Source organism: Globicephala melas, chromosome 19, assembly GCF_963455315.2.
Source record: "Globicephala melas chromosome 19, mGloMel1.2, whole genome shotgun sequence".
In the NCBI taxonomy this organism is placed as follows: domain Eukaryota; kingdom Metazoa; phylum Chordata; class Mammalia; order Artiodactyla; family Delphinidae; genus Globicephala; species Globicephala melas.
Window position 1 is genome coordinate 61,928,727 of NC_083332.1, and position 134,583 is coordinate 62,063,309.

The 134,583-nt window shown below is 62.9% G+C and overlaps 6 protein-coding genes across 19 annotated transcripts; 2 read left to right on the forward strand and 4 right to left on the reverse strand.

Moving 5' to 3' along the window:
* The first annotated feature begins 1,282 nt into the window (after window positions 1–1,282).
* On the forward strand, window positions 1,283–5,749 carry CDT1 (chromatin licensing and DNA replication factor 1). The gene is made up of 10 exons (XM_030849430.2): window positions 1,283–1,513; window positions 1,933–2,064; window positions 2,141–2,292; window positions 2,807–3,004; window positions 3,102–3,247; window positions 3,404–3,504; window positions 3,914–4,102; window positions 4,388–4,528; window positions 4,605–4,806; window positions 5,168–5,749. Exons 1-10 carry the CDS (start codon window positions 1,283–1,285, stop codon window positions 5,329–5,331), a joined length of 1,656 nt encoding a protein of 551 aa, XP_030705290.2. The 3' UTR covers window positions 5,332–5,749.
* Window positions 5,750–5,947: 198 nt separating this feature from the next.
* On the reverse strand, window positions 5,948–8,445 carry APRT (adenine phosphoribosyltransferase). 2 transcript variants are annotated; one of them, XM_030849436.3, is made up of 5 exons: window positions 8,113–8,445; window positions 7,871–7,977; window positions 6,717–6,850; window positions 6,385–6,463; window positions 5,948–6,273 (listed from the first exon to the last, which is right to left on the reverse strand). In XM_030849436.3, the coding sequence occupies exons 1-5, from the start codon at window positions 8,346–8,348 to the stop codon at window positions 6,131–6,133; spliced, it is 699 nt and encodes a 232-aa protein (XP_030705296.1). In that variant the 5' UTR covers window positions 8,349–8,445; the 3' UTR covers window positions 5,948–6,130. The 2 variants fall into 2 exon arrangements, 1 of the variants encoding a protein (XP_030705296.1); XR_009560182.2 differs by having other exon boundaries at window positions 6,214–6,273; window positions 6,572–6,850; window positions 8,113–8,441.
* A 460-nt stretch (window positions 8,446–8,905) lies between these two features.
* GALNS (galactosamine (N-acetyl)-6-sulfatase) lies at window positions 8,906–31,070 on the reverse strand. 4 transcript variants are annotated; one of them, XM_030849431.3, is made up of 15 exons: window positions 30,519–31,063; window positions 30,181–30,424; window positions 24,315–24,438; window positions 23,515–23,589; window positions 22,877–22,979; window positions 20,291–20,434; window positions 19,458–19,524; window positions 19,250–19,377; window positions 18,862–19,001; window positions 17,214–17,317; window positions 16,796–16,932; window positions 16,108–16,210; window positions 13,029–13,150; window positions 12,389–12,506; window positions 8,906–9,942 (listed from the first exon to the last, which is right to left on the reverse strand). In XM_030849431.3, the coding sequence occupies exons 2-15, from the start codon at window positions 30,295–30,297 to the stop codon at window positions 9,856–9,858; spliced, it is 1,569 nt and encodes a 522-aa protein (XP_030705291.1). In that variant the 5' UTR covers window positions 30,298–30,424; window positions 30,519–31,063; the 3' UTR covers window positions 8,906–9,855. The 4 variants fall into 4 exon arrangements, with proteins under 4 accessions (XP_030705291.1, XP_060145794.1, XP_060145795.1 ...); XM_060289811.2 differs by lacking the exons at window positions 30,181–30,424; window positions 30,519–31,063 and adding exons at window positions 24,607–24,800; window positions 25,790–27,324; XM_060289812.2 differs by lacking the exon at window positions 8,906–9,942 and adding an exon at window positions 9,949–10,385 and having other exon boundaries at window positions 30,519–31,070.
* TRAPPC2L (trafficking protein particle complex subunit 2L) lies at window positions 30,494–38,511 on the forward strand. Of its 5 annotated transcripts, XR_009560183.2 has the most exons (6): window positions 30,545–30,592; window positions 32,231–32,515; window positions 33,530–33,695; window positions 33,833–33,912; window positions 34,745–34,938; window positions 37,097–38,511. XR_009560183.2 is itself a non-coding variant. In XM_030849441.3 (5 exons), the coding sequence occupies exons 1-5, from the start codon at window positions 30,560–30,562 to the stop codon at window positions 34,788–34,790; spliced, it is 552 nt and encodes a 183-aa protein (XP_030705301.1). In that variant the 5' UTR covers window positions 30,494–30,559; the 3' UTR covers window positions 34,791–34,952. The 5 variants fall into 5 exon arrangements, 4 of the variants coding, with proteins under 4 accessions (XP_030705301.1, XP_030705302.1, XP_060145796.1 ...); XM_030849441.3 differs by lacking the exon at window positions 37,097–38,511 and having other exon boundaries at window positions 30,494–30,592; window positions 32,289–32,515; window positions 34,745–34,952; XM_030849442.3 differs by lacking the exon at window positions 37,097–38,511 and having other exon boundaries at window positions 30,494–30,592; window positions 32,289–32,461; window positions 33,608–33,695; window positions 34,745–34,952.
* Window positions 38,512–39,178: 667 nt separating this feature from the next.
* On the reverse strand, window positions 39,179–42,101 carry PABPN1L (PABPN1 like, cytoplasmic). 3 transcript variants are annotated; one of them, XM_060289475.1, is made up of 7 exons: window positions 41,853–42,101; window positions 41,299–41,437; window positions 40,926–40,993; window positions 40,319–40,425; window positions 40,135–40,222; window positions 39,501–39,643; window positions 39,221–39,371 (listed from the first exon to the last, which is right to left on the reverse strand). In XM_060289475.1, the coding sequence occupies exons 1-7, from the start codon at window positions 42,099–42,101 to the stop codon at window positions 39,332–39,334; spliced, it is 834 nt and encodes a 277-aa protein (XP_060145458.1). In that variant the 3' UTR covers window positions 39,221–39,331. The 3 variants fall into 3 exon arrangements, with proteins under 3 accessions (XP_060145459.1, XP_060145458.1, XP_060145457.1); XM_060289476.1 differs by lacking the exon at window positions 40,135–40,222 and having other exon boundaries at window positions 39,179–39,371; XM_060289474.1 differs by lacking the exon at window positions 41,853–42,101 and having other exon boundaries at window positions 39,221–39,643; window positions 40,135–40,425; window positions 40,926–40,978; window positions 41,299–41,545.
* A 5,254-nt stretch (window positions 42,102–47,355) lies between these two features.
* On the reverse strand, window positions 47,356–102,917 carry CBFA2T3 (CBFA2/RUNX1 partner transcriptional co-repressor 3). Of its 4 annotated transcripts, none has more exons than XM_060289401.2 (12): window positions 102,815–102,917; window positions 68,888–69,034; window positions 65,850–65,927; window positions 61,522–61,763; window positions 61,314–61,403; window positions 56,918–57,099; window positions 56,050–56,273; window positions 53,266–53,351; window positions 52,494–52,692; window positions 52,000–52,068; window positions 51,507–51,697; window positions 47,357–50,278 (listed from the first exon to the last, which is right to left on the reverse strand). In XM_060289401.2, exons 2-12 carry the CDS (start codon window positions 69,006–69,008, stop codon window positions 49,979–49,981), a joined length of 1,782 nt encoding a protein of 593 aa, XP_060145384.1. In that variant the 5' UTR covers window positions 69,009–69,034; window positions 102,815–102,917; the 3' UTR covers window positions 47,357–49,978. The 4 variants fall into 4 exon arrangements, with proteins under 4 accessions (XP_030705223.2, XP_060145384.1, XP_060145385.1 ...); XM_060289402.2 differs by lacking the exon at window positions 102,815–102,917 and adding an exon at window positions 101,754–101,904; XM_060289403.2 differs by lacking the exons at window positions 65,850–65,927; window positions 102,815–102,917 and adding an exon at window positions 101,754–101,904.
* Window positions 102,918–134,583: the final 31,666 nt, after the last annotated feature.

A 134,583-nucleotide genomic window follows, 5' to 3' on the forward strand; every position in this document is an offset into this window, starting at 1 on the left:
GAAAAGAACATATAAAAAAAGAATACGCATGTGTATGTATAACTGAATCACTTTGCTGTACCACAGACATTAACACAACATTGTAAACCAACTATACTTGAATAAATTTTAAAAAACACACTTAAAACAAAAAACAAAAAACATGCTTTACTTGGTGGCTCAGAGTACACACACCAAAAGAAAACTGTAACAAAATGTAGCCTTAAAAATGCTGGCCTCGGCCCACTAATAACTTGCTACTGGCTGCTAACAAAATATGGATCTGGTTGCTGTGCCCTTTATAACATGTGGGCAACGATGCTTCTCTACCAAACCGTCTCGTCAGCCGCCAACTTTCTCACTCTTGTCATTTTGCAAGCGCCACCCCAACTGACGTTTCTGTTCCTTTAAATTTTACTTTTGTAAAGGCACGATTCATGCTCCTCACAGAAAACTTGGAGAAGATGGCAAAGTAAAACTCCCGTCTCAGCCCTCACCCCCTCCCACAGACAACCCTTGTGATTTAGTTTCCTCCCAGACCTGTGGTCAGACTTCAGAACCGGGCTGACTGCATTTTTCTGTGATGGGAATTCCACAGACATTGAGCCTGCCAGATAACCCAGCTTCAGGCTTTAAGAACTTTCTTTCCAATTTGGCCATTTGAGAGCAACATAACAGCTTGATTGAAACATAACCTTCACCCTTAAATAAGTGTGCAATTCAGTGGTCTCGGTCCGTTCGCAAAACTGCCGAACACCTTCTTTCGAGGCGCATCCACCAGCCTCAGGGTCCTGGGCCGCACACTGGGCGCCAGGCCAGGCCCAGGACACGCCGAGACCCCCGCCCCCGCGGCCACGTGCGCAGCGCCCTCCTAGTCCGCGCAGCTGGGCGCCAGCTTCATTGCACCGTATTAGTTTAAATTTCAGGTGGAAGCAGCGTAGCATGTTCCTCTTTGCCAGGACAGCACTGGCTCGACGGCCACCCGGCACCGTGCCGCCCGGTGCAGACCCATCCGGCACTCGGGAAACGGCACACGGACCACCAAACAACCGAGACCCTCGCCGCGGCGCATGCGCGGTAGGCGCAGCCCGAGAGGGCCAGCGCGCACGCGCCCGGGCCCGTCCATATTGCGCCAACCCCCTTGGCCAAGGCGCCGATGGTTCCGCCTACGGCCGGGGCGGGGCCAGGGCGCGGCGCGAAAATCAGCGGGAAAAGCGGCTCCACTTCCGCCTGTGGTCCTGCAGTCGTGGTCCTGCAGCCGCGGTCCCGCAGCCCCGGTCCCGCCGCTCCCGCCGCTCCCGCCATGGCGCAGTGCCGCCTCACCGACTTCTTCGCGCGCCGCCGTCCTGGGCTCCGGGCCAAGCCGACGCGCACCAAGCCGGCCTGGCGCACCCCGAGTCCCGCCAAGTCCGCGCCCCGCGCCCCGGCCCCCGGCCCCGGCAACAGCCGCAAGCGCGCCCGCTCGCCCGCCGAGCCCACGCGCGCCGAGCCTGCACCGCCCGCGCGCAGGAGGCTGCGGCTGCCGGCCAACGCGGTGAGGGCGCGGAGGGGAGGAGGAAACTGAGGCCTGGGAGGGAGACAGATGGGAGGGAACCGGTGGAGCCGTGAGCCGGCCCGGGTGGGGCGGGGGCGGGGCTGCTGGAGAGACCTGCCTTGGAGGAGGGCACCGACCCAGGTGGAACCCAGGCCCCCCGCGGGAGGCGGGGCTAGGGCCAGCTCACGCGCACCTGGCAGGCGGGGTCCCGTAATCTCGCGGGGCCTCCCTTCCAGAGGACTTCCACTGACAGGGAGCGGGGGGGTGCCTGATCTGACACACGCTGGGGGAGGGCCAGAGCCCAGCGGACTGGTAAACGCCAGGTTCGTCTGCAAGAGTGGGCGAGGGGTCAGGCCTTCTGCGAGATGGTGCACCCCGGAGTCTTATGGTTTCATCATCTCTGGGGTCCTTCCCACCAGGTCTCTGGCCCTAGTTCTCCAGCTGCCGCTGGCTCCCCAGAGCACTCTTCTCCCCAAAGCAAGAAGACAAAGAAGGCCCCCCTCTCGGCCAGCCAGCGACCTTGCCTGGCAGCCCAGGAGGACGAGGACAAGGTGAGGCTGGACTGAGGGCAGGGGAGGTGGACTGGCCCAGGGTGACAGGCGGGCTGACAGCACTCTGTGTCCGCAGGTCCCTTCCAAAGTCACTCTCTCTGAGCTCACGTCGTGCCTGCAGCGGGCACAGGAGCTGGGGGCACGGGTCCAGGAGCTGAAGGCAAGTGCACAGAAGAATGCCGGGGAACCCAGCGCGCCGGAGGACGAGGGGCACCCAGCCGGGCTGTGGTGAGTCTAGGGAGGGCGGCTAGGCACCCAGGAAGGGGTGGCCTGGTGGGAGGCCTGGCGGGGCTGGGCTGTGGTGGTTCGGGTCGGGGAGGGCCGCGTCCTCCAAGGGGCCAGTGCAGTGCAATTGTGTCAGCCTCCGTCTGTGGGAGGGCCAGCTCCTGCGAATTGCAGACCACCTGGACAGCCAGCCGTTACCGGGACCTGGCGCCGTGTCTGTCCTAGCAGATCACGTAGTTATCATATGCCTCTTACAGACAAGGAAGCCAGGGCTGGGGACGGTCGGGGACCGCCCTGGGGGACAGCTGGCTTTGAGGCCAGGCTTTGGTCTTTGGCCCTGGTAGTGCTCCTGACTGGGAGACAGTGGGTGCGTAGGGGCTTTGTAAACTGGTGCGCAGTGAGCCCTGGGGGTGGAACCCCAGGCTCTGGGGTCTTCCCCCACCGCTTTGCCTGCCGTTGGGTGCTTGGAGGGGGTGGGTGTGGTGCTTCTCTCACGTCCCCGCTCCCTCCCTGGCAGTGGTGAGCAGATGCCTGCCTACCAGCGCTTCCACGCCCTGGCCCAGCCGGGGCCCCCGGGCCTTGTGCTGCCCTACAAGTACCAGGTGCTGGCCGAGATGTTCCGCAGCATGGACACCATCGTGAGCATGCTCTACAACCGCTCTGAGACTGTGACCTTCACCAAGGTCAAGCAGGGCGTCCAGGACATGATGCACAAGTGAGCGGGGGTTGGGGGGTCAGGGCCTCGTCCTGCCCTTGGAGTCTGTGCGCCCTCCGACCCCAGCTCTCTGACCCCCCACACCCTCGTCCTGTAGGCGCTTTGAGGAGCGCAACGTGGGCCAGATCAAAACCGTGTACCCTGGCTCCTACCGCTTCCGCCAGGAGCACCACATCCCCACCTTCAAGGATGGCGTCAGGAGGTCTGATTACCAGCTCACCATCGAGCCGCTGCTGGACCAGCGTGAGTGTGCTGGGCCTCGGGTTCTTGCCCAGGACGCTGCACGGTTTCAGCGTGGGTGTAAGGCCTCAGGCACTGAGCCTTGTCTGACACCCGTGGGGTGGGCTGGGTGACTGGGTAGGCTCGGCCCTGGGGCTCAGGCCTGGACTCTCCCCACAGAGGCTGGCAGTGCGGCCCCCCGGCTCACGGCGTCGCACCTGTTGCAGCGGCGCCAGGTCTTCACCCAGAAGCTGGTAGCCCGAGTCCGGGAGCATCACAGGGTGAGCGGGTCCCCCGGCTCAGGTCCTCATGTTGTCCCTGCTGTCGCGGCCCCATCTGCTGCCACAGGAAATGGGCTCCTCCCGAGGCTGAATTCTAGAGTTCTCTTAACCACTGTCCACGGCTGTCTTCTACACGTGGGCAGGCGCGGGGCTGGGCGGGGACCCTGGCCCTGAGCAGACAAGCAGGGAGCTCGAGGCTGGTAGCCTCTGGTCCCGGGAAGCTTGGGGAGAGTCCAGTGGGTGCTGCTGGGTGCTCTATGCTGTATCCTCAGCCCAGCTGAGCACCTGGGGCTCAGAGAAGTGAAGTAACTTGCCCGAGGTTGCCCAGCTGGGACAGGAACCCGGACAGCTCTCTACACCCACAGGCAGATGTGCCCAGGGTCAGCTGGTGCCCCCCCTTCTCACACAGGCCTTCCTGGCCTCCCTGAACCCCCCCATGGAGGTGCCCGAGGACCAGCTGACACGCTGGCACCCCCGCTTCAATGTGGACGAAGTGCCTGACGTCGAGCCAGCCGAGCTGCCCCAGCCGCCCACCGTGGAGAAGCTGGCCTCCGCCCAGGAGGTGCTGGCCCGTGCCCGCAGCCTGATGTCACCCAGGGTAAGGCTGGTGCGGGGCGGCCTGACCCCCATGTTGGTGCCTGACAGGCTCCACCCTTGGCCGTGGGCCTCAGGGTAGCTGGACCTGCTCTCCCCACAAGCGGAGCACCGCCCACCAGCAGGCTCTGCCCTGGGGCGGTGAGCACAGGCCCTCGATGTGCCGGGGTGACCCTGGGCCAGACAAAGGACTCCTGGGGGGGTCCACACAGGCGGGGTGTGAGGAGCCTCCCCTGTGGCTGAACTGGGGGGAGGCGTCTCCTGACCTCTCTCCTCTGACCTGCTTCAGATGCAGAAGGCTCTGAGTGACCTGGCGCAGCGCACGGCGCAGCCTAGCAGCCCCCAGCCCCCCAGCCCGGCACCGCCAGCCACCCCGCCGGCCGCCTCGCCTGCCGCTCTGAAGGGGGTGTCCCAGGCCCTGCTGGAGCGGGTGAGTGTTCGGCGTCCCCGCGGGGGGGTGGTGAGGGGTGAGGCAGACGTCCCCTGACCGTCCATGCCCGCGGCAGGTCCGGGCCAAGGAGGCGCAGAAGCAGCTGGCGCAGATGACGCGGCGCCCGGAGCAGGAGCTGCGGCTGCAGCGGCTCGAGCGGCTGCCCGAGCTGGCCCGCGTGCTGCGCAGCATCTTCGTGTCAGAGCGCAAGCCAGCGCTTACCATGGAGGTGGCCTGCGCCAGGATGGTGGGCAGCTACCGCGCAGCCATGAGCCCCGGTACGTGCAGGGCCCTCCCCAGGTCCCAGGTGAGGGCGGGCACCGTACCCTTGGGCTCACCTGAGGTTGTCTGGCCCCCTTGCCTCCTGCAGCCTTGAGGGGCTGTTCCCACCCTATCGACCCAACCCAGCCTTGTTTCCCCTGCGGTCCCTCCATCGGCCCCCAGGCCCCATAGGACTTGCCTGTTGCCTCCAAGGTCTCTGGTCCCTCAGCTGCGGGGCGCCTCCCATTGTGGGGTTTCCACGGGAGGGTCAGCTCCTTGGCAAGGCTGTGAGGTCACTACTGGAGTCCTTCCCAATCTTGTCCTGGGAGGCCTCATAGGGCCCCAACCCCCAGCCTCACGTGCCCCCTCTCTCCGCAGGGGAGATGGAGAAGCACGTGCAGCTCCTCTCTGAGCTGCTGCCCAACTGGCTCAGCCTCCACCGCATCCGCACTGACACCTACATCAAGCTGGACAAGGCCGCTGACCTGGCAGGTGTCACGGCACAGCTGGCCCGCCTTGCCCGTGCTGAGGAGGCGCTGTGAGCCCGGCGGACAGGTGCCAACACCGCCGGGCCGCCGGACCTGTGTCTGTTTTACACTAGGAACACGACGCACTTTGCTTTCCCTGTCCCGAGTCCCCGTGAGGGTCAGGGCTGTGGCTGCTGGGCTCGAGGGCTTCTGGCCAGTGTGGTGGAGGCCCCCCTTGTACACAGGGTGCAGGGAGGGTAGTGTGGCTGGCAGCTAACCCTCCCAGGTGTCCACGTGGGATCCCAAGGTGGTCCTGGAGTATCTGGGTGGGCTGGGTGTCACACAGGGCCCTCGTGAGAGGCAGGCAGGCACATACTGGATCTGAGATTGGGATGCCCGGAGCCGAGAGCCGGGAACAGGCTCCCCCTGGAGCCCACAGAAGGAACCAGCCCTGCCTACCCACTCCCTGGTGTTTGTACTTGGCCTCCAGAACTGTGAGATAAAGTTGTTTCAAATCCACACGCGTGCGTGGAGTTACAGCAGCAGAGGAAGCCAGGGTGGGCTGCCCCTGTGCGTGCATACGGCGGCTCACAGGGCTCGAGAACCACCAAATGCTAATGTCAGAAAGCGCCCAGCCTGCCGGGTGGGCCCCTGCACCTTCCCACAATGACGCTGGGGAGGAGACTCGCTCTAGAAAGTCAGTTGTTTATTCTCATTCTCATTCCACTGTCAATGAGCCTGCAGCTCCAGGCCTCGGGGCTTCCAGAAGCCCCCGCAGGCCCCCCAGGCAGCAGCCCCGCGCCCAAGTCCCGCCCTGCCCTGCCCCAATGGCCGATCCTCTTCTCTCCCAGTTGGTGCGGGGCTGGGGCCGGGGTCACTCGTACTGCAGGAGAGAGAAGAAGGGCACAGTCCCCAGCTTCTCCCTGCCCTTCAGAGAGGTCAGCTCCACCAGGCTCACGCACTCCAGCACCTGGGCCTGCAGCTGGCCCAGCAGCTCACAGGCTGCACGCATGGTTCCTGGGGAGGGAGGGAGGAAGGGACGGAGGGGTGGTGTGGAGACAGGCCCTGGGAAGCTAGAGTGCTGAGACCCATTGCCCACCCCCCCAGACCCTGAGGCCAGGCCCTCACCACCAGTGGCCAGCAGGTCATCCACCACCACCACCTTCTGCCCTGGCTCCAGGGCGTCCGTCTGGATCTCCAGCTCAGCCTGCAGAAGCAAGCGGGCATGTGACCTACCAGCTTCCCCAAAAGGCCTTAGTGTGCAGAGCTGGGGAACTGACAAGGGGCCACCCCCTGGGCCCCAGTTCCAACCCACCCTGTCTCCTGGCTCTGTCAGCCTGGCCCAGCTTCTCAGTCTGAGTTCCCATGTCCACTCCAACCAACCACGGCAGCTCCACTGGAGTCCACGACTCTCCTTTTGGGAATGGAGGGTCCACAGAGGCAGCCCCCAGGCTTCTCACCTTCCCGTATTCCAGTGCGTATGAGGCACACACAGTGGGGCCTGGCAGCTTCCCTCGCTTCCGGATGAGAACGCAGCCCAAGCCCAGCTCCTGGGCCAGGGAGGGACCAAACAGGAAGCCACGGGAGTCTAGGCCTGTCGGCGAGACCTGGGGTGTTGGGGGGCAGCCGCGTGGTACAGTAGCATTGGGGTCCCCATGGGTCAGGGCTGAACCATGACAAGTAGCCATCACGACACAGGACACACAGCGTTGCTGCCTCCAGATGAAAGACCACTGACATCCAACCACTCTGGGAATGTTGACAGATCACCTACCACACAGGGACTGCTAGGTGCTAGAGAGGTCAGGAGCCACTCCGTACACGGCGGTGTAAATAGCTGTGTGGGCTCGGGCAAGTCACCTGACCTCTCTCCAAAGCTCAGCTGCTCACCAGTGGCTGGTGGTACCTGAAACGCCCTTAGCAGACGGTGCAGCGTCTGCCCCAGGAGCTTCTAGTCCAGCAGGAGAGGCAGTCCACCTCCGGGGGCGGACTGAGCTGTGATGGGGGAACTCAAGGGCCTCTTCCCCACGTGCGAGTCTGGTTAGGGAGGAAGAGCTTCTGAACGGAAGAATCCTCTGCAGGGCTCAACCAGTTGGAGCCCTCCAGCCTCCAGGGCAGTGCTGTGGCCCCTCAGGGTATCCAAGAACCAGGGAGTATGGGGGGGGGGCTCTCAAAGAGAAACAGGACCTGCGCCAGGATCTTCCACGATCTCCTGGGTTTTCCTAAAACCCACCACTGGGTACAGGACCTGGCGCACGGCAGGCGCTCAATACCCGCCGGTAAGACAAGAAAGCATGCTTGGCCCAGTGGATTCTGGTCAGACACCCCCACCTGTCGTGCCTGCCCTCAGCCCCGCCGCCGGCACCCACCCATCAGAGGCGTTCCCCGGCCGCTGGAGGGGCCTGTCGCCCCTCTCACGGCTGCAAAGTCGGGATGGGGCAGCGGGTCTGTGCTTACAACCCAAGCACCGTTGGGGCGTCCGGCGGGTCCCCTAAAAGACCCCCAAAGCCACCCTGCCCGGGGTAAAGGACTCCCGACACTGCGCCCTCATGGCAGACTCGAGCAGCACCAGGGAGAGTCCGGGGACCCGGCGGAGCCCTGACGCGCCACTTGCCCGCGATGTAGTCGATCCTGCCGCCGTGGGCCTTTTTCAGGTGATTAGCCAGGAGGCTGATGGAGGCGCGGAAGGAGTCGGGGTCCTTCAGGACGGGTGAAATGTCCCTGGCACGCAAGGACAAGCCTGGTGACTCTCGGGCCCACGCAGAGCCCACCGCGCCCCGACATCCGGGGCCGCGCGGCCCGGTCCGTCCCTCCGTTCCTCCGCCCGCGCGCCCCACGTGGCCCGGCTGCCCGTACCTGAACAGCACGCCGGGGACGGGGAAGTCGGGGAAGCTGCGGATCCGCCGCGCCACCAGCTGCAGCTCGGAATCCGCCATCTCTGCATCCGCGCGTCTCGAGGGCAAGAGCCGGTTAGTAGGCTCCGCGCCTGCGCGGGGTGGGGGAGGAGCCCCCCAGGGGGCGGGGCCGGGAGCCCAAGGCGGCTCCGCGCCAGCGTGGAAAGGGTCAGGGTTCGGGTGGGCGGGGACCACCATCTCCCGTAGGAGGTACCGTATTTCATCGAATCTGAAGTGCGGTCGGTCTTAAGATACGTGCTTATTTCTTGTGCCCCGAACACTAGCGTCCCCGCCTCAAGGACGTTCGCGCGGGGCCCAGGTGCGAGTCAGGGTTGATGGAGTACGGCGTCTACGCAGCCCCGGCCGGACTGTCGGGGAAATCCTCGCCCGGTTCGGCCGAGCCGAGAGCGCCCGCAGGTCTTCGGCGCAGCTGTGGCCGGGACCCCAGGCCTCGGGCGGCGCGCACTGCCTCGCCCGCTCTTCTTCCCTCCCCGGCGGGTCTCGGCCGTGCTCTTGCAGCGCGGTGCGAGGGGGCCAGCGCGCGCACGGGGCGCACGGCGCACACACACAGCCTGGCCCTTTCCCCAGGAGCGCGCCAGTGCCTGAGGACCGGAGCAAGGAGGGACTCCGAGCAGGAGTGCGGTGCAGAGGCCCGGAAGGGAGCAGTTCAGAGAACCAACGGCCGGGGGCGGGGCGAGCCAGAGGCGGAAGCCCAGGCGTTTGTTGCCTGGCTCCCCCGGGACCTGCTGGGGGAGGGCAGCAGAGGGAGTGATGGAATGCTTGGCCTGGCCCACTCCAGCCCCCACCGTGGTACCCAGGGGGGACAAATTCCCCCAAATAGAATTTCATTTAAAAACAAAAGGCTAAAATGCCTGTTACTTTATTCTAAACCTGTTCTCTTCATAATTTCCCAAGTCTTACAACAGTACAGAGTTGGTGTGACAGTCTGCAGAGTGGAAACTCCACACAATGGAAACGACCCACGAGCCTTAAGGGGAAGTCCCTGGAGGCCGTTCACAGTCCTGCTCAGGCTCTCCTGATTTCGCTGGTGAATGGGCTCGTCCTCAAGCGCTGCCACCCTGGGCCCGAGGACGGGAGTGCTGAAGCACAGGCGGGCCCCACAGTGTGCTGGGGTTGGGAGTCCTGATCTCCAGGGACGCTGGTGGCTTCAGCTGTCCGCGCTGGACTGGGGAGGCCTCGGCTGTCGAGGCTCCTCCGGGACAGGGAGGCCCTTGGCCTCCTCCCCCTTCATGTTCACACCCCTCGACCATGGTGGGGGGAGTACGCGGGGGAGGGGCGCTGGGGTATCCCCTGTGCACAGCGCCAAGGGGCAACACAGGACTGGCACGGCCGCCCTTGACACCAGGGCTGAAGTCCTGAGGGGACCGCAGGGGCAGCCACGGCGAGTCAGGCCCCTGGGTCCTGGGCAGAGCTCAGGCCCTGGAAGAGGCAGCTGGGAGGTAGCTGCAGCAGAGCGGAGGACGTGAGGCAGGCAGCCTCCGGTTCAGGGGCTGATGTGAGCCTGCGGCTGTAGCGTCAGACAGGCCCGGTGGGCTGGGAGCTGACTCCAGGGCCGGGCTGCGTAGTCTTGCAGGTCCTGCTGCTGGCTGCAGGTGCCGTCCGTCTGGCAGCAGTCAGGGCAGAGGGAGTGGGGGCTCTTGCAGCACAGGAGCCCGGAGGCTCCTGTCCTGAGCCCAAGCCGGTGCTAGTGGGGCCAGGAACACTTCTCTGGGACAGACTGCGGGGGCATCAGGCACTTCCCTAACTTCTCGCAGCCCGGGGGCGCCCAGTTCTGGGTAATGAGAGTTCAGAAAGGGGACATGCAGTTATTCCAAGCACTTGTGGACTCAGCACTTTCCAGACTCCTGCCCTGCCCAGGCCTGTGACCTGCCCCACCGCAATGGGTGGCTGCAGTGTGGAATCACCTGTCTCCACCTGGCTCGGAGGCAACTCAAGGCCTGAGGCCGGCACAGGAGACACTGCCCCACAGCAGCCTGGTATTAACAGGGCCTGCCTGTCACTGAAGGGGACAGTCCGCTAACTGCCCACACAACCTTGGCCTCCCGGTAAGCTCTACAGGTGGAGGCCTTGGTGCCCCAGGGAGAGCTGGCCTGCTTCAGCACAGGCTCTCCTGGCTGCACCTTCATGGGCTGACGTCCTTTGTGTGGCCATGATTTCCCGGCAGCAGAACAGGACACTCGGGCTTCCCCGGTGGTGCAATTGTTGGGAATCCGCCTGCCAATGCAGGGGACATGGGTTCAAGCCCGGGTCTGGGAGGATCCCACATGCCGCGGAGCAACTGAGCCCGTGTGCCACAACTACTGAAGCCCACGCGCCTAGAGCCTGTGCTCTGCAACAAGAGAAGACACCGCAATGAGAAGCCCGTGCACTGCAACAAAGAGTGGCCCCTGCTCGCCGCAACTAGAGAAAGCCCACGCGCAGCAACGAAGACCCAACACAGCCAATAAATAAATAAATAAATGTTCCTTTAAAAAACAAGACAAGAAAAAAAAAAAAACAGGACACTCATGCCCCTGAGAGGGAGCCTTTGTGGCGCTGTCGTGTCGCCTCACCCAGGAGGTGTACCCATCCCCCTAATCACCCTGTGGGGGGCACTCCCCCTACTACCGCCCCTGCCAGGGCCTGAGTCTGAATCAGAACATCAGCGCCAGTGAGAACCGCAGGTAAAGCCCTCCCCTGCCCTGAACAGCATCAAGTGGCCGCCCGGCAGGGCCAGGGTTAGATGAGGAAGCAGCTCCCAACCTCTGAGGCAGAGCAGAGGAAGGGGCCAGGTGCCTGCAGAAAACAGATTCTGCACCCAACCTGTGAGCCTGGGGGTTCAGGGAGGCGGGCTGCCCGGGCTGCTCTTGTCCCAAGAGCAGGGGTCGCTACCCAGAGTCCTCACCCGCTGGCCTGGACGAGCGGGGCCCAGGCAGAGTGCGGGGACGGGGGAGGGCTTTGCACGCTCGCGTGTGTGTGCGCGCGCGCGCGCACACACACACACACGCCCACACGCGTCCACACACTGTTAAGTCCATGCACCTCTCTGGTGGCAGTGCTCGCTTCAGAGTCTGAGGCCAAGCCACGCTCTTCCGGGGTCCTCAGCTCACTTGGGGCGGGGGTCCCTGCTTTCTCCTGTTATGGGGTCGGCCGAGCCTCGGCAATTCCTGCCGCGCCCAGCAGGTGGCGGCAGCACCCCGGCCAAGTCAGTCCCTCCCCATCTCCCCTACCGTCACTAAGACCCCTTTGGTCTCTGAGCCACCAGGCAACGGCTGCTACCTGCAGACTCGGCCCACAGGGCAGGCGTGACAGGAGATGGCGTGCTTGCGTGCGGACAGCACCGTGTCACAGAGGACAAGACAGGTTTGCAGGGGGCACCAGGGGCTCCTCGGACACGAGGGGCCGCAGTGGTCCTGAGCCAGGGAGGCCCTTCTGCTCCAGTGCTGAGTCCAGAGGCCGGAATGCCAGCCTGGCGTCCTTCCAAGGGAAGGGGGAGGCCCTGCTGGCCCCCGCCCCAAATGTCTTCCCCTGTGAGCCCCAGATGTGGACAACAGCGACCAGGCTGCCCCACTGGCCCTGGCCAACGACCCTCGGCCGCCCCCAAGGCCACCGGCCCCCTGCTACACCTCACCGCTAGGGAATGCTCCCAACACCCGTGCGTCATCATGACGCGCACCCATCACAGCCACCCGGCAACGCTCAGTCACCTCCTGGCTCGAGGCAGCGGCTCCGCAGGCCCGGCCGCGCCCGCAGCTTCAAGGGGCTTAGCCATCCTCACAACCGCCAGGTGGGTCTGGGGAATGGGGTGTGCGGGGCAGGGGCACTCACGGCTGGAAGCCAGGCTAAGCTACTGGCTTTGCTCTGCGGGTTTTGGGGTGCTGCCGGAGCTTCTGCCGCGGGGACGGGAGACTGCCCATCTTTGTGGAACAGGGAGCCACACAGACTCCCCAGTTATGGGGCAGACTTGTGGGTGAGCCCCCATGGGGTTGGAGGAGGCTGTGCTCGGAGGCGGCCCATGGGCTTGCTGCGCCCCAGCCCATCTGCCCAGCCTTTCAACACCCACATCCCACATGGGGTTGGCTCGTCCTGCACCTGCAGAGGTGCCAAGCGACCCCTTGCCACTCCTGTGAGTTCGGAGACAGAGAAGCAGGAGGGAAGTGGGGTTCGTGCCTGCAGCAGACCAGTCAGCACTCACATGGCCCTGGGATGCCCCCACAGCCCACGTACGAACCACTTACCATGACCGCCCGGTTGCACACATTGAGCTGGGGCTGTCCGGGGACCAAGGCCTCCTGGTGCTGCCGGACAACCGGGGTGATCTGGCGAAGGGCATCCAGGTACTCGGTGCTGGCAATGCTGCAGGCGAGGGGCACCAGGTCACCGAGGTGGAGGGAGGGACAGAGCAAGTAGGGCAGCCCACCCAGGTAGGCCAGGGTTGGGGGGGAGACTGAGGAACAAGCCCCCCACCCCGGGGTCACCATCCAGCAGCCTCCTGGGAAGAGCAGCTGGGGCCCCCACCTTGTCCCGCCCGCCCTCCCCGAGAGGCGTGCACCCTGGGAACCACCCAGCAAATGAGGGCTCAGGCAGAGCCACGTCACGCCCAGGACAGCAGCTGTGACCCTTCAGCCTGCTGCCTGCAGGAACCCCCGGGGCACCGCCCGGCATCGCAGGCGCCCTGAGCTGCACAGGCTTGGCCGCGCCCGATCTCTCCTCTCTCAGGGTCCCTTTTAATCCTCTGGCCCCCGTTCATCTCTCTCGGAGAGGCTGGTCCTGCCCCAAACACCCTGAGACCGTGTGGCTCCCGGGCCCTCGGCGCCCTGCTCAGTCGGCTGCACTCGCCCCACAAGGGGACTTGGGGCCCTGTAACCCCCGGCTCACCTGAGGGGGAACCTCTCCCCGGGGTCTCGTCCCAGGTGGAAGACCAGCGGCAGCTTAGTGTGCTCCTCCTGCGAGTGGGTGGTGACCCCTGACACGTTCTGCCCAGGGCAGAAATCCACGCCCTGAAACGACAGGCCGGAGCGCAGGTGACGTGTGCGGGGCTCGCAGCGGGCGAGCACAGCAAGACCGCGGATGCCGTGCTGTGGGGCGGAGCCTGCTTGCCACCCAGACCCGGGCTGCGTGCCATCAGCCCCGTGCGCCGTCCCCTAGGGCTTCAGTACTTTCCTGGGGGAGGGGGTGGTGAGTCTCTAAAATATTTCAGTCCATCTTCTATCTAATTTCTAGAGCAGAGCTTTTCACGTCCACCCTATCTGCCTCGTAGCAGACGAGGTGCGCAGCGGTCGGCACTCCTCCAAGACTCCTTGGCCAGCTGAGGAGGAGGGACCGCAGGCCTGAAAGCCAGAGGAGACACAGGGGACCCGGACGCACGGCCCCCACCCTTAACAGGAGACGGAGCGTCTTCTCCACCAAGGCTCAGGTGTGCAGCCCCGCTCCGCGCCCTCCAGGAGGCCTCTGCCCTCAGGGTTCAGCCTTTGACGCGTGCGTGAGATGGGGTTCCCGCGCCAGCGTGTCCCCCAGGCTTGAAGGCTGCCCCCCCGGGGCTCCCTGACTTGGTTTAGGGAAAGGCCTGCTGCCATCTGGGCAGAGTGGGGCGAGGCCAAGGGTTGCCACCCCAGAAGCACTGGGGACCTCAGGGCCCCATAAGCAGCTGGGCACTGGTCTCCAGGCATCATGGAACACTGTTTACAGGGTCTGGAGCGGGGCCGTGGCGGGGCCCGTTAACCTTAAAACGGGGCCGGGGACAGAGACGTGCCTCCTGCCTCTCCTGCGGGCAGCGGTGCAGCCTGACGGCAACCCTCCCAGCACCCGCGGGTCTGTCCTGGACAGCCCGGCAGTGGAGCAGTGAATACCCTGCTTCTCAGTAGAGCAGGGAAGTGAGGAGCGAGATAAGTCCCAGTCGTCTGCCCTGAGCTGTAGACCCCTGAGTCAGCGGCTGCAATCTAAGCTGTGGAGAACGGACACCCAGGTGGGTCCCAAGTAAGTGACCTCTGACCTTCTGGGAGCAGACCAGCTGGAGAACAAAAGTGGATTTAACGGTGGGAGAAACAACCACGTTTAGCATAAAAACGCCGAGCAGTTAATGGAGAAGAATCCAAGTCTAGACAGAAAACACGAATTACCATTTGGAAGCAAATCATCAGCTATTTGATTAAGACGCCGCTAATTCGTGCAGGAGTTTCCTCTCACAGCCACTCTCGGGAGGGAGGACCTGCCCCAGGGGCAGCGCAGCTGAGCCCCACGCAGCCCAGCCAGGCAGAGGGGGCGCGGGGCGCCCTGCCCCAGCACAGCACTGGCGTTGGGAGGACGGGAAAGAGGAGGGGGGCGGGCGAGCCGTGCCCTTGAGCCAACGCTCGTGGATTTAGTCCAGAAATGCAGAAGGTCCCATGGACACACGGGCCCTCCCTCCTGCCTCGGTCCCCCGGGCCTCAGACGCCTCCTGAGGGGAGGCCACGGGCTTGGGGGTGATGGCGGCGCCAGACCTGGCACAGGGAGAAGGCTCACTCCTCCTTCGCCTCTGGTACCTGGTCAGGACGCGGGCAGGTGGGCCCACAGGCACTGGGGGGTCGGGGGGTCGAGGGGGTGGGAGATGCCCCAGACAAGGGTACAGGGGGAAGTTAACAAGGTCCCCTCGGGCGAACCCTGCACCTGGGGACCCCTGACCTCCTCAGCTAAGCCACGCCCCCAGCCTGCAGACAAGGCTGCCCCTCACGTGTTGATCGCCTGGAAGGCAAGTCTCCACAGAGCTCAGGGAGCTGTCGACGGCCACAAGGCCGCTGTCGTGGTTTCTGGGGCCCCTCCCGACTGCACACACCCCCTCCGCCTTACTGGTCCCTGCAGGGAGAGGGGCCATCAAAGCAGCGTGTGGGGCCCCCTCCCCCGCCCTCAGCATCTGAATGGAACTGCGACTGTGCAGACCCACCGCAGGGGGCACCCCCCCAGTGCCTGCACGCCTGCGCGCCTTGGAGAAGAGACGGCAGTTTTGCGCGTTAACCAGAAGCCCCACAGATAACCCTTGGGAAAGGGAAGCAGCGCCCCCCGCGGAGCCCTGCGCTCAGGTGTCCCCGCCGCGCCGAGGGGGCCTCCTGACGCTTTCCGGCCCCACCGTGAACGCACTCGAGTCAGCACAGGCCGTGCAGCTGGCTGCCTGCTGCCTGCAGACATGCGGGGCTCGAAGAGGCTCCCCAGCCCCTGTGGGCTCCGGCTTGGGTGGAGGCTGGGCTGACCACACCTGCCCTCAAGAGGCCCAACAGCCCACGGTGCGCGAGCGGTGGCTTTCAGAATGCCAGCGAACCCGTGCAGCTGGACGCAACGGGGACCCTCCGGGGTGGGGTGGGGAGGGCCCGGGAGGAGCAAGGGCCGCCGCGCTGTCCCCAGGGGCCCTCAGGCGGCGCTCCTAGGCCCTCGGCCCCTTGGCATCTTCAGGGCGAGCCAGCCGCAGCCCTGCCCGTCGGGGTGCCGGGTGCTCAGGACAGCTCAGCAGTGACGGGACGTGGGGAGGCACAGGCTTGGCTGGGGGAGGGCGAGCGGGGGCGGCCCAGGCGCGCGGAGAGGAGGTGGTGGGCGGCCACGAGCTGGGAGGGCCGAGTGGGGCTTCGGGCCTGGCAGGGGCACTCCACCGTCAGGACTGGGGGTGGACACGGGGAAGCAAACATGGCGACAGCGTCTCGGGGGACCGCCAAGCACCTGGCCGGGCCAGTGGGTGGACGGGAGGGGAGGCGGGGGAGGTGCCGGGTCTGCCTGGGCCCCTGAGGCATCTGACCCGGGTTTGGGGCTGAGCGGCCCTGAGGCTCGTCTCCGGAGCCTGGGTGGCGCGGGCCAGGGTGGGTGCTGTCCTTGTGGCCACAGCTCGTCACCCCCAAGTCCCTGACAGCAGGTCAGCACGTGAGCTGGGGGCACAGAGGCCTCCCCAAGGTGGGACGTGAGGGATGAGGCATTCACAGAGCCGGGACCGCCTCACCTGCCTGAACTCCTCCCAGGAATTGGTCCAGGTCCAGAAGTGGGCCTTGTACTGGCCACGGGTGACCGCCATCAGCGTGTTGCCACGGTAGTAGAATACCGGCCTGTCAGGGGGACAGGCGGCGTCAATTGAAAGGGTCCCTGGGCTGTGGAGGGGCCCCCTGGCCGCCCCTCATCCTCGGTGCTGGGGAGGCTGGCGGCGGAGGAAGGGGGTAGCACGCGGGCACGGCAGGCAGGCCTGTGGGGACGAGCATGGCGGCTGGCACCCCCTGCCACCCCCGCCAGGGGTTGCAAGCTCTCATGCCAGGTTTCAAGACAGAAAAGAGACGGTGAGCCGTCCACTCCTGGCCATCAGCCTGCTCTGGTTACACTATACACCCTTCAGAGTCCACGCCCCTTCACGGCAGCCTGGAAAACTCATTTTGTTTGAGCAAAACAGTAGCAGATCTTGAGCTGGAGCAACTGCCTCTGGACAGCGTCCCGGCGTGGAGCTGGGTGTAGGCTGGGGCCGGGCAGAGGGTGAGGGACGCCGCAGGGAGGAACAAGGCCTCTCCACCCCACCAAGCGCTTCATGCCAAGACCCCCGGGTCTCACCTCCCCCTGGGCGAGGACACCTGCTTTGTCAGCCAGCTCGGCCCCAGCGCCAGCTGCGGGGCGCCGGGCGGGGCGAGTGCCTGGCGGGAACCTACCTGTCTGTCAGGCGGCCCTGGAGCATGGTGGGAAGGAGGTCCAGGCCGTCGATGGCCCTGTCCCTGGGTGGCTCCAGGCCTGCGAGGGACAGGCTGGTGGTGAAGAGGTCCATGATGCTGCCCAGCTGGTGGCTCACCTGCAATGGATGTGGCCCAGATGCGCTGAGGATGCCCGCCCTGCCCTGCCCAGATGGCGGCCAGGGGCCAGGTCCCCAGGCGTGCTCACTGACGCACACGTGCACACACACACGCGCACGGTCACATCCCGCAGCATGTCCACACACGCAGAATAGCAGCTTTCCCTGCCCGATGACACGTGTGCGTGGCAGAACGAGCGCAGGGAGCAGGCCAGAGAGGGGACCAAGGCTTCACGCCCCAGGATGACTGCAGGCCTGGCACAAGGCCGGCTCTGACTCACCTGGCCGGCAGGGATGTGCCCGGGCCACCAGGCGATCGCAGGCTCCCTCATCCCACCTTCAAACGTGGTCTGCTTCCCGCACAGAAAGGGGCCGTTGCTGCCACCTGGGGATAGTCGCCCATCAGACCACGTGCCTGAGTCCCCAGGGCCATACACACCGTGCCGGGCACTCGCCCTCGGGACACGTCTGTCCACCTGGCTCCCCGCCTGGCCCTTTGGAGGTGACATTACTGAGGCACTGAGGCCGTTGTGGAGACAAAGGACCAGCCCTGGGGTTCAGGCCTCAAGTTCAAGGTCGGAACGCCTGGAGATGGCTCTGACCTAGAGCTGTGGTCATAAGGTCACGCCCCCACAGACCGCGACCACGCGCACACACAGCACATGGACACGTTAGTGAAAGACGTGGAAACGTTAAGACGCAGTCCCGACCCCGGGCCTGGCAGGTGCCAGGTTCCCTAAATGTCACTGTGCACAAGCAGCTCCTGTGTGCCTGGGGTTTGGGGGTGCAGATCCCGTGTTTCTGACACGCCCTGCTCTGAGCAAGTGGTCCCTGAACCCAGCTGTGGGCGGTGCCGAGAGCAGACAGCCCGGTCCTGGCGAATCGCACGTCCCCGGCTCGCTGCCATGATGGAGGGAGGGACCCCTGAGCATGGGCCTTGCTGGTCAGCACAGGGACAGCAAGGGTCACAGGCCAGAGGCCAATGAGGGCCTACTTCTCTCCTGTTCCTGTCTCTCCAGCTGGGGGTGGGTACATGGATTTTCATTGTCTTGTTCTGCCTCTGCAGCTCCTTCTCGGCCCGAAGCCAGTTGCGCTGTTCCTGTCCCTGGAGATCCCTGGGCCCCTCTGCCCCCAGGACACGTGGCTGTAAGGTCCCTCAGTGCCTCCCCAGACAGGCCCGGCCCTGTGGGGTTTCCAGCTGTCTGTAGCCTTCCTTCCAGAGCTGTCTGAGTGACTCAGGGCCCTCCTGGGGCCCAGCCTTTTTAAGAAGAAAGGGAAAAAGAGACATCACCACGGGGGTGTGAAACCCTCATAGGACTGTGAAACGCCAGTCGCTCCAGCTCCGCAAGGTGGAAAAGCCTCAGGCCTGAGAGGCCTAGAGCCAGGGTCCTCAGGAGGACTGCAGGCTGGCAGGGACACAGACGGAGGGTCTGGGGGAGTGAGCAGGCCCCCCGCGCTGCGCCAGGGGCTCCAGCACTGCAGGGGAGGGGGCTCGCTCCCTTCCCTCCCGACACCACCCACCACGAGGCCTGGGGGGGCACTTCCGAGGGGCGGGGTGGGCGCCAAGCCTGGGCCTGGCTGCTGCAGGGTCATCGCCCCCGTGGGAAGGGAGGCCCCCAAACACAGAAAAAGGGGCAGACGTGTCCAGTCACAACGGCCACCGTGTTACAGCTGAGATCAGAACGGAAACGCTGAGGGCTGGCCAGTAGAGAGGCAGGACGCGGTGAGGGCCGCAGCCTCTGCCTCCGCCTGCCCCACCGAGCTCTCCCTCCTGACCAGGCACCTGCCAGGCGGTGGGGAAGAGGGGCATTGGACCTGGGGGGCGCTTGCCGGTGTCCCTCCCTCCCCAAGGCTGAGCCCTTCACACTCGGCCCGGTGGGGGGCTGCTGGGGGGCCCCGGGTGGAGCCCCATCTGCTCAAGTCACCGGCCTTGTCTGGGCGCAGAAATGAGGGCAGCGCCGTTGTCGGACGTGAAGAAAACAAAGGTGTTCTCTGCGATGCTCAGGTCCCGGAGGAGGTGCAGGATCTTCCCGACGCTGTCGTCAATCTCCCGGACGGCGTCCCCGTAACTGCGGGAAGGAGGGAGCGGTCAGCAGGGGCCGGCGGCCTCCGGGACCAGAGGGCGGCCGAAGCCGAACCTCAGGGAGGGACGAGGAGGGGGCGTTCCAGTCAAGTTTCAGACGGAATCGGGGCAGAGGCACAGATGCTTCCCTCTGTGCACAGCTGACAGTGGTAGCGAGGGCCCAGCCTCTGGTGGCAACCAAGCACAGCTGGCCCCCCCGCCCCGGGGCCCAGGTCTACATGCCCAAGGACTCACCGCCCTCGCTGGCTGGTGCCCAGGAAAGGCCTGGAGGCATAAACAGGCGCGTGTGTCGCGTCGACGGCCCAGTGTAGAAAGAAGGGGCGGCGAGCTGCCTGCTGCCTCTTGATGAAATCGAGCGCTTCCTGAGGAGACGCACACACCGTCTTCCCCGCCCCAGGCCCACCTCCCACCCCAGAGCCGGGCCAGCCCCTGCGGTCGTCACCTGCAGGTAGATCTGGGTGAGGTTGGCTTCTCCGGTCTTCAGGTTAATTGGAAATTCCTCATAAAATCTGAAAACAGTACAGATCCAGACAGAAGTCAGCCTTCAGGGCAGGAAAGCCCCCCCTCCCCGATTTCCGGGGCCAAGTCAGGGGCCTCGTTTACAAGAGAGACGGAAACGTTCACATCAGGGACAAAACTGGAGCCTGGAAGCGCCCAGGCCCGTCGGGGACCCACTGGGATGGAGTCTGGTGCCCCGGTGACCCCACCATCTGGGAGAAGGAGGGGAGCCCCGCCAATGAACAGGCAGGACGGTGCGAGAGGAAGCGGCCAGTCCACGGCCACGGAGGGCACGGCTAACGGGTGTGGGCATCTCTCTAGGGTGACGGAGGCGGTCTGGGATGGGGGTGCTGGGTGAGCTACACCTCAGCAATGCTGGCCCAGCTCTGTGGTCCAGTGACGTGTACTGCGCTTCCACCAGAACAAAAATAACTTAAAAAGGAAGAAAGGGAAGTTAGGCCAGACAGGAAAGACCAAGGCCTGCCTGCAGCCACCCAATGGCCAGACCAGGTCGGTCCTGCAGCCGACGGCCCCCCAGACGGCGGCTCGGAGCGAGGCTGACCGTGCAGAGCGTAGCCCCCTCAGGGCACGGGGCCCAAAGCCCGGAAGCCGGGTGACGCGCCTCGCTCTGGGGAGCATCCGGGGCTCCCAGCACCTTTCCTGAGACAGTCAGAAGCCCCCGGACGCGGGGCTCTTGTAAGTCAGAGATCACAGCACGATGTCTGGGCAGGACGAGGAGCTGGCGGGTGGGCAGCAGCAGTGGGCGGGGCCTGTTACCTGCCAACCATCTCCCAGTCCCGGTACACAGGGATGTTGGGCCTGGCCTTGTTGTCGTAAGGTCCAAAGTGACAGTTGGGGGATCCAAACCACTCATCGAATCCGTGCTTCAGGGGGTGGAACTGAGGCCTGTGGCCCAGATGCCTAGAGAGAGGAACCCGGGGCACTTCAGGGACCGCCGCACGGGCGCCCCGGAGCTCCGGGAAGCAAACACCCTCGCTTTCAAAGAACAGCTCAGGAGACAAGGCTCCAGCCAGCCCCAGGGTGTGCTGAGCCCGGGTGCCCCGTGGCCTGGCCCCCCTGCCCGCACGGTCCACTCAGGCAACAACCGAGGGGCGCACATGGGGACGGTGACCAGGTCCCATGAGCACGGCTCACTGCCCCGGCGCCCTGGGCAGGAGCCGGACGGGACGAGAGGATAACACGGCAAGGTGCCTGCAGGGCAACGGCCCAGCTGTTACCGGGCTCGGACCCGCCCCCTGCTCCCACCCGGGAGCCCCTTCCCCGCGGGTGCGTCACGTCGGGTCCTCTAGCCAGTGGGAGGGTCTCTCTTGAGAAGGCGCAGCTTAGAGAAGGCGTTTCGGGGTGAGGTTCCTCCTCCCTGGGAAGCAGACAGGTTTCTTGGGGTCACGTTTGCAGAAAGCCTCTCGCGGCCAGCATCGCCGGCGCAGCGCTGGGGGACTGCACCAGGCCAGGCCGACTCCACGTCACCGTGAGCTTGCCGCACAGCTCGCTCACTCAGTCAGGTGGATGCGGCCCGAGGCAGCTGGGCAGGATGGGGCCGGAACTGAGCTGGCCGGCAGCGGAGTCTGGGCGCCGGTAAGTGAACCTCTCGGTACCCCCTGCTGGTCCCGAAACACTCTGCCTCCGCCGGATGGCTGCCCGGCTCCTGGAGCCCCTGTGCCAGGGGCACCCGCACGGGTTCTGCCCCGAGCGCTGTCTCCGCAAAGGAGAGCCAGCTGTGCCCCGTGCTTCCTCTCTGGGCCCGCAGCTATGACGCCCCCTCCATGCTGGACACCGCTGGGTGTGACACTCCTCGTCCTGCATCCTTCAGCCCAAACGGCCTTCACGAAACAGAAACACCCACGAAGGTCCGGCTCGTGTGAAGTTGTCGATTCCAAGTGCTGGTCCCAGGGCAGCTGCGGGGTCAGTACTGCCTGCCAGCGAGCTGAGTGACAGCACGTCGAGCCCCTGGGACTCAGGGCAGCCTCTCGCGGGAGTCCAGGCTCCATCCATCCCAGGCCTTGGTTAGGCTGACAAAATCCGGATCCGTGGTGCTGGGGCCCGAGGCTGGCTGTCAGGCAGTCACGGCCACGGCCACCAACACCCCCTGCGGCTCTGATGGGACCCTGCTGAGACCAGCACACCCACCTGGCAGAGGAGGGACCGAGCCTCCTGCCCCGGGCCTCCCAGAGCCCGTCATCCCATTGGCCATGGCCGCCCTGACCCCGGCTGGTCCACCAGCTCTGCGTCCACCTCCCTGAGTCCATGCAGCTGCTTCTCCAGGCCCTGCCGCGTCCCTTCCTGTTCCTGAGTCCGCCCATCTCCGGAGCTCGTGGGGACAGGCTCCCGCTCCAGCTCTGGCTGCCCCGTCAGTGACCACGAACGGGAGGCCCCTGGACCGGGGCAGAGCCGCCAGGCTGGGCAGAGAGCGCCGGTCATCGCAGGGGCTCCTCCTTCTGCGGGCGCAGCCCTGGCACGGCCCCGGCGGGCCTCGTAGCCGCCCTACCGCCGTCTCCCGGGCCTTCCCGGCACTGCTGGGCCTTGCAGGCTCCCACATCCTGCACCCTCGTCAGCTCTGCTGTGCAGCCCCCCCCGCCTCGAGGCTCGACCGCTCGGCCAGCAGGACAGCCGCCAGCCCCTCTCGGGGGTGAGGAAGCAGCCTCCAGGTCCTCGGGTTCCCTGAGGACTCCTCTCCCGGTTTCTGCAGATCCCCCATCACTAGGACTATCAACTGCGTGGGGCAGTGGTCCCCAAGGGGCGCAGATGAGGTGCTTGCCCTCGAGGTGGTGAGTGCCAGAGGGGTCAAGGCGAGAGGGTCCAAAGCACGGCAGCGGCCGAGCAGAGACGATCAGGGATGGAAGTCAGGGAAGGCTTCCTGTAGGAAGCAGGCTTGGTCTCCAAGGGCTCCAACACGCGGCAGAGGAAAGAGAGGACATCCGACCTTCATATCAACCTCTAGGGCTGCGTACTCAGGCATCCCCGGGGAGTACAGCGCGACACGCGTGTGACAACGTGATCTTTCACGATCACTTGATCCCGATGATTCCACACCACACGACCGTCCCCATCCCCTGCTTGCTTCTTGGTTTCATCACCAGACAGAGCCGCTTTGCTCACTGGCGTGTCATCGTGACGGCACGCGTGTGCAATAACATGGCTCCTTTGGTGCTGCCGTGGCAGCCACCACCCCAGCCTCACCACGGGAGGTCCCACGGGCACGGCCACAGCAGCTTTTAAAAGGATGCTTTGGACATCTTAGCGGACCTGGAATTCAAGGACTCTACTCCCACCCGAGGGGCTCCCACTGGGCAACGTGAGTAAGGAACCCGCTGGGTGAGCCCAGCAGGCAGGTGTGGGACTCACCACTTGCCCACGATCTTGCTGGTGTAGCCGGCCTCCTTCAGCAGCTCCGGCAGCAGGAGCTCTGAGTCCGGGATGCCGCCCACTACCTCCTGTGGCGTGTAGGCTGGTGGAGCAACGCACCGTGTGACCGGCAGGGTCGAGCGGCAGAGCCCTGGTCGGGGCGGCACCGCCCGGGCACTCTGCAGGTCTTCCGGCGCTCATCACAGCCAGCACCATTACCAGAGCGAACGGCAGACGTGCCCCCGAGGGGGTCTGGACGTCAGGGGTCAGGGGTCAGGGGAGGGCCTGCCCCTGGCGTCTCCAGAACTCGGGCTCTGAGACCACACCTTTCTCCAAGGGCCCCTTGAAGCCCCACTTGGTCGGGGAGCCCACCTAGAGCCGGGCCGCCCCCGCCCCCGGGACAGGGGGGGAGCCAGCCCCACCCTCACCGTCCTCCCCACTCGCCCAAAACACATTGTTTCTGATGGAAGCTCTGCATTCTGTTTTTTTTTTTTTTTTTTTTTGCATTCCGTTTTAACATGAGTTACGACCCAGACAGAAGCCTCAACCCTGGGCGACAAGTGCGCCCAGGAGAAGCCAGGTCACCAGAGAGGACAGGTGACAGACGCCCCCTCCCTCTGCCCCAGGGCACAGCCTACCGTTCCTCGCGTGCCCGTTGGTGGTGTAGAAGCCACTGCGGATGGGCAGGCGTCCGGTGAGCAGAGCCGCCCTGGCTACGCGGAGGGGACACAACAGAAACACGGGTCACGCGTGCCGCCCGAGACCAGCCCTGTGGTACCCGAGTCCCCGGCAGCCACCTGAGAGCCGGGTGGGAGCACAGCTCCGCAAAGACCAGCAGCGGGGCCGGACGCAGCTCCCCCTCGCTCGCTCTCCAGCTCCCGGGACAGCCCACAGGCCTCCTCAGGTGCCACCCCTTGCGGGGTCGCCTCTCGTCCTCCAGATCAGAGGTTCTCCCCCCTGCGAGGCCACTACCCCCCCAGCTGGCGATCCCTTCCCCGGCTGAGCACCTCCCCCGGACCAGCCGCGACACTCAGCTCCGCGAGTGAACAGCTGCCGGCACCGAGGCGGCCGCTTGGGCCTCAAACGCCCGCAGAGGCTCCGAGCACTTGGCGGCCTCTGGTGGCTCCTGGTGGCCCCGCGCTCCCCAGAGCATGGAGCTCAGGTGCTCCCAAGCACCAGGATCCGACAGAAGAGGCCGCAGCCCGCCTGCCAGCCCTCTGCCCCTTGCAGGAAATGCCAGTGGAGCCGACACCCAAGTCAGGGCTGCCACCCCCGAGCTCCGTGCCTGCACCCCGTGCCCCTTCCTGGCCTACACATTCCCCGCCTCCCCACCGCGCCTCAGTCTCCGCGCTCCGTGCCCGCCCCCCTTGTGTCCCCCCGCCCAGCATGCCCTACGCCCGGCCCCACCCCCTGGTGGCCTGAGCAGGCCGTGGCTTACAAGGGGAGCACAGGGGGTTGGCCGTGTAGAAGTTCGGGAAAAGCATCCCTTCCGCAGCCATCCGGTCCAAATTCGGGGTCTCTCTGGAAGGTTCTCCGTACACCCCGAGGTCGCCCCACCCCATCTGCAGGAAAGAGCGTGTGCAGGTGGGATGAGAACGTAGCCGGAGCCGTGGCCCCCAGCGCACCCCAAGTGCGGCAGGTGCGCGGTCAGCGCTCCCCGGTGCAGATGCCCAGCGCCCACCTCCTCCCGGCCCCACGTGCTCACGGGGCACCGGCACCAAGACACACACCTCTGCCTTCTGCACAGACGAGAAGGCCGTCCTACTCTGCGGTGTGAATTCACACTTAAAGACGGTGGCCAGGCCCCATGAAGCTAACCCGGTGAGGCCCCGAGGCCCGCGGTCCTCCCGAGCTCGCTGTCCCGAGAACTGGGCTGGCCGGCACCCAGGCGCCACACGAATGTCCACAGCAGCAGGACTCCCGACTGCTCAAAAGAGACAGCCTGTGTCCATCACTGATCAACAGTAGACAGATGTGGTCCATCCATCCAGGACCAGGGTGAACAGCAGCCTCCCGTTTACGTCCACTCAGGACCGGAGAACGTAACCATACTTGGAAATACGGACGTAATTAGCTAAGATAAGACCACACTGGACCAGGGTAGCCCTAAATCCAGTGACTGGGTCCGTGTGAGAAGATGGGACACAGAGACAAGACAGACACATGAGGAGAGGCCAGGCCTCCACGACGGAGGCAGAGACTGGAGGGTCGCAGCCACAAGCCAAGGAGCACAGGAGCCCCCGGGAGATGGAGGGGAGGGAGGACCCTCCCTCGGAGCCTCCGGAGAGACTGGCCCTGCAGCCCCTTGATTTCAGACTCTGGCCTCCAGGACTGGAGGAAACAGATTCCTATTCCAAGGCACCAAGTCTGTGGCCACCTGTTAGGCACGAGGGACCTGATACACACACTACGGACCAGTACTCGGCCGTAAAGAGGAACGAGGTGCTGACACTCACGAAAACAGGCTGCTGAGAAGCCGGTCAGAAAAGGCCGCAGGGTGTACGATGGATGTGAGACGTCCAGAACAGGCAAGTCCACGGGGACAAGGCAGGGGGGTGGTTGCCAGGGGCCGGGGGAGGGGGAGGAGAGTGACTGCCAGTGGGAAAGGGGTTTCTCTTCGGGGGGTGGGATGCTCTCAGCTACCGGACGGGGGCGCTGCACAAGCCGGCGCCCGTGCTAAACACCACCGAACTGCACGCTTTAAAATGTTAAAAGGGTGAATTCTTGTTATGTGCGTTGTGCCGAAATAAAGCCCGCCAGGTGGTGAGGTGGGTTAGCACGGGGGACGGACGGACGGACGGACAGATGCGAGACAGCAGGCAGAGTCCAGGCGGGGCGACAGGTGTGCACTGCGGCACCCTTTCAGCCGCACGGGCGTTCGACAACTTTCATCATAAAGCGCTAAAGAAATACCTGAAAAGGGCAACGGGACGTGACTTCGCTCTACGACCCAACGCATCCTTCTGCGGCCAGCGGCGTGGGGCAGGAGTGACCCCGACAAACTGATTCCCCTCGGCGCTGCTGGCGGGCGCGGCCCTGCTTCCCCTCTGGATTCCCTAGACGCGCCAGCCCCCTCCAAGCTGGCTCTCCTTCACCGGCCGCTCCTCCTGGAGGGGTGGAGTGGGGGGAGGGCGGGGACGGGGCTTCTTCCCGGGGTTATGAAGATGACCTACAGCTGACCGTGGTGACAGCTGCACGACGCTGTGAAGGTGCTAGAAACCGCGGAATTGTGCCCTTTAACTGGTGAACTGTGCATGGTGGAAACTACGTCTCCGTAGAGTGCCGCTGGAAAAGCGCAGGCACCTGGTGCTGCAGAGGCCTGGCCGTGCCTGTCTCTCTGGGGCCCCTTAAAGCTCTCCAGACTCACGGGCCACGGCCTGCCAGCCCACAGCAGGCTCGGCAGGTCTGCACGGAGACGCTGGGGAGAGCGGGGCCGGCGCGCACGAAGGTCGGGGAGCCCTGGGTCACACGTGGGGGCCGAGCACGCAGGTTTGCCCGGGATGGTCACAGGTAGGTGTGTGGTCTGGCTGTCATCATTCATGCCCCCTGCACTGGGCAGGAGCTCACACGGCGCCCTCTCCGTCAGGGAGAGCCAGGAGGGGGACACGTCCCCTCGTCTCCCGGCCTTCGGCCCATCCTGACACTCGGGTCCCAGAGCTGCCTGGGGGCTTTTGCCCTTGGACTGTGCAGTGTGTTCTCAAAGACCCTTCCAGCCATAGAGTCCCTTTGGAGATGGTTTATCTTGAAATTACTGAAAAGGCTTTTCCGTTCACCACAACAGGAGCTGGAATGAAAGTTGCCCCTGGAGGGAAGTGTGGCCGACAGGGGCAGGAAGTGGAGTGGAAGGCACGAGGCTGAGGCTCCAGGCCTCTCTCTGCTGCCCCCTCTCCCCGCACCCCACGGGGCACAGGCGGGCTGCCGACCCTCAATCACAGGCCAGGTAGGAGGAGCAGAGAGAGGCAGAGGGGCTGGGTCCACTGGCACCACCCAAATCCCAGCCTCCCAGGAGGGAGGTGGGGCTCGGCACCTCAGCACGTCTGCATTAACAGTTTAGGCACAGGGAATGCTGGGATACTCCCCAAATCCAAGTTCCCAGATGGCGGCCAAGGGCCCACCTATTTACAGGTGAGCCTCTCTGAGGCCTGCAGTCACTGGCCTGCTGTGTTAGCTCCTTCCTGCTGAATCAAGTTCTATTATCACTTATCGGTAGGCTTTCTTGGCTATAAAAATAGGGATGTTAACATCCACCTTGCACGGCTATCACGGCTTCCATGAGACCGTCCTCCACGGCACCCTGGGCAGGGTCTCCCACAGAGTGTGAAGGATGTCTCCCCTCTCCCACGTGATCGCCCACCCGCGCTCCCAAGGCAGCTGGAACCCGGGCCTATGGTCCTCCTCCTGGCCTCGGCCTTGCCATTACTCGGTGGGAACTTCAAGACTTCTGGGCGTAACTAATGAGAAAATAGCACAGGGAACTCGACTCAGTACTCCCTGGTGACCTAAACGGGAAAGAAATCCAAAAATGAGGATATATGTATACGTACACCTGATTCACTTTGCTGTACAGTAGAAACTAACACAACACTGTAAAGCAACTACGCTCCAATAAAAATTAAAAAAAAAAAAAAGACTTCTGGGCAATGCAGGGGCCACACACAGCTACGAGGGATTATTACCCGTGCGTGTGTCCACATCGACACGTGTGCGAGGCCCTGGAGGGTCAGGGCGGGGGCACTGGCTGGATGGGCCCACTGTGGGCACACAGGGGCTGGCCTCTGTGCAGCCTGGCCTTACCCTTCCCAGTAGCCCCAGGGCGTCCTCCTTAGTCCTGTTTTACAAGTAAAGAACTGAGACACAGACGGCACTCGGGCCCAGCCGGGCAGGAGGGAGCTCTGTCCCTGCGCCCCGGCCCCATCACCCATCAGCCTTAGAGAATGGAGCTTCTCAGCCTCTTCTAAATTCTTCCACAAGTTGATGCCTTCCAGGGCCTGCGCCTCCTGCCAGGCCTGATGACCGCCTGGGTGAGGACGCAGAGCTGGGGGGCCTGAAGCCTGTCTAGTCGGGAGAGCCTCGGCCCCCACTTCTGCTAAAGTCGCTTTGAGTGTGTTTCCTGTCATGCGCTGACCAGGACAGAGGTCTCCCCGACTTCTCTGGGCTTCAGCTGCCAAAGAACCCCAAAGTCACAGGAGGAAGCCGCAGAGGAGAGTCAGGGCACTGGGGCCTCCTGGCCCACTGTTCCTGTTTCCTGGACCCACCCTGGGCACCCAGGCAGACGGGCCCCTGGGTCAGCCCCCCTCGAGTGAGACGTGCCCAGTGCCGGTCCCCCTCCACCACTCAGGGCCTCCGACAGAGCCCAGCGGCCCCGGTAACGGGCAAAGAGAAACAGGTGGGTGTGGGCACAGGTTGTACTTTCTGTAGCCCCATAAATCCAGAAAACGACCATCTCAACCAGCCTGCAGCATCGACCTTCACTAATGAACTGTCACCTTGGAGAGAAAGGGAGGGGCAGAAATCGGAGAGGCTAAGTGCTCAGCAAAGCCTTGCTTGCCCCAGTAATTCATGTACTTAAACAGCCTTCCTGCCCAGGAACCTCAGCTTTGAGAAGGCTGACCCGCTGACACAGCGAGCATCTCCAAGACCCACGTGTTCGTCACGAGCAAAGTTTCCGTACCAGCCATTGGGGCGGGCTCCGGAGGAGAGGAGCTTCCGGGTCCCTGCGGAAGCCCTCGCGTCTGAACAGTTACGGGTAGAGAGAAGCACGGTCTGCGTCACCTCTGGGCGGAGCCACCATGGGCGGGTTTCTGCGATCTTTTCCGGCTTATTTGAATGTTGGTAACTTTTTGTAATAAAGAATTATTTTCATAATAAAAAAGTTACATGAGATATATTTTATGTCTTTTTCTTGTACTAGGTCTTTGAAATCCGAGCGTGTTTTTTACACACAGCACCTCGCAATTCCGACCAGCCAGGACCGCCCAGCAGCCACGTGAGGCCCGTGGCCTTGGTCCAAAGGCTCCCGGGAGTGTCTCTGCTGGTCTTTTGGGGAACTTTGAGCTATTTTTACTCACAACACTTCTGACACCAAGTGTGTGTGGGTGCGTGACCAAAGCAACTACTTCTCTGGCCTCTGGGCACCGGCTGGGAGTGCAACAATTCAGCTCCGTCTGACTACCTACCTGGACCTGGCATCTGACCCCACAGGTCAAGGGCTCAGCCCCACAAGACTGCCCCCACTTCACATGCCAGGCCCACATCCTGGGGCTCCTGTAAGTCAAGGCTCCCACAACCCACCCCCACTGCTCCCAAAGTTGGATAATTTGCTAGAACGGCTCACAGAACTCAGGGTGGCGCTGTGTTTACTATCACCTGTTTACTATCAAGGATACAACTCAGGGACAACAGGGTGAGGTGTCGGGGGGACTTCCCTGCCCTCTCTGAGCCCTTCCACGTGTACACCGACCTGGAGCCCTAACCTTCCAGTCACGCCTTGGCCTTCCTGGCGACCACACCCTGAAGCCATCCAGGGCCCCCCCCTACAGACACTGGTATCACTCCGGGTTCGAGGGTTTAGGAGCCGTATGCAGGACCCTCTGCACTGCCTCAGCCCTCAGGACGGGGCGGAGGGGAGGCCCAAAGGGCCGCGGTCTCCCCACAGCTCAGGGGCAGCAGGCACCTGAACCCAGGTTTGCCTGCGTCCCCACTTTACCCCAACGCCCCACAGGGCCTGATTCCAGAGCCTCCATTTCACTCCCCAAAAAGTGCCCCCCAAATACAGTCCCGCTTCCTTGGGAAGGAGCACAGGGACCAAGTCGCAAAGGAGGCGCGAACAGCACGGCTCTGTGGGAAGGGTTGGCCGCCGCTGTGACCAGGGTGGCCTGGGGCTACACACACACCCATCCGGGGACATTCCTCCGGTTCCCAGGGCAGGTCCAGCAGGCCAAAGGCAGCGGGGAAGGCGACTTCCAGGGCGGGCAGGCAGGCCGGGGTCTTAGCCAGCTCTGCACCGCTTCCCTGCCACCCACACCCCCAGCAGTGGGGGGCGGCAGGCGAGAGCAGGGGTCCTGGGGAGGTGGTCCTCACGCGGCCAGCATCGCAGCACGCCTGAGGGGCAGCGGAAGGAGCGGGGGAGGGAACAGGACAGGAGGGTCTTCTCCTGGCCCGGCCTGGACACTACACCTCACTTCACCCTCACCCACGAGCCAGGCTGCGGCCTGCAGGGCCAGGCGCGACCCCCACACCGCCGGCCGCCCCCAACCCCGCCCGAGCGCAGTCCTCCCGGGAGCCCGGCCCACACCCGCACTCACGTCGTCCATGAGCAGGAGCAGGATGTTGGGGGGCTGCGGGGCGCCTGTGACCCCCAGCCCCGCGGCGCTCAGCACGAGAAGCAGCCGCCACCTCGTCGCCGCAGCAACCGCCGCCATGGCAACCACGCCGAGGGCCACCGAGCCCCGGAGCGGCGGGAACGGCCCGGCCCGGCGAAGCGGGCGACCCTTCCGGCTGGGCGATGGGGCGGGGCCATGCCGGCTGAGTGACAGGAGAAGCGGGGCCCTGACCGACAGAATGAGAGGTGGGGCGGGGTCAGACCGGCTGAGTGACAGGGATGTGACAGGCGGGTGGGGCGGGGCCTAGCCGGCCGCATTACCGTCGTCGTCGTCACGTGATGCGGCCTGTCGGGCTCCCAAGATGGCGGTTTGCGTAGCGGTGATCGCCAAGGAGGTGCGTACTCCGCCGGGCAGGCCCGCTGCAGCGTCAGCCTAGCTCTCCGGTTCCCCTCCTTCCCTGCCCCAAGGGCTCCGGAGGGTGGGCCCGGGGGCTTTGCCGAGCGTAGGTGGCCAGGGGCGGGCCCGGCGGAGGCGCCGCCCAGACCTGCACCTGCCGCTGCCGAAGCGTCACGGGCCGGGTCTTCCTCTTCCGTGCGGGCCGCCGCTCCGCCCAGCCCCCCGTCCGCGGGCTTTGTGGTTTCCTGCTACCGAGTCTAGGCGTCCACTTCTGTCCATCCTGCTCGGCCGCGCGCTCCCAACGGCCAGGCCGTCGACCCCCGGACGAGTGACTGTTCCTCTCCGCTCAGCAGCCACAAGTCAGACCGTTGCACACCTCTGCCTGGAAGCCTCAACAGTGGCTTCTCATTGCCGTAGGATCATGTCCGAATAATCCCCTCCCCGTACCACAGACACGCTCCACTCCAGCTGACGGACTCCCCCGGCAGGCTCTGCTCCCTCACGTCTGGGCCTCTGCACCTGGAACCCCTTCCTCCTTCTCCCCCACCCCGTCCCCTCCACTGGCCACCGAAGATTTCACTTTCTCTAGAAAGCTCTTTCTGAATCCTGAGATTGGGCTGCGTGGCCATCCACGCGCTCCTACTGCACGGAGCCGTGGTGTCCGCCCCGGCGTTTTGAAGACTAGGCTTCTGCGGCGGTTTTCCCGTGAAGCTCTTGTTACGCTGACTTCCGTCTTATCACTTGCTGCGTTATTTGTTGGTGGGTTTGTGGACTGTCTCCTTCATCTGTCATCTCCATCAGGGTAGGGACAGCGTTGTGTACACTATATCTGTGCAGTGCCAGGCCTGTGGGAGCCTGGGAAGGCGCTGTTAACTCCAGGGTTAGGCTGCTCGGAAATGGCCCTGCAGAGATGGAGGTCTGAGACAACCCTTGACGGGTTTAGAGGGAGCCTGCCAGTGCCTCTGAGACTGCAGGAGCTGGAGTGTTGGGAAACAGCCAGTATGACGGGGCCAGGAGGAGGGCACGTGCTAGGATGGGGCCCTGCTCAGAACGTGAGTGACAGGCTGCGCTCAGACCCACTTCAGAGGCGTCTTCTCTTTTCTGCCCATCCTACCCATGCCCCTTTGCAGACAGTATGAAAACCTCCTCAGGTTAGATTGGGTGCCCTGAAGGCAATGCCCACGGCAATTTGAAGGATTTTTTAAAATTTATTTATTTATTTATTATTTATTTTCGGCTGCGTTGGGTTTTCGTCCTTGGGTCTTTTTTGCTGCACGCGGGCTTTCTCTAGTTGCAGAGAGCGAGTTGCTTCTCTTGTTGGGGAGCACGGGCTCTAGGCGCATGGGCTTCAGTTGTGGCACACGGGCTCAGTAGTTGTGGCTCGCGGGCTCTAGAGTGCAGGCTCAGTAGTTGTGTTGCACGGGCTTAGTTGCTCTGTGGCATGTGGGATCTTCCCGGACCAGGGCTCGAACCCGTGTCCCCTGCATTGGCAGGTGGATTCTTAAGCACTGCGGCACCAGGGAAGTCCCAGTTTGGAGGATTAAGCAGTGGGTTTTGGGGAATGAGAGCGTATTCCATGGCTAATTGGCACTTGGCCGATCTGCCCTCCTGAGTGCCCCGTGGCCTTGTTTTCCAGGCCAGCGCACATGGGGTGGATCCTTGTCACTTCAGCCGCCGTCATCCTTTTCTTGCAGAATTACCCTCTTTACATCCGCAGTGTCCCCACGGAGAACGAGCTCAAGTTTCACTACATGGTGCACACGTCCCTGGACGTGGTGGACGAGAAGATCTCAGCAATGGGGAAGGCCCTGGTGGACCAGAGGGAGCTCTACCTGGGCCTGCTGTACCCCACAGAGGACTACAAGGTGTATCCTCGCACCTGGCAGTGGCTTCGAGTCTGGGGATTCCCTGCAGTCGCAGGGTGCGCTGTAGCATTAGGTCCCCTTGAAAAGCATCTCGTAACATCACTTGAAAAGAAAAAAGATGCGGGCTTTTGGCCAGTGGGGAATTAGAGCAGCTTGAGGACACTTAGGACCTCACACCCTTCTTTCTTTAATTAGGAGGATAATGTGGGAACAGCCAGGCTTGAATTGCCTTGTGACAGTCCCCACCTGTCCCTTGGGTTTGTGGAGGAACTGGGGACTCTCTGGCTTCATGCCGTCTCAGTGGGGCCACCACCTCCTGAGCAAGGGGTCATTGTTTACGCATCTTTTTTTTTTTTTTTAGTATTTATTTATTTAGGCCGCACAGGGTCTTACTTGCAGGATGTGGGATATTCCTTGCAGCGTGCAGAATCTTTAGTTGCGGCATGTGGACTTAGTTGCAGTATGTGGGATCTAGTTCCCTGAGCAGGGATCGAACCCCAGCCCCCTGCATTGGGAGCGTGGAGTCTTAGCCACTGGACCACCAGGGAAGTCCCCACTCATCTCTTTGCCAGGCCCGGCCCCACCAGTCACTGTAAGATCTTGACCAGTCCTTGGGACAAATGGCTCGAAACCTATGGAGTTCAAAGACATTCCCACAAGCAGTAACGAGCTCGCCCAGTGTCACTGCCCGGAGCCACTGTTCCGCAAGATGGAGTGGCCTTTAGAGGTATGGGTACCTTAGGCAGGATTCGCCTCATTTGTGCAACCTCTGGTCTTGCAGTTAACCCTTCCCAGCTGGGAACTGTTGCAGAGAGAAGGCGAGGTGCCCCAGGGTTTGGGCAGGTTGCCCCGGGGCTTGGGTCATGATAGGCTTAGCTCCGTGCCCTTTGCTTCTCCAGTAAACACCAGAGCTGTCTAAGGAAGTGTCCAGTCACACCTGCTGCAGTCCTTTGTCCTCTTGGCACTGTGGGAGTGGCCCAGCCTGGGGCACTTGCTGTGATGCAGGTGTCATGCTTCTGCAGAGCAGCTTAGCAGCCGGAGGACATGCACAGATGGCCTTCCTCTCGCAGGCTCTGCACGGTGATGCCGTGGTTGGGGCTGTCACAGAGTCCCCGTGTTAAGAGCGTGTTCCCTAACCAGCTGTGCAGTTACGGCTACGTGACCAACTCCAAGGTGAAGTTTGTCATGGTGGTGGATTCCTCCAACACGGCGCTCAGAGACAACGAGATTCGCAGTGTGAGTGTGGGGGCCGGTGGGCGCGCCTGGCCGCTCGGTTTTCCGTCTTTGTTCAGAAATGCTGAGAAGCCCGAGCGTGGCAGCAGCTGTGTGTACTTGCACGTGTGAATTAAACACGTTGTTGGTTCTTGTTCCAGATGTTCCGGAAGCTGCACAACTCCTACACAGACGTGATGTGCAACCCCTTCTATAACCCGGGGGACCGCATTCAGTCCAGGTGGGCGTGGCGCCTTCTCGGGTAGCCCCCGCCTTGCTGAGAGGCAGCGATTCTGAGAGGCAGGGAGGGAAGGCCTTTATAAGCGACGGGCACTGTCCGTCTAAGGCAGCCATTCTGAAGAGGCAGAACCCTGTTTTTCCAAACAAACTCTTCCTTGGATCTCCAGATCAGGAGAAGGGGAGTTGGGGCGCGGGGGCTGCAGAGCTTGCCCATCTGGTCTCCCAGGTCGGCCCAGCAGGTCCTGGGGCGCCTCCCCAGATCCCAGTGAGGGCCCAGGCATGTGGACAGGAGCCTCCGGGAGAAAACGTCCTCCTGTCGCTGCCCGATTTTGTCTTTGACGTTGAACTTAGACGATTAGGACATTAGGTTGCAGGTGTCTTCCAAATAGCCTTCAGGTAAACACAGACCTAACATCTGGATGTCACAATGATGCTTCCCAAAGAAGCATTCACGAGCACGTGCTCCAAACCTGCTCTGGGAATTCCCTGCATCCCAGACACAGTTCCCAAGGGGTTCCTTGTAGCCGGCAGGTGACCCCAGCCGGGGAAGATGACCCCTTCCTATGGTGCCTTCCCTCAGTGGTGACAGTGTGTCTTGGGTCATCCTGGGTGCCCCCCCTCTCCCCCCCCGCCTGGAGACCCAGCAAGGGCAGCACCGTGGGAAACCGCACAGGAATGAGGTGGGACACTCAGATTCTCACCGCCTGATGTGGCGGCATGCATGTCCTGGCCTCAGCCAGTTTTACTCACCTGGACCTCAGAGACTGACATCTCTGCCAGCCAGGGATGGAGGGCCTGGGTCTGCTTCTCTGATTGTCTGTTTCTCTTTGCAGGGCCTTTGATGGCATGGTGACATCCATGATGATACAGGTCTGTTGAGGAGAGCTCTGCAGCCCGTGGCTGGAAGGAATCGTTCTGTGCATAACTGTGTTGTTCAGATGTATCTTTATTTCCACTTGTCTCCTCTTGGGTGTCATGGATGTGCCGCTGGCGGCAGGGCCTCATGCACGGTGCCTGTTGACTAAAGGTCTTGTGAGATCAGGTTTGGCTTTTTCCTTCTGCGTCAGCAGAAGGTTTAACTAAAGACAGTTTAGGGACTTACCTGGCGGTCCAGTGGTTAGGACTCTGCGCTTCCACTGTAGGGGCCGCAGGTTCAATCCCCGGTCAGGGAACTAAGATCCCGCATGCTGTACGGCACGGCCAAAAAACAAAAGGAAGGAGTTTATGTGGACTTTCCAGGGACAGAGCAGATCAGGGACCAGACAGAGCAGGAGCTGTTGTCCCCACTAGGCACGAAGGGGCAGGGGGAGCCAGGTGGCAGGAGCTCTCAGAGCTTGGAGCCCAGAAGAGGCTGCGAAGGGAGGGGCAGAGGACCCGTGGGCCGGCCGCCCCCTCCAGTGGCTCAGCAGGTGGGCTAATCTGGAGGGGTCGGCCTTCTGTGCCCAGAGCCGGATTAGAGGGGCACGTGGGACGGCCTGCATACCTTCCCCCGGCGGGAGGGCCCTTCCTCCTTCTGGTCTGGCCCGGCCCTGGAAGGCCACCCTCCCGAGACCGTGTAACTACAGCGTCTTCATCAGCTGCTGCTGGGCATCGAATGAGCAAAGTGCAAGAGTCCCCTCCTGCCTGTTAGTGCCCTGAGGTTCCTGAGGGCCCGGGGGCCAGGTGGGTGTTGGAGAGCAGCCCCCTTCCCTGCTGACCCCAGGCCCCTGGGCAGGCTGTGGAAGGGGGGGCTGATGTCATCAGATTTCCGCCTTCTGCTGCCCAGAAGCCTGCTCAGTCAAGGTTGATCACAGTTCTAACTGACCATGATTGAGGCCACGGCCCCTTCTGGGATCAGGTGACCCAGGTTCTAGTGCACTTTGTCATTTGGTGACGGCGTCTCTGAAGTGGAAGAGGCCCTCCTGGGCCTGAGGCACCTACACAGTCTGCTCTGTGTGGTCTCAGTGTGGCTGGCTTCCTTGATCAGGCACCCGAAGACACCACGAGCCCCTCCTGCCCCCTCAGTCACTCTGGAGAGGGTCTCTGACCAGGAGGAAGGTAGGAGGGTGGCTCAGACCCTCCCACTAGGAGGCTGTGAGCTGTGAGCGTCGTCGGCCCAGGGCTGGAATTGGGATGCACTCTGCTCGTCTTTGGGTTTCCTTCCCTTCCTTTGAGCACAGAAGTAAACAAACAAAAAACAGCTCAGAGTGTGTGTTAAAGACACACGTCCCGGGCTCCCCCCACCCTGCCTCGCCTGCCACAGGTGGAATTGCAAGGCCTAGAAGAGGGCTGAGAAGTGCGACCAGCAGGTGTTGGTCTGATGCAGGCCACCCTCACACGGGCTTTCTCCCCACCGTCCATCCTCAACTTTCTGGTTGAGCTTTTACTTAGTAACCTCTCCTGCCTGAGTGATGGCTGAGGCAGGGACTACAGGTTGCCAAGGCAACATCCATTCTCCCTTGCTTGCGTACTAACAGAACCCTAGTGTTACTGGGGACAATTGGCTAGACAAAGTACGCTTCCTGCCCGCACAAGGGTAGGTGGTTATGGTGTTTAAGTGGATGGCGTTGGGAGGCACTTGCAGGAAGGACACTTAAAAGGGGGATTCAGCTGGCAGTACCTTCATCTTTACCCTTCCTCCTTCCTGGAACTTAGATGTGATGGCTGGAGCCCAGGCAGCTATCTTGAGAGCATGCAGGCAACATTCATCCCCTGAGGATGGAGAGCAGAAAGCTAGAAGGAGGCTGGGTCTTTGCTGACATACCAGCCCTGGACTACTTATGTTCAACATTTTTTTAAATGAGGAAATGAAACCCCTGTCTTGTTGAAGCCACTGCTGTTTGGGTTTTCTGCAGATGGAGCCAGAGCAACCCATAATGGTTTTACACTCGAGGTTCTTCACATGCATCGTCAGGTAGCGTTCCCATTTTAGGTCTGAGAAAATCAAGGCTTAGACGTAACCTGCCGGCCTTTGCTTTGCCAGCAGAACGGTCAGATGGCAGTTTCATCCTAACTGTTTGCATCTCTGTACTGTGAGGCTCGCCTCACTGAGGGCCACCTGCCTGCCCATCCCCACGCGCATCCTCCCCACAGGGCTGAGCCCCGTCAGATGCAGCCCCTGCTCAGCCCTTGGCTGCTGCTCCAGGTGCTTCTGCTGAAGTTCTGTCCTGCCTCCCCATCAGCATTCCTTCTCCCTTCTTCCCCAGGCCAGACAGCCAAGAGGATCCTGCGTGTCTTGGCTTTCTCTGGGTATAGCTGAGAAAGTGTGGGTCAGAGCCCTGGACACCCACATGGGCTGCTTGGGCCTGAAATCCACAGGAAAGGAGGGACTCAAGGGCCCACTCTCCTCACAGTGGCCACGCAGAAGGGATTAAGAAGATACATCTGAAAAGGGACCAATTCCTTGGGATAGAAGCCTGTCTGCAGGTCCTTCCACAAAAGCAAAATGCACAATGAATGCATCAAGACCAATGCACAGCCTCGCCAAGGAGGAGACTGGCACAAGGTACGGCGCGGCAGGAGCTGGTGCTTCATAAAGTTCAGCTCCAGGAACTACGTCTGGGAGGCGTCCCTCTCCTGCAGCCCCCACCTGCACATGATCCAGGCCTGGCTCGGCCCTGAGCCACCCAGCAGCCTTGGCAAGGTCCCTGCCACTCAGCCCCTCCTACCCACATTCTCCAGGGGCCAGTGGTGGTGCGTGTGTGCGTGCGCGCGCGCGTGCACGTGTGCACATGAAAACAGAAATCTATTCTCTCACGTTTCTGGAGGCCAGAGTCAGAAATCAAGGTGATGGCAGGGCCGGTTCGTTCTGCAGGCTCTGAGGGAGGGTCTTTTCAGCCTCCCTAGCTTCTGACGGCTGCCAGCGACTGCTGGAGTTCCTTGGCTTACGGACGCATCACCGCAACCTCTGCCTCTGTCTCCACGTCACGTTCTCCGTGTGCCGGTGTGTCTCGTACCCAGTGTGTGTCACTGGGTTTAGGGCCACCCAGGTGATCCAGGGAGATCTCCAGGTCGTTAGCTTAATCACATGTGCAAAAACCCCTTTTCCAAATAAGATCACATCCACAGGTACTGGAGATTAGGATGTGGACATATTTTGGGGGGGATTTCGTTCACCCCACCACAAGGGCCAGTGCTGACCCCAGATCACAAGCGGAGTGTGAACCTGGCCAGATGGACACGCAGATGGAGAGCACAGGCGCGCCCTCCCGAGAAAACACTGGTGCTGGAGAGGGGACACTGGGGACTGGGGACCGTCCACCTGTGGATAGCTTAAGGACCTGATAATCAAAAAAGTACAAGGTGGGCTTCCCTGGTGGCGCAGTGGTTGAGAGTACGCCTGCCGATGCAGGGGACACGGGTTCGTGCCCCGGTCCGGGAGGATCCCACATGCCGCGGAGCGGCTGGGCCCGTGAGCCATGGCCACTGAGCCTGCGTGTCCGGAGCCTGTGCTCCGCAACGGGAGAGCCGACAACAGTGAGAGGCCTGCGTACCGCAAAAATAAATAATAAATAAATAAATAGTACACAGCAAAGAGGGTTGCTTTAGAAAAGCCCAGGCTGAGATCTGTTAGTGGTTATTTAAGGCCAGGACCGCGCGTGTCTGCAGCTGGGCCCCAGAGCTTCCTTTCCCGATCCGAACGCAGTCGGACGGCAGAAAGCACGCTGCACCATCAGGGAGGGAGAGAGCGGGGCGTCTGCCACAGGGAGGAGCGCAGGCAGGGCGCCCGTCATGGAAGCCCCTCTGCGTCCCTGTGTGAAGAAGCCCAGGCTTGCGCCAGGTGCCCGGGCGCACCCTCCTGCGGGGCCTCACAGGTGAGGACCCACAAGGCGACGTCTGTGTCACTCGTCACGGCGGAGTGTGTGCCCCGGAGGCCACCAGGCCCGGGTGAGGCGCGGGGGCTGGCGGTGACGCTGTAAACCCCGAAGCTAACGCTTGGCTGCCAGGAGTGAAGGGGGTAGAGCTGGGTCTGGGATCCACAGCCGCAGCCCATCCCCCGCCTTCTCTGCACAGTGTGCACCGAGGAAGCGGCGTCCAGGTGAGGCGAACAAAGCGGGGCGGTCTGTTGCCAGGTGCTTTTAAAAAATATTCAAGTTTAATAATTTATGCTTTACCAGTAAGACATACATTTCTACTTTTCTGTAAAAGGCGTTAGTGGCACAGTCCTGAGTGTGCCGCCCCGAAGCGGACCCGACGCTGCCTGGGCCTCACCTGCCCGCAGCTTTGCCCGGTGCCCCCCAAAGCCCCGACTAGCCCGCGTGCCAGGTCCACCCCGTGCCCTGCTTCGCGACCGGCGGCTTCGGCCGTGGGGTCTGGGCTGTCCTCCCGCCGAGGGAAGGGGGACGGATAGTTATTCTGCGCGGAGTAAATGGTCGCACGAGGAGCACGGCTGTCTACTCCTGACCCAGCGGCAGCCCCACTCTCAAAATCGGGCCCTCCCTTCAATACGGTGAATACCACGGCGAGAATCTTCCGCGCCCCCTGCCCGGAGAGAGGCCGGGGGGCGAGCGGCCTCCAGGGCTCCGCCCACCGGACCCAGCCAGGCCCAACAGAGCCCCGCCCACCGGGCCCCGCTCCAATAGGATCCCGCCCTCCCAGGGCCCGGCCCACCGGTTCCGCCCCCGTGGTCTGAAACGGGCCCCGCCCTGGAAGTTGCTGTGGGGGAAGGGTCCCCCGCTGGCGCCTGGGTGTCCCCGAAGGCCCCCGCGGTCCGTGGAGCTGATCCCTGGTAAATTGGTTCTTTTGGGCAGCACCTGGAACCAAAGGCCGAGTCCGCCTGAGACCTCTGTTCTCACACCCTCCTCCCCAGCCCAGGGCCAAGACCAGGGCTAAAGCTGCCTCCAGGAAGCCTTCCTGCGTTTCCCTGCTGAAGGCTCACAGGCAGGTGAACACAGGCCCCAGCACCCACCAGGCCCTGGCGGCCCCAGGGCATGGGGCTGCCTGAGGCATCAGATCTTAACCTGTTCCCAGGCCCTGTCAAGCCAACATCTCCCCCTGCAGGGGGCGTCAGGAAGGAAGCCTCCCCAGGGCATACACCCAGCCAAACCCACTGGGGTCTGAGGTGCCCCCACACCAGCCAGAGGATGTGCCCAAACACCGGGCACTGGAGAAGGGTCAGGCTGGTGCGGCTGCCTGCTTTGCCTGTCCCCTCGGGGATTAATGGGTTAACGTAGACAAGCTCAGAGCAGAGCGCTCCCCCCACCCCCCACCCCCGCCCCCGCAGTGACTGGTGGGGGACACGCACCTTGATGACCCGGCCTCGGAAGACGCTCTTGTCCAGCTCCACAGCGGCCTGGGCCGAGCTCTCGGTGGCAAACTCTATGTATGCATAGCTGGGGCAGGGCAGAGGCAGGTGAGGGCCACGCTCACCCACACAGAGGTGTCCCCGCCCCCCGGGCGCCCGGCCCCTCCCCGAAGCCCCAACCGACCCCTTGGGGTGTCCGGAGAACTTGTCGCACAGGATGGTGACCCGCTGGATCTCCCCGCAGTGGTTGAAATAGGCCTCCAGCTCCTGGGCTGTGCCCCCGTAGTCCACCTACAGGCATGGACCCTGGTGGGGGGCCTTCTGCAGGGCCCCCCGCCTCCCAGGGTCTCCTGCAGCACGTTTTCTTGGTAGAGAGGGGGTGACTGGGCCCCAGGGTGAGGGTGGTCGCCTAGACCTCTGCGCGCCCCCCTGCCGGGGGAGTGGACTGGATATCCAGATGAATGCTCCCCAAGTTTACTGGCCTATGCAAAGGGTGCGTGGCTTTTTCAAGTGGAACTCGTTGCCAATAATCTGCCCACTGGGAGATTTCACGTGGAAATTCCAAATCCCAGCCCACAGTGGGAAATCAGGCCTGACCACAGAGGGTCCACGCTCCCTCATGGGGACAGCCCCCTCATCAGAGCCCCCCCTCCTGCTTCTCGCTTCCAGGCCTATGTGGCTTCTGAGTTTGCTACCCATACTGTCCCTTCCTTTAATCCTCACAGCCAGGAGGCGGCTGCAGAGCCAGTGCTGCTGGGCCGACTCCACCTCGCCCCCCTCCCCCCACTCACGTTGCCCACGTAGACGGATCTGTGATCGGCCTCCACCGCCTCCGTGGGGCTGTCTGTGGAGAGAGGGGCTTCAGGACCAGGGGGCTTGGCCTGGCAGGGGCCTCCGGCAGCTGCTAAGGGCAGGCGCCTCAGGCTGGTGGCTCAGTCCTCGCTCCTCGGGGAAGAGGGACACCCGGGTTCTTGGGGAAGAGCACCCCTTGGGGCCTATGTAGAAGGACCACTGCCAGGCCGGACCTCATGGACACCCTGGCCTTTCCCCGGGAGCCCACACTTTTCCTGCAGCAGCGCACAGCTCAACCGCATTTACCCTCGTGCCCGAGGACTTGCGGGCCACAGCCCAGGGAAGGGGTCAGCCTGGCCCTCTGGTTCCTACCCGTCTCGGGGCTCAGCAGCTTCCCGGCCAGCAGGGCCCTGGCGTCTTCCTCTTCCCCCTCTGGGCCCTGCTCCCCGGGCGGCTCCGGTCGCTGGGCCTGCTCCATGGCCCACAGCTTCAGTCTGATGGCTTCCAGCTCCTGCCAGCACACGGCCCAGGCTGAGCCCGGAGGCGGGACAGCCCCCAGGCTCCGCTGAAGGGAGGGCAGAGGGGAAGGGGGCCTGACCCTGCCTGTTCTCAGGGTCATGCTGGGGGCTCCCTGGGCGGGGGGAAAAGGGAAGACCACACGGACTCGGGCCTGGAGAGAAGCCCCTGTAATCCACCCCCAACACACAAAGTCCCCTTCAGGCCGGAGAGGCCACACTGCCCCTTCCAGCCCGTGCACAGGTGGGCGTCCCTAGACCCTCTTCCAGGCGTGGGGACAGTGGCCCTCTTGGCCCTCTCACCCCTGGGGTCAGAGCTGCAGCCGTCCGTCCCCCTGCCCCCATGCACAGCGTTCCCCAGGTTCCCGAGATCCCGGCCGGCCTCCACCAGGCGCTCGGCGCCGCTGTTACCTGGTCAGCTAACGGGCACTCGGCCAGGTCCCCCCTCTCCAGGACAGACAGCAAGAAGCCTGCGTCTTCCTCGCGCTCTTCCGCTTCCCCCGTCTCCTCCTCCTCCGTGTCTCCAGCCCCCGGGCCCAGAGGGCTCTTCTCGGCCTGGCTCCAGGCCCCCCATCCCTGGGCCTCGGGGTCTGAAGAAGCCCTCCTCAGCCAGGCCTCAGTGGGGGGCGGGAAGAGAGCGCGGCTGAGGAAGGGCCACATGGCGGATGGGGCAGGAGGGGCCGGCAGAGCCTGCGCGCTCGCCTCCACGCTGCCTGCCGGCACCTGCCTGCACCCTCCCCGGCTTTAAGCCCTCCCCCAGGCCAGGTGTTCCCACTAGAGGCCTCAGAGGCCTCCCGGCTGCGCCAAGCCTCCACCCTGGCTTCCGAGGCCTGAGGGGTCAGAGGCTGGACCCCCGCCCCGGTGCCCTTCTTCCTCACTGGCCAGCCCCTCTGGGACACTCCAGGTGGAGAGGGTGCAGCTGCGGCACAGCTGGGAGGGCCTCCTGGCGACAGCTCGGCTTCACCCGCCACGATGCAGGAGCCAGGAAGCTAAGGGGTCGCAGGTCCCCCCACCTCGCTGTGTCACGCCTCCAGTGGCCGGCCACGGTTAGGATGACGCGGGAGGGAAGCAAGTTACCTGAGTGTGCAGAGCACGGGTGGGGCACGGGGGTCAGGGCAGACTTCCTGGAGGAGGTGGCATTTGAGCCGGCCTTCAAGGGTTGGGTCAGGCAGAGCCGGGTGAGCGTGGCCTGGGCGGAGGAAACAGCTTGAACAAAGGTCTGGGGGTGGGGGGTAGGGGAGTGCCACGAGGTCAGCGGCTTCTCGGGCCGGGCCAGGGCAGGGTCCTGGGCCAGAAGGAGTGACATCCCTCCTCCTGACCTCTCCTGGATTCCCTGCAGTCCCTCCCCTCCCCACCCCAATTCTGGGCCAGCTCTTAGGTGGGAACCATGTAACGAAGCCGGGTCCCTGCCCGGGCCGCAGGGCACGATGATGAATTCTGTGCAGGTCAGGCCTGGATACTGGGGGCCTCAAGGCAGTCTGTCAAGTCCCGCCCCATTCCTCTCTCTCCCCCAGGGCAGCTGCAGGCCTGTGTCCCTGGGTGCCCTGCTATCCTCCGTCTGTCCTCCCTAGCAGCTGCTCTGGCCTCTTCTCCCCCTGGCGTCGTCTTGGGGGAGCTCCTGCCATGCCTTTTCCATCCTGCTGACGTGTTTATGGGGGGCCCTTCTGGGCGCGTGTGCCCACCCAGCCCACATCCCACCCTCCAGACCATCGCTGGTAGGGTCTCTTCCCTGGGAATGTGGAGTTGGGGGAGGGGAGAGTTGCAGCCTGTGAACGAACCCTGGGGGCCGTGGATGGGGGGACGAGGCGTGCGCCCTGGAGGGAAGTGGGGGCCGCCGTGGCTGCCTTTCTCCTCCCGGCTCTGTTCTCACCTCCGTGGAGGCTGAACCCCCCCGGGCCCTGCAGGGAAAGGAGCCGGCCTGAGTTGGCTGTAAGCCTGCAGGCCTGGCCTCCCAGCTCCCGGCCCTCCTTGCCTGCAACACCCCCTTCCCCCCACCCCCCACCCCCGGCTGCACATGGCTTCATGCACTTGCATGTGTGAGGCTCCAGGGGGCACTATTCTCACTGTGCTGCTGCTTCCAGGAAGCCTTCCCGATTGCTCCATCTCCCTCTTGTGGCCACGGTGCCCGGGCCTCACCCTCTGTCTGACCTGTGTAAGTTACACGTCCCCAGGTCCTTCCCGGATGGCCAGAGTGCCTCAAGGGCAGCACTGAGGACAGGGCCCCAGCCCAAGGCTGGCTGGATGAGGACAGAAGTGCGGCTGCCGCGGGTCTTTCTCCCATGGTTCGGGGCAGTCAGGCCCCCTCTCCTGTGGGCCGAGACCCCATGGAGGGCCCCTCGCCCAGGCCCTTCCCTCTACCTCCAGGTGGGAGGCGGGACACCAGGGAGGCTGCGTCCAAGCCAAGGGCCGGCTGGACTCGGGCCCGGCCCGGCCAGCCTCCCTCTGAGCTCAGACCTCTGCAATGGAAAATCGCTGTCATCCCCTCTGTGCCGGGACTGCTGACACACCAGGCCCGGCTGGGGCGCCGGCCAGTTGCCTGGCGTGCGGACAGGCTTGCCCCCATGCTGGCCTTTCCAGTGACGCCTTTCAAAATACACCATGTTCCAGGCTGGGCCCGAGTATTAATAACACCTCTTTCCTCCCAGGGGCCACCCGTGAGCCCAGAGCCCTAGCCCTGCACACCCACTAGGGGTGGGACCTGCCCTGTGAGCCGGGACACCACGTCTGGGACACCCTGGCTCCTCAGGGTCTTGTGGGAGGTGCCCACGTGGCCACAGGCAGGGGGGGCTCGAGCCTTTGAAGCCACGAGCGTGTCATCTGGGGTCCGAGGTCGTCCCGACCACCTCGAGGACACAACCTTCGAGAGTTCACCCCACTTGGCCGGAACTCAGGAGGCAGAGGTCATCCGCCACGTCCCGCTCACGCCCCGACCCTGCACTACACGTTTGTCCACCCCTGTGGCGTGGTGCACCCCCTCTTGTCCCTCCTGCCTGTCACCGAGAAAGCCCCCCAACACAAATCTGGTGAATCAGTGTGTGAAACGGGCTTAGGCGGAGTCGCCAGGGACCCAAGGAGAGGCGGAGCCCGTGATGGTGAACGGCGGCTTTATTCCATGACACAGAACCCACGCGGCCGCGAACAGAGAGATGGGGGGACACGGGAGGGCGGCCACCAGGACCCTGCCTGGCACCGAGGAACGTGACCCAGCACTCTCGGTCCAACCCCTCTGGGGGAATTAAAAAATAAAATCACATGAAGAGGAAGTGGACAGTCAATCCATTGCCCACGAGGCTGCCCGAGCCCCTCGGCCCACGGAGGCTGGCCTGGCTAGGCCCCCCCTTGTCCTTCATTCTAACGTTTAAAGCCAGGCTCCCCTTGAGTCCCGACGTCGAGTTACTGCTCTAAGGGGTCTCTGGGGAGGCACTCCAGGGTCTGGCTGAATTGAAGCAAAAGCAACGGGAAGCAGGCAGATTCCAGAGTTCTCTGGAACGCCGGGGACTGTGCAGGTGGCTGCCCAGACAGCCGGCTCCCCGGGCCTCACCTGTGCACCGTGTCCAGGCTCGCTGCAACCTCTTCTTCCTCCTCTCCTGCCAGCAGGAGGTGATCCCGCGGGGGGCGCAGGAAGAGCCCCGTAGGTCGCGGGAGCCCGCAGGCAGGTGTGGGGCTGAGGCGCCCAGGGAGAGCCGGGGCTGGGAGAGTGTGCTGCGCCTCTAGGGCCACAGGGACACCCACCCCACGACCCCTGGATGGAAGACGGGCATAGGGGTGAGGCAGAGCCGGGCATGAGCCCCCGGGAGCAGGGGCTCCAGGAGTACTGGCGTCTTAGGGAGGCCAGCACGGGGCTCTGTCTTGCCCCTCCCTTCCTGGGGACACCTCCAGGCAGTGACCCCTGGTGACAAGGAGAGGAGTGAGTGGCGCCAAACCGCAATGTCTGGGACTTGCCAGGGAATGTGCGCTCCCCGACTGGTGGTCCCGGTCACAGGGCCCCTGAGCAGCTGTGCGGGCCACCTCTAGCGCCTCTCCTGGCCCACGGCCACCACACTTGCTAGGCGGGCCCAGACTGGCCAGAGCTGTTGCTGGGACATTGGTCCAATCTGCCCACGTCTGCAGCAGAACCTTATCTGTCCCGGGAGCAGGCCTGGACCAATGGGAGGGGCACTGGGAGGGGGTGGCCAAGGCCACAGGGGACCCGAAGCACCCCCACGGCTTTGGATCACTGAGGGAGTTGGTGATGCTACACTGGGTTCTGGCTGGGGATGGACTGAGGCGTGGTTGTGTGGATTAGATGGGAGACACATGTGTGGTGTGCAGACAGGTGGATGGTGAAAGGATGAACGGAGGACCAAGTGATAGCTGCGATAGAGTAATGGATGGATGGGTGGATGGACAGATGGATGGGCAGATGGACAGATGGGTGGGTGGATGGATGGATGAGTGACTGGATGGATGAATGGATGGAATGGGTGTATGGATGAATGGCCAGAGAGATGACAGGATTGGTCAGAAGGGTGAACTGATAAAAGAATCAATAAGTAATTGTAGGTAGGCTGAAGGGACGGGCAGGATCATGGCCAGACAGACACGCTGCAGTGAGCTGGGGCAGACAAGGTGGGCGGCGCCAGGGACTGGACTTTGGTGTCATTTTGAGGATGTATTTGGAGAAACTGGCAAATAGGAGGAAGTTAGGGTCTGTCCCGATCCCTCTCCACGCTGTCATTGGGATGAAACCGGAAGCAGCGCTCCCTCCCACCTGTGTCCCTCCGCCACTGAACCTCTCGGGCCCTGATGAGCAGCCCCACAGGGCGGCCCCTTCCCAGGAGGCAGGCTCCTCTTGCACTACGGCCCTTACCCTCCTGGCCCCAAGGCTTTCTCCAGCTCTCCTCTCTTCCCTGGTAGCACCCAAGGCTTTCCTTTGGTCCTGGGGACGGGAACCCTCGTGATGCTGACGGGGTCTGGGGTGTGCCAGCCTGTCCACAGGGGGAGTGGTAGGCACTGGTCTTTGTCAAGAGAACACCCCCCAGACACCACCCCCTGGGGACAATGACACGTCCTAAGAGAAAGAGAGGCGGGGGTGGGAAAGGTCGAAGGGTCACACGTCAGGGCGCTTTCCACCCGGGGTGAGGGGACCCCGGCGCCAGCATCTGCTGTCCCAGCCTGTGCATCTCCCTGACTCGGCCCTGTGGGCCGGGAGCTCCGGCCGCCGCCCGCCTCACTCTGCCCTCCTGCGGCGCTTGGCCTCAGAACAGGGTGATGCTGCCGTTTGGGTTGGACTTGTGGGGGAGGGAGGGTCTGCCAGCAGCCGCATCTCACCGAGCTTGGGCTCACCAGCGGGTCCGATCTCGGCCCCTGGGGAAGAGACCCTCACGCGCACACCGACGGCCCACAAGCTCGGGAGGCAGCAGGGCAGGCCGGCCTCTGAGCTGGACCCCCTTCTGTCCAGACACCCTCTTTGCATAAGGAAGGCAGGGCGAACACAGACCACCAGCAGCTCCAGCCCCGGCCGCCCCCACTCCCCGACCAGAGCTACTCATTGGCAGTTTGCCTTCTCTGTGAGCACTTTGGCCACACAGGGCCTGAGCACAGCGACCAACAGACATGCCGGCTCCCGAAGCACGGAAGGGGCCCTGGACGGAAGGAGCCGCCTGCTTGGTGTGACCCAGCCCACACCCGGCATCCGCTGACACGTCGCCCCCAGGGACACCCCCTCCCGCCCCCTCTGGGCCTCAGCCTCCTCGCTGCCAGCCCCGCCCACCTGGCTGCCACCCTCTGACCCTGCGGACCCCCTCTGCTGGCCGTGGCTACGTCTGTCGGCCTCTGGCCGGCCCCTCGTGCCAGGCTTCTGTAGCCCTGGCCAGAGGAAGGTCTTGGTATATGAGATACGGGTATGGGGGTCACACAGAGAAGGTGGCCTTTCCTAGCTGGCTTGAGGTTACCTCTTCCCAACAGCTGGGGTGGAAGGGGCCGTCCCCACCTCGGACCCTCAGCCTGTGGTCCGGCCCTGCAGGCTGGTCTGGCCCGATGGCACCAGCTGGCCAGCCCTGGCGCGCCTGCCTGAAATCAAAGGGGACCCTGCGAGGGGAAGAGGAACAGAGGCCGGCAAAGCACACCCGCGGGGCTGCAGGTGAGGGGCTCCTCCCAGCCAGGACTCACCCCGCAGTCCTGACATCAGGGCCTCAGACCTCCACACCCACACCCCAGCACGCCCAGGGCGCCACCCTCCACCGGCACAACCTCGTGGGAACGGAGTCCGAGGGGAGAGGCGGGGCTACGTCACAGCACGTGCACAACCGCCCTTCTGACAGGTTCAAGTCTCGCGAGAGAGAAAGCAGACTGGAAACATGACGGGTGGGCGCCCGCTGCCTCACGAGAGCCGAATCCCACCTGGCCCCTGGTCTTCTGAAACCCACAGAAGCGAGCCTCTGAGAGGCGGGTGGCCCTGCAGCCCCAGGCGGCCCGGGAGCTTTCTGGAGGGTGAGATAGGTCTAGCTCGATGGTCAGAGTTAGGGCTCCTGCCAGGTGGGGTTCGGATGGGACCTGGTCTGTGTACCGATGGAATCCTTCCTGGCAATACTCAAAGGGTGAATTCTTACAACTCTGAAAAGTAACAGCGATCAACAAACCCATTGCTCCCCGTAGGACCGCAGTTCGGCTTTCTTTGAAAACCTAGTTCCTGAACTTTACATACTTCCATGGTTTCTCTTAATTTTTTTTTTATTTGGCAAACATCTCTTCTTTATTATCATCATCATGAATATCATCATTTGGACCTCTGCAAGGACTATATACATTCACATTATCGCAGACTATTGACCTCTTCCTCTCGGTGGGGCCCCTGGGCACCCGGTTTCAGTAGCTGGTCACTATTGCACTCCAGTCCAGGGAACTCCTTACAGCCATGCAAGAAAACACAGATCGGAGACCGTGTTTGCTGTCTGTTCTCCCACTGGGTACAGATCAGAATTTCCTTATTCTTTTATTTCCTCCTTGAGATCGCTGGGGGAGTTGAGTGTGGTGGGGGGACAGGGCTAGGCTTGGCGGGGGGATTTCGGAGAGAACATCCCCTGAGGAACAGCTAGACAAAAATGCAGGGTTATATACAGCTGATCAAGTCTCCAGAAGGTGCGGGGAGGGTGGATTGCTTTCCTTTGTCGTTTTTTTCCTTTTTCTGCAGCAGCGTGGAGCTGCAGGAGACACAGGGGCTGGGACGGAAAGACGAGGTGGGCGGGAGGCTTCTCGGAGCGGGCAGCAGAGGTAGAGGGTGACAACGAGAGGCAACAGTTGAAGGCTTAGTTGCTGTCTCCTCGCGCTTTGAAACGCGGTCAAGAATCAACCCAAAAGATTGTCACAGTTTCGTCTCAGAATTATGTTCTCTCTGGGAAGGACACGTGAGCACTTCTTTTTCACCAATGGAAAGAATGACATGTGACGGAAATTCACAGATGGAGTGAGGACAGACGAGGTACCCTCCCTGCGCGTGTGCAGATGCACGCTGGGCGTGCCCCGGGTGCACACGCAGACGGGCACGCACGCGTGGGTGCCGAGGGCCGAGCTGCCCACCCCACCCGGCCCCGGCGGAGGTGCTGCTGTCGAGTTGAAAAGAAAGAAGTCGCTTCTTGTCGGACAAAACACTTCAAACCCCAACATCCCAACCCCCACCCCCGAACAGAATCAAAGCAAAAGACCGACATCTGAACAAGCCCAGGCGTAGAGTAAGACAGTGAAATAAATACTTTGGCAGCGACAAAAAAATTGTGGATTTGGACTTGTCGTGTTTGCTTTTTGGATTTCCTTTGGAGCAGAGGTGTGTCCGGCGTCCTTGGCTGGCTAGCTGGCAAGGTAGTTTACAGGTATGCTTCCTTCACCTTTTTTTAAAAAAACTTTTTGGATTTCTACTTAAAGCCAAACAGTTTGACATTAAAGGGAAAAAAAAAAAACCCTGAAAGCAAAAATTACTTCTTGAGTCTGAAATTGACATCTTTCTAACCGTCCTCGCTGCACCGGCCACACACCCTGGGGGGTGGCTTCCGGGACACAGCGGCTCAGATCTCCGGCTACAAAAGAACAGTTTTCTTTTTCCCTTTTGAATCAGGAAGGGGGAAAACAAACCCCACAGTTTTCTTTGTCCATTTCTGAGTAGCTCTTTTGCCAAACAGCCCCCCAAAATTCTTCAATGAAAATATAAGCCACCAAACAATTAGATTTTTTCATTGAAGAGAAAGTGTGTGAAAGTCATAAAGAGAGAAAAATGAGAGGAAAGAGAGAAAAAGGGAGAGGCGGGTGTGGACAAGCCGGTCACCTCCGGCCGGCGTCCGTCCGGCTGCCTAAAGCTCGTCGGGTGGTTTCTCGGGATGCGCGAGAGGTTGAGGCGTGATCGTCAGGTAGCTGAGAAGTTGCATTGATGCAGTCCTGTTGGTTCTGTTTTCTTCTGGAGAGAAGCAGTAGCAGCAGTGACTCCCAAGGTTGGCTCCCAGGTCTGGGCGCGCGTCTAGCGGGCCGGGCGGGGCTGGGTGGGTCGATGGGCACCGGGTCCGGGCGGGTCAGCGGGGCGCGGCGTCCAGCGGGCCGGGCGGGCCGGGGGAGCCGGGGCGGGAGGGCCCCGTGGAGCCCGCCTCACTGGGGCTGGCGGCGGCCGGGGGCAGGCAGGGGCCCAGGCCTGGGGTGGCGTCGGGCTGTCCGGGCACTGGCTCGGCCGCTGCGGCCGAGGGGCCCTGCAGGCTCTGGCCGCACACGTGATGATGCTTCTCCCAGTCCTTGTGCTGGCAGAAGGAGCCGCAGTAGCGGGCCGCGTTGCAGCCGCTGCACGTCTCGCTGGCCTTGCGCCCGCAGTTCCAGCAGCTCTGAATGTGAGGGGGCACGGTCAGAGGTGGCCCGGGCCGGCCCCCCAGGTCCCCAGAGTACCCTTCCTGGCTGCGGACCAGGGAAGCACACACTCCAAACACACCTGCTCAGACCCAGCCATGACATCACCGGGCAACAAGAGAAAAGCCCCAGCTTGCGATGACCCTGTGCAGACTCGGCCCCTCTGCTGGGCCGTTTGGGGGGACGGGCTCCCACAACTCCAGCCCACCCCAGACAGGTTCACGGTGGGCCACAACCCCCTCCCTCTCTTCCAGGAAGCCCTCCTGGCCTCGCCAGGGCCCCGATAGCAGAACGTGGCAGCCCTGGCAGAGTAAAGAGGTGGGCTGCGCAGCCACAGCTGCTGAGGTCCCGTCCTTCCCCTACCACTGGGCCTCTGATCCTTTTTTCTGTAACAAGCGACGACCCCAGCTGCCCACATGAGCAGAAGGTGGGCAGGGATTCCAGCGAAAGGCCGGAGGCAGCAGCGCAGGCTGTGGGACGGGGAAGCTAAACCACCCTGGGAGACAGGCCCAAGCGCCCATGTAGCCCCCACAGCCTCCTGCTGGCCACACTCTGCAGGCATGCCCCCCGCCCCACCCTTGCTGCTCCCCAGATTCCTGCCGGCTCACTCCCTCAAGGACTGCTCGGACGGACGGTACCGCTAGCGGGCTTCCCTGACGCCCACCGTCCTCCCTGCGCACGTCCACGGCCTGAAGCGCCACAGGATGTCCTTCTGTGTCCCTGCTCCCCTTGCCCCCTCGGGGCCAGCTCAGCACAGACGGCTCCAGGGGCCTTTGGACAGTCCCAGGACCCCTGGAGAGCCTCCCCCTCCTCCTGGCCTCTCTGCCGTCCAAGCGCTTCTCAGACAAGGAGAGAACGCAGTGGACGCGCAGGTACCAACACGGTGACTCTCACGCCCCACTGCTCGCCTCTGCTCTCACAGCTTAGAGGGAACCTTGGTGTCTGCCAGCCTGGGTTCAAATAACGGCCCCACCACCTCCTAGGGAGTGACCTGGAGTAAGCCATCTACCCTCTGGAGTCCTCAGTGTCCACATCTGTACAATGGGGACACCCACAGGACCTGCCTCACCAGGCCGTGTGGGGTCAAGGGGCCCCGGGGCTGCCCAAGGTCACGTGGCTGGGAAGCACGTGACCGGGAGGCGGTAGAGTGGGGTTCTGGCCCCGGACTGGGTGTGTGTGGGGGGCAGGGAGGGCGGGCGGCCCTACCTCGCTGGAGTCCTCCTGCTGGTTGACCACGGTGAGGGCGTCCTCGGAGGCCTGCCGCCGAGCCTCGGCCAGGGCCCGCTCCATCTTGGCTCGCTCCATGCTGATGAGCTCGTGGGCCTTGCGCTCGGCGTCCAGCACGGCTTTCTGCAGCTCCGACATCGCCTGCCGCTTCACCTCGTTCACTGCTTCCTCTGCAAAGGACGCCCCCGGCTGGTCGGCACCTGGACCGGCCCAGAAGGGTCTCCCCTGCCCACAGCCCCGGGGGCACGAATGATAGCGGGGGAAACCTGCAAAGCCAGCCCTCTACTGTAGTGTAGAGGACCGTCCCCTGGAGGGCGGGGACCGGGCCCACGCCCACATTCTGAATCAACAGGCCCGGGCGCGCCCGCAGGGACCCCCACGCAGACGCAGACGCAGACGCAGACGCAGACTCAGACGCAGATGCAGACGGGGAGGGCGAGGGGGTCTGGGGCCCCGGGCCACCCCCACTCACCAGCCTTTCTCCAGATCTCCTCGGGCACGTAGCTGGACAGGGTCCGAGGCACGGACTCCCGGTGGACATCTGAAACACAGGAAGGCCGGCATCACACACAGGACGGGGCCCACCCGACTGGGCCATGGGGGCAGGGTGTGTGATCTTGGGGCCCCAAGATACCCATGGTGGAAACCCTGTTATCAGTTGCTGGGCGGGGGGAGCAGGGTGATGTCAGGAAGGGAGACCCTCGGGAGCCGATGGGCTTTGAATTCGGCTGGGAGCTGGGCCGAGCCTGGCCCCTCTGCGTCTCCACGGCCATCATGCAGGGGCCTCCCAGCGCCAGGCCCCTGGCCTATCGGAGCCGAGAGCTGGGCCTCCCAGCGGGTCAGGCAGCCCCTCTTTCCCAGGTTACACGGTGTTGGGTGCTATTTCACTGCAGGGCCGTGTGAGGGCGCTGCCGTGGCGAGTGGTGGCCCCGGCTCCGGTGCCCCGCGCGCGCCCACAGAGCACACCTAGCTGAGAGCCCTCAGCGCCCGCGGAGCTGCCGAGGGGCCGGGCGGCGGGCGCGGGGCCCTTCTTGCTGTCCTGGGCGGCGTCACTGTGGCGCCGGATCCAGTGGTTGAGCTCCTCGCGGTCGGCCTCCTGGCAGCGGCGCAGCACGGTGAGCGAGCGCCGCGTCTTCTCGGCCATGTCCATGATGCAGGTCAGGAGCTGCGGGCACGCGGGGCCGGGTGAGCCACTCGATGACGAGGACAGCCGGGACACTGCCCCACACTCCGGGCCCGGCCAGCCCGCCCGCCAGGCCTTCCCAAGGGGGCTCAAGGCTGCGGCCTGAAAACCCACCTCCACTGCCCGGAAAGACACCGAGCAGCTGGGCGGGGCTGGGGGGGCGCCCGGGGCACCACACCGGCGCGGAGGCTTGTCCCGACCCAGGGCTGGGGCTCTCCCTGCAGCCCTCGAGGAGCGGCCTGCCCCGCGAAGCAGACGGGCCAGCGCCGCTCTCTTGGGCTCCCCTCCCCAAAAGGACGCGGGGCAGGGATGACCCTGAAAACGGTGTTAAAGGGGTCCCACCCCCGCGGCCAGGGGGCCTTTCTCCGGGAGACGGTCCGCGGGGCCCTAGAAGGGAGGGTGCTGAGGGGCCGACCGGGAGCGCACGGGCGACCCTAGACAGGCGGGCGCGGGGCCAAAGGGGCGCACACGAGCCCTGCCCCCGCAGCGCCCGCAGGTTGGGCAGAGCGCCTGCGAGTTGCTGCGACGCCCCGTGGCCCGGGCCTGGACACTCACGTTGTTGAGGTGCTTCCACTCCTCTGACCACTCGCGCTCCGTGAGCCTGTGGTCAATCACTTCCTCAGGCCGGGACCCGTGCACGGCTGCGGAGGAGGCCGAAGGTCAGGCCCCGCCCCCGCTCCCGCTCCCGCTCCCGCTCCCAAGCCCCGCCCCCGCTCATCAAGCCCCGCCTCTGCTCACGCCCCTGCCGCAGGCCCCGCCCCCACGCACGCCCCCACGCACGCCCCGCCCACGGGCTGTGCCCTCCCGTGGAGAGGTGAGGAAGAGAGCCCAGGGCACTGACCGTATGCCCACTTCCCTGGGGGCTCAGAACAGGCCTGGCCTCTACTCATGCTTCGGAGGAAGAGACCCCTGTCCCCATCCCGCGCTTTGGCCACCCCTCCCCCACCTCCAAATCCAGCCACTCTCACTCTTTCTGCCCCCTGCTGCTGGCATAGTGGCCTCAGACCTCAGTCAAGGGGCTTCCCCACCGCTCAGGGCCTCCTGTGGCTGCCTGGCTTCACCCATACTTTACTGCTTCCCGGACTCCTATGCGTCCTTCAAAGCACGGGTCCCAGGCTCCTTCCTCCTCAGCAGCCTTGGGCTCTCAGGCTCCCTTAAGCCCCATGTATCTCTGGTTGTGTAGTAACTATAGGTGCTACTTTGCTTATCCTCAGTCCTGCCAACAGACTGTGTCAGTCCCCAGGGCAGGGCCAGTGTGGCCTGTTCACCTCTGTGTCCCCTGGGCCGAGCTCCAGCCTGGGAAGAGGGGTGATCCGGCTTATCTGCTGGGTCTCAGGTGAGCAGGTGTAAGTGTGGTCTCCTGGGAAACAGTGGGGTCGGGAAAAGCCAGAGCCCTGACACTCATTCCCCATGGGACCTGGGCCCTTTGTCTTGCTTGTGGCCTCAGTTTCCCCCACCCTGCCTGCCTCCCGGAGGTGTGATAAGACTCCCGGGAGACGAGATGGAGGGGAGGGCCCTGGGTGTGGAGCAGGGCTCTGTGCTAAGGGCTTTACGGGTTCATCCCTGCCTCAACCTCCAACCGTGTGTGGGGGGAGGGGTCCTGCCGTTATTTCCATTTTATAGATGAGGAAACTGAGGCTGGTTACAGGGACATGTGGACCAAAGTAAAGCGAGGTCGGCTGGAGCTGGGGCTGTGCCCTTAGCCGCTGGCTGGTATAGCTCCAGAGACTGAAACAATGGGGTGCCCACACCCCATAATCAGAAACAAAACAAACAACTGAGAGCTGAGAAATTCACACCAGCAGGGCAGCGTCTGGCTTCCTCACAGCAGCTCCTCCTACACTTTTTGAAATACTGAATATGCTCATCCCACTGTGACCCAGCAGGGCCCATGCTTCCTGGGCTGGGGTCTACTTAGGACTTTTTTACCCCCCAAACCTGAAATGCCTACCCAAACTGCAGCAGAGGTGGGAGGTAGTAGCCACAGCCCGCGGTACAGCACCCTGCCCTGCTGCCCACAGAGCTGGGGCCTGCACCGACGCCCTGCCCTGCTGCCCACGGAGCTGGGGCCTGCACCGACGCCCTGCCCTGCTGCCCACGGAGCTGGGGCCTGCACCGACGCCCCAACCAAAATAGTGGCTGAGATCTGCCTGACAGCTGGTGTTTATTTTTGCTTTAGCAGAAGCGGGTGGGAATTAGCACCTGCCTGACCCGGCTGCAGGGAGCCAGACGCTGTCACCTGCTGCCCGGGCCTGGGCCCGGGCCCTGGAAGCTTCCGGGGGGAGGAGGCAGGGGCAAGGCCTCTGCTGACCCTTCCTCTGGGCCCACCATCGGCGCCCTGGGCCTCTGCCTCAGGGGCAGCTGTTTCCAGGTTTCCCGCTGGGGGGGGGGTGTCCCTGGGGTGGAGGCTAATCCTATTCATCCCTTTGACCCAGCACAGAGGAAGGTCAGAAGGTCAGTCGTGGTAGCTAGACGACTCTGGGCCTGTCCGTTACCCCCTTGGGCCTCAGTCTCCCCATCTGTGATGTGGGCACGCTAACACATCACACGGGTGTGTCAGAACACATCAGGGTGCTGCCTTCTAGAACCCAGCGAAACATACAATGCCAACAAGAGGACCCCCGGGACCGGCCACACCACCCCCAGTGACAGCTGGGTCTCAGCACCCACTCTGGGCTAGGCCCTGTATTAACACACTCTCACCCCCTGAAGGCGGGGCTGCTCTTAAACCCAGCCAGCAGGGAGGAAGCAGGCCTGCAGGGCACGTGACCTGCCCAAGGGCACACCTGCCCCCGGGGCGTGTCGCCCCGGCGCCCAGCCCCCCTGATCTCCTTCGTTCTTGCACGGACCACCCTCTACGGATTTGGTGTTTTGGTGTAGCAGGACCCGCCGCGTGTGCTCAGTGGTGCCCTGCTTCCCCTCGGGGCGCCTGGGCGTTGCAACTCCTGCGACTTGGGGACCCCCCACATGCCCGGTCTCTCCCGGCTGCCAGTGCATCCTGAGCGGCTCTAGATCCCATACCTGGCCCTGCAGAGTCCCCGGGACAGGCACCTCTGCAGCCACGGCGCCCACCTGCCATGGGGAGGGGCCCTCCTGGCCCTGAGGTGGCGGCGTCCAGCTGCCCCCCGGGAAAGATGGCTGTCCCTCAGGCTTCTGGGCGCAGCCCAGGCGGGGTGGGGCGCAAATCTCTCCTCTGCACCCACGTCCTCAGTGCCCATCCTCCCCAGACAGACGCGGCCGGGCAGCGCCAGCGTTCACGAGCACACGGCAGCCCCGGATGCTCCGCCCGCCCCCACCTCCACTCGGCGCACGCGTGCACCCCCGCAGCGTGCCGCTCACCCAGCTGCCGATGGCGCTCCCGCAGCTCCCGGGGGTCGAGGTGGCGGTAGGAGTCCCGGAAGTGGTGGGCCACGGCCATGTCCTCCAGGCGGTAGTGCGGAGGCGGCGTGGGCTGGGGCAGCCCGTTGGTGGGGCTGCAGCGCTGGGCGGGGCTCAGGGTGCACGGCCGTTTGCTGAGGTGGTCCGGGTGCAGAGGGTCACGGTCTGACCCGTTCTCTTTGGTCCTGGTCCCAAGAGCAGGCAGGGGACAGTGGTCACGGGGCCACGATCCGTGGACAGAGGGGTGACGGGAAGGTCGGGGCGCGGGCAGAGAGCGAGCGAGCGAGCGAGGAGGAGACAGACCGAGGTGAACAATGGGAGAGATCAGACCCAGCTGCTGGGGGCCCAGCCCGGTGCGCCCCTCTTCCCCCTCCTCTGGGACTCCTGGGGTGAGGTGGTCAGGAAGCCTGGGCCTCCTTGGAGAGAGTGGGGGAGACACCCTCCCCCATCAGCAGGACAGGTACCCAGGCTATGACCCAGCAGTGCGGGCCAGCCCAGGCACCTGGGCACCTCGGGCTGCTGGACACTCGGGGTGCACGTCCAGAACAAATAGCCAGGGCATGCCGGCCAGGCAGTGTCTGTCCTGCCTCCGCCCCTGTCCTCCCGGGGCATCCGAGTCCTCAGGAGAACCCGCCACAGCCAGACAGGGCGGCCTCGCACCTCAGGCTGAACCTGACCAACCCGGCAGCGGCTGCCACGGAACGCAACGCGGTATCAGCCTGCGTTCTCTCAGCCCCGGAACTGGGGTGCCCGCTAAGCCTCGGCGCCAGCGCAGCTCTCGAGAGTCAGGTAGGGAGAGAGCCGGCCCCTCCACCGTCCCCCCAGGTACCTGTCAGGTGTCCTCCTCTTGCCGTTCTCGTTGACCTCCGGTAGGAGCTCCGAGGAGTCGGTGGGGGAAGAGGCGCTGGCATCCAGCAGGAGCTGCTCGTGCTGGGCCAGGTACTGGGCGGGGGTCTGCTTTGCCAGGCGGGCGCAGTGCAGGAGCTCCCGCTGCAGCAGGGGCAGGTTAGCCTGTGGGGGGCGGGGAGGGGCTTGGACTGGCTGCTGACTGAGGTCAGGGCGCCAGGTGCTTGGAGGTGAGGCAGGGACGCCAGCGGCCAGCCTTGCTGTGTGACTCTGGGCAAGCTGCACGACCGCTCTGGGCCTCGAGTTCCTCTGCTACAGCCTGGGGATGAGGGCGGGACCACGCCCCCCAGGAGACCCAGTGGTTTGGGGTTTCTCCCCTTCACCAAGCTCCCTCCTGCATTGGCATCTGGAGAAATCGAGGCGGGCTCCTCACCAGGACCCGCTGCCTGCGCCTGAGGAAACAGGCCCCAGACGACCGCCCGCACGGAGAAGGAGAGTGAGGCTCAGAGGGGACGGGGCAGCCCTGCACACAGTCACCGCAGTGGATGAGCAGGACCCCAGCACACCTGCCGCAGACCCCAACGTGCGCTGGCTGGTCCTGCCTGCCCACTTTCTGCGGGTTCCCAGCCCAGCCTTGAATGAAGGTATCAGTGTACACACGCCGCTCTGGACCGTCACGCGTGTCACCTCCCGGGGTTGGACACGACCACTGGGTTCCACATTTGTGGGTAAGGACACCACAGCACAGGGAGCAGAATGGCACGTGGGGGTGGGCACGGGATTCGAACGCAGATCCCGCCTGTGACCACCGTGCGTAACTGCCGTGCCCTCCTGCCTCCGCTCTGCTCTAGGCCTCCCGGCGAGCACGGCAGGGCCCCGGGGGCTCGGCGGTCTCCCCAGGCTGGGTGGGGGCGCAGCGGCAGGCCGCTTGGGAGGGCCAGAGTTCTGAGTATTTGTAACGAAGGCAGTTCCCCAAGTTTCTCACGGTGTTTCAAAGCCACTTCGGCAGCCTCTCCCGCCTCTGCACCACCAGCCCCCACTAGCGCATCCACCCGGACGCGATCAAGCAGCCAATGTGTTTTTGTCAGGCAGCGCCGGCTGCCAGGCCTGTTCTTTTCCTACTTGGATAGCTGAACAGCGGCCAGTCCGCCATCTGTCGAACACGTTAGGAGCGTGAGCTGGGAAAGGAGGTCCCGGGAGGTCTGAGGACGCCAAACATCCTCCCTCCCCCTCGCCAGCCCCTCCTCTCCTGGTGCAGCAGGGCGGGGGACAGCACGGGCCCTGGCTGGTTGTGTTAGAGCCATGGAAACATCTGGATTCCTGGCCGGCTGGACCCAGCTGCGAGCCGGGGCCACGGGTGGAGGGCTGGCTGGGCGGGGCAGCATCTCCCAGCTTCCGGAAAGCCCCACCACTCAGCCCCGCACAGCGTCAGGCTCAGGAGAGGGTGCAGGGGACCTGGGGCCTTTGGCTGGGGGAATGGGGACCAGGGCCCAGAAGAAATGCATAGACACTATGGGGGGCGGTACGCCTCTCCTTCCTGGGCAGCAGCCCCAATTCTGTCTCCAGGGCCTCGGAGGCCTCGCCACTGAGATGCTGGACAGACCGAGCTGGTGAATCCCAGCTCTGCCACCTGAAAGAAGGTTCCATGCTGCCCCCTTCACAGACGGGAACTCCGGCCGGAGGGAAATCAGCGTTTGCATAAACACCCGCAGTCAGTGTTACTGGAGCAGGTGTCTCCCATTCGGTGAGGGTTTATGATGTTTCCACTGCTTTCCCAAGGATCTCCTCCACTGCCCCACACTCCACTGCAGGCCCTGTGTCTGCCCACCCTGGCTGTGCTGTGTGACCGTGGGCAAGTCACTTAACTTCTCTGACTTCTGCCTCACCTGCAGCTGGAGCTGCAAGCAGCTCTGGCTCCTCCCATCCTGGGTGTGAGGCTCCCACGAGCTTCTCATGAGTTAACTCTCCCAGTCCCACCTGAGGAGGTGGGCTGTCACACCCCAGGGACCCGGGAGGGGACTGGGAAGTGGGAGTTTCGGTTGCCCAAGGGCAGAGCTGGGCTTGAGCCGGGCGGGCTGGCCACTGCTCCTGCCTCTGCTATAGGAGACGGCGCCAAGGGCCACCACATGGGTGCGCCACGGTTGGGCCCAGGAGGCCGTCAATCCCCAGGAAGGCGGTGCCCCCGCTGCTCCCAGGTCACAGGTGGGGAAGCCGAGGCCGCCCAGCAGGCCGGCACGCCCCCAGGCTCCCTGCGGCACTCTGCGTGCTCAAGAGGCCAGGGTCCCACGGTGAGTGGGGGGGGGGGCAGGGGCGGGGCACTTCCCAGGCAGGGCCGCGACGACTTGTCCACAAGCCCTGGGAACAGGACTGGCCATGCCCAGGAGCCCCACGTCTGGCAGACGAATGGACTCTGTCCCTGACAGCCCGCCGGCCCAGGGCCCTCACCCAGCTGCCCCATCACCAGGAGAGCAATCGGGGCGCCACAGCTCCGACAGCCCCATGACTGTGCTGCGGGCAGGGGGCACAGAGGCAGGCACTGCCAGGCCGGCGCGTCCCGCCTGGCGCCTCACTGGGGTGTGCCTGGGAGGATGCGGGGATGCCAGGGCGAGCGGGCCTGGCCGGGGCGCGCGGGGATGCGGCGTGTTTTCCCTGCTCCTGCTCCTCTGATAAACAAGGGCAGCGGACACGGGCAGGTGGGACCTGTGCTGTAAATGTCTAATCTGACAGGATAAGCAGGCACTGCGTCCCCCACGATGGGGAGCGTGGAGTCAGCAGTACGTTGAAAGCAAGGAGGAACAGGGAAGGGCTGCTGATGAATTGCAAATGACTGCCAGATGGGCAAACCCTCAGCCCAGCTCACAGTGAGCTCAGAGGGGTGTGGGCGGGAAGGCGGGAGGAGGGAGCGGATGTGGAGTCCCCTTGCTACGAGGTGCGGGCCTGGGGCACACCCCGGGCAGGCTGGGAGGCTTGGAGCTGGAGGGGTCGGGGCTCCGGCTCTGCTCCACCCCTCCACCAGCGGGGACCTCAGGGCCTCAGTTTCCCCACCTGTTAACCGGGAACAGTGGCAGTGCCTGGGCCACCTCCCCGCACCCCGAGGGCTGCTGGGGGCCCAGCAGGGGCAGCTGCAGAGGACACGTCGTCTGCAGAACACCTGAAATCCCCAGGTGATGACGCCCAGTGGTAGTCGAGCGCATCCCAGAGTCTTTACCTGCGTGTCTCCCCACAACCTTCCCAATAGCCTGAGAACGGTTCCCACTTCACAGCTGCGGAAACGGAGGCACAGAGGGGTGAACTAGCTTGGCCCAGGACAGTGGGGGCTAAGCGGCAGGGTCAGGGCTCGCATCTGGGCGCGTCTGGTATGGCCTGTCTTCACGACCCTCTGAAAGGCAGGCCCCGCCAGGGTGCAGCTGTGCAGGTGGCTGGGAGCACCACCTGGGCCCGGGAAACGAGAGCCCACCAGGCGCTCCAGGGCGGGCATCTCCCAAGCGAGCTCTGTGGAACCTGACCTGAGGAGATGCGCGCCAGCAGGGGCACCCGTGGTCAAATACGTTTGGGAAGCATTTCACCTCCACCCGCTCTGGGAGATGTGCGACCCTCAAGGGGAGCGAAGGCCCTGAGGAGCGCGGCAGGGGAGACACGGGTCTAGCGCTCGTCACCGTCTTGTGCACACACGCTGCCCAGCACCTTGTTAAAATGCAGGTTCTGACTCAGTGGGTCTGGGCTGGGGCCCGGGAACCTGCATTGCTCACACACCCTGGTGTTGCTGCCGCCAACCCAACACCAACTACCGAGAGGCCCTGGTCCACTGTTTACCCTCCGTGACAGCCACACGGCTGCCTTCCAACTGACACCCGCTCAGCCATCTGTCTGCTTACCCACATGACCACCGTCTGTCCACTGTCCCCCTCCCCTCGCTCCGTTCCGGGTACACCCTCGCTGCTCCTCAAACACAGCAGGCACACCCCTGCCTCAGGGCCTTTGCACGTGCTGTCCCCGCTGCCTGGCTCTGTCCCCCACTCTCCTCCCTCGCCCTCCTCTATCCTCAGAAGGCACCCTCCCTGTAGCTCCAGAGTCCATGGCCGTTGTCAGCTGGCATAGAGCAGGTGCTCAAAATATAGCTTGTCGAGCGGCTGAGTGTATTGGTCACTAATATAACAGGATTGAGCCTGGGAGCTTGGTCTCCGAGCACAGGGTCGGGTGGCTGACTACTCTGGCCTGGCAGCGAGCTTGCAGGAGTCGGCCGTGACGACGGGTCAGCACTGATCCCCCCTGGGGGACAGGGGAGTCAGAGTCTCGAGAACAGTGGCTGATCTGAGCTGGCAGAGAAAAGACTCGGGGCTCCTGGGGCCCCAGCGCAGGGCAAGTGGGTTTGTCCCTACCTTCAGGAAGGGGATGACGAATGGCCGCAGCGGGAAGTTGGTGGCCTCCTGGAGCTTGGAATGGAACTCCTCGATGGTCAGCGTGGAGTTCTGGGGGGTGGGGCGGGGCGGGGCAGGGGGAGAAAACACCTTGCTTCAGCCCGGGGAGAGGAGGGCAGAGACTGAGGGCTGGCCCGGCCCGGGGTCACCACGTCCCCACCCGACTCACCACGAGCCCCAGCACCAGCGTGCGCACGCGCTCCCCGATCTCCGGGGAGATGTCACTGCCGAACTGCTGCAGGGTGGCCAGGAAGCGCTTGAGTTTGCTGAGCTGCCGCGCCCCGCAGGCCGGGGGCAGCTGCTGCGTGGACAGCGCGGCTGTGCACGAGGTGGCTGGGCCATTGCTGAAGCCGCTGGGCGTGGATGGGGTGCCGCTGACGGCCGTGGGCGAGGGGCTGCTGCCGTTCATCACTGCGCGGGGAGAGGCGGGCTGAAGACGCGGCAGGGCGGCCGGGCCCCACGGACACCCTTTACAGACGCACAAACTGGGGCCCCGGCAGGGTGGGAGCACAGACGTGATCCAGGCGTGGCCCGGGCTCAGCGGCCCCTCGGCTTTGCTCTGGGCCGCGCAGTCAGGCCCTCCACACCCGGGGACACCACGGCCGCACGCTGCCTGGCAGACACGCATCTCCTGCGAACAGGTAGAGGGGCTTTCCCACAACCGGGATCTGCGGGCCCACCCTCCTCTTCCACGGGGAGGTCCCTCATCCCCCCTAAAGGGTAGTGACCACCCCCCCACCACGACAGCCCAAAGCCACGCCCCAGTGCCTACGCAGGTGCCAGGCTGACGGGGCTCTAGGTGGGGCAGGGGAGCCTGGACCCCCGGGACAAGCGGGGTCGGATGCTGGTGGGGGGACACCGCACAGCTGCTGTCTGGGGCTGCTGCACGGGTGGACGTGTGCACACACGGGCCCCAGCTGCGTGCGCAGGACGAGCAGGTGACCCAAGGGGCTTGCGCTGAGCTTGTGCGGGGGCCCCGGAGCAGCACTGTGGGTGCCTGTGGTGACAGACACTGGGATGCTGTGAAGGGGACCAGAGGCAGGACCGTGATCCTCAGCTGAGTCTGCCCCAGGGCCGGGGAGCCCTGCAGAGCCTGACCACCTGCACCCACTCCCCTGCACCAGGGCCTGCACAGAGATCAGAGGTCGTGGGCTCCCAGGGCCCTCGGTGATGGCGGAGGGGGTCTGGACACGGGAAGGCTGCACGGGACCCGCGCCTTCACACTCCTGCTCGCACACCCAACTCCCGCTCCTGCGCACGTCTGTGCTCCCTACACGACCGTCCCGAAGCCCACCCTCGCCCACACCCTGCACTCCACGCACCTTCCCTCCCTCAGCAGCCCTGCACGCACCTCACGCAACATGCCAAACACACGTGCACTCATGCTCGCATACACGCGTACACGTGCACGCACAGATACATAAATGTGCACACACGTGCACACACCTCATGCGTGCTCGCACACAGGCCTATATGCACTGCACGCACGCACACACGTGTGTGCACACGGACCCAGTGCACAGCCCACAAAGACCTATGCACACACGCACACACGTGCACACACATGCCCACAAGCATACCCCACATGCACACGTGTGCACACACGGGCACGATGCAATGTAGCCCCACGGCGCACCCATGTGCACACCCACACAGCACACTAGCACACGCACACGTGCAGGCGCACGTCTCACTCACTCAGCTGTGGTCCCCAAGGCCCGTGCCCTGGCCCTCCCGCCTTGTCTGGCTGGGTCTGTGCAGAGGCCGCGCGCTCACGCCTCGCTGGACTAGGGATCTGGGGACGCAGGACAGCTCAGAGCTGCTGTTTTCTCAGGGCCGGGTTTCTCCAGGGCTCCAGCATCTGCCGGGGCCTGTGTGTGTGGAGACGGGGGAGCAGCAGCCCCCTTCTCCGGGCTGGGGATGCTGCTGGGCTCGGCTCTGGGAAGCGGCCCTTCTGAACAGCCGCAGCACGGGCGGAGGGTGTGTCGCCCTGCCCCTCCAGACCACGCCAACCCAGCTATCCTGACCTGGCTCTGGGGGGTGACCTCCGCCGTCTTGGCCTCGCCCAGCCTGCAAGGGCGGGAGCACGTGAGGTGACCGCATGCCCGTCTCTCCTCCCTGTGCCTCGGCTATCCCAGGGCTTGGCTCTCCAGGTCCCGGTTGCCGGCTCCACCCGCCCCTGCAGGCCTGTGGGAGGTAGCTCCCCTCCAGCCCTAGGCCTGTGCCCTCCCCCTCGGAGCTGGAACTGGCGCCCCCCGTTAACCCCGAGCCCACTGTCTGGGCGGCTCTGCACCTTCAGCTTCCATGACCGCCTGCCGGCGACACCTGCGAACGCTCCCCCCGGCCCCCCCGCCCTGAGCTGCGGGCCAGGGACAGCCACCTAAGCCCCAGGCAAGGGGCCTCGCAGTCCCTGAGCAGCACCCACGGTGCTCAAGGTCTCCTCCCGTCCCCCGAGGGCCCCGGCAATCCGCAGACCCTCAGAGGCAGAGTAACGCAGCCCAGCCCTTGTGGGCGCAAGATAAGCACCCTGGTTGGGAGTGGGCGTCCTGAACCAGCCCAGACATGCCGTGTGGGTGAGATTCGGGCCTGGCCCCCATTTCCTCATCAGCACACGGCCCTCGGCCCAAACCAGAGGTGGGGCTTCTGGGCCCGGAGGACGGGGTGTTCCGTCTGCTGCATGCTCCCCCTCGCAGGACCCAGGTTATCCTTCTCCCACCGGAAGGCGCCGGAAACGCCTGACCTGATTGCTTTTACGTGTTGGGTGATGGCTCATCGATAACCGGCCCCACGTAACAGACGTTTGGGAAGCACTGGTTGAAAGCCAGGGTTGGCGCCAAAACAGACGTGCTGCCTCTGTGTCCCGAGAGGGGGCGGGCTGCAGGCGTGGTGACCCGCTCCGCTCCGGGGCCCGCGCCCTTCACTCGGCCTTTGGTGCCGCTTCTCTCTCCCTGGAGACACAGTGCAGGTTGAAACCTGTTTGCCCCCCTGCTCTGGACGGCCTTAGAAGCTCCTTCCAGGACCCACAGGTGACACGCCGGCTCAGGGGTAATCCTACAGGACAGTCACTCTGGGGACTTCCTCTCGCTCTGGGATGGAAGGAGCTCCAGACACAGAACACGAAGGGCCCTGTCCCTCACCCTCTCCGAGGTGTGTCCAGAGCACCCTTGGACCAGAAGACTCTGCTGTTGTGCTAATTTTCTCTGTCATTGTGGAGCTGATGCCCCCCACACACACACACCCTCGTCGAGACTGATGACAGCCGCTGGCGGTCACCCCAGACAGGCCAGGAGGTGGCCTGCTGCATGGGGACCTCACCGCAGCGGGGGCTCCTGGTCACTCACGGCAGAGCTGGGCCGTCGCTCGGGGTCTGGATCCTCAGGGGCTTCGCAGACGTGCGGCTATCCATGCCTCCTGGGACCCCGCCCGCCAGCCCCTGGCCTGGCCTCCCCGTGGCGCCCTTACCCGCTCGCCCTCGGCGCCTGGTCCTCCCGGCGGCCGGCCTGCCCTCGCTCGCTGCGCTCCCTCCCAGGCTGCCGGGCAGTCTCAGCCGCTTGCTAAAGAGACGCCGAAAATAACCCTCGGCCACAAGTGCTTTCATTCCCGCAACAGGTGTGTTACTAAGATAGACCACACGTGTCCCGGCCGAGGTTTGGGGGCACAGCGCAGCACCCCACGGCTCCCCCAGTCCCGGGGCTGGGCCGGGGGGGCTAGGACGAGGCACCGAAAACAGCCCCTCCCGCCAGCCCCCCTCCCAGCCTTGGTCCTGGGAATCGCCATCCTCCTGTCCACACAAAGCTCACAGGCATCACAGCACCGCAGCTCCGTGCACACGCCGGGCCCTAGATGATGCCACACCTGGGCTTACATCGGGCCGGTCCAGATGGGCGAGCCCGCTGCGCTGGCTGGCTGACACACACTGCCAGCATCGCCCCATGAGAGCCTCGCCTAAGGGCATCAGCTGCAGCTTGGGCGCTTGGACGGGAACGTCCACGAGTGACCAACATCTGCTGAGCACCCCGCGTGGGCCAGACTTCGTGCTGACGTGGCCCAGGGCTTCGTGCGATCACCCCTGGCGCGGGCGCCATAACTTTCTTTCTACAGGTGGTGGCCCCGGCCTGTGGACACTGTGCCTGGAAGGGTAAGCGTGGGGTCTGCCCCAGGCTGGGGTCTGCCCTTGAGATGGGCTGTGGACTGGCCACTGACATCTGACCTTCTTGCAACTCTGGGACCTGCCTGACTCGCCCTGTTTTGAGTTGGGGAAAAGGAAGCTGAGCGAGGCCATCCGCCTGCCTGAGGCCACAGAGCGTACGAGCGGCAGGGCTGGGTGTGAACTCAGTCTGTGACTTGGGGGTCCTGGCTGCTCTGCTCTCCTGGGTCTGTCTCTTGGGCTCCATCCCCTAAGAGAGGCCTAGCCCGGCGGATGCAAGGGTGCAGGCAGAGCAGTGGGCGCCGGGTCAGGACCTCCCGGGAGGCCGCGGTTTTTGTTATTTTACTTACAAAGACAGACCATAGACCATTTTAAGCAGCCATGAAAACGGCCGTGGGGCAGAGACATCGCAGGTCCGTCCTCTCGATCTGTAAGCAAAATAAGAAAAGCACGCTGTGAGGAAGGAGGCCGGCACCGGACGCTGCCCTGGGGGGTGTCTACAGTCGGCCCCTCCCCTGCCTCTCGACAGCGTTTTGGGGATTGGGACTCTGTCACCACCTTGGGCCAGTCCACAACCTTCTCTGGGCCTCGGCTTCCTTCTCTGAAAAATGGGCTGGACCAGGGGATGTCTTAGGGCCGTTTCTGGCGGGAACATCTGGGGCTCCACAAGGGTTCTGGCACCTCCCTGGGTACGGGTGGGACACCCTGGCTCTTAACAGCTGCGTTTCTGGAAAGCGCCTGGTGACCCCACTCGGCACCATCCTCAGGGACCCGGAGCCCAGGTGATGGGCTAGAGGTCAACAGACACACCAATGGTGGTTCCGAGACGAAGCCCAGGTCTGAGCTGCCGCGAAGGGCAGAAGCACCGAAGAGGAAGAGAGATTTGATTCGTCTGAGCTGGAGTTAGTGGGCAAAAGCCACGAGGAGACAAGCTGTACCACTGTAAACAGAGACTGAGCCCCTGTCACGGGAGCAGGATGGAGCGCTAGCCCCTTAAGGGTCCTCCCCGCTGCCGAGTAGCTCCTTACATCCCTCCCCAGAGTTCTCTCAGCCCTCTGCCCCAGTCCCGAGCCACACCACAGCTTCAACTCTAAAATGAATTCGTGCCCAGGGCAGTCACCAGGCAAGGAGAACCACAGCCCTCAAGCCATGGCTCAAGGTCAGTCTCTGGTCAGCTTGGCTCGCAGGCCGGTCCTGGGGAATCTGGGGAGGTTCTTGGCAGGAATCCGCAGAGAACGCGGGGGCTCCGTCTACTCTGGCTCCCACCAGCAGGTGCACAGACGCGGTTAACCCCCCTGCTTTCAGGGAATTCGTGGGTTAGGGAACGAATCTGAGGCCACCTTGGAGGAAGCCTGACACTTAAGACAAAAGCCCCCAGCAGCCAGAGAGCACTAGGCGTCAGCTTAGGAAAGAAAGACGCTCTTGTCTCTCATAACCTGCATGCCCTGAACGGAGCCGGGACCCCAACGAGAGGGGACGGACCCTGAGCCACACGCAGGCTGCCACCCGCACGTCTGTTCCCAGGCCTCACGGAGGCGAGCCGGTGGTGTCAGCTGACCCCAGCCCAGTCCACAGCCTGGAACATCTGGTTCCCAGACCAGCACTGTCTGGAACACGGGCTCCTGGACCGGGAAGAAAAGCAGGCCAGGGAGTCGCGCCCATGAGGGTCGGGGTCCCCAGGTCGGAGCCCTCGACCTCAGATGGTCTCTGCTGGTCTCTCCTGCTTGCAACCCGGACAACAGTTGCGGGGCAGGTCATCTTCCCAGGGGGAGCTGCTGTTGCCCCGTCAGGAAGAACTCCTTTTCCCGCCCGGGCTGAGCGTACGCGGGGGAAGTGTCGCCAGGCTGCAGCCTCCCCTCTCCACCCACGAGGCCGCACGCGGAGGCAGCGGTCCGTGGACGGAGACCGGCCTGCGGCTCAGCCCGAGGTGAGGACTGACTCTTCTGGAAAAGAGGGAGGGGTGACAGTCCCCGGGCGAGAAGAGTGAATGAGACAAAAGCACGGCCACCTCTGGCCACTCCTGTGCGGCCAGTGCAGGCTGCGCACCCAGGATGGCGGAGGGCAGGGCCCACCCCAGTCTCCGGCACATGTGGGGACCCTCACTCAGACCGACCCCGGGGGAACAGAAGCTGGAACATTCTGTGCCAAGCGATGTGTGGGGAGGGGTGCTTGGTCATTAAGCTCCTACTGTGCAGGGGTCGCCCTGCTTTCAGGTGGCTGCTCCCGGGAGCAGGTGGTGGTGTCCCATCTCCCAACAGAGACCAGCTCACAGCCAACATCCTACAACAAGGGGCCCAGCCCGACCTCCTTCTCCAGGTGGGGGCCGCTGCCTGGCCTCGGAGGGCAGAACCAGTACCCTTCACGCCCAGATATAAAAGGAGCAGGCCGGGCCCTGGGGCCCACCCTGGGCTCTGAGCACAGCCCAGGACCCCGGGTGGGTGGAGTGGAGCCCGATGAAGCCGGTGGGAGCCAGGGGCCACCAGGCCAAGGCATTTGAGGTTCCTGCCCCAGAGACGGGCTTCATTAGGGTTTCAAAGCCTGGGGAAGGGTCCCCCGGTGTGGGGCTTTCTGGCTTCTGAACATGTGGGTGGGGGAGGCACGTGGACTGCCCGCCAGAAACACCTAGGACACACTGCTGAGCCCTTGGTCGAGGGGACAGGGAACAGTGTCCCCCCAGCAGCCCAAGCCGGGGGTCTCCTTCTCAACTGCTCTGACTCAAAGGACCGGGGCTCAGGTGGTGCCTGTGGATTCCGAAGCCCACCCAGACCCTCTGTGTGTGCCGAGATGCTCAACCCAGGGCCCAGGGCCAGCGAGATACCACCACGTTGCTGGCAGCCGAGGCCCCCCTGACCCCAGCTCCTGGCCCACCCACACACCCGGCTCAGGCCTGGCCGCAGAGCTCCTCCAAGGCCACAGCTGCCTCCAATGGGCCCTCCAGGGCGTGCGGGCCCAAAAAGGATTCACCCACATGCAAGTGACCTGCTGTGTGACCATGGGGAATCCCTCATTCCTCTCTGAGCTCCAGTATAGCAGCTAACCTTGACAGAATGCTCACCGTGTGCCCACCGTGCTAAGAACTTCTAACTCACTCACCCTCACAGCAGCTCCTTGAGGCAGGGGCCATGACCAGCCCGGCTTTACAGATGAGGAACACCGGGCCCAGAGAGGTTAAGAAGTTTGCCCAAAGCCTCACAGCTACGAAGCAGAAGAGCTGGGACCCGAACCTCAAAGCTTGGGCCCTGACCCGTGATGACATCCTCCCTCTTAAAGGCCCAACAGGGGCGTTTACAGGTCCAGGATGGAAGCTCGGACCTTAACGGGCTCGAGGGACCCCTGGAGGTGCCTCTCCCTGCTGCGCCCCTCGGGACCGGGCCCTGGGGTTACTCACTTGTGTGGGGTGTGAAGGGGGGGTGTCGCGTGGCCCCCTGGGACGCGGCGGGCGGCGGGGGTGGCATGCTGGGGGGTGTGGCCTGGGGCTGCGTCTTCACCTCGGCTGGGGAGCCAGGCATCGCGGAGGCCTTCTCCTTCCTGTCCGCTGTGGGCGTCACGGCCACCGGGGTGGGGGAAAGGAGAGAGAGACAGAGAGAGAGAGAGCACGGGTGAAGCAGGCCGAGGGGCACAGGGGTCGGCGCCGCCCAGCCCCACCTGGTTCCCGGCTAAGGGCCCCAGCAGCTGGACGTGGGCCTATGTTGCTGGGGGCCCAGGTGGGCGACTCCCAGATGGCCCCCAGGTAGCTTCCGGCTCTGCCTACAGAGCCCGTCCCAGGCCCCAGCCTGCCCTAGATAAGCCCCAGGTGTGCTCACAGGTGGCTGCCATCCCACCCACCTAGGACCGGAGAGCAGGCTTGGGTCGGCCCATTTCAGGTGGGCTGGAGGGTGTAGCTTTCAGAACTCTGGCCAGCCAGAGCCGGGCTGGAGTTCTCACTGTGGAAGTGGCCCTGGGGGAGCCTGGATTGTCTCTCCTGCAGACCAGGGAGTCGGGCGGCATCCCCCAAGCCTGCGGTACCCCGACTCTGCTTGCATCAGCCCCTCCTGGAGGACATGTGCAGACAGCCTCCCCACCCCCATTCCTGAACCCAGCAGGTCCGGAGCGGGCCTGAGACTCCGCATTTGTAACAGGCTTCTGGGGAGGCCCCCGGGGCCGCAGCTGCCCAGGTATTCTTTGCAGGGGGAGCGGGGTGAGCCTCTGGGCCTCCCCCCTCCATCTTAGCTCAGGGTCAGGCCGCAGAGACCTGGGAGCAGCGGCTGGGATCGTGGGTGGGCGTCCCCGCTTGTAACGAACAGGCACAGCCCACGTGGCCCCAGCCACTGCTCGCCCTGCTGACACTGACGGAGTCTCCCGGGGGCCGGGGGCCGATGGGGCCAGGCTTGACACCTGTCAGCCACCACCAGGACTACAGCTCTGTCCCTCTGCCTCTGCCCATCCTCCCCTCCCCGGGGTCCCGCACGATCTGGGCAGAGGTGGAGACGCACATGCACCCGGGCAGCCACCTCCGTGAACAGCGATGATGCTAATGAACGGCATTTACCGCTACCTGTGCCCCAGACCGTGCAGACCTCCCCTCATCGCTCCCACATCCTCCTTACAGAGAGGAGATGCCCTCGGCACTCCAGGGCCCAGGGGGTGAGAGCAGAGAAGCCCCCTCCCCACCGGGCCCCACGGAAGGGGGAAGCAGCCGCTCACCAGCAGCCACCCGGCCTCGCAGCACCTGCTGTCCACTCAGCTGGCCTCCCTCCCGCCGGGCGCCCTGCCCCCCAACAGCCCGTCTGTCAGGAGGCTGACGGCTTGGCACACGTGTGCCACAGCTGTGGGGGCCCGTCAACGCCACGCCTGGCTACGGGGCTGGCGGCCAGTCTCCAGTGACAACCAAAGAAGGAAAACGTGGCCAGCGCCGTGGGCTCCAGGCCACCTCTGTGGGGTGCAGCCCCATCCTGGACAGCCCTTCATCTGACCAGGCCACCCTGGGGCAGGCAGTCCCGCCAGCAGGCCAGGGAGGGCGCTTAGGGTGCCAGACTGGGACGCCGGGGATGCAGGGCCTGGTCGGACCTTCCAAAGCCCTTCCACGTCGGGCCTTCACTGGAGCATCACGGGTGGAGCAGACCAGAGAAGTGGATGGAGAGAAGCCGGCGGGAGGGGGCCATCAGGGAGGGTGGACCGAGTGTGCCCGCGATGACGAGGGTGCCACATCGCAAGGAGTCCTGCGCCCACCCCACTGATGCCTGCCGGGCCTGTGGACGGAGCGGGCAGTGCCCTGCTGGTGCCCGGAAAGCAGGCCCGAGGCTGTCCACTTACAAAGGAGACACACACACGCTCCTGGAAGATGACAGTCGTGGCTCCTGTTCCCAGGAAACCCTGTGAGGGGGACGCTGCTGCCAGCCCTGTTTTACAGGCACAGAGAGGTGCAGCCATCCACCAAGGGCACACAGCACGTATGGTTTGGGTTGGCCTGCAGGGTTCCAAGGCCTGGTTGACATCAACGCGAACTCTCCTCCTTGCAGGAGAGGCAGCAAACCCAGGTGGATGGAGGTTCTGGGCTGGCTGGGTGGGGGCACCCCTGCGGCTCTCCCAGGTCCCACCTCCAGCCCTGGGTCCTGGGTCCCCAAGGGCTGTGCACCGTGGAAACCCCACAAGAAACCCCACAGGTCTTGAATCTTGTTTGAGTCTGGCTCTATTGCCTCCTGGCTGGCTGTGTGACCTAGGGCCAGTCACCTCACCTCTCTGAGCTGACTCTGTAAAGGCTGAGGGCAAAGCGCTCAGTGAAATTCGGTCACGGTTTACGGAGCAACTTGTGCGCCGGGACCCTGCTCTGGAGGCTGCCCTCGGCATGCACCCCAAGCCATGAAGCAGAAGGTGACAGAGCCCCTCGGGGAAGAGCAGAGGTGGTGTGGAGACGGCGAGCGACAGCAATTGTGGTCCAGGAACAGAGAACACAAAGGCAGCAGGGAGTGTGCAGGGCCTCTAGCTGTGCAGGGAATCGACAGGAGGCTGGCTGGGCCGGGCTGGTGGGCAGTAGGGAGCCAGTGAAGGTTCTGCACAGCATCCAGTAGACATCATCTCTCCTGCCTGAAACCCTCCTCCCCTGCACGTGGGGCTTCCCAGGGTCCTACCCCCCGGCCCGCTCCCACGACACCCAGAGCCCCAGCTCCAAGCCCTCACACCCCCCCCGGACCACTCCCCCTTCCCTCCTGGGGGTCCAGCTCCGACCTCATGTCCTCAGGAGTGGGGTCCCCACGTGAGACATGAGGGTCTCTAGCTCCCCTGGAATGTGACCCCCGAGGTGACCTTGTTTCCTGGCTCACCTGTCGCAGGGTTTCTGGAAGGCCAGCCACGAGAATGAGGTCACCACCGGCAGCCCTCCTAGAGGGGTCTCCCTGCTCAGGGGCCAGAGGGGGCAGGTCGGGGGGTCCTGGCTGCCCTGCCTCCAAGGTGGGCCGACACGGGGGCTGCTGAGGGGCTGTGGGCGCACCCACAGCTCACCCTGCACCCTTGCCTTCCTTGGGGCTCGCCGAGCGAGGACAGCAGGGTGCGAGGGAGCTGAGTCCCACCCTCCTGACGAGTGGCTGCCTCTGAGCCGGGCTCCCCGCCTCCCCGGGGTGCAGCATGGGTCAGAGGAGGAGGAGAAGCGTTCTTGGTGGGGGGCCGAGCGCCCGCCGTGGTCACGCCACCCGCGGCGGTAGCTATTATTACCGTCCTCTCGCCGCCTCTGCACCCCCGAGTGGGGAGCCCGGGTCAGCCCGCGCTGGAGCCAAGCCTGCCCGCCTCTGGCCTGCGTGGCCTCAGGGCACACGGCTAACAAGCTGCCAGACAGGCAGCCTCACTCTCCCAGGAGCCGGCTTCCTGCCCAGCCCCTTTCAAGGGCCCGCGCCAGCCAAGGGCTGCTCCCTCACCCCCTAAGACCCACTGCGAGGCTCGGACCCCCGAGGGCTAGGGCACAACCTTCCTGCCCATCTGGCAGCCTGGGTAGGGCCGTGTAGGCAGGACCCTGCACCCACAAGCCAGCACGAGCAGGAGCTGGCCAGGACGCGGGGGCCTGGGGAGGGGCCCGCTGTTGGGTGCTGACTGCTGGGGGCCGGTGAGGGGGCAGCTCCCACCCCCGCCAAGGCTGCGGCAGGGGGGACGTCCCGGCAAGTTCCAGACTCCACCCAGAAAACCTGGGCCGGCCTTGTGGGGCAGCTCTTCCCCCCTCCCCCATTCTCAGGTACCTCTGCCCCCAGCGTCCACTCCCAGGGGTCCTCAGCCCCGGGGGAAGCCAGGCCCCGTGTGCTGCACGTCCACACGGCATCTCATTGGATCCTCATGGCCCCCCCAGAAGGCGCTGTCAGAGCCCCTGTACCGTGGCATCCTGTGCCCCGCCTATGAGAGGCACTGACCCCATCCATGGGACCCCGGGCTCGAACGGTCCCCCTGCACCCACCCCGGGTCTGCGTTTCCCCCACTCCTGATTCTAGGGTCATTGGGGGTCCTCAGCCCGAGACCCTCCACCCAACACCAGGGGTCCTCCTACACAAGCCCCCTTTTAGGGAGCTCTGATCTAGCAAGTTGGTTATGGGGCCCAGGCAGCTGAACGTATGTCAAGTTTTAAGTTCCTTGTTTCTTACGAGATTAATATATAAATAACAGCTTCCCCCATGATGGCTTAGCACATGCCCCTCATGCCTCAGCTTGCCTACCCCTCAGGACCCCAGGGACCGACTTTGACTAAGAATTCCATACCCCTGCTCGAGTACACACTGCACCTCAATAGCAGCCCCAGGAGGCAGGTCCTGCCATCGCGCCCATTTTATAGATGGGGAAACTGAGGCTCGGGGAGGACAAGTGACTTGCTCAGGGTCTCAGAGCCTGAGGGCAGCAGGGACCGAGCCTGGGGACTCTCCATCAGAGCCTCAAGCCCCCGCGCCCTGCAATCACTTGGGAGATTAGAAAGTTCTGAAGCCAACCCAGGGCTCCCTGCATGGGCCGACCAGCACACGGAAAGGGCAGCTGCCTGGGGTTTGAGGCCGGGGCAGGTTCATTGCTCTGAGTCAGTGGGTAATGCCCCGGGCGCCCTGACTCTGGGGCAGGGGAGGACAAGGACCACCTTCCCAACTCCTCGGGCTCTTTCCAGACGTTAGAGCTCCAGGGAGGAAGAATCGGGCAGGCCACAGCATCCCTGTCACTTCCCCAGCCCCGTCAGCAGCCAGGGGCCAAGCCAGCAGCCACGGCAGCCCCAGAATCCCACACAGAAATGAAGCAGAAGATGAGGCGGAATCTGAAGACACGTCTGGGCTTATCCCCAACCGGGGCTCCCCGCCAGCTCTCCTGGAGTCCCCCACAGCGCCTCGACCAGAACGGCGGCCCTTGTGCTGCCGGGCGGGAGACATCTCTAGGGGTGCCAAACCCCGCACCCATGGTCCTGGCTCAGAGGTAGGCAGACAGGGGCGAGGCGCCCAGCCAGTGACTCGTGACCCTCTCACAGCCCTCGGAGGCAGACGGTGCTCTGCTCCATCCTATGGATGGGGAAACCGAGGCACAGAGGGGCTAGGCGACCTGCTCTGTTCACACAGCTGAGAAAGGGCTGGAGGCGGCCCCAGAGTCTTACCACCTGCCCCGAGGGCTGCCGCTGGAGGTGGTCCCCGTCCAATCTTCTAACTGTCCGTCCCCCGCTCCCCACCGCCCCATTCCGATCCTGTAGGGCGGGGGGTGGTCCCCGCTGGTGACACCCAGTGAGCTGGAGGGTGAGACGCGAGCGGCCCCCCTCGGGGCTGGACTTCCTCCCCTGGCCTCTGTCGCAGCCCCACCCACTGCCCCGCACTCCCAGCCCTCGAGAACATTCCCAGACCCCTGCGGCGCTCCCCAGGGCCCCGGGAGACCCTGCGTCTTTCCCAGACCGCGGCTCCAGTTCCCACTACACGTCACTAATCTGTTGACAGAGGAAGCTGCTCTCTGAGCCGGGCGCAGCCGGTGGGAAAGAACGTTGAGTGTGCGGAACAAGCCACCCCATCCATCACTGTCCTTGCCTCCTGTGTTCCCAGCCCGCCCTGCCCGTCTGAGAACCGGCCACAGCCCAGCGCTCCCAGCCCTGGGGTTCTAGAACCCTCCACGGGGGGGGGCCATGAGCACCGGCACAGCCCATTCCCCATCCGTGCACCGCAGAAACAGTGGGCCCCGCTTTCATCTTTTGTGCTCTGATTCTGCCGTTACCTCATTTGACCCTCATAGAAGCCGCAGGAACTGGGAAGGTGGGAAGGTGGGCTGGTACCGACAGGTAGCACAGCTACGGTGACAGAGTCCGGACTGCGAGCCGGGCCTGAGCTGAGCAGGCCACACGGGTCCCCCGGCATGGGAGGTGGCAGATGAGGAGACCGAGGCTCAGGGCCCAGAGGCCACTCTCTCTGTGGGGTCTCGGGACGTGACCTGTGGCGCACCCACACCCGGTCCCTGGCACTGACCCGCAGGCAGGCAGGGCTCCCCAGGCCCGTGGTAGGCTCGGCAGGAGGCCTGCACCCTGAGGAGAAGCCCTGCGCCTCGGCCCCTCCCCTGCGAGCGGGTGGCCCCTGGGCACACTGCCCGGCCTCAGCCTCCGCAGCTGTAGGTAGGGGACGAGGAGGGAGCCCCACTGGGCCCGGCTCTGAAGTGCTGGCCTCCGCCCTGGGCCGGGCAGCCGGCCGAGGTTCTGAAGCTCCTGCCGAGGTGGACCGGACGCCGGACTTTCTTGGAGGCAGAGGGGCGAGCTGGCCCCTGAGACACGTTTCCTAAGAGCATTACCAGGTGGCCCCCTGCCCCTCAGCCGGCATCCTGAGAGTGCCCCAGGACGCTCTGTGACTGGCCGTCCCCTCTGCCCTCACCTCCCACACTCTCCTCCACGCCTTTGCCTGAATGCGACCATCTTTCTCAGCGAAACCAAGTGCCCAAAGTAGGGCCAAGCGCACAGGAGGTGCTCCACAAATGCTGTGGACTCAGGACCAAGGGAATGGGGAGATGGTCCACGGACAGCAGGACGGTCACAGCCTCGCCAGCCCCACAGGCTCCCTTTCGGCAGACGCCAGTCCTGAACCCCCAGCCCAGAGCCTCGGCCAGAGACGAGGGGAACCTTCCCAGTCAGGTGTCCTCTGGAGCCCCGTCCTCCGTCCTCGGAAGGCCTGCGGGCAGGGCAGCAGCTGGCTGGTGTCAGGTGTCCCGGGAAGAGCCCAAGGTGTCCCCAGCGAGGGCACACAGCCACCCGTCCCCGGCGCCTCCGGGCACACTCTGTCCTGCTCAGGCCAGACTCTCCTGGGAGGATTGCAGTGTCCCATCCCCACAGACATCCTGCCCAGGGCGGGGCAGCCCATCCATCGGGGCCCAGCCTGGGCTCCCGGGACCCTTCATCCCACACCAGCCCTCGAGGAAGACGCCGCTATCACCCCGCTTATGGATGGGGACAGCAGGGCCCAGAGTCACAGTAAGCGAGGTGCTTTCCCATCAGGTCCAAACTCTGTGTGTGACATTCGGGGCCCGCACGGCCTCATCTCCGTGTCCTCCAAGGCCCCGACGGCTCCCGAGTGCCCACGCTCTCTCAGGCTCCTCCTCCGCGTGGCGGAGCCCTAGTCCGGCTGGATGTCGCTGCCCGCTGACGCGATGAGGAAATCGAGGGGCTGGAGGTCGGGGTTCACGCAAGACCACAGCTCAGCGAGGCTGCAGAGTCCTGGCTCTGGCACCACTGGGTCCCGGCTAGGATTCCCCTCCCTCCTTCCCTTCCTTTCTTCTTACACCCCCTATCACACCACCGCTATGAGCCCCAAAGCCCCCTCTAACTACCAACGGCCCCCGACCCCCCACAAGCACAGAGGAGACAGAAGCGGGTGTGTCTGTGGGGAAGTCAGGCAGCGCACGCTGAAGTCCACGGCTTCAGGGCGTCCCTCGTGGGCAGCACCCGCTCGAAGACGTGCCCGTGTGTCAGACACGGACACCGTGGGGGCCCTCGGACCCCGGTGCAGCGTGGTCGAGCACGGCACCGTCCCCCAGCAGTGACAGCTCGTGGAGGTGAGAGCAAGGTGCCTCGGCCCACGAGCGGCCCTCCTGAGCGCCGGGCGCCCACGGGGTCCCACTGCGTCCACACGAGGGGTGGACGTTGTTCTGCTCACGCGGTCCCAGGCAGGTTTCTGGCCTTATGACCGTCAGGCGGGACCTTGGAAGCCGTGAGAGACGCAGGCGATGCTGGCGGTGCAGGCGAGTCCTTCCGGAAGGCCGGCCCCGAGCACGCCCTGGGGACAGATTCAACTCCTTCGAGCTCACTGACCACTGCACACTGGCTGCTGTGGGGCCTGGGCAAGGCGGGACAGACCCACTGCCAGCGCGCAGAGGGGGCGGCGGGACAGCGGGGGCAGACACCTCTGCTTAGGTAGCTCCTGCCCCCAGAATGCCCTCCCCTCCCCTCAAGGCTTCCCGGAGGGTGGGTGGGGGGTTTCTCTCCTGGACCCTGGGGCTCTCGAGCAAGCCGGGCAACCGCCTGAGGGCTAATGTCCTGGAGCAGGAAGAGGGGCACAGGGACCCTCCCAGAGCCTCCCAGTGGACGCGTGTGGGACAAACAAGGGAAAAGCTAGGCCTGCACCCCAGGAAGCAGCCGCGTCTCAGAGGGGCCTGTGACCCCGCCGGACGGGGCTCTCAGGCAGAGGCGGAGGGACTCGGGGGGCTCCAAGGACATGGGGTGACCCGTCACATCAAGATGGGCGGGTTTGACCAGGAGGCTGACCCCTCCCCACCCCCTCCAAGGCCAAGGTCAGGGGACGGCTTGTCTTTGATCCCCAATGCTCTGCAAAGCAACGCGAATTCTGGGGGGCGGGCAGCCCTAATGAGTCCCAGGAGCTGGAACTTGGGCCGCTTCCCACATCTGGTTTCAATCAAGGTCTCCACCGAGCGACGAACCAGTAATAATATACACAAGGATTAGTATCTTCCCTCCCTTGGTCTGGGCGGCCCTCCCGCCCCCGCTGGCGCTCCAGCCACGTCCCTTGGATCCTCCCGCGTGGCCCTTCCCGGTCCTGGGGTCTGACCGGGAGGGCTGTTCCTCTGTGCATTGCTGCTGCCGCCGCCGCCCTTCCTGCTGCAGAGCGCTTAGCCACCCCGGCCGGCCTGCCTCCAGGGACCCTGTGACCACCGGGCCTGTGGGTGACAACAAGGTCACCCGTTGCCATGGCAACAACACTGGGCCGGGAGCCAGGAAATCTGGGTCCCCCATCCTGCTCTGTGACCGACTAACTGTGCTTTTTTTTTTTTTTTTTTTTGCTGTACGCGGGCCTCTCACTGTTGTGGCCTCTCCCGTTGCGGAGCACAGGCTCTGGATGCGCAGGCTCAGCGGCCATGGCTCACGGGCCCAGCCGCTCTGCGGCATGTGGGATCTTCCCGGACCGGGGCACGAACCCGTGTCCCCTGCATCGGCAGGCGGACTCTCAACCACTGCGCCACCAGGGAATCCCCGACTAACTGTGAATCCATAAAACCACCCCAGCATGGCTCTGAGCCTCGGTATACCCCCATCGGTAAAATGGGCCTGTGACTCCCTCTTCTCAGGTCGGGGGTGGTCTTAGAAAAGGAAGCGTAAGGAGCAAGGCCACTGTGGCTCCTGTGTCGGGGAGGCTCCAGGTGGCCTCCCTCCACCCGTCTCAGCCTCTCGGCTGGAGTGTCAGTGGATTTTCTACCTGAGGCCTCGGTTTTCTCACCTGTGAGATGGGGATGAGAGCAGAGCCGCCCCGTAGAGGCTCGGAGGGACGGGACATGCTCAGCCAGAGGCTCCCAGAGGCCCGTGGGCCTGGGCACCAGGCGGGGCACAGCTCTCATTTTAAACGGGCTCCCTTTTGCTGGGAGCTGCGTATGTGCCTGGGTGCCAAGACCCCCTCATCCTGACAGAGCCCTGATGTGTAAGACCCGAGTTGCAGATGGGGAAACCGAGGCACAGGGCGCGTGCCCGGGGTCACACGGCCATAAGGCAGCAGATCCCACACGTGCAGCCCTCTGGCTGACGACCCTGCTGGTCGCAGGAAGAGTCCCTCACTGAGGACCCTCGGAGCCTGCCCAGAGGGGTGGCGGTGAGCCTCTGTCTGGGGGTGGGGTGGAGGGGCCACAAGAGAATGTCCTGCTACTCAGGGCAGCCCCTCACAGCCTCAGAGGGGGCGCTGCGGTGGCCAGGCCGCCCCCCGCATCAGCAGGGGCTCATGAATCCCGCTGGTGCGGAGAGGAAGCCGTCTGCCTGGACGGGAGTTTCCCTTCTACCACCGAGATGCTGTGAAACTGGGCCAGACACAATCTCCCCACTGTGCTCCAGCCCAGGGGTCGCCTCAGGAGCGGTCCAATCTCCCCTTTGGTCTGGCTGCACGCCCCCAGGCTGGGAGACCCCGTCCCAGGTGCTCCTGTGCGGCCGCAGGGCCTCCGCACCTGCTGGGACGCCCCCCACGTCCACACGAGGCTGTCTCCTCATCCTCACTCAGGATTGGGTCCCAATGTCCCCCCTTAAAGGAGCCCTCCTAGCCCCCACCCCTGCCCTCCCTGCTGCATCACCCACTTTATCTCCTGGGGAGCACCTGTCAGCACCCGCAATGGTGGTCCGTGCAGGTCCCTGTGTTCACCACCCCTCGCCTCAAAGACACGGGCCTCGTCTTTCCATGCACTGCTAACCCCAGACCAGCACCGACGCCTGGTGGTCCGTAAGATGCTCCACAAAGGTGTGCCGGCTGACCTGTGAGAAACCCAGAGCAGCCCCGCCTGCCCTTGTGCTGCCTTGGCCCCCGGCCCAGACCGTTCGTGTTCACGTCGGAGAGCATGGTGGCTGTGGCCGGAGAGCCCGGGCGGAGCTTGGCTTGGGACCTGCCCCGCCCAGCGGCCCCAGCAGGTAGTGCCCCTGTGTGTGGGGGGGGGGGGGCGCCGAGGAGCTGTTCTGAGCCTGCCCCACAGCAGTAAAGCTTGCTCATGGCTGCCTAGGACACCCGCCACCTGCGGGGGTGGACGGATTGCAAAACGGCCTCAATTCTCGCGCCCCCCCGCCCACTCACACCCCTTGCAATGTGACTGCAGCTCTTTCCACCCAGAGATGGAGTCGATTTCCCTGTCCTTGGATCCGTGCTGGCCCTGGGAGTCGCTCTGGCCACTAGGATGTGGCAGAAGTGATGTCAGCCGGCTCTGAGCCGGACACCAGGCGGTCAGCTCCACTTGCTGTCCTGTGGAGCCTGCTGGAGGGGAAGGCTCACATGGGGCAGGGTTGGCCCAGCTGCCCCAGCTGGGGGTCCAGGCGCATGAGGGGCCCGGCCACACTCAGCAGAGCCAGGAGCAGGCCAGCCAGGACCAGGACCTCACACATGAGTCGCCCAAAGATTATAAGGCAGATGAAGGTGGCTGTTTTAAGGCACTAAGCTTTGGGCAGCTTGTCACCCAGTAATAACTACCAGGTACACACTGGTACTTAGAACCACAACATTTTGGAGCTGGGAGGGCCCTTAGAGACCCAAGGATCAGATGTTACAGGGGCAGGTTCCAGCTGGACCAGGGTTCCTGCCCCTCTGCTCCCTGCTCTGGTGGAGACGTCTGGGCTCAGGTGAGCAGGCCACCCAACGGACCACGTCTGAGGACATCATCCGGCCCAGACAGCGACCTGCAAGGAAGCTCGCCACAGCATTGCTTGTGAGGGGGATGAGCCCACAGATGACAGGTCAAACACATCCTCCGCCAGGGGGGCCCTACGGAACCTGAAGTCACACGGTGGGTACCTTCACTCAGGAAACGGCTTTTCCGTGCCCACAAGCCTGGAGCACTGCACACACAAGGCACAGCGGCTTGCTCTGAGGCGGGGAATCAACGGAAGTGCAAACAGCCGGGCATCGGCAGCAAAGGACAAGAACACTCACTGGCCACTGTCACAGAGGCCCATCGATAGGTCAAGGGGCAGATCCACACGGCAGAATATTATGCAGCAAGGAAAAAGGACACACGTAACCCAGGCACCAACACGGACAAATGTCACCAACGTAAGGCTGAGTAAATGACCCCAGATCCCAAAGGGGACGGGCCACGTGATTCCACTTACACAAAGTTCAGAAGCTGGCATTAGGGTCAGGGTGGTAGTCCTGCGACAGGCAGTGACGGGGAAGGGCTCGGGGCCTGGGGCAGGTCGGGGAACGTTGCCTGGTATCTGCACACTCTGTGAACACTCCCACATACACTCTTCTGTGTGTGTGCTGTACTTCAAATACCCGATTACTAGCAAAAATGGTGCCCCAGAATACCACCTAATAATAGGGAAAATCAAAAGAGCTGGAAACACGTGAAACTCCATCTTGTAAATAAACATACGCGCAGAAAAAGGATGAGAAACAAAACGTGGTCCCTGGTAGAAGGCTGGTCAGAGCCATTCTGTCCATGTCTGTGTTTTCAAGAGGGGTCTGGGGGTTTGGCTGGAGCGAGGAGGCCAGAGCTGCCGCCAAGCGCAGATGCCCCAAACAAGGAGGGGGGCGAGACTTCCTTCTTGGACCAAGCCTGGGATGGTCACAGAGCCAAGTCCACGGTGCCCCGGTGCTGAGCGGAGTTCTGAGGCGGCCGGGGTGGAGAGCTCACAGCAGCTGGAATGGAAACCCTCCCTGCTCTCCGCCGGCCGCAAACGTGATCCAGATGTCCCCCGGCTCGCCCCGCGGCTGGCGCACAGAGGAAGCACATTCCTCGCCCAGCTGTCCGGGCTGCGCGGCCAAGAGCAGCTCCTGAGAGCTGAGGGGGAGGCGCCCGCCATCTGGGCCGCCCGCCGTGTGTGTGTGACTGTGTGCGTGTGTGTGTGTGTGTGTGTGTGTGTGTGTTGCCGGGAGCAGTGGGAGGAAGGGTGCCCTCCCCTCCCAGCACCGGTCCTGGCACTCTGGGAGTCCCCTCCCGTCCACCCATGCACACCTGCCCCCAAGGGGGAGTGGCTCAGCTGCAGGCTGGCACACCTAGTTAGTGTGAACAGGCTGGGATGATAAACGTGGTGGTGCCTGGGCAGGCACGAGGGGTGTGGGCACGTGGACAGACACGAGTGGGTGAGCAGAAGGCGGGGGGATGGCGCTGTGACCCAAGCACGATGGACAGAGTCCCCTCCTGCAGCTCTCAGTGGTGGAGGCGATGGACACACAGGCCACCACACAAGGTTGCGCGGTAGGGGGGAAAGGCCCAGCTTTGGGGGCGGGCAGGCCGGCCTCCAGCCGTGGCCTCGTCACTGGGGTGGCCCTGGCTGGGCCTCCTCCTCTGAGCCTTGGTTTCCCCAACTGCACACTCGGGCCGACGTCCCCGTGAGGACTAGCTGTGCGCCTGTACAGCCCAACACCCTGCTTTGCTCACACACACACACCTGGCGGGGATGTGATGGGGTGGGGGAACCCGCCACCCCAGGAGCTGCCTCGCCTGGTGGGGGAAGTCCTCCTGGAGCCCAGGACATCTACACTGAGGCCTGAACAAAAGACGTGTCCCCCAAGGGCTGCGGCAGCACCTGGTAGAGGCCGCCGCGCAGAGTGTGCACGTGTGTGCGTTTCCTGGGGGGAGGGGCTGTGACCCCAAGGAAGACTGCAGGACACCGGGGAACAAAAGAGGATCTGATATGTACACGGAGAACCTCTAGAAGGAAACAAAAGCTGCCCCTGGGCAAAGGCAGCAAGGCCCCCTCCTCTCTGCCTCCCTCCTGGACCAGCCCCGCTTTTAAACCACCTCCTGATTTATTTTTAAACTGCCTGCCGCCCACCAGCGTTGTGCCCCCCGCCAGCTCTGAACGAAAGTGACAGTAACGTGAGCAACAGACAGACAATGACAAAGTGCCACTGAGCGAATAAACAGAAGCCTTAGTCCGGATCCCTTATTTTAAAAAAGGAACTCACAAAACGCAAGCAACTCTGGCCACAACACCCTCTGAGGATGGTCGGTGCTCAGGCTTGGGTGAAGCGGGAAGCCCTGCATCCGCGCAGGCACACCCGGACAGGGTGCGTCACTGGGAGAGGCAGGGAAGCCTTGAAGAAGAGGTGCATTGCCCCTGTGCGGTGTGCACAGCTGAAGCTGGGAGGGCTTCCTGGTGGAGGGCGCAGCTTGGCAAAGCAGTGCGGTCGGAACTCCAGGAACAATCTAGTAACGAGCTCCGCCTGTGCACGAAGGTGGAGAGCAGGGCGGGGAGGCCGGAGGGTCTGGAAACCTAGGCCACGCGGTCGGGATATTCCCCTGCCGGCAACGAGGCGCCCCCGAAGGCTTACCCGATCCCCAAGGCATTTTCGTTGCTTAAAAAACGTGCAGACTGGCTGCATATCACCTTGAAGGCCCCAGAGGAATGTTGCCAAAATATAAAATAATCAGGCTGCGCCTGTGAATGCTAAATAATAATTAGAGACCGGCGGTTTACCCTGCACGCACGGCCCATCGAGGGCGTCTCTCCGGAGGGCCACATGATCCTCCCGCCAGCCCCGAGACACAGAACGCCGCCCTCGGCACACGTGGCCCGCGAGGACCCCGGTCACCCGTGACGGGAGCCACCGATGCGGCGAGGGGGTGTGGCCCCAGGATGCTGCCCGCGAGGCCTGAGGGATCCCACGTGGTGACCTGCACCCGCTGAAGCAGGTTTAGACGTCACCGCCCGCAGAGGTGGGGGCTGAGGAGGTGGTCCGGGCTGGCTTTGCTCCGAGGGCCGGGGTGTCTCCAGCTCTCACGCCCCACTTTCGTAAGGATGACCCGAGAGCTGGTTTGGTTGCTCTGCGGTGAGGGGCAGCCCAACACGGCGCTGCCCCCGTGCCTGCTGCGGGAGCCCCTGTGGACCGGGACTGGGGTGCGGGCAGGCCTGTGGTCTCTCGCCCCACCCAGAGACAACCAACCCCCCTTCTGTGCCCTCTCGCTTCCTGGACGTGGAAGGCCCTGCCCAGGCCCCTCCCTGACCCACACACCCAGGGACGAAGCCGGGCCCACGAGAGACCCCACCGCTGCGGGGGCAGCAGCCCTGGGCCCCAGGCCCTCCCGTCTCTGCCTTCATGGGGGAGGCTGGGGGCCACTGGAAAAGCTCACGCTTCCTCTGGCAGAGAACTCGGTAAAGACAGGAGGCGAGGTACCCTGGGGGCCTTACAGCTACAGCATTCTATCGTGGTCAAAGCTCATAGCACCGGGGAGGCCATCACTGCCTCCCTTCCCACATGCTCAGAGAGGTCCAGGTCTGCACCCGAGGTCACACAGCACTGGTGCAGGCTGGGCGCTCCTAAGGACACAACAGGCATGTCTGGCCCCAGCAGCTCTGTCTACTGCTCACCTCCTCAGATACCTGTGGTTAATTTTACAATTTAACGCCAGCCACGCCGGAGAGGCCTGGGGGCAGAGTGGCCTCACACCACCTCTTGGAGGGAGGCACCGGGCCCCAGCCTCTTTGCATCCCGGGCACCATCTTCCCAGGACCCTTCTCCCTGATGGATTCCAAACAGTCCATCTTCTTCCCCAGGAACCGTCGAAACGTTCCAGAAATTCCAATCACATGTCACCCAAAAGTCACGGCCCAGACCCTCCCCCGCAGGGGGGCCAGGAGCCTCAGGGGCCACACACAACCCGTTTCCAGTGCAGACAGCTTCCTGCACATTTGCTGCGTGCCATGGGCCATGCGTCTCACCCCACTCCCACTGTCACCTCACGCAGTCCCCGGGACCCCGCTATTTCCCTACTTTCAGAGAGTCAGCAACGTGCCCGTGGTGAGCGTGGCAGCTGGCCCCAGGTGGGGGTCATAGTCACACAGGAAACCCGTGACTATAACCCGCTCCCACCCCTCCCAGCCCCCACCCACAGTAACCACCGCTGACGGGTCTCCAGGATCCTTCCAGACACTTCTATGTAAACACAACTCTGTGTGTGTGTGTGTGTGTGTGTGCGCGCGCGCGCGCGAGACCCGGAGGCTATGCTCATTCCCGCTGCAGTCTCCTCACCTGTGCAATGGGGAGGATGGGCCCCACCCTCGAGGGTTAAGAGGAGACGCAGAGGGCTTCCCTGGTGGGAAGAGTCTGCCTGCCAATGCAGGGGATACGGGTTCGAGCCCTGGTCCGAGAAGATCCCACATGCCGCTGAGCAACTAAGCCCGTGTGACACAACTACTGAGCCCGCGAGCCACAACTACTGAGCCCGTGAGCCTAGAGCCCGGGCTCCACAAGAGAAGCCACTGCAATGAGAAGCCCATGCACCGCAGCGAGGAGTGGCCCCTGCTCGCCGCAACTAGAGAAAAGCCCGTGTGCAGCAACGAAGACCCAACACAGCCAGAAGTAAATAAATAAAATAAATTAAAAAAATAAGACGCAGAGTAATAACTAGTAGAGGCAGCAGCCAGGTATACAGCAAGTGCCAAATTAGTGCCAACCTACAACAGCAGACACCCCGAGCCCTGGCTTTCTCGAAGGTGCTCCCCGAGCCCTGGCTTTCTCGAACGTGCTCCCCGAACCCTGGCTTTCTCGAAGGTGCTCCCCGAGCCCTGGCTTTCTCGAAGGTGCTCCCTGAGCCCTTGCTTTCTCGAAGGTGCTCCCCGAGCCCTGGCTTTCTCAAAGGTGCTCCCCTGAGCCCTGCCGCGAGACGGAGGGACGCCGCGCCACATCACACAAAGGCAGGTGGAAAGGAAGCCTCCCCCTCCGCACCCAGAGAAGCCCCCAGCCTGGCAGGACGGTGTCCCCTGCCACTTCCCAGCCCTGCCCCCCACCCTGCTGGGTGGTCTCCCCCCAGCCTGGCCCACCCAGCCTCGAGGCCAGAGCCCCCAGCGGGCCCTGGGGATGACACTAAGGGGACACTAAAGCCTTCTGGGGAGGCAACCCCGTGAGCCAGCGTCCACACAAGCTGGGAACAACCTCCTTTCACTGGATTTAAGGAAAACACAGTCCTCTGGAAGCAAACCTTTTAAACAGATGTTTCCTCTTGGCACGAACTTCCCGGGCGGGGCCTGCGCTCTCACACAGAGGCGCCGGAGAGACCAAGTGATTTCCATTCTTTTTAGGAAGGGGAGGAAAATATTTTAAAAAATGTGTTTTACAAGCCTGCCTTTGCCATTGTTTATGTAAACAGGTAAATTGTTTCCTGCCTCAATTAAAAACATCTGCCACATAAATGAATACCAATTAACTCATCCTGCTTTTAATTAGCCTGTTAATTACACGCAGGCAGCAGAAAGGATGCCTAGAGTCGGCGAAGCCGCGTGCGCGCCCTCCCCCCAGCCTGGCAAGGATCTGGGCTGTGTCTGGCTCCTGCAGGATGAGCATGGCAGGGAGCTGGTGGCGCGGTGCCAGCCGGGATTCCCTGATCTGGGGCTGCCGGGTGGGCACCTCCTCCAGGGGCCCCTGGATGGGGTGGAGCCCCCTTCTACACCCCGTTCTGCCCTCCCCCCTCATCTCCTCCAGCCACCCCCCTCATCACTGGAGAGCAAGGAGGGACCTTAAGGGCGCCCCACTCACATCTCGGCCATATTTTGCTGGGGGAAGGAGGCAGCCAGGGAGTGGAGGCCTGTGCCTGGTCCAATAAGGCCTGCCTGGGAGGGGCGGGGTGGGGGGGAAGACAGCTCGGTCAGACGCTGCATCGCATCGCTGCATCCTGAGCACCGGCCTGGCCGCCTCAGGAGTGCCCTCACCCACCCCTCGCCTGCGCCCCTCCTCCGCAGCCTTCACCATGGTTTGTGATTTCTCACCGTCTTGTGCCTGCTTCCCCGAAGCCCGGCCCAGGGCAGGAGGCGCCCAGTACACGCTCTGTGAGCGAGCCTTACCCAGGCGATGTCATCATTCCCACTCGGGAGGCTCAGGAGGGCGGAAACCCCTCCAAGGGGTCACCTGGTCACATCCCCCCTCCGGAGGGGCTGGATTTGAACCCGGGGGAGCCCTGATTCCAGGGTGTACTGACAGCACCGAGGACATCACAGAGGCCAAGCTCCGGAGCCGACGCTGTCCCTGGGGGCTGGGCTGGCGGGATCTCAACCCTCACGTCTGATGGGCCCCTGGGGTGCCCCCTCCTTCCACACCCGGGTCTCTCCTTCCAGGGTGGGGGGCACATCCCAGCCTCCCACAGACACTCTCCCCACATCTCCCCCAGGTTCCCAGGGCTTACAGAAGCAGAAATGGTCAGAGCCCACCCAGCCAGAGCGGTCAGTGGGCTTCCACTCACACTCCAGGCCCTTCAGGCAGGTGGGCACCAGAGCCGCTCAGCGAGAATGCTGCTGCTGAGGAAAGGGGAAAGGGGCAAGATGTGTCCGACTGCGTGGTGACGTCTGCCACGGGCATCATAGCAAGTGGACGGAGAGGAACCCAGGATGCAGGCCACCCTTCACCCACAGCGTTCTAGAACAGTCTGCCTCTCCAACTGCCGGTGGGCACCTGCTCAGGGGCTGCCTGCACCAGGCCTTCTCTGAGAGGCGGTGAACAGTCCACAAATGGACAGGCCAGAGGCCAGGGGCCAAGCCCTTCTAACACCGGGTCCCAGCTCACAGGCCCCACCTGGAATCCTGTCCCACCCTGGGAGAGGGGGAGGGGAGCAGCCAGTGCTAAGTAACCAACAATATATTAGCTCATTTAATCCTTCCAACAGCCCCGTGAGGTTTTCCTGCTATTTAATGATAAGGTCGAAACATAAGACGTGTTACCCTCCCACCCCCCCCCCGCCCCGTTTTACAGATGCAACTCACACACAGAGGTTCAGTAACTGCTGGGCACACGGCTGGGGAGCGCAGGGGTGGGGCTCCACCCAACGACGCAGCTCCGCGTGTGCCCAGCCTGAGCGCACACAGCTGCCTGGACCCAACCCGCTCCTCTCCCAGACCAGCAGCGGGCTGCTGGGGGGAGCCACAGCCTTCGGGCTGAGTCGGGCAGCCGCCCACCTTCTGGCCGCAGCTACGCGTGGGTCCCTTCGCTCGCTCGGCCTCAGCATCTTCCCCGGGAAGTGGGGGACCCTCACCCTGCCTCGCGACACGGGCGCGAGGATTCTGGGGCTGTCCTGCCAGCCTCCCTGAATGCCTCCCCTTCCAGGCAGGCCACCAGGCTGAACTCCTGCACGTGGCCGGGCAGTTCCTTGAGCTGCTGGAGGCCAAGGCCAGCACGGGCCCGGGCCCGCCTGCACCTCAGCCTCGCCGGGTGGGGGCCTCTTCAGAACTTCTGCAGCGTGCTGTCCCTTCAACACCCGCCGGCCATCAACCTCACACGGGTCTGGGCCTTTCTCTGGGGTTTTTTGGCCAATAAGATGCATTAACGGCAGCTCTGCACAGAGCGCTGGGGCAGCTGGGCCTGACGTGGGGAGCCCCGTGCTAGCTCACCCTGAGCACATCTCCATGCCCGGGGGGCTCCCCGAGGAGCGGCCAGGAAGGACAGCCGTCCCCAAGGCCCGTCCTTCAGGCCAAGAGATATCTTGCTGGCAGCCTGCAGCCTCACGTGTTCCAGAGGGCCCGCCTGCTTGCGGGGAGGAACCCAGACTTGCTGGTCAGGACTTCAGATGGGCAGTGGCCACAGGGAAAGGACCACAGGGACCCTCAGGTCCCCCACGCCCCGGGTCTGAGGCAAGGGCTCGTGATGACCCGAGTCAGAACAGGGACCCCGCACCCCAGAGGCCACGTCTGCGGCGGGAGGGCCGCACCCCGGGGTTTAAACCCCAGTGACCTCCTCTGTGTGTGGCTAGAAGCCACCCCCTCAGAGGTGACACAGGCCGTGGGTGGGCAGTTATAACAGAGGGACGGTCCTGCAGAAATGAGATGCCGCCGGCCAGCGGGCGCTCACTGGTCAAGTGCAAGGTTCAGAGTGTCCACATGCTACATCAGCCCCGAGGTGGAATCGCTGTGCTGCTTCCGAGGGGCACGGAGAGGGCAGGAGCCGGCCCGGGGTCACAGAGCGGCAGCCTCACCCGCCGGCCCTCAGTCCCCGGATCTGGAGAACAGGCTGTGTCCACAAAGGGCAGAGGATCTGTTTCCAGCCCCGCCTCCCCGCCTTGGACGGCACCGGGCGGGCAGATGGGCCGGCGCTGCTGCAGCCGCGGTGGCAGCTGCTCTGGGAGAGGGAGCAGGGAGCCTGCTCCACACCTCCCTCCTGGGCGGAAGCTTCTGGGTGTTCTGACTCATTCCACAGAACCTCCAGGAGATCTGGGGGTGGGGCCCTGCTGAGTCAAAACAGCCCGGGGTTCTCTGTGGAGGGAGGAGCAGCGCTCTGCAGGGGCTGTGAGGCCATCCCCCCGCCTGACAGCAGGGAAAGCCGAGGCCACCACTGGCCCCGGGGTCTCCCCTCTGACCCTGGGAGGCCAGGCCAGGCCTGTCGTGAGCCTCGGGCACGTGTGGAATCGGGCGGCGCTTTATCTGGGGCTGCGCCCCCATCTCCCGGGTTCCCCTCAGGGTGGGCTTCCCGAGGCTGAGAAGTGGGGGGCCCCGATTGCGGCCAAGGCCGCGGGGCGCTCCCAGTCACAGGACACCCTCCCGCCCCGGTAGTGTGACCGTTTCCATGTGACTTCTTTTTAAAAGAGAGCTGCTAAGCAGGCCCTGGCGCCTTGGAGGGAACACCTGTGTCCGTAGGCCTCACCCCGACCGCCCCCCGCGGCCTGCAGGGCGGCCTCTGTGCAGACGGCGCTCCGTGCGGGCGTGTGGGACTCGCCCGCTTGCCCTTCCTGTGATCCGGGGACAGCCCAGCAGGGCAGACGCTCTGAGCTCAGCGTGCTTCAGACCCACAATCGTCCAGCACAGCAAGCTTCCGGGGACAGACCCGAGGGGCAGCCCGGGCTCAGTTCCGGCCTATTCCGGCTCCACAACTCAGCTGCAACGCCGTGAGGACGCCCGCGGGCCCTCCTGGTCTCTGAATGCCCATCTTCCGACCCTCTCCCAGCAGCGCAGGGTTCAGGGCACAAGTGAGCTTCCCCCTCCTCCCTCTCGGCAGGCCTCGGGGCGGATGGAGAAGAAGCACCTGCCTCAGCTTGAGCAGGAGGACAGGGCGAGCCGAAGCCGCCAGTCGTGGGGCCACAGCCTGACCCAGAAGGCCCGCGAGCCTGGGAAGGCGCAGCTCCACGCGGGGATCTCCCTCAGGGACAAACTGGCCGCCGCCGTGCGGTCATGAGGGTGGGGGGCAGGCAGACCCCAGGCGATGCCAGGGCTCCCGTCGGATCAGCCCTGAGAGTGCTTCAGCGCAAAGCCGGGCGCACGGGGAGCTCGTGGCTTTTGCATGCCTTAGTATCGTTTTTGCTCTACTTTTCGCCGGGCCACGCGGCACGTGGGATCTTAGTTCCCTGACCAGGGGTCGAATCCACGCGCCCTGCTGAGGAGGCACAGAGTCTCGGCCGCTAGACTCCCCCGCCAGGGAAGTCCCCACGCCTCAGTGTGGATGCCAGCACCTCCACCAGCCAAAGTCCTCAGTGCCCACCGGCGGTTCCCGGGCCGTGCTCCGCCCTTCTCGGCACTCCTCCCTCGTGTCTCTCCAGCCACAAGCCCACCTCGCTGGTCCTCAAATGTGCCAGGCACACTCGTGCCCCAGGGACTTCACACAGGCTGTTCCCTAGGCCAGAGGGGCTGTGCCCTGGTGGCCTCCTGGCTCCCTCCCTTCCAGGCTTCAGCTCAATGTCACCTCATCAGAGAAGCTGGACCTGGCAAGGACAGCAACCTCCCCCCAGCCACAGGCCCTCCCCGCGGGCCCTGGTAGAGAAAATGTTCCTCGACCCCTTCGTTTATTGTCCGTCTCTCCCCAAACAGAGTAGCAGCCCCGCAAGGGCAGCACCGACGCACGACAGGCCCTCAGGCGCTACCTGTCGAAGGAACGAGCAAGCACCGCCGAACCGACTGCGTTCTAATCGACGGCTCGTCTCAGCTCCACGTCACCCAGCTCTGTGCCGGCGTCCCACAGCCGCTGGGCGTGCGCTGTGCCGGGCAGCAGTGACCCCCACCCTGGGGCCAGCCTCCCGGGCTTCGTCCAGGAAGGAAGCAACGGCTGGAAAGCGGGGTCACGCTGGAGGGGGAGCCCTGATGAGCAGATGTGAGCGGAGGTGGGGGGCGGGGAAGCACCGCCTGGAGTCAGAACGCAAACCCCCAGCCCCCCTGAAGCTGGGGGCACGGTGGCTTTGGCCAGGCCCACCCACCCCCAGCATGCAGGGGGCTCAGAGGAGGAGTGAGGGACTGAAGCTCTGCTGCAGTTCGAGAGCTCCGCTGTCTTCCAGTTTGGAGAGAAATGAAAAATCCTCATCTCATGCACCCTGGCCAGGCCCTGGGTATTCAGATTCTGCCCTGTGTCCAGACAGGCGAGGGGAGGGGCCGGCGCCTCTGGGAGGGGAGGGTCCATCTGTCCTTCTCCAGGGACCGCCCCACGTGGGGTGGGAGCCGGGGTGCCCAGGGGGACAAGCTGTGTCAGCTGATGGCGGACAGGCATACCACGAGGTGCCAGGCTGCTCCTGGCTTTGCAGTGGCCCCAGAGGCCCGGGCTCCCTGGCAGCTGGGAAGGAAAATGCCTAATCTCTCAGTGGTTCCCGGGACGCGGCCGTCCTGGCTGGGGAGACTGAAGCAGAGGTGACCCGGAGCGATCTCCACCGCCCTCCCCTCCTCTGCCCCAGGCCCAGGTTCTGCAGGGTCCCAACCCCCAGGGGCCTGTCCTGACCCCCCACCCTGAAACCCTCCGTAATTCTTCCTGCAGGAGGGGGCCTCCTCCCCACGCCACACAGGCTCCTTACCCACGAGGAGTCCCCCATCCTGGGTGGCCAGAGGGAGAGTCTGAGGACATCACGAGGTGGAGACTGGGCGTCCCCGCCGGGCCCCGTCCAAACTCCCGACCCAGGAATCTGAGAGCCGGCACCTGGTGGTTCTATGCTATGGAACGAGGGGTGTTCTGGCCACGGCAGGCGGGGCTGGATGACTTCTCCACGAGCTCGCCCGTCCCAGCGAGTTGTTTCTGGGGCCGCCCTCTCCTGCCTCTCAGCTGCCCCTGGAGTGAGCCCTCGAGACGCCGCGGGGTAAGGTTGAGGCGGACGGCATGACCCTGGCCGCCTCCCCCCGTGGCCCCCACGCAGGCAGGACTCACGGCCCGACTCCAGGGCTGGCGAGCAGATGAGATAACTGTTTGTGGAACCAAATACAGCGACAGCTTGCAGGCAGGCGGGCCCTGCTGTTCAAACAGCCCTCTCCCAGCACCCGGCGAGGGCATCCCCGCAGCCGCGACCCTGGCATCGCCGCGCGTGAGATGGGGGCGCTCACAGATGACACACGCTCCTGATCCCCTGGGCCTCCTGGGTGTCAGGCTCCCGCCTGGGCTCTGGGGCAGCGGCGAACAGACAGACAGAAGGCCTGCCCTCACAGAGCTGACCTTCCAGGAGGGAGGTGTGGCGCCGGGCAAAGAAGAGGCCCAGCGGGGAGGGGGAGGGGCGGCCGTGGGCGCTCACGGCAGAGAGGACGGGCGGGGCGGAGGGGGGCACTGGCAGCCACGTGTGGGGGGGGGAGCACGCAGGCAGAGGGCCCCGCCAGGCCCCGGTGTGCCGGGGAGACGGCAAGGCAGGCGAGGCGGGGCTGTGTGGCCCTGAAGCCACCGCAGCAATGCGGGCGATCTGGCTCTGTCCCCGGAGGAGCCACATCTGACTAGCTTTCCGGGGGCCTCTCCGGCTGCCACGTGGAGGCCCCAAACTGCCTGCCTGTGTGTGGGGGGAGGGCAAGGGTGAAGCCGGAGACCAGGTGCAGAATCTTGCTCGTGCCACGCACGCCGGACGCAGGTGCCAAGGAGACGCGGTAACTGTTTGCGGAACCAAATACAAGGACAGCTTGCGGGCAGACGAGTCCTGCCGCCCAACCACCCTCCAGGCTCCTGGCGGGGCGTCCCCGACAGCCAGGCATCACCACTCCGCCCCGCCCCCGGGTCAGGGCATGTCACCTGTGGAAGGCGACTCTGGGAAGCCGGGCGACCAGGGTGGGAGGCTCTTCTTGTGAATTCATCCCTCGAAACCTGGGAGTCAGTGAGTTACACCGAGTGACCACTCGGCACAGCAGTTCCTGTCCCAGGAGTGAGCCCAAGAGAGCTGAAAACACACACGCACCCAAAAACGTGTACACGAAGGTTCACAGCGCATCAGTCACACTCGCCGAAGGCGGAAGCAGCCCAGCTGTCCATCAGCTGGTGATGGACACACACAAGACGCGCAGATCCGCGCAGTCCAATCTCAGTTGTTACAAAGGAATGAAGCATGACACGTGTGACAACACGGACGAACCTCGCTGAGTGGCCGGAGGCGGTCGTGTATCTGAAACGCCCAGAACGGGCAGGTCCACGGCGACGGAACGCAGAGCAGTGGTTGCCAGGGGCTGGGGCGCGGCGGGGGCGGGGGGAGTGAATACTGGTGGGTACGGGTCTCCTCTTTTTGGGGTGATGAGAACGTTTGGGAATTTCACGGTGGTGCTGGTTGTACAACATCGTGAATGTGTTAAATGCCACCGAACCGCACACTCAAAAGTGGTTACGGTGGCAAAGGTCATGTTGTGTGTTTTACAATAAAAAAGAAACCCAGTGGGGAGACGGAGGCAGGCAGGACGCGACCTTGTCCTCCTCCCGTGGCCCGTCTGTGTTGCTAATAGCCCAGGACTGGGGAGTCCAGGTGTGATGGGGACACGCTGCCCTCCCCGCTTGGCGGCCAGGGCTGGCCCACAGCAGCGCAAACTGGGAGGGTCATGGCCCTCTTCCCAGGCGCAAGGCTCTTGGTGACCTGGGGGTCCCAGCCCTACAAGTGGGCAGGAGGGTGGCTACCTTGCTGACCCCAACCCCGGCTCCCCTGGGGCTGGTGGTCCCAGGAAGGAAGATGGTGAGGCCTGGCCCCGCTGGCTAGTGACCCACGACCTTCCAACACACGCCCCGCATCCGGAGGCATGGCCTTCGGGAGTCAGCAGAGACCCTGAGGACAGTCCGCCTAAATAACCTCGTGAACCAGGAGGCCTAACCGTACCAAAGGCCCCTGTGATGCGAGGATTCGCAGCCGGAAAGGGGTTCGGGTGGCAACTGAAGGAAGCTCAGCCGCTTTGAGAATCAGATAAAAGCCTTTGGAACGCGGGGCGTCGGCACAGGTCAAGCCCAGGACCGCGTGGCCACCCTGACCCGTCCTCCCCTCCACCCCGAAGCCCCCAGGGCCGTACAAGCCCCGACAACTCCACCGACCCCCCCGGGCCAGGAACTGTGCTGGTCCCTAAGCAGGGATTTAACGATCACGACTGCAGAGATTCTGAAAAGGTTTCGCATGAACAGAGAGGAAACCGAGGCCCCAAGAAACCATATAACCTGTTCCAGCCAAGGGCAAGCCTGTGGCCGGGGTTCCAGCTGGGTGCCTGACACCCTGAACGAGGCTCTCCCACAACAAAGCCAGGCACACGTGAAGTGACAGGCGTCCTGGGACGGTCCTTGTAGATGGTGGTGACAGGCGTCCTGGGACAGTCCTTGTAGATGGTGACAGGCATTCTGGGACGGTCCATATAGATGGTGACAGGCGTCCTGGGACAGTCCTTGTAGATGGTAGTGACAGGCATTCTGGGACAGTCCTTGTAGATGGTAGTGACAGGCATTCTGGAACAGTCCATGTAGATGGTGGTGACAGGTGTCCTGTGACAGTCCTTGAAAATGGTGACAGGCGTCCTGTGACAGTCCTTGAGAATGGTGACAGGCGTCCTGGGACAGTCCTTATAGATGGTAGTGACAGGCATTCTAGGACGGTCCTTGTAGATGGTGGTGACAGGCGTCCTGGGACGGTCCATGCAGGTGGTGGTGACAGGTGTCCTGGGACAGTCCTTGTAGATGGTAGTGACAGGCGTCCTGGGACAGTCCTTGTAGATGGTGGTGACAGGTGTCCTGGGACGGTCCTTGTAGATGGTAGTGACAGGCGTCCTGGGACAGTCCTTGTCCATGTGTGGTGACAGGTGTCCTGGGACAGTCTAGGCTGGCTGCACAGCTCCCCTATGAGTGCCCCCGGGGCTGCTGCCCTCGGGACAGTCGAGGGAGGTCACACATCCTTCTTCTGCCTGGTTTTCACAGCCTTGCACACACACTTACGTGCCCCGTGTGCACCCCCCACATGCCCACTCACACACAGGGCTCCCAAAGCAGGGTGAGGTCCACCATGGGCCCCGGAGCGAGCGGCTCCCCCTCCACCAGGGACCTCTCTGCAGCCCGGCCCCTCCTCACCAAGTAGACGGAAGGGCAGTGAGCTGGGAAGCACACCTTTTCAGGCATAAGTGCCCTGGCTTCAGACCGTCCTACCCACATGCTGACTGTGGGACAGAAGGGGCCTCTGCAGCCCGTGCTGGGGGCTCGGGCTCGACGCGCAGAGGGAGCACGGTTCTCCTGGATGAGCCCCACCCTCTTCGGTGCCCGTGTCTGCCCACATCTGTCCCCCAGGACCATCTTCTCAAAATGCAAACCTGACCAGCCCCGCACCCCACCCCACCCAGCCCAGCTCAAGGGGCTTTCCTGGGCCTCTGAGCCTCCAGGGATAAAGACCAGAGTCCCCTCCGGGTCCATCACGCCCCACAGTCCCCCGCCTGGCCCCGGCCCCCTGGCCTCCGTGTGGTCTGTCACCTCCGCAGGGTCGTCCCCGACACATGCCTCACAACGCCACACACCTGTACCCCCAGCACCATCGCATCACAGCAGCCCTCACTGCTGTGGCCACTTGAGAATTCCCTGTGCCCGCACCCTGCTCTGTCCGACATGGCGGCCACCAGCCAGCCAACGTGGTTGCTCAGAACTCAGAGTAGTGTAAAACACACGTGGAATCGCAAACTCTTTTTGCTTTTTTAAAAAATCTTATTTATCTTTGGCTGTGTCAGGTCTTCGTTGCTGTGTGCGGGCTTTCTCTACTTGTGGCGAGCAGGGGCACTCTTCGTTGCGGTGTGCGGGCTTCTCATTGTGGTGGCTTCTCTTGTTGTGGAGCACAGGCTCTTGGCACGTGGGCTTCAGTAGTTGTGGCGCGTGGGCTTCAGTAGTTGTGGCACGTGGGCTTCAGTAGTCGTGGCTCGCGGGCTCTAGAGCGCAGGCTCAGTAGTTGTGGCGCACGGGCTTAGTTGCTCCATGGCATGTCGGATCTTCCCGGACCAGGGATAGAACCCATGTCCCCTGCACAGGCAGGCAGATTTTTATCCACTGCACCACCAGGGAAGTCCCTCAAAGTCTTTTTTAAAAAAGATCTCAATAATTGAAAAAGAACAATTGCCTGTTGAAATGACAATATTTTGGATATATTGGGTTAAATAACAGATATCATTAAAATTATGTGGGTTTCCTTTTCCTTTTCCCCTTTTCTCATTGCGGCCACAATCCTAACTGACACAGTCTGCTCTGCTTGTGGGTGCTGGGCGCAGGCTGGGCTCACCAGGCCGTGGGGGCCGACGCGTCCCGGGAGAAGCCGTCATTCAGAGCATCTCCTGTGGGACACGGCTTCGGGTGTCCCAGAGGGCACATGGCATGTCCCACCCCCTAACAGCTACTCGGATCACAAACCGAGCAAACTCCAAACTTCCGTGAGGTCCCTGAATAGTCCAGAGACGCCGGCATGTAGAGAGGCCGTCCCAGGGCTCCGTCCACACACGATCGGACCCCGGGGAGTCAGCTACGCAAAGAGCTCGTGAGGCGACAAGATCAACGGCTGGCGGGCCACGTGGAGAGGGTCTCAGCCAGACCCCCGACCCTGAGCCTTCACAAGCGGGATCTTCCCCAGGTAAAAGCAACGCCTGTAGTGCTGTCCAGTCTGTACTCCAAGGCGCGTGGCAGACGGGGTCACAGCAAGGCGGCGGCGTCCTGGCCCCTGCCTGTGGACAGGCACCTGGTGGGGCGACACGGCTGCTTGTCAAGGGAGTGGATAGGACCGCGTACCCTGTACTCTCCTGCCCAGATGTCCTCTACGACAGCAGAAGGACCTCTCTGCCAGGACCATAGCCACCCCCGCCGTCCACATCCGCGCTGCCAGCACAGCCTGGTGTGAAAGTGTCAGCACACAAACACCTGCCCTTCCCTCCGCCCTGTGCACAGCCAGCTCAGACACGGAATGCTGCCGTCTGTGCTCTGCCCGGGGCAGGGGTGGCCGGTGCCCCACTCTGACTTCTCAGGGGCAGGGAGGTCGGAGGAAAGGGCTCCTGTGTTTACTGCGCTCACGAGTCCAGGCTGGGCTGGGTGGGCTCGGGAAGCCCAAGGCCCAGGGAGAAGTTGCACTAGCTGTTGGGGGAACCAGGTGTGGCGGAAACACAGAGGCTCTGGACTCAGATGACCTGGGCTCCTGAGCTGGAATCCCACCTCTGCCACCGAGGTGGGATGTGATGACGCCAGCCCCAGTTCCCTCTGTGAACTGGGAGGGGAGCAGAGCATGGGGGTGCAGGGCACACAGCCCCGGACCCTGGCTCTGAGCTAGCTGCGTCCCCAGCGTGGGGAGGCGGGTCAGCAGGTGTGGGGGCCTGAGCTGCGCTGGATCACCCCAGTTTGGGCAGGAGGACGCAGGCGCAGGCTGGGAATCAGAGAAACAGGGCGTGACTGCAGAGCTGTGGCAGCACTGGCACTGAGTGGCCCCCAGAGAGGGGCTGTGACAGCCAGGTCTAGAGCCACCAATCAGCCAGATACACCCGACCTTTCACCCCTCATTGCAACCCAAAGAGGGAGGAGCCAGTGCGACAGCATTTTGCATTGAAATAGACTCAGAGAGGGTGAGCGATGTGCTGCCGGTCACACAGTGACCAGGAGCGGAATTGGGATTCAAATCTCAGCAGTGGGGCTCAGAGAGGCCAGGGTGGTGCCCCTTCCCCTCCACACAGCCTGGGTGAACAAGCTGGGGGGGGCTGTGGCCTCCTCTGGTCCTAACGACCCTCCTGCCTCTCAACACGTCCCCCGCCTGCCTGTAAGGGGGGCCACAGCAGCTGGAGGGCTTTCCTTTCCTGCAGTGGCTTCACCCTGGCTTTCTCGGGTGCTCCCGGGTCGGGACCACAGGGTGAGTACTTCCCCGTGGGTCCCGCACGTGGCCCACGGCTGTCAGGTACACAAGGAGACCTCCGGACCTGCCCCGGAAGCTGCGGCTCCTGCCCTGCCCCCACTGTGGACTTTTCTCTGCCCAAGTAAACAGAAGGCGCCCAGTGCCGGACGTCCTCCCAAACCTCCTCCTGCCACGTCCACCACGCTCTGGCCTCAGGGGCAGTGGGAGGTCCAAGCACCCAGGCTCGGGGAGGCTGGAAGCGGGTGTGGACAGTAAGCAGGATGGACACCGGACGCCAAGAGCGCGCGGGTGGTCAGCCGAGTGGGACTGCGGGCACCCTGGCCCCAAGAGAAGCTTTCCTCGTTGCGGCCAAAAGCATCTCTGCTTTCCTTCCCACCGACACGTGGCTGCCGGTACAAAGAGCCGAAGTCCTGACTTGTTTTATTGCCGCAGAAAACCGCTGCACACGGTGCGTCCGTCGGAGGCTCCGCTCAGCCACTCACCGAGTGCCCCGGGTATGCCGTGAACTCAGACGCGGGAACCGGGAACCCACTGTTCCTCACTTTCCTTATCCTGAGTTTCCATCCCCAGCGCCAGGCCTCCGCCTGGCTCTTTCCACGGAGGTTACGAGGGTGACGTCCTGCCCGGGAGCCTGTTTACAGATGCCAAGCCCGCGCTGGCATCTGTGTGCTTGGCGTAGGGGCCCCGCCCTCCGCACTGCCTCAGCTGGGCCCCCACGGAGCAGGGTTCCGGCCTCAGAACCGTGGCAGCAGAAGCACGCCCGCTCCTTTCGTGCCCAGAAGTCTGAGGGCATGAGGCCCAGAAAGGATGTGGAGGTGTGTCCAACCGTCCTGGAGCCTGACCCTCAGAATACGCAGCGTGGTGCCCGCGCAGCCTGGCCTGGACCCGGAGACCCACGCCTCTAGGAGCTGTGACCTCGTGCAAAAAAGGAGCCTCTACCAACCCACCCCTCTGAGCTCCCCCCTCCCCGCGAGCCTGGGCCCTCAAAGGCCACACCCCAGACGGACACCCACCAATCGCGAGCTACCAGCCTCCTCCTGCCCCTCCCTCGGACGCAGACGGACGCAGAGGCTCCAGGTGGGGGGACATGGGAATCTGTGGGGGGCTCTAAGGAAGCATGCCTGCAGGCCCCACACTGGCCCTCCGGAACTTGGCGGAAAGCTCAAGGGGCCTGTCCACCCTCTGGTGGACCTCTCCCGGCCTCAGTGTCCCCGTCTGGAGAATGGGACAGCAAGGGTGCCCACTTCAGGGTTGTCCTGAGGTCACATGAGAGGAAACAGCCTGCCATCGGGGTGTGAGCTGCTGTTGGTGCTGCGTTACGCTCACTCTACCCCCTGCCTGGACGACTACCTGTCCAGCAATGCAGCGATGGGTGACAGGCACCTTCCAGAGCCAGTTTGGTCCAGGAAATGCAACAGTGGCCACATTCCCACGTTTACAAGTTACAGAGTTCAGGCCGCCCCACCCGGGTCTGGGAGGTGACACCAGCTGCCCAACAGCGATGCGAGCGTTCTAACAGACAATGTCCAGTGGCTTCCAGAGGGCCTCGAGTGACAATGACCACCCCTCCCCTGTCCAGGGTGGTGGCACGGGGGAGGGGGCTGGCCTTGGGCCTCTGTGACCCAGACACGGCAGAGGTGCTTACCTTCCCCGGCCCTGATCCCAGGTGGCCCCAAGCCCCAGGTGGTGCCCTGGATGTCAGTTACAACTGTGCCCCACGAGCCTGAGACTGTGTCCAGGTGAGGGTTCCGACATCTGGGGCGTTAACCCCCCCTTAGCACCCAGCAGTCACCACCAGCCTCCCCAGGTGTGGAAGGAACCCTGACAGGCGGGCCGGGAACCAGGGCTACAGACACAGGGAGGCCAAGGTGGCTGCTGTCTGGGTGGGGGTGGGGCACCCAGGCTCCCCTCATGGAATCGACAGCCCACACCTCCCCGGGCGGCGTCTGTGAAACGGGGAAAATCCCACCGCCCCGCAGGCTGTCCCGCAGACTCAGGCGGTGAGTGTGAGCGCTGAGCCTGGCTGGGCAACGCATGCCTGGTCCCCAGGCTGACTCGTGCTGGCGGCAGGACAGACCACAAGCAGTGAGAGCTGGGCCACGGAAACGCCAGTTCCCGCCCCCCCAGAGCACCGCTCATTAAGCACCTACTGTGTGCTAGCCCTTCACCTCGCCCACGTTCCGGATTCTGAGCACACACGTGTGCACACACATGCACACACTGACTGGCAAGGGAATTCAGAAGAACTGAATTCAACCACCACCCTGCAGGTCCTGCAGGAGGCAGACAAGTGGCTGGAAGGGGGAGGGCGCCGAGAGCTCCAGGGCACTTCCAGGTGGCAGGGAGATGCCTCCCGACACCACCCTCCCCTGCTGCCGGGAGACCGGTGCGCAAAGCCGCCCCCTACAGCAGCCTCGTGGGCTTGGACCTTGTGGATTAGTGACCCAGCCTGCCGGCGTCTCCAGATCCTTACGTAGGAAGGAAAATTAATTTCTTCCAGTTACGCAGAAATGAAAATATGGGGACCCAAATCAGAGAGATTTCCTGGAGGTGGTAACTCATTATGCGGATCACCTGGTGACAGAGGAAGGGCTGGTGGGTGGCCCAGAGCAGCCCCAGAGGGTCCTGGAGGAAGATGTCCGCCCCACATCCTCCAGCTCGCCAGCCCGGGGACCCTGGGTGGGCTTGTGAGCAACCGGGTACCACGTCCCTTCCCCCCCATCACACACAGATCAAGGCAACTCCAGAGAGAGCCGGATTCCGACAGAAAATTGGTCCTAATGTGATATCCCCTCCCACCCAGCGTCCGCCTAGCTCTCGGGAGCCCCAGGCGCCACATCTGTTCCTCTGCTCAGCGCCCCTACCCTCCTCTTCCCTCGCATCGTATGAGGGTGGCCCGGCAACAGAGCCCCACGCAGCCGGGCTCTTTAGGGACCCGGCTGTCAGCTGCACAGAACAGAGAACAGAACCCCCTGCCTCCCTGGGACCCCCATGCAGAGGACAGAAGGTGGGAGGTGGGGTGACACAGCGAGACCCCAGTGCCCATCACAGTGCCAGCCCTCTATGAGTGTGCCCTGCCCCTGCCCCTGAAAAGATGCGGGGGGCTTCCTGGCATCCAGGGCAGGCAAGAGCTAACCGCCCCAGGGGCCCAACCTCAAGAAGTTTCTCAAAACTTGCAGCAACTTGGGAGAGCGACGAGGGACACAGAATAGCTGCCCTCCCTCTGTCCCCGGCCAGCCCCTGTCCTCTGAAGGCGGCCGCCCTGGGAACCTCCTGTTTCTGGGTCCAGGGGAGGAAACACATGCCCAGTTAGACATAATGATTTGGTGTCCTGGCCGCTGGTCAAAGTCAGGGCCTGATGGTTGCTCAGATCATCTCCCACAGGAGCACAAGATCTCTATTCTCAAAGGAAATATGTTTCTCCCTGGTCTCTGTAACAGGCCAGAGATCGGCCAGCCTCAGCCCAAATCGTGGGGAATACAGTTATTCTGGGGGCAGGGACTGGCAGGGGTCTCCACTCCCACAGGGGTCTGAGCACACACGCAGTTCCCAGGGGCCGGAAGGCGGAACAGCCTGGGGCTGTGTGTTCAGAGCCCGGTGCCTCAGAGTGTGGCTTGCCACCAGCCCCGCCGCCTTCTGCTCCACGTAAGCCCGTCTAGGGCTGAATTTCCAGCCATCTGTCCCTCCACGTCGGCTCACACCTCCCTCCCCGCCGTTCCCACAGCCTGGCTCCCAGCCTGCCCAACATGCAGATGGACGGTTCCCAAAGCGTGTGAGCAGAATCGCTGCCACGGGGCTGCGCCCGAGGCCCCGGAGCTGTCAGGATCCAGCGGCTGCTGTTCAAGACCTTCTCCCCAGCCACGGGGAGTGGGGCAGGACCCAACCCCCAGGACTTCACGCCTAAAAATGTTTAACGGCTCCTGCGCTGGGAGGCATATCCAGGAACCAAAACAAGAGGGGGAGGGGCTAGAAGGAGCTCTGGCCCTCCCCAGCCTGGCCACAGGCACCTCCATCTGTCCTAGGGTCACCCTCTGTGCCCCCCAACCAGTCCCCTGTCACATGGCCCGAGGCCTCTTTGTCGGGAAGCGCGGGCACCACAGGGGAAGCCACAGGACTCCCCACCTTCCGCACGCAGGTCCCACCTTAGGTCTGACCACACCCCCAGCAGGTCAAGCTCCCGCTCACCTTGGGGGTGGTCAGTGGGCGGGCGCTGACTGGGCTGGCCCCACCCCGCTGTGGGCTCCAACTTTGCAAAGTGGGGAGGGGGGCCTCGGGAGGCCCACGCACTCTGCCTGGCTGCAGGGAGACCCTAGGACAGCAGCCGCGGGCGGAGTCGGGTGACAGCGCGGCAGCGCGCGGACGGACGGGACACTTACGGTCCGGGGGTCCGGCGGACGGGAGGCGATTGCACTCTCGCGACCCGGCTCCTGAAGCGGCTTTTCTTTCGAACTCGGTCCCTGCCTCCGTAACTTGGGGGCAAACCGCGCGCTGTCTTCTCGCGCCGGCCGCGCTCAGGCGCGAGACGGGGCCGGGGCGCGCAGGGCGGCTGCCCGGGCCATGCCCAGTCGCGTTCCGGGCCGCTCACTCCGCCCGCCGGCCGCCCGCGCAGGAACAAAGCGCGCACGCCGCCCCGGGCGGTCTCCGGCCTCCGCGGCCCGCGCCCGGTCCAGCCGCCGCGCCTTTGGCTCGCGGGCGCCGGCTCCGGCTGCCGCGCGCTCGCCCGAGCGTCTCACGGGGCCCCGCGGCCCCCGCCCCGCGCGCCCCGCCTCCGCCTCCTGCCCCTCGTCGCCGCCGCCGCCGCTGCGCCACCTGCCTCCCGCTCGGCGCCCATCGCGCTCAGCTCCGCCCCGGGGCGCCGGGCTCCGTGCGGGGTCGGCGCGGGAGAGTGGCTCCGCCCGCCGCCGCCCAACGCCGAGGGCCGCCCCCGTCGTCCCAGCCACTCGGGCAGCCGCGGACCCCGGGGCGCGTCCTGAGAACTCGGCCGAGGGCGCGGGCCAGCCTTGGGGGCCGCAAGCTCTAGGGCGCAGCCGGCGGCCGGGAGCGCGGGTGCGAGTGTGGGGGCTGCGCGGGCGGAATGCGGGTGCGCGGGGTGCCGGGGTGGGAGAGCGGCTGCTGGGGAGAGAGAGACGCGCGCCGCTCAGTAGGGAGGGATGTCCGTGAGGGGAGCGCAGGGTGCCGCGAAGCGAGGAGCGCGGGGAGTGTGGGAGCGCGGGATGTCGTGGTGGGGGTGCCGCGGGGGTGGCAGTGTGGGTGCCGTGGGCCGGGAGCGCGGGCTAACGTGGGGATAGCCGTGAGGGTGCCGTGCAGGGAGCTCGAGTGGCGCGCTCGGCGGGCCCCTCGCCCGCGCCCACCCCCGCCGCCGCCTCCGCCTCCGCAGGCCGCGCCCTGGGCGGGCGGGTGGGGGCCTGGAGCTGAGCGCGCCGCCGCGCACACCCACCTCGGAGCAGTCGGCGGGCGCCCGCCTCGCAGTTTTACAGCCGCAGCGTCTGGCGTCCCGGCGGGAGGCGAGCGGCAGGCGTCCCTCCTCCGGCCGCCGCGCCCCCCCCGCCCGCCGCCTGCCGCCCGCCGCCTGCCGCCTGCCGCGTGGGCCGGGCCGGGCCAGGGCCGCCTCCGCGCTCAGCCGGCAGGGGGCGCCCTCCCGCCGCGCCCCGCACCGCGCGCCCTGGTGGCCTCTGCCCCACGCTGACCGAGTTACGGAGCGGAGTGCGGGAGGCGCAGGATTCCCGCTCACAGCTTCTGGCCTGGGGCGTTTGCGTGTGCTCTGCATTTATCTAAGTCCCATTCGTTTAATGTCACCCTGCAGGAACGCCCAAGCCGCTGCCCTGGCCTCTGTGCGCCCCGCTTCTCCTTGCCTGCAGCCCTCGCCCTACCTCCCTACCCGCGCCCACTTTGCCTCTCTCCCTAAAGTGCTTTGCGGCATATCTGGTGCATTTGCCCGGTTAGTACATTTTAGCAAAATTGGTGCCTTTTCCCTTTCTTCTTCCTCCAACAGACACAGACTGTTTCTTAGAGACAAGCTGGGGTCCCAAGGTCACGGTCTTAGGAGACAGAGGGGCCAGAACTTCAGAACACTACAGCCCTGGTTTGCATCTCATTTGGCATAAATCTGCATGCGAAGTTCCAAGGTCCCCAATTCCCAAGTACAAAAATACAGCAATGTGCCAAAAAATATCCTTCTTCTTGACTGAGCCCTGCCCACCGGGGCGAGCTAGGCAGAGGAAGCTGGTGGGAACACAGTGCAAGCCTCGGGGCGGGGCACCACCGTCCCATCCTGGTTGCCACCCCCAGAGGCACTGCTCCGGGGTCTGTCAGCTGGGTCACCAACTAGCCATGTGGCCCTCACCAGTCCCTTGACCTCCTGGGCCTCTGTCCTTGTGGAAATGAGGGGTGTGGTGAAGGATTACTTGGAACACAAATGTCTGGCATCTCCCATCCCCTGGCTTTCAGAATGTGATCAGGTGTGGACCCCTCCTGTCCTGGGGCAAGAGCAAAGGGTCCTGAACCCGTGTCACAGAAGAACGTGGATTTAAAAGCAAGTGTTCCAGACTTCATACATCGGCGTTTATTCACACCGGCTCCCTTACTTCATGACCAGACTTCATACATCAGCGTTTATTCACCGGCTCCCTTACTTCATGACCAGACTTCATACATCGGCGTTTATTCACACCGGCTCCCTTACTTCATGACCAGACTTCATACATCGGCGTTTATTCACACCGGCTCCCTTACTTCATGACCAGACTTCATACATCGGCGTTTATTCACACCGGCTCCCTTACTTCATGACCAGACTTCATACATCGGCGTTTATTCACCGGCTCCCTTACTTCATGACCAGACTTCATACATCGGCGTTTATTCACACCGGCTCCCTTACTTCATGACCAGACTTCATACATCGGCGTTTATTCACACCGGCTCCCTTACTTCATGACCAGACTTCATACATCGGCGTTTATTCACACCGGCTCCCTTACTTCATGGGCTCTGAGGCGCCACACATTTTAAGACGCACCATCATTTTAAGACGCACCATCATTTTAAGCGCCACTAAGAAAAGAGAACACTCTCGCCGTTGTAAGCCTAAGATGCCTCTAGGTTTCAGATATGTTAACATGCCACCAGTGGGCCAGGTGGAGCATTGAGCATCGAACAGACAGCCTGAAGCCAGCCTCAGGGGCTTTCGGCCAGGCCGACGGACAGGTGGACTGACGGACAGGCACCAGATTCTCACAGAGCATTAGCAGAAGCTGGGTCCAGCCTGGGCTCTGCTGCACCTTGACCCCTACAAACAGCACATCGTTGTCAGTTCTTTGTGTTAAATTAGCAATTGCAGGAGCTTCCCTGGTGGTCCAGTGGGTAAGACTCCGCGCTCCCAATGCAGGGGACCAGGGTTCGATCCCTGGTCGGGGAACTGGATCCTGCACGCATGCCACAGCTAAGACCCAGTGCAGCCAAATAAATAGATAGATAGATAAATATTTAAAAATTATCAGTTGCATTGTCACTGATTTAAACAGGGTGCTGAACACCACTGGAGACGTGACAGATCCCCAGATACCAAGAATAAAACTGCAATCATTAGAGACCACGCTCAGGTCCCGAGCCAGTCCAAAGGCTCCCGTGTCCCCACCTGGGAGGACTGAGGCCTGTGGTGACTCGGTCAGACGGACGGCCAGGCCAGTCTGGCCACATCACAGTCATGGTGAGTCACTGCAGGAGCTGCCACATTGAGGAGGGCTTGCTGGGGGCAGGCACTGAGCTGAGCACAAGCTCTGCATTTTCCCACTTAGTTCTCACCTATCTGCCAGGCAGAGGCTACTGGAACCCCCATTTTACGGGTGGAGGGACTGAGGCTCCGACTGGCTGCATGGCCACACAGACCCACACGGGTGGAGGCTGAATGCCCACGCTGCCGCTACACTTTGGGCTCCCTTTTGCCTCCCGTGGGCTGGTTTCTCACTCTGGAGATGGCCCAGGAACAACCCCTGGGTCTTTGGCGGAGCTGGAGTCCCACCAGGCCAACTTGGCCTGGGCGTGCAGACCACCAGCCACTGCAGACCACTTGTCTTTAAAAATAATGCTGAGGGACTTCCCTGTCCAGGGGGTAAGACCCCGCACTCCCAATGCAGGGGGCCTGGGTTCGATCTCTGGTTAGGGAACTAGATCCTGTATGCATATCGCAACTAAGAGTCTGCGTGCTGCAACTAAGAGCTGGCACAGCCTAAATAAATATTAAAAAACAATAATTCTGAGTGATGGTGGACTTCCTCAAACACGTATCTGTTATATGTAAAAATCTTCAGCAGAAGTTTAAATTAGCTTCCGAGAGTATAAAATCTGACATAGTGTTAAATATGAATATTTCGAAATAAAAGGGTGGCTGATGGGCTAGAAGTGATAGCGTTTCGGTAGGCATCACTGTCCACTTAAGAATACGCGCACGAACTCTTAACATCTGAATTTTCACCAGCTCCCTAGCTGACACAATGAGCTTTTAGATGCAACACCAAAAGCCTGATCCTTGAAAGAAAAATTGGATAAGTGGACTTCATTAAAATTTAAAAACTTCTGCTCTGTGAAAGACACTATTAAGAGAATGAAAAGACAAGCCACAGAATGGGAGAAGATGTTTGCAAGACACATACCTGATAAAGAACTGTTATCTAAAATATATAGGGACTTCCCTGGGGGTCTAGTGGTAAAGAATCTGCCTTCCAATGCAGGGGGCGCGGGTTCGATCCGTGGTCAGGGAAGATCCCACATGCCGTGGAGCAACTGAGCCCGCACACCACAACTACTGAGCTCGCGTGCCTCGACTAGAGCCCACGCGGAGAAGCCCACGCACTGCAGCGAAAGAGCCCACGTGCCTCAACAAAGATCCCGCGTGCTGCAACTAAGACCCAACACAGCGAAAAATAAATAATAAATCTTTAAAAAAATATATGTCTATAAAGCCTCCTCTCTGACACCTGAATTTTCACACAGCTCCTTCCCCCCTCACCGTATATTTCCATTCCACCCAATAGATAGCGGAATTTAGATTCCGCTATCACACAGAACTATGTAAAAACGTTGGAATGACAAGATTTTAAACATTCTCGCGTGTTCCAGTTTGCCATCTGGATTGGGTTATCATTATAATTACTGGTAATATGCAGCTGATACAAACCGTGCAAATTTATTACACATGTTGAGAATTATTAAACATAAAAGGTAAATTTTTATTAGAAATATCTCTCCTAAAAAGAGGGATGGACAGATTTTGTGGAGTAGTTTGTGTATCCTTCCATCCATATTACTTATTGCCAGGAAAAGACAAAGTTCCACATTAATCCCATTCCTGTCGTGGGTTTTTAATGTGAAAGTGTGAGAAACCCCAATCACACAAGTAAATAGATCAGGATCAGAGGCTGATGTGCCCTAGTGGTACCACCGTGGCCTCCTTCCATCAGTTTTGTGCCCCGAACCCCGGGGTGACCAGTCACAAGAGCGATTTTTAAGGACTGTCAGTTGCCAAGTCCATAGGCCTCCTTCAGTTTTGTGGCAAAGACTGGAAATGGCCCGAACTGCAAGAAACTGTGTTTGCTGCAAGTGGGGAGGCGGAGAGGAGGCATCGTGGGGGGCCCAGCAGGGAGACACCGGCCTTTTTGTGGTAAGTGAGAGAGGGATGACTACGCAGAGGAAGCTGGGAGAAGGGGCTGCACCCGGGCCCAGGTGGGCGGCATCCTGCCCTGGCCATCAGCCACCTGTGGGCATCAGAGTCTGGGGCTTTGAGTCAACCACGAAGGCAGGGAAAGAAGCCTGAGCAGAGAGAGTCCTGGGCTCCAGTGTGAAGCCCCCCCAGCCCTGGGGGCATCTCTTTGTTCCCCCCGGCCCCTCACACAAGACTGGTCCTCCCACCCCGATCCAGGGATGGCTCCTCCTGCAGAAGGGGAGGCCCACCCAGAGCCCCAGGCAGAGACACTCTAGCAGGGCTGAGCGGGAGGTCCGTGAGGTCACCCTGTCCACCTGGCTTCAGGGCTGCAGAGTAAGATTGTGCAGGGAGTACACTGCCCCAGAGGGCAGGCAGGGAAGGCAGGTGCGGCTGCATTGGGGGCAGAAGTGCCTTCCTTTGTCCTCACAAAGGCAGCTCTGCCTGTCACCAAGGGGCCCTGTCAACCAGCTCTGAAATACCTTCTTGGTGTGTCTACGGGGAAGCCTGCCTTCCTGGGCCGCTGGCCCCCCACCCACCCCTCACTCGCCCCTCTTCCTCCTCACCGGCTCAGCCACCACTTGGTGTAGGTCTCCATTCTAAACATCCCCGCGAGAGCTGCTCCAGGGTACCGCTCAGCCCTGGACCCTGCCCAGCCAGCCACAGTCCATCTGCAGGTTCAGAAAGTGGCTCGTTCTTGGCTCAGAAGTGGGCATGTGATCCCACTCCAGCCAGTGGGATGTGCGGAGAGGGGGTTCTGGAGAATTTTCTGGCTCCCACGTGCCTAGAGGAAGCTCCTGTGTCCTTGCTCCTGTTGCTACCCCATGGCCAGCACCCTGAGGATGACGCTGATGCGGGGCGGGGCGGGGGGAGATGGACGGAAAGGATGGGGGCCCCTCAGAGCATTGTTGAGCTGCTGAATCCCACCATGCTTCCTGAAACCCACCATGCTTATGGAACTGCTGGTTCAATAGTACATTTCCTATTGTTCGAGCTGGTTTCAGCTGAGTCTGTTTCTTGCAACCCGAAGCATTCTAACTATATGCCTTCCTTTCCAGAGGCTCTTGATCTCAGCCGTCTGAGGGCGGCTGCAGGTTATTAATTATCACTCTTGATGCAGAGGAGCTCAAATTTAATATACATCAGAATCACCTGGAGCGATTGTGAAAACGAAGGCTCCTGGGATGGGGACCTGGCAAGTACTGAGGTACAGAAACCCTCAGTATACAAGATAAATCCCATTTTAACCCAATATTTTAAAATATTAGAATAAATGACAGAAATCCATACGAGCAAAGTATCAAAACTTTAAATAAAGACGGGATTGCCATTACTGATTTCTCCTTTGGGGTCGGGCTCCACAGCCGGGCACTGCCTGGCTCCTTCCCCTGAGATGGGATTAGAAGGGCTGGGAGGCCCAGGAGCCTGCATTACACAGTCATCACTCTGCCCTTTCCTCCACGTGATTCTGGGGAGGGTAAGGCCGCTTTGTGGGAAACAGGACCCCAAATCATGACTCAGGTCACTCACAGGCAGGCTCCCCCTGGTGCTCAGGCCAGCCCTTCAGGTGGAGTCAGCCCGGCAGGTGGGCAGGCTGAACTTCCTACCTGGATTCTGGGAATGGGAAACAGCTTCTGGGAAATGCTTTGTTCTGGGGCAGGATGTGAACAAGTGGCCGGCACTGTCTTATTTGGTCCTCCCAGAGTTCGGTCAAGGCCAGAAGGCGGGGCAGTGGAGTGGAAGTGAGACCCGGAGGGAGGGAACCAGCAAAAGCCACCGTCCACCCAGGGCTGGAGAGGCGGGAGGACACGGATTCATGCAGCAGCTCCTGTCCCTTCCGGTGGGGCTGCTCCAGGGACCCTCGCTCCCCGCCTGCGTCCTCCCCTGCGGTGGCGGTGGTGCCGGGGGAACACAGGTGAGAGTAGCGGGGGGCTGGCGGTCGCGAGCCAGCAGGTGCGCCCGGAAGTGGGGGCAACGGCATGTGGGCGCGGCATGGGAGTGGGAGGGGACTAGGGGCGTGGGTGGGGATTAAGAATATGGGCGGGGCTGGGAGTGGGCGGGGTGTGGGTGTGGGCGCGGCCCGAGTAGGGACTGAGGATCTGGGCGGAGCGCCAGGACAGCGGCCAGCTAGGCAGAGCCTGGACAGACGCCGCCAGGCTGGACTCCCTATCCCTCCGTGGGGCTCCCTCCACCTGGCCCAGGGCTCCTCAGAATCCTGGAGCCCTGGGACATGCCTCTGGGGGCTCCCAAGCCTTGACTCCAGGTCATTTGTTTTTACCCGCACCGAAGCTTTGTCAGGAATCGGGATGACGGTCACGTTGTGAGAATTGTGAAGTCAAGTTCTCTGGGCAAAGCCGTTAAATATCCTGTGTGCAAGGCCAGGCAGCTAAAATCCCAGTTCCAGGCTGGGCCAAATGCAGCCCCGGCCAGGTGTTCTCAGAGGAGCTCTCCTGTGGCGGGGGAGCAGCCACCTGGCGTCCCACCTGCGCAGGGGCGGTGCTAGGTGCTTCAGACACGCTCTCATCCAAACCCCGGAACAACCCCGGGGCAGGTAATGATCCACCTTCCTGCAGATGAGGAAACCCAGGCCCAGAGAGACCAAGAACCCACAGAGGGTGGTGGCGCCGGGGGTCCCAGAGGTTCTCCCAGCACCCCAGCCCGGGCGCCTCTTCGCTGCACGGCGCTGCCAGCCCTACGCTGCTCGCTTCCGCCCTGCAATCTGGCCGGTCACACCCTGCCACCTCCTGGCCCACCCATCTACCAGCCTGTCCACGCCTTGGGTGATGGTCACAGGAAAGGAGGCCGCGGAAGGGCGGCCCATCTGCCTTCCAGATTGCAGGGAGGAACCAAGGCGGCGGCTCTCGAGGGCTGGGCGCTGCTGGGAGGCCCAGGAAGACTCAGATGTGGCTCAGGGCCCGGGGTGGCAGAGCTGCGGCAGTGGAGGCACAGTGCCCGTGGGGACCGGACATGGTCACAGCAGCAGTTTGCTCCCTGCACCCAGTTCTCTGAGGGATTCTCGGTGAAGTCAGGAAAGGAAGGTTTCCACAGACTTTCACTCACGTAAGTGCCCTAGACTCCAAGGCTGTGGGAAACACGGACCCTCACTGGTGATCACAGGACCGTGGGCTAAAAAGCCACATATGCTCCCCACCTGGAGAAATGGCCACACTTAAAAGCGAAGATGTCCAGTGTGGGTGAGGGTGCTGGTACACAGGCCGAGTGACGTTTCCCCGTGGGGCATTTCAGCAGTAGTTGCCGAGAGCTGCAAACAGACCCAGCAATTCCTAGGCTCAGGTTCATCTACCAGAGGATGCTTCTTACATCCTTACATGTTTCCTTCTTAAACAACACAGTGCAACAGTGAACGTCAGAAGTGGTACAAAGCCGACCCCAAAGACGTAGCTGGGTGAACACTAAATACCTAAGGAAGGGACCGTGGGGTACCTCATGCTCTGTTGGCAGGTGGAGAGTAGAGAACGGGGGTGTGGAGGTGGGAGCAGGGGGTGTAACAAAGGACTGTAGCGCCATATGCGAAAATTGCCACAAAGGAGTAGAGAATACAGACATACAGAGTAAAAATGGGCAAAGGATGTGCGCACGTAATAATTGCCTACACTTTCAGGGTTTTCCTGCAAAACTTCCCCTGAGCACTAGATCCATTTCCTAGGTTCTGGTGATAATAAAACGATAGTGGCGGTCACTGTAGTGGGGCATCCGCCCTGCGCTGGGGCGCCGCTGGTGTCACAGCCCACCTGCTGCCCCCTCTCAGCGCCTGTACCCAGGCCCACCCTCCATAGGGAACACTCCGGCCCTCCTGTGAGCTCACGAGGCACCTGTCTTTCCGTCATTGCACATACAGCGTGTTTACCTGTGGTTTACCTGTTCCCTAGTCTCCCCCCCCCCGGGGCAGGGCATGTCTGTTTGTTCACCACCGAGTCCCCAGGGCCTCAGGTGGCCTACACTCTCAATGAGTATTTGTTGAGTGGCTGCATGACCTCATTTAAGCTTCATGCAACTCTCTGAGAGGTTTCATTATCCTCATTTTATTTTATCTTCACCTTCCTTTCTCTTATCTGCATGTTTGGATTTATCATTTTATTTTTGCTTTCTTAAGTAAAGGAAGATAGCAGTTAGTTTTTAAAGTGCACTTGCAGTGCACGATCAGGGTAGCTGCTCTGGTGCCAGGCCTGTGGCTTCTCAGTCCCGGCTCCAGTCACAGGCTGCTCCCTGGCACCAGGGCGGCATCCGGCTCGGAAGCCTGGGGGCAGCACTGATTGGGCCACGAGGAGGGCATGTGACCCGGCTGGACCAATCACAATCCTTCCCTGGAATTTTTTGAACTGGACCAGAGAAGGGGAGCTTTCTTTTTGCTCTGCTCAGGAGGCGCCCCCAGAGCTGCTTGGGGCCGTCTGCTCTGAGAGGTGGAGAGGGCCTGCCCTGAGCATGTGCTGGCTGGACCAGGGTCCCTGAAGCCAGTCCCACCCTATCCTTCCTGGAGCCTGTTACTTGAACCAACACATCAGGGTCCTTCCTGAGCTCCAGGGCAGGATTTCTATCACCTGCAAGCACAGTACCCTGACTACATGCACCGGCAACTCCACCGTGCACATGGGGAACTCGGCCTGGAGCAGCTGTGGGCAGCCGAGCTCTGTGCGTGAGAATGATGAGAACAGCCTGCCTGCTGCGGCGCCACAACCAGGGCAGGCCCAGATGGACCATCCCAAGCCCACATGCATCTCCCACTCTGACGGGCCGTTTATTATCCCTGGAGCAGGGCCACCCCCAGGCCTTCTGCAGGGGACCTGCAGAGCACCTGGCAAGACAGATCTGGTGCTGTCACTCCCGCCTGAGAAAAAGTCTGCCCCTCAGGTTCATGCCACTCCTCCTACCTGGAAACTCCTGCCCTAAGCCCTCTCCACCTCAGGAACCTGTCAAGAGGCCTTCCCGTACTGCCCTCCCCGAATCTGGGGGAGATGCCCTCCTGCACCCGCATCATGGCCCCATCACAGCTGCTCACGTGTCCCAGGAGGTAGGGGACCCCTTGACGCGTGGCCATGGCTTCCTGCCCCCACCTGTCCTGGGGTACAAGTGTCCAGGACCCACACACAGGCTCTGCAGGACTGCTTTACTGTGTCTGCTCGAGAAGGAGTGGCTGATGGAGGGCCATCCTCACCCACAAAGAAAACCCCACCTGCTCCTCGTTTGTGCCTCAAATATTCCTCGAACACCGTCCTTCCCACTCCCACCCCGCGCCCGGGGGCACTAAAAGAGGATGAGGCAGCAGGCGGGGAAGGTGGGTCCTAGGGTCCCCCCACCAGGCTCCCTGGATTCCCTTTTGTCCTCCCTGTCCCTCAATGTGTCCACAGTGTGGCCGGGGGCACCCTCCGCATCCTCAGCCCATGACCCTCAACAGAGGGCACAGAGAAAGCCCTCGCTGCCTGGGAGGGGAGGCTGGGAGGCGGGACATACAGGTGAACAGGCCTCGGAGCTCACCAGGCCGCCCAATAAGTTCACAGACAGGGAAATGGACGGAGCCTCAGGGAGGGGGCCCTTCTCAGTTCTGGGACTGCGGGGGTCCAAAGTGGGACGTGACCCCCAGGGACCTTTTCCTGCCAAGAGGCCCGGCTTGTTCGGGGGCAGGGTGCCCGCCCAGCAGGGGTGTGGCCGCTCGGGGCTGGTCCAGGAGCAGCTCTGAGGCTGGACGGAGAAAGAGCCAGGTCTGCCCTGGTGCCTCGTCCCCTCCTCCCTGCCCTGCCTGGGCAGCCGTAAGACAAAGGTGGCCACGCCTGGTCCCCCAAAGTCAGCCCCGCCCCCTCCTCTTGTGTAAGAGATGCAACCCCGGCTTGCACAGAAGACAAACCCACGCCAGAGGATGTACCACTGCAGCCGCACTTCTGTGCGGGGCCACGCCAGCTGGGGGCTGATGAGCCGCCCGAGCAAGCATGCGGGGTGCTGACCGGTGCCCCCCAGTCCTTCCCAGACGCGCCACCCACAGCCCGATCTTGACACCCCTGTTCAGGGTTGGCAGAGCGCCAGAAACGGCCGCCCTCCCACCCACACCCTCGTGTCTGGACACGGTAGGGTGACAGGGAGGGTGCTGAGGACATGGGCAGGATCTGAACGTGGTGCTGTGCGAGGAACACGGACGCTTGCGGTGGGGAGGACGATGGAGAAGGTGACAGTCACCTCCCACCCGCGCAGGGCACTGCACCCAGGTCCCCTATGGAAGCCTCACGCCAGGCCCAGGCGGCTGTCCTCATCGAGGCCGAGGCCCAGGGAGGGGCAGTCACTCGCTGAGACCCACAGCGTGTAGGTGGTGGGGCTGGGTTTCCCCCAGGCTGCCTCACAGTCCAAACGATGCAATATGATTCGCCAGAAAGAGAAATGAGGTCTTAATTCGTGCCACAACGTGGATGCGCCTTGAAAACATCACGCTGAGTAAGAGGCCAGACACAAAGGCTGCGTTTCACACGATCCCACTTATGTGAACCAGCCGGAGCTGGCAGGTCCAGGAGACAGGAAGAGACCAGGGCAGGGTGGGGTGGGACTGCTAAGGGGCACAGGGTTTCTTTTAGGAGAGATGAACGTGTTCTAAAATTAGGCAGTGATGACGGTTGCACAGCTCTGTGAACAGACTAAAAACCACTGAAATTGGACATGTTACATGAGTGAATTGTATGCTCTGTGAGGTCTCTCAAGAAAGCTGTTTTAAAATCAAAGCAGACCCAGAACTGAGGCACCTTCTGAACAGCACGCACCGCCCCGGCTCCTAGGGACAAGGGGCCGGCGGAGGGCGGAGGGCGGGGGCCGAGCCCCCTCGGCCAGGCCGCCGTGGGTCTGGAGGCTCGGGGAAGGCAGGTCAGTGCGGCCGGGCTGTCCGGAGAGGCAGGCACGTAGGAGGAAGACCTAAAATAACTCAGAACCTGAAACTCCGGGCAGAAGTTGAGGGTGGTGTGGTCACGGCGAATGGGGAACTGATCTGCTCGCGGAGGGAAAGGAGAAGTTTTATTTGGGGGACGTCAGGGTGAGGCGGCGGAGGCGGCAAAGAAAGGATTCTGACGTGGAGCCGCTCATGTTTCCAGTGCCCTTAGGCATCACGCACTTTGGTGGAAGGAGCCCGCGCGAGGAGAGGGAGAAGTTCCGTCCCCAGATCAGAGACCAAGGCCTGGGGCAGGCGGAGAGCCCAGTGCGGGGGGTCCCACCGCCCGCTGCTGCCCTTGGAGGGGCCCTGCAGACCCCCGGGCCCACTGGGCTCCTCTCTGAGCCCCACCACCCCCGGCCCCGCCAGGTGCTCATTTGTGAGCTGAGAGCTGCTCCCGGCAGCACCCAGGGCTGGGGACACGAGGTCCTCCCGGCGTCTGAGTTCCAGCAGGCCCTGGAGGACCAGAGCACGAGGGGGGTCCACCCTTCCCCATTGATAAAGGGGGTGGGGAGAGGCTCTGTGCAGGGCGTCAAGGGCACACAGCAGGTGCTGTGACCACTGACGGGCTCTGAGGGGTACGGCCGCCTCCCCTTCGGGGCAGCGGGCTCAGAGCCACCCTGGCAGTTGACGTGGGTTTGTGCAGAGGGGCCTGAGGGGAGGCTCGTGGGCTGGGGCAGTCCCCTGCGGGGGGGGTCGTCATGGCACGGCAGCCCCCAGCTCCAGGGGCCCGGAGGTCTCGAAGGGAAGGTGAGGACAGAGGCAGGAGGAGCATGGACATGCTGCCCCTGTCTAGCTCAGGCGCAGGAGAGATGCTCTGGAAGTCGGTGGACACGAGGCTGTGACCGGCAGAGGCCAGGACGGGGAGCAAGACGGAGGGAAACTGAGAGCAGGAGAGGGGACTAGGGGAGAAGGGTCCTAGGGATGTTCGGAGTCTCCTCTTTCCTCCCAGCTGCTTGGAAAAGTGATGGAGAGAAAATGGGGAGAGGGAAACGCTGGCGTCCAGGACCCTGGTGGGGAAAGGCTGGATCTTTGTTTAAAAAGACCAGTCAAGGGACTTCCCTGGTGGTTCAATGGTTAAGACTTCGCCTTCCACTGCAGGGGGTACAGGTTTGATCCCTGGTCAGGGAGCTAGGATCCCACATGTTTTATGGCCAAAAAACCAAAAAACATAAAACAGAAGCAATATTGTAAATTCAATAAAGACTTAAAAAAAATTAAAATAAAATAAAAAGACCAGTCAATTTCCTGCGAAGATGAGCCCGTTGGCCACTCGGAGGGATAGATGCCTGCAGACATGAGAGCAGACCCTTCGGGTCCCCGTCCCAGCTCACACCGCCTGAGCTCAGGAGGCCCTGCAGACAAGGCAGGAGAGCAGTGATTTCCCAGCCCGGGTTTTGGACAGTGCGGTCTCCCCCTCCCCCTCCAAGTTCAGCGGGGATGGTCACTTGTGAAATGGCCCCATGGGGCCGTGGCCGGGTGGATGGACCTTGGGCGCTGAGGTCTTTTGAAAACAGCAGAGAAGTTGTGAAATTAGAAGCCAGAAAGTCCTGGTTTGGGAAGGAGCTTCAGAGGTGGGGACCGGACCCCCCATCCTGGGCGTAACCAGAAGTCTGCCGACGGGGGCTTCTACAGAAGCCTTGCTCTCTTTATAAGAAGGGGCTGGTCCAGTTTTTGTCCTCTGCACCTTCTCTTTTCCTCTTTCTTCCTGCTCGGGAGGCAGATGTGATGCCTGGAAGTGCCACAGCCACTTTGCAGCTAGGAAGCCACAAGTAAGAGGAGGTAGGATAGAAAGAGTAAACCAGCCTGTGTCCGGGACGGCTGACCAGCCTCCACGGCCTGCCTCTGCATTTCCGTTACGAGGACAAAGACACACAAACGCTGTCCTACTGCTGTTAGGTTTCCTGCTATTCGCAGGTGAACACAATCCTTTTGGAGACAGGGTTCGAATCCTTCATGGATGGGGTTGCCAGACTTAGGAAACAAAAATACAGATGCTCGCTTAAATTTCAATTTCAGATAAGCAGTGAGTAATTTTCCGTACGAGTGTGTCCCAGGCAGTATTTGGGACATAGTTATACTAAAATAGTGTTTATCTGAAATGTGAACTTTCATACATGAAGTAACAGAACCCAGAGAGGTTGCGCATCTCGTCCGAGGTCTCGTCCTGAGCAAGCGGTGGAGCACAGGCTGTGTCCTCCTTCTCCCGGGCCTCTAGGGCTTCCTAAACCCTGCCTTAACGATGCACAAAGGAGACTCAGAAGAGCCACGTGACTCGCCGCCCAGGACAAAACAATCGAGCTAAGAGTGGTCCAAAGACAAGAGTCGTGCAGAAAGCGACGGTCGGTGGTGGTGGAAGCTTCTGCTCCAGTTGGATGCCGTCGTGACGTTTTAATTCCATTTGACAAAAGTACCAGCCGGGGATGGGGGACAGTAGCTCCCCACGGACAGTGTGCGACCACCGGCCAGGACTGGCCCCAGGAGCACCATGCTGTGAAGGATGCAGAAAGGCGCAGCAATTGATTAGCCACTCCTGCCGCAAGCTGTGAGGGGTGCAGGCTCCTGGGTGCCCTGCAGCCAGTGGGCCAATCACCCAAATGTCCACGTGAAAGGACTGCAACACGTCCAGGTTCCCAGGACCCACGTGTCAGCGGTGGCGTTCACTGGGTCCCGAGGAGCGTCCTTACTCTCAGCATCTCCTTTGGTCCTGGGGGCGCTTGGCACCCCCCAGTGCAGGCGTCCGAAGGGCCTGATGTTACAACGGGAAGCACGGCCCCTGCCCCAGCCCCTGGCAACCCCGAATCTGCTGTCCATCCCTGTGGAGTGGCCTCTTGGGGACCTTTCGTACGAGTGGCGTCGTATAATACACGGCCTTTTGGGTCCGGCTTCTTTTAGTGAGTATGTTTCCAGGGTTCATCCAAGCTTCTAGCCACTCAGCCCTTCTCCAGATTCTCTCTCTCAGCTGACGTTTCTCCAGCACCTGATGCGCCATGCTCTGTTCTGGGGGGAACGACCAGGAGAACCGCAGACCCTGGAGAGGACAGCCCCCTGATGATCCAGAAAGTACAGCTCGGACCCCACGGGCAGGGGGGCGGCAGCAGGACTGGGGTCGAGGCCCGGCCCCCGCACAGAGGTTGGAGGGGTCCCCATCTCTCACCGTGAGGGGGGCAGTTGGCTTGCAGCAGTACCTGCAGAAAGAAGAGGGGTTCTGTCTTCCAACGAAAGAGAACCAAGAGCCTTCCGGCCCCCCAAGCCCTGGCCAGTGCGGCGGGCAGGCTGCTCTGCTGTGGCCAGGGTCTTCCTAACAGGCCTGGGACAGACTCTCCAGGTAGCTGGGCAAGAGAGCTTGAAGGAATCCTGGGGTCCTCAACTTCCGGATGGTTCCAGCAGGAAACGAGGCCTGTGGTCTGCCTGTTCTTCCCTCCTCTCCTTTCCTGACCCTCTTCTCTCCTGCAGGCTGAACCCATCTCAGTGCTTTGCCTCAGGGTATAAAGTCCCAGCGAGTCTCCGGGCCTCCCCTGCCTTCGTCGATGGAAACACCTGTCCCAAATGAGTGACAAGGCAGAGAGCCACCCGTGTCCTCATGTCCAGCCAGGCTGCCCAGGTCAGTGGGCCTCCCGGAACGTGCCTGGGTGTCTTTCTGTTGATGCTGATTGGGTCCCAGACGCTGTAAGTTAGGTGTTAACTTGCAGGAAACAGACAAGTTGCAGACGGTTTCTGCTCCGTAGAGAAGATTGTGCTTCATGACTGTGTTTAGGGGTCTCGGGGCGGCGTTCTTTCTTTTTGGGATGGAAAATTGCTGTGTCCTCCCTTGAGTCGCCTTTGCCACCTGGCTGGCTACCTCAGCAATGAGGGAGACATGTCTCTGACACGTGCTTGCTACGCTTTCATAGAAGAATCATGTTTATAGCTTTTTGAGAGGTTTGCTTTAACTTACCTTCCTGCCTTCCTGCTTTCTTTCTTTTCTCCCTGTCCATCTATTCATCCACCCACCCACGCCCATCCATCTGCCATCCATCCACTTACACCAGAAGTGGAATTCCAAAGTGAGACAGTTGAGTCATTAATAACATGCTTATTTGAATTAAAGCTGACAGTGTCAGTCTGGGTCCTGACAATTTGGTTTTGTGGCAACATTTCCACTAGTCAAGGTGCTAAACCTGCAGCCTCAGGGCTGTCATGAAAATAGGTCCCAAGCACGTGTGCAACGTGAAATACACGATACGCTGGACCACTTGACCTTTGACTGTTTAAACCACAAGGTCTAGATGTTTTGAACTGGCCCATCGCCACCATCACCCACAGTCCTATGTCCCCCACTGGTTTAGAAGGATATCTGTGAACCCATATACAGGCCCCTTTGTCCCTGTCCATTAAAGTCAAAGGCTTTTGCTTTACTTTCCCAGGCCTGCCCAAGCCTCAAAAGCCTGGCTCAAGAGTGAATGATTACAGGGACTTCCTTGGCGGCGCAGTGGTTAAGAATCTGCCCGTCAATGCGGGGGACACGGGTTCGATCCCTGGTCTGGGAGGATCCCATGTGCCGTGGAGCAACTAAGCCTGTGCGCCACGGCTGCTGAGCCTGCGCTCTAGAGCCCGTGAGCACAACTACTGAAGCCCGCGCACCTAGAGCCCGTGCTCCGCAACAAGAGGAACCACCATGAGAAGCCCGCGCACCACAACGAAGGGTAGCGCCTGCTCGCCTCAACTAGAGAAAGCCCGTGCGCAGCAACGAAGACCCAATGCAGCCATAAATAAATAAATAAATAAATTAAAAAAAAGAGTGAATGATGACAAAATGTGAAGATGTAGAAACAAAGAATACTTGTTGGGCAGGAAATTGGTTATAGTTTAGACTCTAAACCAGCCACAGAGCAGAATCACTGAACTCCCAGTCCCCTGAAAGATCTGGATAAAGGCCTGATGCACATTCCTAAGTTGTTTTTACAGGAAGCCGACCCCCATGAGGTGAAAACTGATGACCACAAGCACATAGACCCCAGACCGGTTGCAACCAGAAGGTTGGTGATGCTCGAAATGTCACCGTGATGCCAACCAATACAAGAATTGTGCATGAGCTACTCAGACCCCCTGCATCGCCCTCCCTCACACGACCTTTAAAACCCTTCCCTGAAAGTCATGGGGGGTTCGGGTCTTTTGAACATGAGCTGCCCACTCTCCTTGCTTGGCACCTGTAATAAACGCTGTACTTTCCTTCATCACAGCGCAGTATCAGGAGATCAGCTCTGCTGCGCACGGGCAAGCAGACCCAAGTTCAGTTCAGTAACATTTGCAGCACGATGCCCACCCGGGGCTCAAGGCCTGTTTCCCACCGAGCAGGCAGGGTGCCTGCAGGGTGGGGAGTCTGGGAAACTGGCGTGTGCCTCTGTGCACTGCTCACTCCGAATGTCTCACGGCGGGTGTTAAGCTCAGCCCTTCTTGTGGCCAGCTAACTGTCACCTTCCGAAACTTCTCTAGTGGCCCCGGGCCCCTGTTATCCACCAAAAAGCAGCAGCCCAGGGTCAGGTGTGACTGCACCCAGGAAGGCTGCTTTGTAAGAAATATCACCTTAAAGGGGGTTCGATTTTTCAAAAAAATTTTAGGGGCCATGCCAGCCAAAAGTAATAAAAATCCCCTGAGCCACTGGCTTGGAGGGTAGGCCCTGGCATCCAGCACATGGCAGGCCCGTTTCCCACCAGCCACGGTGTTGGGGCTGCAGGAGCTCTCCCTCCAGGGAGCAGGGAGAGCTCGGTGACACGCCACTATTATTACAGCAGCCCCCGCCAGGCCCCCACTGCCCCCCTGGGCCCCAATCCGGCTGCTCTGACCCCGTCCTGCCTGCACCAGCCCAGCTGCCCACCCTCTGCAGCCAGTTCCGCCTGTCACACGTTCCTGGCCTCGCTGAGGGGTGGACGGGGATGTGTGCTCAGCAGCTCAGTCTCCTGATCCCTCCAGGACAGGCCGAGGCACCCTCTGTGCAGTGCTGTGCGGGGTGGCGGGGGAACGGGGGCAGGGGTGGAGGCTCAGGCAGCCAACAGGCAGGCACAAAAGTCCCCTCAGCCGCCTCTTCCTTCTAGCATCGTGGAGGGGCTGCTGAGAGCCCCGTTTCTGGCTTTCTGGAGAGGAGCGGGGTTTCCCAGCTTGGAGGCCTCCGGCCCGCTGGCCCACACACGTCAGGACTTTCCACCACCCGGGCCTCGTGTCAAAGGTCTGGAGCGGGGCTAGAGTCAGGGAGGGGATGGTGCAGAGCGAGGGGGCCACACATCGACTGGCCTCTCCCCCTGCTCGTCACAGCTGGACTCCCCACCACAGCCTCACCCGGGATGACGCTGAGTCCACGTTCAGAAAGGGTCGGACTAGGTCGAGCTGAGGCCCGCCCAGGTGCCAGTGCCTCGCCCCCGCCCACACTAGTTTCAGTGAACTGGGCCTCCCCAGGAGCCATAGGGAGATTTCATGACCTCCAGAAACACCCCACGTGACTCTGGACACGTGGCTGTCGAGAGGCCTTTCTCAACGGGAGCCAGGTGGGGTCTCCTTGAGGTCCTACCCTCCCACTGCCTGGGCTCGTGGGGACTCATGGGGCCGCAGGGCAACGCAGGCAGCGCCTGCACGGATCCAGCGTTACGTATCATCGTGGAGAGAAAACAGAAAATTGCAAAAGATGCGCAGAACGTGATACTCCTATGTAACAATTTAAAACAGAAAATCGCAATGTACCTGGGAAAGACACACACAGATAAAAACAGTCCTCTGGACGGTTCCACAGGTGGGCGGCTCCCAGGGCTGACGTGTGACACCGTCCGCATTTTACACATGACGACGTGGGTCCGAGTTTGGGGACCTCGCAGGGCACCCTGAGCTGGGTCCAGGCCCAGCAGCCTGGCTTTCAGGGATTTCTGGTCCCGTCTTGCTGCTGCAGCATGGGCAGGGGGCACGGGATCTATAGCGATTCCTTTTTAAGAAGAAGTGGTGATGGCGGAGCAGACTCCGGAGCGGAGCCTCAGCTCGCCCGTCTGACTTGGGATGGGGTTTTCCCGGCCTGGGCGAATTCTTTCATGATTTAAATGAAAGGTGGGCCAGGAGACAACGGGATGCTAGGAGCGGGCGGCGCGTCGGAGGCCCAGCTGCGGGCAACGACCAGACCTGCCCCTTCTGTCTCCTGCTTCCTGCGGGCTCAGCAGTCCGTCCAGTAGGAAATGGACACGAGCCGCGGGCGAAGTGTTTCCTACTCTGGCAGCCAGGGCAACTGGCTTTAAGGCTGTGTTCTGGTAAACCTGATCTATCTGGAATGTCATCATCCTCGCGTGTATTCAAGTTAAAGATTACTCAGGTAATTCGCATCCTGCTTTTGCCCAAAGACTTTGAAATCCTGCGCCAGGGTGGCTCAGGCTGGACGGGCAGCCCCAGGGGGTGGCAGAGCCTCGGGGCCGCTGGGCCTTTTCTGGGCTGAGGGTGAGGGGCAGGTGGTGACCCGAGGCCCAGTTGTCGCGGTGACGGGTGAGAAGCACAGTCTGGACCTCGGGCATTTGCCTGAAGGAGAGGCAGCTCAGCGGGGCAGGGCTGCAGGACCGGGCCCAGCTGTCTCGGTCCCCGCGGGACGGAGGGAAGCACCTGGCGGTTTCGGTTTCCACAGGAAGCCGCCTGCTCCCATCTCCCCTCGAGCCAGCTGTGCTCTCTGCCCTGCAGCTCCGGGTGGCAGCCCCCGCCCGGAGAGCCCCCCAGGTGGGGACAGCCCCTTGCACCGCAGACTAGGAAGCCCCGATTGAGGGGCCAGGGCCAAGCAGAGCCTCTCAGCCGGCCTCCTGAGCCCCGGAGGACTTCAGGGTGGGACACCTGGGGGCCATGAATGGGAGCGATACTGTTCTGACTTGCATTTTTTGTCACCTGCTTTTAGGATGTCGGGTCCTGACCCTGGGTCTAGAAAACGCTGTGGTGGTGGAGGGGTGGGAACGAGTCTGATGTCTGCGTGTCCATCTATCCAGGGCTGGGGGTACATCAAGGCCATACCCCCCTCCTGAGAAACAGGAAGGGAGAGGCAGGGGCCGGGTGCCCTGAGCCTCCAGGGGGAGGATGTCTCCTGTCCTGAGGCCCTGAGGCAGGAGTGGGCGTGCGGCCAGCAGTGGGGGGCTGGCGGCGGCAGGCAGCGTCCTGGGGAGGTAGGCCCAGGGACCCCTCGGCAAACTGTGACCTCTCTGAGCTCCAGGGTCTGGGTGTTGTGGTCCCGTGTCCGAGCCGGCCACTCTGCCCAGAGCGAGGCTGGAACCTTAGATCTTTTCTCTTAATAAGAGGACCCAGCTGTGGGAAGACCCCTGCCGCCCCAGTCCCGGAGCTCAGCAGAGGGGACCCGTTTCTGAAGTTGGCCTGAGGTGCGAGGGTCCCAGCACCCCTCTTGACTGTCTCCCCTCCCACCGCGCTGCCCGCTCCCAGGCCCTGTGAGGTCGGGGCTTTCCACTCACTCAAAATGCACCCCAATTTGGGAGGGAAGTAGGAAGCGCTGGGAGTCCGAGGGCGGGTGAATCCCCAGTTCCTTCCACGGGGCTCCCTCTTCACCCCTGCGAGGGCCCTTGGCCGGGGAGCGGGTGCAGGCAGGGGGTCGCAGCCAGGATCCGAGTGGGGGGCGAGAAAGGCAGGCCTGGACCTGCGGAGGGCTAGGTAGGTGCCGGGGTCCTCCCCCACCATCCTCCAGCGTCTCGGGGGCTGGATGCCACCCCCATGTCACAGACGAGGAGACAGTCCTGCTGGGTCCCGGGGTGAGTGGTGGAGCTGGCTTCCAGCCCAGCCCTCCCCTCCCGGCCATGATCTGGTCCAACCGGCTGCCCTTGCCACGAGCAAACTGAGATTGGGGAAGCCAGGCTACGCAGACCCCTCCTGTCCCTCTCGGGTCTCCTGGCCCTGCACCTCATGTCCCTCCCCTGCAGCGTCTGTGAAGCTCCAGAGGCCCAGGGAAGGGACATGGGCAGCGTGAGGGCCAGGCCCTCGGGTGCCCCCTCTGCCTAGGCCCAGGGCAGCTTGGACACTGGCCACGTCTCTAGGGTGAGGACGGGCCACCTGCAAGCCCTCACCCTCTGCCCCCTGACGTGTGCGCCTTCGTACCCCGGCCCCTCTAGGCTGTGAGCCCCACGGAGCAGGTGGCCGGACGCTGCTTCCTCTCAGGAAGGGACCCGTTTCTGCACACATGGAGTGAAAGCCACACCCAGAGGCCACACCCTCCTCGAGGCCTCGGCAGCACGGACTGGGCCCTCCGAAGGCCCGGGCGCTTCAACACGGGGTATTAACCCGGGGCAGGCCTGGCCCACGCTTCCAAAGGTTTCAGAGCAGCAGGCAGCACAGGGCTTCGCCCCGAGGGCCAGGCCGGGCGGTGGCTCTGCGGGCATCAGCTGGGGCAGCGCTCGATCCAGGTGTCAGCTGGGGTGCCAGACGGCACCTGCCTTGGGCTCCCTAGTGCAGAGCCAGCAGACCCACTGTAGGCTCTCAGAGGGTTCAGCTAAGGGTCTGGACTGCTGGGTGCAGCTCCCACATGGGGAATGATGGGTGCAAAAGCGGTCCCTTTCCTGAGGCCCTACCTCAACTGCGTTTCCTCCCAGGGAGGGCGCTGGGCAGACAGGGAGGCCCCAGCCCTGCTAGTGACTTGCTGTGTGACCCTGGGCAGGTTTCCTGACCCCTCTGATTTGTCTTCATCTGTACAGCCAGGCCAATGATGCCTTTGAAGGGTTCCTGGGAAGAAGCTGTGCCCAGGGCCAGGAACGCATCTGGAATGGAGTGGCCCATCCCCTCTGCCCGCTTGTCCAAGGCCTGCAGCCTGTTCTCAGGGAACAACCTCGGAGGACCCTCCTGTGTTGCTACTGTCGCTGCCCCGGGGGCTGCATCCGAGGTCATGGCCTACTCAGGGAGCCTCTGCTGCCCAAGGAGCAGGCCTCTTGTGCACAACCCACTCGTCACCCAAGGATTGCCCAGCTCCTGGCAGTGCCACCTGAGCCCTCCCGCCCAGAGCAGGGGGGCCGCCTGCCGGCTCAGGAGCCGGGGGAGGGGTGTGTGCACGCCCAGGCCCCTGAGCCAGGCCCCAGGGCCAGGTAGGCGAGGGCACAAACGCCCCACCAGGGTCCTGTGGCCAAGTGGGCGCTGGGACAGGGGGCAGGAAGAGGGGGCTGTTCCTCCATGCCTGGGACGGAGGACTTCAGCAGGTCAGTGTTTCCAAGGCAACGGAACCCGCTGGGATGGCCGGAGGTGCTTGCCCCTTCCTCCAGTCAGCATCGCCCTCTGCCCGCTGGCCCTCCCCAGCCCCCTCCCTGGCCCTTTCCCGGAAGTGCTGTTTAGGGTGGGGAGCAAGCGGGCAATGGACCAGGGAGCTGTCACCAGACAGCAAACCTGCCAGCACCCTGGCCTTGGATGGCCAGCCTCCTCTTCTGCAAGAAATAAATGTCTGCTCTTCATAGACCACCCCACCTGGGGCGTCCTGTGACTGCACCCTGTGGCCTTGGCAGTCACATCCCCTCTCTGGGCCCTGTGTCCCCCTGCAGAGGACGCGGTGAGAGAAGATGGGAGGGCAGGTGGTCTGGTACCCTCCATGCCTCAGGCTGCAGGGGAGGGGACCCTGGTGCCCACGGAGAGGCCCTCGGGCTGGGAGGGGTTGAGAGGGGCCGCTAGGCCCGCGTCCAACTCTGAGCCCCGGCCCTGCTTGCTGTGTGACCCCTGGCGGTCTGCCCCCATCTCTGGGCCTCAGGTCCTGTCTGACAGTGGCTGTGATGGCAAATCTAGAATCTGGAGACCAACGCAGCCACTCCCCACAGCCCCCGTGCTGGTCAGCAGGCTTGTTGTGTGCGGGGTGGTCAAGTCATCTGGACACGGGATGCATTCACCTCCCGGTGCCGGGCACCACGGCAGCACAGCTCTGGGCGCTGAGTGTGCCATGGCAAGCAGGCAGAGGAGCCAGCACGCCCGGGAGACGGATGGTGAAGAGGTACGTAACCCTGAGCCGCCTCCTTGTAGGAGGGAACAATAAATGAAGGAGAAAACAGCAGGAGAGGAGGACTGAGTGCACGTGTGCGGGGGGAGGGGAGGGTAACCGGAGCAAAGACTTGAAGGGAGGCACGGGAGGGGGGGAACAGGACGCGGGGTGGGGGAAGCTCCCCCCCCCGGGGGGCGTGCACACAGGCTAGAGGTGATCTCACTTGCCTTTTCTTGGGCTCACTCTTGCAAATGGCGGAATGACAAAGTGACTCCCCAGAGCCCCACGAGAAGAGCCTGTCAACCCTCCCCACCCCGCCCCCAGAAGACCTTTGGATGGGGTCCCCACGGAGGCCACCTCCATCCTGGGCTGCACTCTGACGGTCACTGCCCAGCCCAGGGTGTCTGCCGGCCCTGGCTGTGCCAGTGTGACCTAGGTGGGGTTTAACGATGGGAATTTCATTAGCACCACTGCAGCGTCACCTCTGGCCCCATCACGGAGTCCAAGGGAGGCCCCTCTTTGCCCTGGCCTCTCCCTCCTCCACTGCAGTCACGGAAGTGAAGGTGTGAGAGGTTAGCACCAGTGCCTTTCTTCTCAGTCAAGACGCTTCAAGAAGTGAAAGTCTCTGCCTTCTCCCGCTGCCCCCGCAGGACCACTTCCTTCAGGAAGCTGGCCTGGATTGCACCCTGTCCCCTGGGCATCACCCCGCCCTGCGGCTCTGTCTTCTGAGGCTCAGTTTTGCTGTCTGATGGGTGGGGAGGACACGGGTGGCCGGTGTCCTCCTGCTGGCTGCCCCCAGAAGTCTTGCCCCACAGGCTTGTGCGATAGGGACAGCATGGAAACTGCGGGTCTCAGGGAAAGAACGCTCCACAGTTACCCCGGGGCAGGGGGGTTAGGGAGCCCCACTCTTCCCAGGACCTGGCGGGGAGTGGAATCCTCTCTCCCCAGACTTGTTCTGGGTCCTGACACAGGACGTGGGGGGATGGGGACTCAGTCCAGAGCCTCCGTCTGCCCCAGAGCTGCACCCCTGCTCCCCTGCTCTGTGCCCTGGAGGCTGGCCCGGGACCGGTCAGGCCCAGGACATGTGGGGTGGGGAAGGAGGACGTGGGTGTTTGCCCTGCCGTCCACTCTCCGGGGCTCAGCCCACTTCACTCGTTTCCTGGCCCCTCTCAGCTCCCTCCCCTTCTCCCCTCTCACCCCTCAGGTCAGGCTGTATCAGCCCCCAGACTCCTGTGCTGACCTGGCTGCTCTGTTTGACCTGTGTAAGTGGTTCCTCATCCCACAGCCCACACTCTGTTGCCCGGCGGTCGTGCTAGCAATTTCCTGCCAGGACCAACTGATCTGGCAGGGTGTCTAGGGCCCGCTTTCCACCCAAAATAGGCCCCCACTCCATCGGTCCTGCAGGGTCAGTAGAGCCGGGTTCAATCACACCTCTGCTCTTGCCTGCTGTGTGCCCCTCAGAACCTCGGTATCTTCTTCTGAGATGGCAGTCACAGCAGCACGTGGGGCTTGGCAGCCCTGAGCCATGACCCTGACACAGGAGCCCCCAGCACCATGTGGTCAACAAGACGTGGGGACAGGCCTGAGGAGGGCGAGAAGGCCCTGCAGAGTGTGAGCAAAGCAGGGACAGGACTGCCATCCTGAGCGGGACGACGGTACAGAAGAAATCAAATGACAAAGCACTTGCAGTACTTTGCACAGAGACGCAGATGGATGGTCACCGTGGGGCTCTGCCCCCAGTCCCGCATCGTAGAGAGGGGCTGTGGACTCTGCCGTCCTTGCATGCACACACCAACCCCAGAAGCCCCGGGCCCTCCCTGTGTGAATTCCCCAGCGTCCATAGCTGACCGTCTCCCGACAGCCCAAAAGCATGTCCCAGGGGCCTCGACTGAATGAAAAATGGGGCAGTGGGCAGTTGGGAGACCATGTGGGCTTCTGATAACCTGGCTCCCCTTTTGCACCACGCGGCCCCAGATGCACCACTGGGCCCCCTGGCAGCTGGAGCCCACGTGCCCAAGCCCTGGCCCTGGCTGTGACAGAGGTGGCTGGCTGCAGGCTGTGGGTACCTTCGCCCCAACCCTGCTGCCTGGAATGCAGAAGGGACGGTCGGAGCTCTGGTCATCTGGAATGGTCACCCTAAATCCAAAGACAACTGTCCTTATAAGAAGAGGAGAAGAGGCAGAGACATGGGGGAGAGGCCATGGGAAGACGGGAACGGAGACTGGAAGGACGTGGCCGCCAGCCAAGGACACCTGGAGCCCCCTGGAGCTGGAAGAGGCAGGAACGACCCTTCCCCAGAGCCTCTGGAGGGCGCCCAGTCCTGCGACCCCTTCATTTCAGCCTCTGGCCTCCACAGCTGGGAGGGAGTAGATTTCTGTTGTAAGGCACCTGGTTTGCGGTGGTCTGTTACAGCGGCCCCAGGAAATTAATACAACAGGGAAGGGCATTCCAGGCAGAGAACGTTCCAGAGAAGAGCCTGTGGTGGTGGGGGGGTGCAGCTGGAGGGGGAGGATGAGGATGGGGGAGAAGGAGGGCAAGCCCACTTGGTGACAGTGCTGACCTCTGAACCCCACCCCCTGGGACCAGGCGACCCAAGGCTCCCGGGACAGCGCTCTCCATGGGATCTCGCCCAACACCCCCTAAGGCCCCAGCTGCCTCTGCTTGGACCCTCCGGTGATGGGACACTCCCTGTCTCCCTGGAAATCTGCCACCTGGGCCCCACCTGTCCCTCTTAGGTGACACTTAACAGGCCTGACTCAGTTTCTCCCCCGGGGGTGGTCACGGGGCATTGCCCCCGAACCTCCTTTGCCTGAGGCAGCCCGGCTGGTGTCCTGGTTCCCACCTCTTGTTTGTGGGAGCCCAGCTTCTAGTGCACACAATTGGCACCCAATAAATCTAAGGCCGCTGGGCACGGCACGCGGGATCTTAGTCCCCGACCGAGGACGGAACCCTGGCCTCCTGCAGTGGAAGCACCGTTTTTTGTTTTTTGTTTTTTTACATCTTTATTGGAGTATAATTGCTTTACAATGGTGTGTTAGTTTCTGCTTTATAACAAAGTGAATCAGCTATACATATACATATGTTCCCATATCTCTTCCCTCTTGCGTCTCCCTCCCTCCCACCATCCCTATCCCACCCCTCCAGGCGGTCACAGAGCACCGAGCTGATCTCCCTGTGCTATGCGGCTGCTTCCCACTAGCTATCTACCTTACGTTTGGTAGTGTATATATGTCCATGCCTCTCTCTTGCTTTGTCACAGCTTACCCTTCCCCCTCCCCATATCCTCAAGTCCATTCTCTAGTAGGTCTGTGTCTTTATTCCCGTCTTACCCCTAGGTTCTTCATGACATTTTTTTTCCTTAAATTCCATATATATGTGTTGGCATATGGTATTTGTCTTTCTCTTTCTGACTTACTTCACTCTGTATGACAGACTCTAAGTCTATCCACCTCATTACAAATAGCTCAATTTCGTTTCTTTTTATGGCTGAGTAATATTCCATTGTATATATGTGCCACATCTTCTATATCCATTCATCCGATGATGGGCACTTAGGTTGTTTCCATCTCCGGGCTATTGTAAATAGAGCTGCAAGCAACTGACAAAGGATTAATCTCCAAAATTTATAAGCAGCTCATGCAGCTCAATAACAAAAAAACAAACAACCCAATCCAAAAATGGACAGAAGACCTAAATAGACATTTCTCCAAAGAAGATACACAGATGGCCAACAAACACATGAAAGGATGCTCAACATCACTAATCATTAGAGAAATGCAGATCAAAACTACAATGAGATATCATCTCACACCAGTCAGAATGGCCATCATCACAAAATCTAGAAACAATAAATGCTGGAGAGGGTGTGGAGAAAAGGGAAGCCTCTTCCACTGCTGGTGGGAATGTGAATTGGTACAGCCACTAGGGAGAACAGTATGGAGGTTCCTTAAAAAACTACAAATAGAACTACCACATGACCCAGCAATCCCACTACTGGGCATATACCCTGAGAAAACCGTAATTCAGAAAGAGTCATGCACCATGATGTTCGAAGCACCGAGTTTTAACCACTGGGCCGCCAGGAGGCCCGGCACCTAGTAAATCTGAGGGCAGTGAACACTCAGCACTAAATAGCACCGTTCCTTCCCACCTGCTGCCGGCGGCCCCACCGCACTGTGGGGTCCTGACGGATCCCCACCCTCTGCCACGGCCACACCAGCAGGTCTGCCGTCCCCCCGCCTCAGCCCCGCCCCGCCTCCTGCTAAGCAAGAGAGAAGCCGCAGGGTTCACGCACGTTTGCTCTCCAGAGGGACAGGCTCAGCTTCAGAAGATACTGCTTACTGTTCTTTTTGTGGTTTGGGCGCTACTTAACATTTAGGGTCTCAAAGGTTTTCACTGGATCGTGGGAAGCCTGCAGGACGGAGCAGCACTGATCCACGGGCCCGTCCCCAGTCCCCAGGCTCCCCGGGCCCCGGCCCCCATGGGCTCCCTCCAGCCCAGCTCCACCTGCCACTTCCCCCGGTGGGGATGCCTGGCACTGTACGGCCCAGCATCTGCCCCCGTAAGGAGACCTGGGGAGCAGGATGTGTGGCTGTGCCTATCACCTGGGGCCAGGGGATTTAGAGACGATGGGCCGTGAGCTCCCAGAAGCCAGTGTCCCAGGGCTGGGACCCCCGCGCCCAGGCAAGCCCCCAGTCAAATGCACGAGCCACTGCTTTCCCTCCTCCCAGCAAAGCCTCCCAAGTGGGAAGTGCCCCATTGGGGCGGCTGGGATCCTGCAGCGGAGGCCCGCCCAGACCACCTTCTCCAAGGGCCCGCAGCCCGGCCAGCACCGCAGGAGACATCACGCGCGCAGAGGGCCCATCGTGTCTCCTGGCCTCAAACCCCTTGCACGGGCTGGCACTCCACCATCCAAACACAGCAGCCAGCAGTCTCGTCTGCCTCCCCCTCCCTCCCCCGCCACTGAGAAGCCGCTCCTTGACCCCTTCAGTGGGCAGAAGGACGGGGCCTGCCACGTGAGGAAACTGAGGCCGCCACGAGGAGGGGCCGGCCCCAGGTGAGGAGGGGGGAGTGGTCCCAGAACAGTGGGGTCAGGCGGGGCCGCCCTGGGAAAGGAGGGGCAGCTGTGTGGGGCCCAGCTGGAGCTGGGTGGGACTGCAGCCTCTGGCCAGCCCGAGGGTCCCAGGCCAGTGACTGGTGCCTCCCTGGCGATGTCTTTGAATCACCCACACTCGGGAGAAGCCAGCAGCACGCTCGTTACTGTGTGGAGAGGCGGGCCTTACACGCCGGGATTCTAGTCCTGGATGTGCTGAGTGCCTGGCAGAGCCTGTGCAGGGAGCTGGCCCTCGGGGCCCTGGATGGGGCAGGTGGGGACCTGCCCAGGGGAGGCGGTCCCTCTGCAGGGGAGATGGGATGTCTGGGGTCGGGGTGCCAGGGTGAGTGGCAGGGCATGCTTGCACTCCGCAGTGAGACTTGGGACTCTGTTCTCCTGGGACCGTGGGCACGTGGCTGTGGCTGGGGAGCGGGGCCACCTGCCTACAGCCCTGCTGGCCCCCGAGTCCTGGGAGAGCCGGGCAGGCGACCTTGCAGCTGGGGTCGATGTCAGGGAGGGCCACGGCCTCCTGCACCCCCCAGTCAGCAGCCTTATGTGACCACTTCTCCCTGGCACTGGCTCCACTGGGTGGGCGCCCTGGCAGGGCCGCTCCTCACTGGGGCCCAGGGCTGGGTCCTGGACCATCACTCTGTCCCGGGGCCTTGGGCGAGGCCCTCTCTATCTGGCCTTAGTTTCCTCATCCGACCTCCAAGTCGTAGGGGTCCCCACCAGTTTGCACACCTTCTTCCTTCCTGACTCCGGGGCCCTGCTCCCTGAGGCCGACAGAGCCCACCCCTCTTAGAGGACTGAGCCGCCCCCGCCTCTAGCATCTGCCTCTGGGTGGGGCCTGCCCACCGGCCTGGCACCTGCCGGGTCCTCCCCCGCCACCTGCCCCAGCTGTGCGGGCCTGTGCCCGGTGGGAGGCCGCGCTGACGGTGGGGGTGAGTCAACAGGGCCAGGCAGGCGGCAGCGTGGAGGTGTCACAGCCTCGCCACCTGCTCGGGCCGCCCCTCCCCCTGCCCCATCCCCTTACCTGGGCCGCCCTTCCTGGGACCCCTAGGCGCTGAGCAGCTGGTGGGTGCCGTGAGCCCACTCTCCAGCACGGGGGACACACGGGACATGGAGCTGGAGGTGGGTCCAGGAGACTGAATCCTGCTGCTGGCGGGAGTCGGGCCTGAGCACGGCCCTGGGCGTCCTTCCCGACCTCGTGAGCCCTCGAGGGAAAGACAGGGGCCTCAGCCAGCCTGGGCTTCTCCGAGCCGGAGGCCTCTGTCCCCCAGACCGCTCTGGGCCGTCTAGCAGTCGCTGCCCGCCGGCCTGGGGAAGGGGCGGGCGGCCGCAGGGGCTCATGTGATGCGGGGCGGGCCTGGGGACGCGCCGGTGGGGGAGGTCGCCTGCAGCCTGCAGCAAGGCAGCCAGCTGTGTCGCTGTGATAGTGTGGCCAGGCCAGGAAGAGTCGTGCAGCTGTGCCCACTGCTTCCTCAACAGGAACCATCTGGGCCCAGCCCTGCCCGGCTTTCCCTCACGGCCATTCCGTCCTGACTTTCCAACAACTTCCTCCTACCACCCGGCCGGTGACACCCCACCCACCCTGGCCCTGGCCCTGGCCCTGGCCCGCTGGGTGTGTTCCCTTGACCTGGGCAGGGGCGCAGCTCAGCAGCATGGGGGCAATGTCCATCCTGGCCAAGCCTCCAACTCCCACGCTGCCCAGCCCACCTGTCTCCCCTCTGGCCTGGCCCTGTCTTCAGTCTGGGCTGGTCTGGGGGTCTCTGCCCTCTCTTGCCCTCAGCCAGACTTCCCCCAGGGCCGCCTGCCCAGGGCCAACTGTTCAAGGGCATCGCCTGTAACCTTGAACCTGACCTCTGGGTTAGCCCTGGTCTGATCCGGTCCTGCCGCTCTGGCCAGCTCCCCTCCAGTCAGGGCTTTCCCCTCGCGGCCTGAGGGTCCTGCCCCCACCCACCCTGGAAGTACTGCCCGCCAGGCTGGGCAGGCTAACCCCCTCTCTGGGCTTGGCCTCCTGGCTGGGGGCTCCTCAGGGACCCTTACCCCACTTCCCGATGGACGCCTTGGGGAACAGTGCCAATTCGGGCTCACGGGTGGAATTTGCTGGGGGGGTTCGGGCTGCTCCCCACTCTGACGGACGCCAGAAACAAGGTCAGGGCCCTCTGTGACCACTCAGCCCGGAAGCGGGTGTCCCAGACCCTGCTCCCCACTCGGCACCCCGCACAGGGGAGGCGGGGCCCTTCACAGTCACTCAAACGGCCGCTTGGTGAAGGTGGTGACCGCCGTGGGAAGACCCCTCGAAGTGTGGCCCTCGCCCTCCACTGGCCTGGCAGTCAGTCCCTGGGGATCGTACCTCGGCCGCAGTCTCAGGGCCTCTGACAGGCCAGAGGCGTGCAGCCCGCAGACCCGGGGCTGATGCACAGGCTTCTGTGCTATTCCGACAGAACTGAATTGGATTGTAGGTAACTCCTGCCCGTGGGGAGCAGTCCAAGCAGTGCAGAGGGCGCAGGGCAGCAAGCAAGAGCCCCTCCCAGTGCCTCCCGCTCTTTGCCCAGAGGCCACCGTCACAGCAGGTGGGCGTCCCTCTACAGTCCATGCAGGGACAGACCCTGTCTGTTCCTGGAAGGGGCTGCGACGCGCATGTCCCCTCAGGGTGCACTGCCCCGGGGCCCCAGGGTTCAGGTGGAGGGGAGGGTGCTGGGAGCCAGGGGCCAGTCCCTGGCTTCGCCACTGTCCTCACGGCCCCTCCTGGCTTCCCCTGCTCTCAGTCAGGGTGGGATTCAGGGTCACCCTGGCCAGTTTCCTCAGCGTGTGTGACACCCTGATCACAGTGGTTCCAGCTCCCAGACTGTTCCAGGAGGAGATGCCACGGGGGACGCCGGGCACGGCCTGCCTCGGGGTCGGCGGTGCAGCTGTCACTCGCACTGGTGCTGGGGTTCTCGCCTCGCCCCGTTTTCCAGGCTGCAAGCAGTGGGGCCTCTGCGAACTGGGAAGCGAGAGGGTCTTGGGAAGGCACAGGCCCCTCCCCTGTGAAGGCAGCCCCCACCCCAGCTCTGGGCAGTCGTTCGGGGCGCTTGCACCTGCAGGGAGCACCCCAGATGGGCCACTTCCACTTTCGTGAGGAGGCGTCTCATCCTGCCTGGTTTTCTGATCAGAGGCGCTGACAGAGGTTGGGTTGAAAGAAAAGCAAGTTGCCCACGAGTGGGGAGCGGGGGCTGCCCAGCCCTTGGTGGCCACCTCGAGGGTGCTTGCCTGCTCCCCGCTCCCCCCAGGCCGGGCAGTTGGGGCTTGTGGGGAAGCAGACGTTGGCGGTGGCTTTCGGAGCTGGGCGGCCCGGGAGATAAGGACCCGAGGAGGAAGTGACTGCAGCAGGAGTGGCTGCACGAGCGGGTGGGGCTGCTCCCTCCAGAGGCCACGGCGGCCAGCACCCACCGCTGGACGGGGGGCAGGGGCGAGGGACCTTCTCCCCTACGGGAGGCAGACATTCAACCAAAAAGCCCCCATTGATGTGGCCCGTGGGGCAATCAGGGGAGGTGATTTGGAAGCTGTGTCTGAGGGATCAATTAAGAGCTGCCCCTGCGGAAGTGAAGAGCATTCCAGATAGAGGGGCCCGGAGGCGGTCACATTTTCAGGCTTTCAGGATTCTGTAGGATGGCCAGAGAGCTGGAGGGAGGCCAGCGGGGCTCAGTGGTGAGATGACACTGGGTGGAGGTGGGCAGGGAAGCCCATCGGGCTGGGTGTCTTATTTCCGCCTCCTCTCCTATCCTGTAGGAGCCCCCATGACTGCTGGGTGGATGGATGGATTGGAGGGTGAGTGGATGGGTGGATGGATGGATGCGAGGGTGGGTGGGTGGATGGATGGGAGAGTGGAGGGAGGATGGGTGGATGGATGGATGGATGGGAGGGTGGGTGGGTGGATGGGTGGATGGGAGGGTGGGTGGGTGGATGGGTGGATGGGAGGGTGGGTGGGTGGGTGGGTGGATGGGAGAGTGGAGGGAGGGATGGGTGGATGGATGGATGGATGGGAGGGTGGATGGATGGGAGGGTGGGTGAATGGGTGGATGGATGGGAGGGTGGGTGGGTGGGTGGATGGGAGAGTGGAGGGAGGGATGGGTGGATGGGAGAGTGGAGGGAGGGATGGGTGGATGGGAGAGTGGAGGGAGGGATGGGTGGATGGGAGAGTGGAGGGAGGGATGGGTGGATGGGAGAGTGGAGGGAGGGATGGGTGGATGGATGGATGGGTGGGTGGGTGGATGGGTGGATGGATGGGTGGGTGGGTGGATGGGTGGATGGATGGGTGGGTGGGTGGATGGATGGGAGGGTGGGTGGATGGGTGGATGGATGGGTGGGTGGGTGGATGGGTGGATGGGTGGGTGGATGGGTGGATGGATGGATGGATGGGAGGGTGGATGGATGGATGGGAGGGTGGATGGATGGGTGGATGGATGGATGGGAGGGTGGATGGGTGGATGGATGGAGGGATGGAGGGAGGGATGGGTGGGTAGATGGATGGGTGACTGATGGATGGATTAGTGGAAACATGATTCTATGCA

Bases quoted from the DNA above. Each gene is read 5' to 3' on its own strand.
- PABPN1L (XM_060289474.1), bottom strand. From the start codon at position 41,545: ATGACCCTGAGAACAGGCAGGGTCAGGCCCCCTTCCCCTCTGCCCTCC. The intron at 40,979-41,298 runs GTAGGAACCAGA...CTCTCTCCACAG, and splicing joins GCTGCTGAGCCCCGAGACGG to ACAGCCCCACGGAGGCGGTG. The intron at 40,426-40,925 runs GTGAGTGGGGGG...CCATGCCTGTAG, and splicing joins GATCCGTCTACGTGGGCAAC to GTGGACTACGGGGGCACAGC.
- CDT1 (XM_030849430.2), top strand. From the start codon at position 1,283: ATGGCGCAGTGCCGCCTCACCGACTTCTTCGCGCGCCGCCGTCCTGGG. The intron at 4,103-4,387 runs GTAAGGCTGGTG...GACCTGCTTCAG, and splicing joins GCAGCCTGATGTCACCCAGG to ATGCAGAAGGCTCTGAGTGA. The intron at 4,529-4,604 runs GTGAGTGTTCGG...TGCCCGCGGCAG, and splicing joins CCCAGGCCCTGCTGGAGCGG to GTCCGGGCCAAGGAGGCGCA.
- GALNS (XM_060289810.2), bottom strand. From the start codon at position 25,835: ATGCGTTGGGTCGTAGAGCGAAGTCACGTCCCGTTGCCCTTTTCAG. The intron at 20,435-22,876 runs GTGAGTCCCACA...TCCTCTCTCTAG, and splicing joins AGCAAGATCGTGGGCAAGTG to GCATCTGGGCCACAGGCCTC. The intron at 19,525-20,290 runs GTAACAGGCCCC...TACTGTTTTCAG, and splicing joins GACTGGGAGATGGTTGGCAG to ATTTTATGAGGAATTTCCAA.
- CBFA2T3 (XM_030849363.3), bottom strand. From the start codon at position 61,980: ATGCGTGTCTGCCAGGCAGCGTGCGGCCGTGGTGTCCCCGGGTGTGGA. The intron at 61,404-61,521 runs GTGAGTCGGGTG...CCCACCCCCCAG, and splicing joins CGCTGGTGCTGGGGCTCGTG to AACTCCACGCTGACCATCGA. The intron at 56,274-56,917 runs GTACCTGGGGGG...TCTTGGGACCAG, and splicing joins AAGAGGAGGACACCTGACAG to GACCAAAGAGAACGGGTCAG.
- TRAPPC2L (XM_060289813.2), top strand. From the start codon at position 32,241: ATGGGGTGGATCCTTGTCACTTCAGCCGCCGTCATCCTTTTCTTGCAG. The intron at 32,516-33,529 runs GTGCGCTGTAGC...TTCCTCTCGCAG, and splicing joins GGATTCCCTGCAGTCGCAGG to GCTCTGCACGGTGATGCCGT. The intron at 33,913-34,744 runs GTGGGCGTGGCG...TTCTCTTTGCAG, and splicing joins GGGGACCGCATTCAGTCCAG to GGCCTTTGATGGCATGGTGA.
- APRT (XM_030849436.3), bottom strand. From the start codon at position 8,348: ATGGTGGTCCCCGCCCACCCGAACCCTGACCCTTTCCACGCTGGCGCG. The intron at 7,978-8,112 runs GTACGGGCAGCC...CTTGCGTGCCAG, and splicing joins GTCCCCGGCGTGCTGTTCAG to GGACATTTCACCCGTCCTGA. The intron at 6,851-7,870 runs GCAAGTGGCGCG...TCTCGCCGACAG, and splicing joins CAGGATCGACTACATCGCGG to GCCTAGACTCCCGTGGCTTC.